This window comes from Electrophorus electricus, chromosome 21 (genome assembly GCF_013358815.1).
Source record: "Electrophorus electricus isolate fEleEle1 chromosome 21, fEleEle1.pri, whole genome shotgun sequence".
Lineage (NCBI taxonomy): Eukaryota > Metazoa > Chordata > Actinopteri > Gymnotiformes > Gymnotidae > Electrophorus > Electrophorus electricus.
The window spans coordinates 8,765,077-8,906,818 of NC_049555.1; the positions used below are offsets into that span (position 1 = coordinate 8,765,077).

The window sequence follows — 141,742 nt, forward strand, 5'->3', positions numbered from 1 at the left end:
TCTCATAACATTTCCAAATTTGTCATATTAGTATTCTTACTTGTTTGCTTGGTACATATGTAACATTTGCATATGCATAATTTATTAATGTATCAGATTTGATCCATTCCAAGATCCATTTGTTTTTTGATAATTTCCACTGCAGAGGCACATGGAGAGGAGTAATCTGCACACCATACAACAGAAATCTATCATACAACAGAGATCTACCATACAACAGACATCTATCATACAACAGAGATCTACCATAAAACAGAGATCCATCTTTTCTCCATCATGATTTATAGATGATTAACAGTTGTATGATAAATACAACTGTTAATCATCTATAAATCAAGATGGAGGAAAATTATTATATTTCCACTGCTGTTGCACTCACAAAAAAGGCATTTGGATTTTTAAATGTAAATAATCCTAATGTATAAACCACTCAAACACATTGCAAAGGTAACCCACCTGAATAAACTATGAAAAAAGCTGTGATGATTAGAGTAAGATCCACTGTTCATTCTTTGGCCTTTGAAGTCTCCTTTGTTTAAATGTGAGTAAACAGTGGCACGATTTATGTAAAATTGAACTGCTGCCCGTTTCTCTGGCAAGTCTTGCCAACAAACAACAGGCCTGAGAGCCTTCCTTTCTATTCAGTGGTGGGTAAAAGCAAGATATTTTTTTTTTCTAATTGAGACCACATGTGTGTGTGTATAGGGGTAGGGGTTCGGGGAGGGGTGTTCTGTGGTTTGATACTGACAGTCATTCCTCCCACACAGCCCTGTCTGTCAGCTAATGCTGTAGCAATGATGTGAGTTCCTTCTCCTCAAACTCCCTGCCCTCTTGATAATCTCCAAAAAGGGTTGTTAATGTAAGGGATGGTTCTGGACAAAGGTTCTGCTGCCTCAATAGTTTAGTAGTTCTCTGCAGTCGATGAAGAACTCCAAGATATTATGAAAGCCAAGATATTATGCCAGTCATCTATGTTGCACCCAACAACATACAGTGCATTATAGAGAACATGGATGCAAACATAGCAGTGATGATAATATTAGAAGAGTTTTGAAGTGCAACGGGTGGCTACCACAACAAGCAAGTAAAATTAAATTGTCATGTAGTTGCAGCTTTTAACACATATCCATGTCCACCATCCCCTACCACAGAAAGACAGTAATGAGAGGATAGTAAAGCTTTCCATGCTGGCCTTTTTAGTGTTTAGTGACCTTTTATTCCAGACAACGTTTGTTCCATAATGTATGTAAATTGGCTTACAGAAGGTTTCCGATAGGGCTATACAGATCTGACGCCCAGAAAGGTTCCCTTAAGAACACTGACATAAGTTCTTTCTTAGGCAGGAAGGTCAGATTGCACCAGCTCTCCCGCGCCGGCCTGATGGACGTAGCATGAAGGCGTGCTGCATGGAGAGGTGACTGGGGCCATGGTGGCAGCATGCCAGAACAGGGAGGTCTGGAAAAGGGGCGAGTAAATGAACAAGACTTTGTCGGGCCTCTGACAACTTAAACCTGCAGACAAGGGCAAAGCCAGGAAGCAGCTATGCTGAGACTTTTAGCTAAAGTTTGCCCCTGAGAGGCACCTTGTCTGAGCACCGCACAAGTGCTCCAAGATGAACCTTAATAATGACTGTGATGATCCCAGTCTGATGTTAACAAGCAGGCTCCGAATACACCTTTTCCCTATAACATGTAGGCCTGTTATTTCAGTTCTTTTATTATCTTGCCATTCCCGTTTCCCTGATTTTACTTATAATTTTACAGCGCATTGAAAAAATAAAGGTTTTATGATATGAAAAAATAAATAAATAAATAAATAATCCTGATGGCATTTAATACCAGAATTGTTTGTGTAGAGTAGGGTGATTATTTAGCGGTTGTTTCACCATAACCCGAAACGAAGGGGTTTACAGCGTTGTTTCTGCACCGGGCTCAGCAGTAAACAGACTCTTTGCGAGATCAGATCAAGGTGTTGCGCTTGTAGTTATGGGCAAGCTCCGCTCCATTAGCGGTAAACAATACTCGGTTAAAAATGATGGTTGGAAAAGTTTAATCGTGGATTTTTTTCCCTAAACCTTTAATCATTTCCTCCCCACGTACTTGTGATATCTTTGGGAAAACTGACACTCTGGCGACCAGTGTATTTAGATGTAAGAAAGCGGTTTTCTTTTCAACCAGGAGAGTTCGTTGTACTGACCACATCGCTCTCTTGTTAAGGTTTCTGTGTTGTTTCTTCCATAACTATAATTGTAATATGAGTGCATCCAACATCATTGCGAGAGATCCGAATTTCCTTCCCTTCAGAGACCGACACACAACTCAATGCCAAAATATAGCTCTCTCCACCCTGAGAGGCTGAGGGCCTTGTCAGCAGATTTGGCGCAAATGGAAATCCTGCTTATCACTTTGGAATTTTATTATTTTGTCACTGTTTGATTCATAGTCACCTGGTGTCTTTCCTTTCCCTGCTTGTCATGGGACAAAGGGGGTGTGGGGTGGAGGGGAGGTAGTGGTTGTCCAGTAATAATATGTGCAACTATGTGGAATATGTCTTTTGCACAAAAACAACTGAACGACTATTTCATTTCTCACCGAACACACATTAGAGGGGGGAAGGAAGGTTGGAAAGGCACTGCTGGTGTGAAACAGGATAATATATTTGTCATTAGATCTTCCTATTATTTTCAGCTGTAAGCGATAGAAAAACATGACCAATGCTGGGTCCGTATACAACCCACATTCATGGCTCTTCCTCAGTGCTTGCTGGCCACTGATAGACAGCTATCTGGTGGTTGTATAACCCCACAAACGTTATTCATTTCTACCATCTGTCTGTCACCATGTAGACATTTACAGATTGTGACCAGACACGTTATGTTTGGGATTATATTATTGAGAGTCTTTGTGGTTCATTGTGTCTCTCTCTCTCTCTCTCTCTCTCTCTCTCTCTCTCTCTCTCTCTCTCTCTCCCTCTCCCTGTATGTGTGTGTGTGTTTATATGTGTGGGTGGGTGTATGTGTGTCATTGTGCTCCTCTGTCCCTTGACATCCTAACCATGTGATACTTGATAATAATGGCTTTATCATGCTCTTCGACTGATGGGATCCAATTGCAGCCCAATCGAGAAAAACAGGATGTACATGGTAAAAGAAGCCTCGGAGAGAGTGAGAAAGAGTTATGATGCAGCTTTATGAAAGCTTTACAAGAAGTTTATATTTTTGTTTAAAAAAAAAAAAAAAAAGTATCCGTGTGCAAGATATAGGTTTTTGTTTCCTTCAACATTGTTTTGATTATTTAACTAAATTAGTGATAATGACAAACAATATATTATTTATTTAGTATTAATAATATTATTACTAAAAATATATCATTTGGTCAATTACAAAAAATCTGAAAAATCTGAAAATCTGAAAAAAGACAAAACAAACTGTCTTATTGATGTCATAATTTTCAGTACAGGCAGTGGTCAGCAGCAGGAACTTTTAGGAATGACCAGTATCTCTCTCTCAAATCACAATTTATTGATGCTTTTTGATTATTTATTAATGCTTCATTATTTAAAAAAATGTTCCAGAAAAGTCGTACATTTTATAGCACATGCCAGCCTGACTCTTATCTGGTTTTAACTTTTTTTTATAGATAGTTCCCTCTTGGAAACAGCACTGAAAGATTTAAGCACGGTTTTCCTTTTTCTTTCAGTTACCTGGCTAAGACTATGGTAGAATTGCGTAATGAAGATCTTATAACTATCCATATACATTGTTATTGAAATGCTTATTGTTGGAAATGTTTAATGATAATTAGACCACTTTGGCTGGAAACTGAATTAATAAGAATAGGTTATGTGGTACATGAATTGTACCACAATTGAATTTTAATATAATTTAATGTATCTAGATAATAAAAGTGTTGGGATGCAGATTGTGAGATATATGTAGTTGCCTATTGTATTCCTATTGATATGTATATTAAAACCAGTCAATAACTTTCATCCAATTCTCTGGTGTGAAAAAAAAGTTTCACCTTTTATTATTGTCTTATATTTGCCACTGCTACTGAATTTGCTCCCTGCATATTATATATATATATATATATATATAGTGTGGATAGAAAGACAATTGGTGTCAGAAGTGGGATAGTATGGGGCCACTGGGTGTGTGTCTGTGGTTAATGGGCCATTGCTGTGACAATGGATGAAGGGTGGATGTGTGAGGGACACATGGTGCGTGTGAAGTGCAGGGGTATGCTCCCCAAAGGTGTGGGTAAAGTAATTGAGATGGCCACCCCCTGAAGTAGAGGGTTGTGTGACCAAGTCTGGTGGTCAGTGTGCATGTTTGTTTCCCAGAAGTCTGGGGTTCGTGTAGTTACTACCTTCAGCTATGGTACCTATCTTTGCTATGAGATATATATATATATATATATATATATATATATATATATATATATATATATATATATATATATATATCAGTGTAGTGTCAGACTGTAGACACATGCACATGCTGTGTCTGTCATGCAACAGTGGATAAACTAGCAGAATGTATATATCAATTATTCCATTTTTATGAGCTAGGCAAGAGGTCATAGAGTGTGGAACAGAGGAAGCATGCAATTGCCTGTGGTTTTGGAACCTTGAGAAATTACTGAAGCACTATTATATGCTGATGAAACCCTGATTGCCCTCTCTCTTCACAGCACATCCTAAATGAGTCAGTGATGAATATGTAAGCACTAATTGTTTCAGGCTTGAGGACCATTGATCAATTCTCTGTCAACACTGAAAAGTATTTTCAAAACAGTTGATGCCCCGCCACTTAGTTGGCCCAAATTTCTGCCATGGTGCAATTTGAAAAGGCTTAGAGATGCACTGCCAAATGTTGGGCCAAACACCCGTGGTTTTTCAATATCAATAGCCAGCAGTGACTTGGTTGAGGGGGGGACATGGGAGAGCCCACCCAAAGGCTCTGGCAGTGATGGACCGCTCGTGAACGTGTCCTTCCATTTCCGATCCTTAGCTTTGACAGGGCAGCGTGTTAATGGAGTGCTGACATTTAGGTGCTGCTGAAATGCTCTCGGTGAGGTCTGGAAGCAGGCAGATGCAGCAGACATGGGGAGTGTGTGGGCCGTGCGTCTCAGAGCACTTGGCTTTCATTGGCTATTACACAATGCGGGCCTGAACTACTCTTTAGGAACATATTTGGCCAGTGCCGCCAGTTCGCCGGCGGCATATCCCTCCGCTGTGGTTTCATGGGTGAAGATGTGCTTGTCAGGGTGGAATGTATGATTCAGTTTAATAGTTTTAATTTACTGCTGCTGGGGCTGTCTCATCTGCTGCCAACGGCCAAAAAAATCCAGGTTCTCCTCACGTTGCTTTTAACACTGCTTTTACACACACACACACACACACACACACACACACACACACACACACACACACACACACACACACACACACACACATACACACACACACACACACACACACACATACAACACACAGACACACACACACACTTGTACATGCTGTGAGAAGCATTCCCCCCATTAGTGGGGCCAACTGAATTGTTTGAGAGTTAAATAAATAAACAGGATAAGTCGAAGAAGGCCTAAAGCTTGCCTCTGGCAGTCTGTCGGACACTTGGCTCACCGTGCAGGCAAGTTGGGGTCATCTGAGGGGAGGGTATAAAATCGAAAAAAAAGAAAGAAAAACTTTCAGATAAAAAAAAAAAATCCTGGTTGAGTTCTAGTTCTTGAAGTACTGGTCTGAATACTGTGCCTCCAAAGTAGCATGGCTTCAATGGACAGGAGAGAGCATGTTAGTCCTACAGCGCACACAGCACGAGGCAATGGTTTTTAGATGAACCTACACACCTCCATGCTGCACTCTGCAAAAAAAACCCAGAATGTAAACCACGGGGCATGTGGCCTGTGCGTTTGACTTTAATAAGCCAAATGAAGGGAGAGTAGGCTTGGCTCTGGTCCAACTACAACATTTGTGTTCCACATTTGCCCCTTTTCCCGTCCCTGCGCTCACATTGAGAAGAAAATATCATCGCGTGTAATGGGACACGCCATGGGTAAGAGACTTGTCGGGCCCCTCCAGGAAAAGATCGATCATTTACCAAGAAATGTAGCCCAGTTAATGCAAAGCTGTAGCCTCTGACGCTAGCCTTCAACTCTTTGGGCAATGTCACAAGAACAAAGGTGTTCTTCCACAGCAAAGGTTAGGTATACAGCACAGGACACTATGACTCAGATTGCCTGTGAAAGAAGGCATTCTGACACTGCTGAGTGTAATATATACAGTCAAAATAGAATGTTAATGCCTCACTCCAAAGTTCTATCAAACTGTGGAAAGTTCCTCAACAGCTGTGGACTATGCTTACACAGTTTCACACATAAATGACGATGGAACCGCACAGTTCATGCCAACAATAAGAGAATAGTCAAATGTGCATAAACGTTTCACTGGTCTCTCCTTCAGAAACTGCCAGGCCATATTTTTTGTTGAATCAGTGCATTACAAGTTAATTCACATTTGTTTATTTCAGGCATGTTTAAGTCTCCATTTGGTTGACGAATTTATGAATGCAAGCGCGTGATCACTTTTCCGCTCTCACGAGGGATAGCGCTTCAAGCAGACACTGTTTAGCTTGGACCGCGTGAAGTTATTACTCGGCCCAGCTTTAATAGTTTTGATATTTGTTCCGGCGCTTGGCTGTCTTCTTCTGTTTAGAGTGTGGACTCTTTTGCGTTCCTAGAAGTTAGGGGCGAGAGTCGTGCCCCTGGGCTGGAGAGGACGAGGTGTGTTGTTTCAGAGGACATGCTCCTCCTCCGGGGACAGGTTCTGTGCAAGCGCCACGCTGCTCTGCTTCTTGGAAGTGCACGTCTGGGGAGGGCAGGGCCCCTCGTCAGCTTTTGGCTGCAGTGCTGACAAACCCCCCCCCCCCCCCCGCCCCGCCCCGCCCCCACGCCTGTTGGTTTCTTCGAATGTTTTGGGATCTCAGTGAGAAGAAACAATCTGCATCTGCATCAGAGGAACTGGACTAATCTAAATTTAAGATACCCCAGATCCATTTTTGTCCCCAATACCTTTCACTTTCTTTATTCCTCTCTCCCTCACTCTGTGACTTTTTCACCTTTGCTGATACTGGGAATGCTTACTGTATTCCCTCTGCTGAGCCATTCAAGTGCAATTCCAATTCCTGAGTAAATAGTGTAGTTAATGCTAAAACCATACAGTAAAATGACTCAAACCAGAAAGAGTCCAAAATATTTGGTGCACCCATGAATCACAGCTGTGACAAAGATATTCCCAGTGCAGTCAGAGTATGTAAATATGCAACACATAATAAATTATACAGTTGCACAGTGGTTGGTCATTGCAAGGTGGATGTTTTGGTGTCTCCATTATCAATACAGAACCGAACAACATTAATTTGTACCCCGAGTAAAGGACTGCAGCCAGAAGAAGGCGGACTGAGAAATAGCAAAATGTTTCTCAACCATCAATTTTTTGAAAACCTTAGAATTGCCATGCCATCTGTTGACCTGAGTGAGTTCACGCTTCCCTCACTCTGAGGCGAAGGTGCTGCACAGAGCTCAGGATGCCGGTGTAGCCAGACTCTGGCTGGCCAACAGCCAGCTTGTGCAGCTGTGCGTACTCTTGTTGTGAAGAAAGGCCACTCGGATCGGACGGCTGGGCGTGGAGCGGGCGGCTCTGTGGCCCCTCGCCCTCCGAGCTGCCGCCCTGGTGGGACGTCTCTCTCCCACACCCCTGACCAGCTCCTTCTCAAAAACAACCTCCACTGTGGAACTCTAGCACAGCAAAAGGTAAGAATGGATGTCCCCCACCCTCTGAAAGACGAGCCCGAGATCACGCATTGGGGTGGCGAACATGTTTTTCTTACCTTTGTAACATACGTGCATACCCTCGGGGGCCCCCATTTCCCCTCCATGACCTAGTTCTAAGCCCGTCAGAGAGGGAGAGTGTGGAGCGAGTGTAGGCAGCTCAGCGAGTCCAAGCTGAGAAGAGGATGGGAGGAGAGATGGACAGATCTGCTGTTCGCACGTGGGACCATGTCAGTGGTAGAGGAGAGATTTGTGAATGCAGGGAAACTCAGGGTTTGTCCTTTCTGAAATCAGCAGTGAGGGCTGGGAGTCTGGGGAGATGAGCCCACTGGACTCTCCGCCAGCTAACAGCAGAGACAGTTTTCCCCTGAAATGACCCTGACAGGAGGCTAACAAACCTCTTAAATCTCCTCTCTCATGTCCCTGGTCTCTGTCTAGACCATTTTATTTCATCCCTGAGATGTTCTTCACAAAGAGAGAAATGCCAGTCCGAGTCAGGCTGGCCTAACACAAATGCACACTCTCACACATAAGTAAACACACTCGCGCGCGCACACACACACACACACACGCACACACTCACGCACACACACACACACACACACACACACACACACACACACTCAAATACACACACACACACATATTAATAGTTTGTCTTCTTTATCCCCTGTAAAAAAGGAGAAGCTTTCAGTGAGTGTGGGGGGATTAGTGTGTTGTACTACAACTGCAAATATCAGCCCTCTCTGTCGCCCGGACAAACACATAATGCAGCCAACTTCTACGCCCTGACGATAGGCAACTGCTGAGAGATGGAATTCAGCATAATGTCGAGCGCCTTATTTGGAAGCGTCAAGTCTGCAGGTCGTGGGGGTGGGGGTGGGGGGAGTGAAAAGGAGAAGGAAAGGATGAAAGGAAGAAAATGTTTATTTGCGGTGGATAGATCCCCAGGAGGTGATGTGAGGTAGGGAGGCATTCCAGGAGAATGAGGGAGAGTGGGGTCAACAAAGGATCACAAAGGACATTATCCAAAAGTTTCACACTGCTGTTTGCAATGGAGACATGCTATTCTAGTGAGGCATGAAGGGAAAAAGCTGCAAAGCCATACCGGAATAAAGGAGACAAAAATGTGAATCAAGAAGGCAAATATTCCATATGAGTTATATTTGAGCATAAAAATCCAGGTATTCTCTGTGTTACTTAAAATTAATATAGGATGAAGAAATATTGCATTTTTTATATTTATTGAAATTTTCAAAACTTCAAGTCATCTTGCAGGTGTTCATCGGAAAGTTATATAGAAATATATACTTGTATAGAAATAGTTATGTCGAAAGAATTTAAGTTAATCAAATAGTCTATAAAGGCTAAAGGTTTTTCATGATTTCACAATCCCCCAGATTTGTGCTTGTAGAGTTGAGAGTGAGCAGCAAGAAAATATTAAGGTTAATTGGACATACGTGTCAGAAAGCAGGAGGCCAGGTTAAACAAAAGCCCAATGGGAACTGCAACACTTTAACATGGTTCAAGATTATGTTTGGAGAGTCATAAATGTCTGAGAATGTTGTGGTTGGAAGTTTAATGAACATAACATCTTGGTCTACTTCAGGCATATTGGAGGAAGTGCTGAAAACAAATTTGCAACAGAAGCATTCTCACTGTGCAGAGAGGCTGAGAAAACCAACAGTTCAACCTCAATTTGCAGTGTTGTGCAGATCGTATGGGCCATTGGATAACCTCAGCTGGCTGACATTTATGACAGAATGATATGCCTGCTTGATGATATGTAGTGGAAAGGGATCATGCTGTTTGTGTTTCAAGCGTCATAAGATTTTGACATAAAGCCATAGGGGATGCCGTTAAAAGCTCCAACGTGGCAGTTTCACACAGTATGACGGCACTGCGTGGAATCTGGAGTAATTAAGGTTCACTGGGGCTGAAGGAACAATGAGGATTCCACTCATTCTGATTGGTCACTTTAATCAAGTTACCTCCTCCTCACTTTGAAATCCAATTAAATGTGCTCAAATGACCATTGCCAAAGACATAAGCAGAGTTGATCGCAACAACCAAAGGCGAGGGAGAGTGGAGAAGCTCCACCTTTGAAAAGCGTCATGGCTCTGGTTTGGCCTGCAGGAAGCACAAAGCAATGGCTAGTGTTGCCCAGCATGCACACGCCATTTTAATGAGCCTTCCTCTGGGATGTAATAGACTTCCAAAATGGCTTCCTGTGACGTAGGTAGGCATGTTTGATTCTGCTCGCTGAGGCGTCCATGGTGTTCCTGTGGCGGCAATGATCAAGGCAGATTAGAGCGGCGTGAACAATCAAACCCAGCTGGCAGAGTGAGAACTTGTGGGAAAGAAGGAGAAACTCCCCTGAAAGAGCCCCAACCACAGGTCTGACCTTGAAGCCCCTATAGTGCTAATGTAAAGGTTGTAAACATTTTGCTATGTCAGCCTATCCCAAGGGGAAAAAGTGCAAATAATTTATCTTAATCAGATTTTCTTAGTACTTCTACTAGGATTATCTTTAGAAGTTTGTTGTGAAGTCTTTGATGCTGACTTATGACTGCTGAATTTGAAATTATGATCATATACATGGTGATACTTTTGTATAACATTATCACATTATATATCTCTGTAGATTTACAGTGTTTCTCTTAATATCATTTAATGATTCAAAGTAGAATTGTGCAATAACTATGTTTTGGGAGACTCATCATGCCTAAAACACTGTGATGAGTTCTTGCTCCCCACTGCGCTCCTCTTTCTCCATGGCACTTACACTCTACTCTTGGATCTCCAGGAAGGGGTGTTCAGCCTTCCAGCAAAAAACAGAATCTGCCCAGACCCTGGCTCCAGTCCACTGATCCCTTTCCCCCTTCTATGGTTTTTCATTCACTCCTCAAACCACAATCGATTAATAGAAGGTGTGGTTTGAATTTGCAAATATATTTTTGCAGTGGCCCTATCTCGTTACATTGTGGTGGCGTTACAGATATGTCAAGTTCTTTTTGTGTTGACCTTCGTATCCTTCCAAATGGTCGAAATCAGGATAATGTCCATTAATATCATGACACAATCTGTCTTTTTTTGTCCTTTGAAATATTCCTCTCTGCACCAATCAAATGTGTCCTTAAATAAACTTCGCTCATCAGAACACAGTTACATTTGGTCAGCACATGAACTCTTGCTAGACTTCTGATCTGACATGCACATATTTCTCTCCCTGCAAGAGGCATGGTGTGGACATAGTTTGGGTCCTGCCATGATTTTGTATCACCCAGTTGATTTCACTAATTAATTCCACCTGCTGGTTCAAGATGATTAGCTCAAACTTTGTGGGAACCACTGTTGCTTTCTGGACCTGAACTATTCACCTCTGATTGTGTGCTGGAGGGCGCAGGAAGTATGCCATGGACTTGTTATCGGAAACAAAACATGGCTATTCATGTTCTTCTGGTTTACCAATCACCATTCTGTTCACACACCAATGTTATCCAACTAAATTACAACATATGTGTGATCTCATCACTGGAGCATATTACAGAATGAAATGAGTGTTGTCTAGCACCTGAAAAACACATGAGAGTCACTCTTAGATCAAATAGACAGGGTTAGAATGTTTAGATTTTGTCCTGGAAGGATGTATTAGTGCAGCACAGGGAAGACCTTGACCACCAGTGCTGCCTGGATATGCTTAACAGTTTGAGAGGGAAAACTGACTTTTGGCCACCAAAATAAACAAAAAACAAAACACCACCCGTGTCCATGACAAGTATGCCCCAGACATGACTTAAGCTAGCTGAAATTTAGTTTTATTGGTGTCTTTTCAGTGGCAGCTGAAACTCAGTTAATAACAGCAAATATCATCTACCAACTCTGTTCACGCTTCACTGTCTTTCTTTTAAAAATGTAAGTAGTTTTGTAGTACACATTTTAGGAGTTTGCCTCTAATGTCTGCTTGCCTACTGCTCTGAAGTCACATGCATCTGATTTAGCTGTACTCCTAGCCACAAGCCACAGAACAGGAACCCGGCTCTCCCTGAACTGACATAGCTGCCCCTGTCGCCAATTCTGATACAGTCGCACTTACCACATTAAACTAATAAAAAGCTTGTTTCAATGGAAGAGTTATTAGTTTTGACGGCAAAGCAATTGGGCCAAATGGAAATTTTACAGGATTGTAAATGTGAGCGGAGAATTTGAAATGAATCTCAAGTTAAAAAAAAACAAAGGAAATTGGAAAAAACTATCTGAAGGAAATATTTAAAGATCACTAGATATCAGGAAAGTATCAATGTGATTGATACTTTGCAATGAAAGTATATCATTAGCATGAAATTATCAAACCACCTTAAAAAAAAAAACCTGATTGCATGTGAAGTTCTAACCAGTTAGGTGTTTCTTTCTTGTTCATAATGTTGATTAGTAGCTGTAGTTGTTGTTGGACAGGCCAAAACAGATACTTTAGTTGAACATCTTGGTGCTCAGTTTAATATGGAAAGGAAATTTCTTACTCTGTATCTACTAACCATTTATGACCAACTACTACATCATCGAGACACATCAAAGCGAAGCATTGTATATTCACTTAACCTAGAAATGAAGTGCGTGGGGACATAATTTTTTGGTTCTATTTTTGGTTTATTTGACTACTTGTGATGTGGCACTCAAAGGTACCCATAGTTTCAAAGCACACCATTCCAATCAGGTTTGACCTTGTCCCAAAATACGGTTCAGTACTTTCTCTATTTTCTCTTACTTACTGAATAATCTGACATTTTGGACTTCAGTTCCACCACAACAAACGCCTTGGTACATAAAGTCAACAGATTGTTTTCAGAATTTTCCCTGACAGTGTGCTAAACCCTGCTGAACACTGCAGCTTGTTTACAAACTGAGTAGAACACCTTTTAACTGAAACATGTTGCACAAATTATGAAAGCTTTTGTGTGAAGAGCCATGCAGATGTTTGTACATTTTATTGGGAACATGGGCACTGGCAAAGGTCAGTGTTTGTGAGTCAGTGTTGGTGTTTGTCCATTTCAAATCACACCATGTCTCTGTTACTCACTTGCTGACTCTCTCTCCCTCTGGCAAACACACACATACACACCCAGAGATGCACTGTCTGCTTTTGCCTCCAAAGGGCAGCGTGAACTAGACTTAGTGTCTGCAATGGTATATGCATTGCCTTAGCTGGACCCTTTTCCAAAACCACTGAGTGACTGAAGCCATGCGTTGTTTGCCTCTACGTTTTGGGTGAGGAGATGATGAGGAAGTGAACAGAGTCATTAAGCCCTTGGGGCACTGTCACTGTGGTCTCCATGAAAGGATTCTTGTGCTTATTTAAAATATTTTATATAATGTCCCCACAGACACAGCCAGATGGAAAGGAAAAGAAGAAAAAGATACCCCAGGCTCCCATTATACTGATAGTATATAAGAAATATGTTATTTTTGGAATCCAGCATGCTAGAAACATGTTGCTGTAAAACAAAAAAAAAAAAAATTAAAAATTGCATACAGTACTTATTCAACCTGGGCCCCTGCCATGCAATGCAGACAAAAACACAATGAAGCCCACTAAATGACCTTCTACTCCTCAAGCACATGACAGACACAAGTTATGGGTGCCCTTCATTGGAATTAATCTCTTGCATTTTAACAAGTGCAGCACCCCGTAAATTCACTGAGATAAAGAAGTCATCAGCCCCTATAATCTTTATCCTTACAAGGATCTTGCGGTTAATCTATAGATCTCCAGACTGGGAGCCCCAAGGTGCGGTGGGGAGCTTTATGAACCCAGCAGCCAGTAGTGAGATTTTCCACATATTGTGCATTGTATGGAACGTGGAGGTCCAGCTTGCTTCAGTTAAGCATCAGAGTGGACTGTTTCTGATTAAGTCTTGGCAAAGCCAAGGTGATTCCTTCCTTAATGAAAAGCACTAGGGAGACCAAATGCAAAACACTGGTTATCAAAGAATAATAGGCTCACTTGAAAAGGTCTCCTGCTCTCATCACACTTCCCAAGGAGTTCCCTTCCATGTGGCCGATATAGTCAGCGTGCCAAGAATGTGCACATCAAATGGATGGGGGGTGGGGGGCTGTTCTGAGTTAGGCCAAGGCTGTCGTCTCTGTTTACTCCATGTAGGTTACATGGTTACCAAATACAGGGTTGTATTTTTTTTTCTTCTTTTTTCTAAAACCCCGCCATCCACCATTCACGGGTTATTGAGTTCTTCCCGGGCTCCAGGCTCCCTAATCATCCTGCCGTCCTGCACTGAGGCGGTCTCGCGCCTGCACTGCACCCGCCCATCCCGCACGCGGCCTGAAGCCTGTGCACGGAGCGCTCAGCAGGACGCTTGTTTTTCTTGTTCGCCATGCCGTGCGATTCGGGCAGGATGTGCTGGTGGCTTGCGTGCAGCCAGCAAGGCCTCACCCTGCAGATGAGCACAGAAACAATGGTTTTCAAAGGAACAGGATGGTGCATGATGCCAGGGCTGGGCCTAGCCCCTCCAACCCAGGCAGGAGGGTCGGGAGCAGAGATCGACCTCACACACATCAGCGGAAAGTGGGCCAGAGAAGACAGCTATTATAAGAATGGGGTATTTATAAGAACAGTGAGCTGAACCAAAGAAAGCACATGATTTGTGGTAGCAAAATCCTTATCACGGCACTTTTTGTTGTTTGTCAGTTATATGGAAAGTTTTAATACATTGATGTATTTAGTGTGTTTTTTTCCTTACTTTCCCTACTTTTTTGGCAATGTTCCAAGGGTTATAAAAAGCCAGTCCTTTCAATTATGACATTCCTATTTTTATATATAGTTAACTACGTAATATATAGGATGCTGATATTAAGTAGTCCCTATGTGCTGATTGCACACAGAGAATATGTCCCATTTGATGTATTTTATTACACAGCCAAATTAACAGTTTTGGACAAAATGTTAATTAATTAATTTATTTATTTATTTTTGCTTTCTATAGAAAGGGCAGCGCTTGTCCTTTGGCATCACTGTACTCGGATGTCAATTTTACGATAATTATTATGGGTTGAATTAGGTGTGTCAGATTAAGTAAGACACTAAACTCTACACTGCTGTTAGGCTGGAGTGCCTGTAGTCTAAAGATAGGGCTATGGCAATGGAATAAGCCTTGATTTCAGTTTTTTTATTTTTTATTTATTTATTTTTTATATCAAATAGAATGCAAAACCAGGTAGGCATTAATTAGAAACCAGAAGTAGGATATATGTGTGTGATAGCTTTAGCTCAGGTGAAAAAACAACATGGGGAGCAAAAACTGGAAACAAGGTAACAAGGTAACAAGTATAAACAAGAGTGCAATTATATATATATATATATTTATGTTTGTGTGTGTGTGTGTGTGTGTGTGTGTGTGTGTGTGTATGTGTGTGTGTGTGTGTGTGTGTGTGTGTGTGTGTGTGTGTGTGCAATTATATAAATATATGTATGTTGGCCATATTTCTATTTGAAATAAAACTGCTGGATCACATAGATGTCATTTTCTGATTAAACTTTCTTCTAGTTAGTGGACACTACAGATATGCAAAGAGGTATTTGCATGCATATACCAGGAAACCCATCATATCTGCTGCATCCTCGGTCCCAAACCTGTGGATGCAAACACTGAGTCAAACTTGTGGACATGAGAACAGAAACAGTCGTCTCCTCAACTAGCACTTCTCTGCAAAAACTCTGTTAGAGTTTGGTAGGCACAGAGTCAAAGCGATCTTGATGGGATGTAATTGCAGTGCTGAAAGCCTCAGATTGCTGTGCAGGAATGGCTGCCCACAAGCTTGCAGAGAGACAAAGGTCTTGGCTTGATGACCTTTCCAGAAACCAGGGGGACATGTAGGCCAAGAGTGGTGTGTGGAATGTGAAAAGCCTGTTTTTAGTAGGTTAGTGGTCTGATGAGGAGTGACTATCTTCATTTGAGCCAACGCACTACTGAGCCCACACTCTAAAATTTACTAGGCATTTACCACTCAGAAGACTTAGCACAAGCAACAGTAAGAAAATTCCAAATAATTTCATTCAGTTAGTTGTAGAACCTCTGAAGGGTCTTAAATGCAAAATGTTAATTATTTAATTTTACAAGGGGAAAGAACTGCAGTGTGTAACCAAGAATATTTAATTTTCCTGTCCTCCTGGAGTGAAATTATGCAGTGAGACATACTTTGAAGCTGCAGACATTGCATCACAAGCTACTTTTGTCATGGAACGCTCTCCTTCCGTGAGTCACACCTGCACACACCTGTATTGTATTAGTCTTTGTGTATTTAAACTCTTGTCTTGTGCAGTGTTGTCGTTTATTGTTGGGGTAATGTGTTAATGTTAAATGTTCTTCTTGTTTTTGCTAAATGTAACTGTGTTTATCATGTTTGTTCAGTGGTAACCGTGTTGTGTTCATTGTTTGTAACACGTGAGTGCCGTTGTCTTTATGTTTCAATTAAATGTTCGTCCATGTCGAGGAAGTCTGTGTGTCCTGCTCCACACCCTTCGGCACTCTGGCATACGTTACAACTTTCCTACTTTTCTGTCCTTTTGAAAATCATCATACTTTAGTAAAGCAGACTTCCCTCATGTCTATTTTGAAGTTGGACCACTGCAGAAAAATATCACCAGTTTAACAGCAACTGTTTTGAGATTTTGATTCGGTTCTTGTCAGAGATCAGAATACCCCTGAGGTTAAGATGAATTTACTCCAGCCACACCAACGCTGAGCAAAAGGGATATTAACCTGACGATAAATCTGGTCCCACACAAAGCACCAACTCAACAGCTGGATTCTTAATATGGTTATGTTAAACAGTGGGCTGGCATCCATGGGAAAAGCCATGAGTGTGTTGTGTTGTGAGGTTTTATTTAGTCTGAAGAGGTGCTGATAGCCATGCTGTGAACTGCAGCTGCCCTGATGTTTTCTGAGCAGCGTTAGCATGGCTACTTTGCTATCCAGCAAGATTCAGAACCCTTAAGAAAGAGCATAAAATTCCTGCTATACTGGAAGCATTGGGCCTGGATGTAACAAGCCACAAAGCAAGGTACTTACTATGAGGACATGTGACCATCGCCTTGTCAATTCCAGCCATTCAATGATAAATATTGGCTGTAGCGCTTCTCAAAGCAGCATTGTTATTTTCTACACTTTGCACAATTTGTTGAATACCTCAGAATCAAAGACTTCCTGCTAGTGCTTTGGAGCCATTGAGAGCTGGCAAGTGCTCCAAAGCACCAGCAGGAAGTGTTGGACTCTGATGGATGCTCTGAAATTGAGTCTTGACCCCAGATGTCGATCAGAATCTTTTTTATGAGTTATTGCTCACTGCACTCCAGCAGCCTGCTTTAGAACTTATCATCAGAGGATTCTTGAGAGATCCCTGCACATATGAGAATGTTTGTTCTAACTGTCTTGTAGGTGGTAATTACTAACATCCAGTAAGTTAATAATCATCATCCATCACGTTTCCACTTTACAAAGAATCATCTGTATTTGGCTTGAGAAGGATGACAGTGATTTCTGGCTGAAATGTTTCAGAGGCCAATGTGAATTAAAGTCAACAGAGAATTGGGAAAAATTGAATCAATGATGAAAAGCTTTTAAATGAACCGTCAGGAGACTGCTTGATCTGCACATGGTGCACACAATGATGTCATTGATGTTCCTTTTGATGTCTTTAATCTCACCAAAAAAACAAATGATTCATTAGCAAACAATTATTTTCATTGTTTTACTTATTTGTTCATAAAAGTACCGAAATAGTGTTAGACATAGCAAGACTTTTCTGTCAAACTAGATGATCAGCAATTTGAAGTACAAATCAGGGTTTAATCTGGATATTTAACCTTAAGGTCACTCCTAACCTTAACCTAAAACTCCACTTCTTAAATGTCTGTTACACAAGTATGAATGGGCTGTCTCACACTGTGTGCTTGTATTCCCCATGCCATGTACTTCCCCAGAAGTAGAAGGGTCTTGCAAGCTCCCCAAATGACTCTCAGAGATGCCTGTCTCCATATTCACTTACCTCATGAAAGGCCCCAGACAACAGCCCTGTGCCATATGCCAGATTTAATACTGCTGATATGTGTATATATATTTTTCATGAACTGGGGTCACAAACAGGATGAGACAGGATGAAGGTTGGAGTACAGTGTTATTTTCCCCAAAGTTTAGGTCATGTTTCTGGGACACATGCGTTCATTTCAAACAATTCACTCTGGAGGTGAAGACGTTTTACTTGCCCTCTGGAAAGCTTCCAGTCAAATAGATGTTGTTTTGCAGTGATTTTGAAGGGAGTAATTATCATTAAGTTATGCATTTGCTGCAATCAATACACATAACTGTATATGCTTCAAATGTGTAGTCATGTCTTAAATTATGTTATCTTGCTAATCAACATTCAATCAACAAGTCTGATTGTTTTGGCCCTGCAGTCTCCAACTTGTCCAGCCCTATCCCTTTATTTTGTTGCCAAAAATACTAATGCTAGCATTGAGACTTAGCAACACAGGCAGACAAGTGTGATTTATCTTCCATCTATAGTGTTCATAAGGTAAGGAAAGGCAGTGCGCTGGTGAAAAATCAGTGGGACTTCCCTTTAAGGCAGAGGTAATAGAATGGAACTTTCTCCTGCTGCGGAGACGGTGGAGGGAAGCAGAGGGGAACACTTTCAACACAATGATGTCATCCATCAAGCATCCAGACAGCAAACCTCAAACTGCATCCCCTGCTATCGCTCTCTACCCCAGCATCTCTCTGACCTCATCCAACAGTGTTTTTATGGAAAGAGAGAAAATAGCTCAACTAGGTCAGGCCAGAGGAACTGCTATTGCCAGTGAGCTTATATTGAAGCTGGGGAAAACTGTTTACACACACTCCTTCTCTCTGTCGCTCTCTCTCTCTCTCTCTCTCTGTCGCTCTCTCTCTCTCTCTCTCTCTCTCTCTCTCTCTCTCTCTCTCTCTCTCTCTCTCTGTGACCTGAGAATTAATCTAAATGGCAGAAGAAAAGTTAGATTTGCTAAATACAATAACCTGATTATGTATTGTTATGGCACACCACAAATATTTGCTTTCCACAAAATGTTGATCATACTTATGTAAGACCTTCATTTCCTTTTTGTACAGCACCACAGGAGAAAGCGTAGTGAACAGGAAAAGACACCAGCGTAAAACTAGATTCAATCAATAATTCACTAGTTTCAGTGTGTGAAAGCAAAGTCTCGCACAACATTACTCTGTTTAAAAGGATCAGTTTATTTTAACCCTTTGTTCCCCAGTCCTGTCGCCATGTTCATTTGTTGTCAATTCCTTGTGTTCTGGGTCACTTCCTTGTTACACACCAATCCAGGAGGAATGAGGTTATGCACACCTCCTCCAGCCTGTAGGAATTCTGCTTCTGCTACTCTCCACATATAGGCGATGAAACATTCAGGAGGAATACAGCTGAATGCTAATACATTGCCTCAGACACAGCTCCTAGGTTATTTGAATTATGTGCTACTTAGCAGTGATGGAAAGAGGGGCCCTGTCTTCATTTCCTCTCAATGAGAACATAGCCATTTATGTTCTTAGGAACACTGAGTCACTATCATCACATGGCACAGCTGGCATTTGAACCTGAAATCCGGCACGAGAAACTCAGCTCTGCACTGGTATTAGATATTTCACTAGCCACAGTCAAGAGTCACTTTAAAAGAATGCAAACCTGCAGCTGGGACCACAAGTTACACTTAAGAGGCTGTGGTTGCCACAGTACATTATTGACATATGGTGCATGCATGCATGCATACAGAGTCATTTGCAGACAGAAAACAAACGTAACTTTTTAAAGAGAAAAAAGGATCAATATGTGAACAAATTTAATTTCAATGCAAATTTCCTGGATAGTGACATCACTGGAGCATTGTTTATCCCACGTGATTCCCGTTTCAGCACAGTCCAATAGGTCCCTGCACTGCAGTAGGTCTATGTCCAAATAGCCCTATCTTTCCAAGGCCAGATCCAGAGAAACGTTTTCTCCTCCCCTTTTTTCTCACTCTTACCCAGAAGTATGCTTCTGTGAATATGGGGACTAGAATAGCGTACATACAGCGTACGTACAGTGCGTCTCAGACTAAGAACATTTGCACCAATTTTCCATGTGTAGCATTCAGGAAGAACGCAAAATAACTTATTTCTAAGCAATGCTTATACCAATCCCTGTGACAACCAGAGGAGGCAAAAGTCCCTTACTCAAGTAAAAGTGCAAATACTCCGGCCATATTTATTTTTAAATGTGTCCCAACACAGTCAGATTTGAGTAGAGGGATAGATAGCTATGCTACATAGCTACACAGTTTACAGAGATGTTCAGTACAAAATTGTATCCAATTCTCAAATACCTCCAGCTGTGGCTTTAAAGACATATAATAAGCAGTCAGTGTTTATTTTATTAGTCAATACTGAATAAAAAGAATAGATTCCCATCTGCAAGTAAACCAATACCATCTTTAATAACATCTGTACCAAAACTTGAGAACCACCATGCCATTCTAACAAGAATGTTTTATTTTAATCTCAGTAATAGCTCGTTCTCAACATTCTTGAAATCTAAGCATGGTATTTTGGAACTAAAGATCAGTCTTGTGTGAAAAGGTTGTTGACATCCTGTTAAGGCAGGGAGCTGTGAAGTAGCCAATCACAGGTGACCCGTAGAAATGTGCAACTATATCTCAAAGGATCATAACCCCCCGCCCCCTTCTAATTTCACATCCAGTTGGATTTTGATTGGCTAATAGCTTGGCACTTGGTGAGGTGCCTGAATAGAGGATTTTCAATTTTTTAAATAATAAATAAATATTTTGAGTAACAAGTCTGGTTTTAAAATGTAGTGAGTGGAAAATATCGATTTTTATTAGGAAATGTAGTGAGAAGTATAAAGTAAAAGTGACAGAAATAAGGACATTTTCAAAATGTACTTAAGTACAGTCATGAAGTACATATACCTTGTTACTTCCCACCTCTGGTGACAAATTGTTTTACATTTTTTAGGCCTTTCTATTGTCTTATATTGTCTGTGGTCTGTTTAATATGATAGAACAACTTTATTGCTACAGAAACTGTTTTTTGAAGTGTGTCAAGTAGTTTAGAAAAAAAGGAGCATTTATGCTAGTGTATTGCTGGTCTATACAAGACACCTTTTTGGCTAAGAATCCCTCCATCACATTTGATTCAAAAAGGAAATGTTGACTATAATTGTAAAGTGCAGAATGTAAGTATGAATTTAAGGGTATTTATATAAAGGGATTTATAAGTAACATAAGTAACTGAAGAATTGACATCATCACTTTATACACATGCAAACAAAACTAGTTATAGATATAGAAACGTTTGGAAATAAAAATAAATGTTCATGATTTAAGCCACACCATCTTATCTGTAAATCATGTCATGTACGACACATAATGCAGTCGGTGGAATTGGTTCATGCATCTTTTCTGATTATGTGAGTGCCAGCATGAGCAGCAGGATGCATTCTGAAGTGTGCAGAACCAGCTCCATCTGCCCTGAACCAATCAAATGTCTCAGAACTCAGTGTATGGCGTATCACCTTTCAGCAGGGCAGGGCAATGACCGTAAGTATGGATTGTTCTTGACTGGCTAAGTCAATCACTTGAAACTGATCAGGAATTTTACATACTGAAGTCTAAATCATAGCATTGGACACACTGGACTCAGAGATGGCTGCATAATAGGCTAAGCACACCTTCACCAGAGAAGACATTCAGCATCTAATAATGTGTATGGGTTGTGGTTATCCACAACTGCAAATTGCTTGCAATTAAATACTAAATATGAAACTGTGAAAATTATATTGGTCCAATTTATGGACTTATGGTCCCCAGGCATTGTTGGACTGTATATACAAAGGGTTGTAATATGTTCCCAAAATAGGTTTACAAAAAATCTAATTAAATATACTGTAGTTGGTGCTCTGTTCTGCACTGTATCACATTGTGAAGACTTTTTTCTAGTTTTGTACTTGGAGACATTACAAAATACATGCTTTTGCCTTTAATTGAAATAAAATACATCTTGGATTTTTAATTTTTAAATTCATTGAAAATGAATGGCCTTACTGCTGTGGTATACTAAGAAACAATATCAAAGTCTGTTGTCTGGTCTATGCACCACTCGTACGTTCTGTGTACTGTGATGTTCCCAGAAAGCAGATATCCTGATTGTTCAGTCCATTAAAATTGTGAAATACCCCCCTACCCCCTCACCCATGGCTATCTGTCGCATGCGCCCTGGTGGCAAAGTTCCTGTGAACGATCAATCAGTGGCCTTGCAGCAATAGCAGGTATGCCAGTCCCCTACCAGGAAAAGCACAGGCCTGTTTCAGTGCCATTTTCAGATCTTCATTCAAGCCCTGCAGTATTATGTCCTTTATTAGAGCAGTCAGCACAAATGCCACATGTGCTGCCCCTAACCAGAGTTTATACATGTATGCCTAATCTAAATGTTATTATATAACCTTCGGCAATTTTAGAAATGCTGGACTTGTGGTATAACTCAAATGGAAGAATGTGCAGTGGAGAGTGTTCCATGTGAAAAATACCTGTAAGCACAGCAGACCTGAGCACGTGTCCAATATGGAATACCACTGTCTGGGGCTGTTCCTAGAAATAGTCAGATAAACTTCTTTCATCCTTAAATGGTCTAACATTCTCTTAGGAAAAGGTGGATAGAACCTGGAATATGATCACATCCTGTTTCAGCTGAAGGATAGTTGGGACACCTTTTTATCAGCATGTTTGTGCAAAGAAAAAGAACAGAAAGTATCATTCTGCACCATGGACACAGTTTGAACATAGGACCAGTTCAAGCAAAAATAACAGACTGAAAAAGGAACATATTTTAGCACAGCACATGTGTACTCTGTAAATCTGTTTCAGTGAAAATGGAAGTATCGCAGTAGGAGTAGCTGCAAATGGAAAAACCTACAACAGACACTACTGACATTTTTAATTGTTAGACCTGGTCAAGGAAAATGGGAACATATATTTTATAGGAGCTAGTGGATTTAATGTAATAGGTCTGTCAGATCCTGTTGCTATGGGATGGATTGCTGCAGTACAGAAGCAGATATAAGTCGTAATGTAATATTGATTAGTTTTATGTTAGAAATGTAATGCCAAATAATTAGTTCTGCCAGATTGTCCTCTTAAAATATTTAAATAAAATATTTCATCTATAAATCTATAAAATCTATGTGCTCTTGAGATGGTGCACTTTGGTGGAAATGAGTAGATTCAAAATTGAGCTCATAAAATTTCCCTTATCTCTGATCCAAATGCACATGAGAATATTGTGAGAAAAAAAACAAAACAAAAAAGATGAGAATAAAGTCAATTTCTTAAGAAATTCCTGATTTAGTCAAAAATCAAATACGTGATCAAAGAAACATTTAAAAGGTGTGTGACTTGAATTTAAAAATGAATGAACAAATAAATTAAAATACAACTGCTATCTTGATGATTAAAGGGTGTGTTCAATCAAGACAACAGGCCCAAAATCCAGAAGAACTGGTTTCTTGCATCATCAAATAATGAAATCAGGTTTCATCTCACCATTAGTGTCATTGGTCTTGTATTGTTTAAATTGTGTGCCTTGTCTTTGGCTTTCATCACAGACTATCTACGCTTAGTTAAACTTTGACCAGAGAACTGCTTGGATGACTGCCAAAATGCAGAAGGGGAAAGAGCCTGAGAATTGGGATGTTTAAAGTGTCTAGGTCAATATTTGCATTTGTTTTGGTAGCATATAGTTCAAGACTTTATAAAGATCAAAGTGTGTGGACGCCAAATAATATTTCAGCACTGTTTTAAACAAGAAAATGAATGGCTTCAGTGAAGACCTTGAGGCATTCCTCTGTAGATGGTTGGCATTTCATGAACTTCAGATCTGTTCTTCGTTTTGCACTATTCTTAGACACTTATTTGTCATCTCTGCCTCATGTAGCAAATCCATAGCCCACAGGTTCTGTTGAATGCAATGACTTTTTCTGGTTTCTAGCAGTTATTTCCTTGTTAATATTAAAGATATTTAAGAATTTTGTTATTGTTGTTGTTATTATTATTGTTGTTTTTCCTTCTAATTTTCTTCTTCTACTTCCTCTCCTGCTTCTGCTTTTTCTTCTTGCTGCTTTTATATGAAATTCAACACTCTATAGTGCATAGTTGATCTAGTTTAGCTGTATTCCAGATAACATCTGACTTTCTAATGCATACACAATCAGAGTTGGTGTGTCTGTGACTTCCTTTCTCTTGCATTTTTCTGACAGTGATCTTCACTGCGTAGATAATCTTCTTAGGGCCCAGTTTCTATAAGACTGGAGTTTGGTCAAGCCATACACCACAATGCATTGTGTCACATAGAGTATACATTATTTATATCAGAGAATATCATATTAGTAAATACAGTTGTGGTTGTTTAATTTGGAACAACTAGGTATATGCCCTTAGGTTACATACCATAGAATTTAGAATTCAAGGCAGATGCTTTATGATGATGCAGGGTAATGCTTCATCTTCTAAAAACCCTGGTTACGAGGCAGAAGTACTAAGCATTCATTTAATGAAAAATATTTGACTATTAGTCATCAGTTCAAGGTTGTGACAAAATTATAAGATCTTTCATTAGCAGATCTCAACAAGACATTTTTCAGGACCATGGACAGCACACAAGTTGTTTGCTTAGGGGTAAGACAGAAGATGCCAAACTGGCGACTACACTGGTTAAATAAGATTCATACATTTTGCCAGAACCATAAATAGTTATTTTAATACAGAATTTATCTCTGTGAATTACAAAGTATCCAGAAATATTTGTAAGAGTTGTCTTATGAAACACTTGTGTAGTCTCGTTGTTCTTGAAAAAGTTTCACTGCATTTATAACCTCTTTTACAACCCCAATTTAGACCATGAAAGACTTAAAAAGCTATGCCCCATGCCCCAGTTTGAAGTATTAGACATGTCACTGTGCACAAGGCTGTGTGATCCGAAATGTGGCAGACACAGGAGTGTGAAGTGGGTGTGAACATGGGCTACAGGATTAGGTCTGACACTCCCCGTCACTCCCCCGCCACCAGCCCCTGCTCTCTAGGCCAACACTTAGCCTGAATAATTCTTCAAATAGGAGCAGACAGCACATTAGAATGATGTACATTTAAAATGTCCTCTTTAAAGATTTTTCTAAGTTTGAGTAAAATGAGTAAATAATGGTCAAGAGTGATGTTCTGTTGATTACTTGGCTTTAAGGATTTGTGAGATTCCTTCAGGTCAAAATATTTGAATAATGGCTTTTGCAAGACTGAACCATCAGACTGAATGTGTGTGTTTGTGTGTGTCTGTGTGTGTGTGTGTGTGTGTGTGTGTGTGTGTGTGTGTGTGTGTGTGTGTGTGTGTGTGTGTGTGTGTGCGTTTATATGTATGTGCATGCACATATGCATATGTTCATGCTTCAGTGATTGTTGGTGCATACAATATAAATTTGTTTACATGTGTGTTTAAATATGCGTGTGTGTGTGTTCCCGCAGCCTGCTATTCTTCAGGCGTCTGCTCTCTTCACCTCTGACCCACTTCCCTCAGTCAGCAGCATAAGAGATGGCAGCTCGTGGCGTGTGCCACACAGCACTCAACCTGCTCGTGTCGCCCGGCATGTCACAGCGAATGCATGTGCTAAAGCAAATTTGGCCATTTGCGTAATAGGGTTACGCAAGGCCAGGTCGAGGGTAGCCTAAATACACTCTTCCCAGTGCAGTAATGAAGAGATCAGTGTGTCGGCCAGACAAAGCCCCTCTTTGTGGACATGGTATCAAAGCATGTGCAGTCAGGATGCCATTGGCATTTAGGGTTTCTGACAACAGGTACTGTCAGGAAATGGCTTTATAGAATTCAGTGTTCACAGGTCTAAGCATAGCAGCACTGAGGGCACAAGCTGACGGACTGACAAACAAGCAATCATCAACTAAACCAAATCGTAGGTACATGAGGCTTGCAGGGAAATTACCACCACATACTACTATGAGTACGAGGAACCATCATAATGTTTTTTAAAATTTTGACTTCCATCCACTATCATCCACTAAGTCATACATCATTAACAGTCTACACCATTAGGCCAGCCCTGAAACTCCATCACTCCCCCATAAAAACATACTCATGTACAACTATAGTGAGTCTGCTATCCAGCTCTGTCATTTCATGCATGTTTTACATTTCCTGTACATACATTTTCCTATTTATGTAGTGACATTCCTGTTGGACACAATGAAATAGACAGTAGAGGAATAGTATCATGATGCTAGCAGACAACATCTTGTCACGACCCATCACCAGATGGTCAAGAGTGCTGATCGAATCCTTCTGACTAACATTTACACTCATTACAGTTCCAGTCTAGCTCTGTTCATGCTCGTATTGTTGTTTTGAACTTTTAAACATTTTGCACACAAGGGCTTTTTGTGCATGTGTGTATTTCTTCAAATCATTGCTTGTTTGCTTAGGAACATGTTTTTAGCCCATGCCCACATATCGGGTGACAGATATCACGCTCAGTGGGGCATCAGTAGTTTGCCATCGTCTCTTCTCACAATAGAGTGACTAACAGGCACAGTGTGTCAGTGAGAATCTGTACTTCAGGGCTTGGATTGTTCTCTGTTAACTCTTTCCTAGTCCTCATTTTGGCTGCCCAAATCTAGTGGATGACTGCTCTGGGGTCAGTTATCAGAACCCCTGTGCAGTCATAAGCGCTGTGGTCTCCACCAGAATAACTGACCCAAGAAATGTGGATTGATACCAGTAAACAGAATACATAAAATGGAGACATTATAATCTTCCTTCCTAATGTAAACAGGAAATTACAATGTTTCCACAGAACCTCTGGACAAGGAAGCAAAGCAGATGAAAGACAATGCCAACATCTCCTGATGGGAGCTTCTGTTTACTAAGAAAAAGTGCTCTTATTTCGCCTCTTTTGATCCAGCGCCTTCGGGTATCATTCTTTTCTCCCCTCAGCCCCCACACCGCACCATTCTCTGACAGTTCCCCAAACCTCTGAAGTCTTTGGAGAAAACAGCTCTGTCCTTAAATCACATCTCAGTCTCTCCAAGCCTTATATAAACACCCGCAAGACAGAAACTAATATCTGGCCCTCAGACTTTTTTTTAGTATTCATAAGGAATGAGGAGGAGCAGCAAGCGCAGGTTTAAGCCTGCAGAACTGCTGTTGCTGAGGGGCGGGGTCAAGTACACCAACATGTAAATGAGAATTTTCTGCATCAACATCAGATACTCACCTGTAATCCCAAAGCTTTCCTGTATGCCCAAATCCATATATATTCTAGCTGTACAGTTCTCTTTACACTGACACTTGCAGAAATTATTCGATCACTCACCTGCATGAGAAGTACCATCCACAAGGCACATATTTAACTAATATGGATGTTGCATGCCTGTGGTCTGACCTTTTGACCTCTTGTGAAAAGTAGTCTGTAAAAGATGAACAGCAACTTTTCTCTAGCCTTTACCCTCCCCTGGGGGAGGCCAGGTCACTGCCTGTTTAAAATGATCAGTGTAGCACCAAAAACGCAAAAGCTGACTCAGGATATACGCTCTACGAAATGCCACTATTTGTGCAGCTGCTGTAAGTTATGGATAAATTTAATCTCATTCCTGTGAATACAGTGCATGTGCAGCAGGCAAAACCATGTTGGGCACCCGTAAAAAGCAAGACGACACACTTTTGAAGCTTCCACTGACTTTACTTAAAAAAGAGAAAACTTTTTTGGTACAAAGCATCTACATACATGAGCAGTACAAATAAAATGATACTGTAACACAAATCTGCCAGTTATGGATGTGTGCCATCATTGGGACCATTTTTCATATGTTTATATCAAAATAAATAATGCCTTTATACAGTGCCATTACTTGTATCTGAACCAAGAAAAATGCTCGGAGGCTCATTTTGCAAAAGAACTGCTCATACTACTGTAAGATCGATGACATGATGTCCCTGGAGACTAATTATACATATTCAAGTATTTCATTTCAAGCAAAAGCACTGGAATACTGCTGCTGTACATGGAAAATATGCAAGAAGACATTATTGCTGTTTTCCCTTTGAAATGATTGTTCCATTCTTTTTGTACTGTATATACGTAGTAAAGACAGGAAATGACTGATAAAATGGCAAAGTTTTAGACTGGAAACAGAAATGTTATGGTACAGGTCTGTGGCATCTTAAGACTGCTCTCACTCGAAGTCCAAACTTAACTTGGTTGCAAAATGTCCTCAGCAATGGTATTCCTTGATGTTTCCCTCATGCTGTCTGGAAGCTAGCTCATGAGGCAGCCCTGGGCTACATCCCCTCTCCCTGGAGCCCACGCAGTGGATCTCAGAGCACAGTCTGAGTTGCTTTAGCTCGTCCCCGGTCGAGCCACTCAATTTGCCTCTCGTTCAATGCCTTGCATTTCCTAAAACGGAAAGTTTAACATGTTGACGAGAGCAGATTGCTTTCAATCTCTTCTTTGAGTCCATTCCCAAAGGTAGCACCATAAAATTATCATATCGAGCAGTCCGTAAAAAAATAGTGCCGTTATCATTGTTCGTGGCCTTGTGCAATGTGCCGATGTTTTTTCTTCATTATTGCACCACCAAGGGGAAGGAGGGGGGTATTGGTTGAAAGGTGCGTATAGAGGAGTCTAATTTCAATAAAAATTGTTTCCTATAGTGTAACTTAAGAATCACAGGTGCAAAAGAGACAAGTCACTGTCTCAGAGATGGATGCTGTGGAAGGAAGACTGTCACACTCGCCAGGAAACTCAACTGTATCAGTTCTGGGCGTCCACTCTGTTAGTCAGACACCATATTCATCTCTCCTGTTGCCTGATCCATCACTCGTACATTCAGCTCTGTTGCTAACAAGTCTTTAGCTGGGTTAGGTGGGACATAACACAGAATGCTCATATCTGTATTTGCAAAGGATGCTTGATGGCAAGGCTCACAAAGAATGCCTCTGTTGATGCAGGCCGGGGGTTATAATCCCTTGTTTTCTGATGTCTGGGCAGTTCTGGCTTCACTTCTGGCTGGCATGTCTCTGGGTGCGATGGAGGATAGGTGGGTGTCGGCTAGGCATGGTCATCAGAGGCCGGTGTGAGTCAGTCTCCTCCTGGGCACGGATCTTGTCAACTTGCCTCATAAACCTTCTGGCATGAAAGATGGAAGGTACTCCTCTCCTCAGCCTTTGGGTAGCCCTCTGTTGCCACACATCATATTTGGAAAACCTCACATTAATGGGCCTCCTTGAGTTCTCCTGCAAAAGAGAACAGATTTATCACTTTAAGTAACCAGCTTTATTCTCTGAGATTACTCTGCAACAAGGCTCAATAAATGTTCTAGAAGGCTCGTGTACTTCCACGCCTCATTTTCATCTCCGGGCATACACTTTGTTCACCATCTCACCACCTAAATTACTCCACCAGGCTTGTTAAAGACTTTGACGGTCAACAGAATGGTGCTTACTTAGTAGAGTGCCTCTTGCTCAAATGTGGCATGTAGCGTTTCGCAATGGTGGGGTTATGACCCATATCTCAGACATAGGCTGCCTTTTGTTCTGCCCCAGCTCCCCAGTCTGGTACAGCCAACACATTCCAGTTATTACTGACTATAATGGACCAGCAACAGTCTCCCGAAAACGTCAAGGTAGCCGGCTAAAGAATAGCCCTCCTGTGTGTGGGGCCACTGTGACTTGAGGGTGTGCTGAGAGCGTGACTCCATACACCCACTCAGCACGAATGTGCTGTTCTTAAGTGTAGCCCAATTGTTGTGTTGTTGGGTTATTTGTTTTTGTTGTTTTGAAATTCAAGCCCTAGCCAGCTGGCCAACAGCCTTGCCAGCGCTTAGCATATTTTCATGCCAAGACCACATGGTGTAACAACTCACCAAAATGTGACACAGCACTTGTTTTGGTGCTTTGAATAAAGACATCATTCCAAATGCTGTCCAATAGACTGGCGTCGTGTTACCAAGGCCATGTGCTCGTCGATCTGTAAGTCTCCATGTTGCCAGCTCGACGTCAACCGTTTTCGGCTGTTTTTCCCGCAAGGGCTAAGCGATATATCGACTGTTATTTGTAATTGCAATACTGGATTAGCCATATAGATGCAGCAGAAGGCTACAATATGCCAATGAGCCCTCTAACAACGCAAAACGTTTTATTGCGTGCTTTGAGCATCCTAACCGCTATATTCATTGGGGGTTTTCATAAATCTTCAACATATGTAAATCAATTTGTCAAAATAACACCAACACTAATCTTTAACCACGTCATATAGAGTTTTCACCACTGAGCTTTAAATGAAATGCAAGGCACATGGTAATCATATATATAATTGTAACAGTATTTTGTCTATATTGTGCAGGCCTGTTTTCATAACTATTTAGCCATTTCAGATGGGGTGTGCTAAACACCGATATTTCCTCAATACAACAAATGTTCTCTGCTAGTGGATGTGCTTACACTCCAGCAGAACCACAGTGGCAGGCTACAGTTCGGTGGCCAGCTAAGCTGGCACACATACCTTGTGAAGGGTATGTAACACTGGGACAACCTGCAGCGAAGTGGAAGAGACATCGCGCTCAGACTTTGCAGGTTTGGCACAATACTGCTCCAGCAGGTGCAGATCACAGCTCCGAAAGCAGCACTCCTCCACGATGCCTCTCTGGGGACGCCGGCCGTTTGATCTGTAGGGCCTGCCTGAGGGGTGGAGAGGGGGAGGGGGTTAATGGAGGGAAAGCATCAACACTGGGGATGCCCTGGACCCCAAGCCCCTAATTCATTGATAGCTGTCTAAATGTTCCATTTGCAAGACATAAAAAATATGGTATTTGGCTGTTTACAGTGACTCACATTACACTGACTAGTAGTCATAGTACTAGTAGTAGTACTAGTTTTACTATTTAATAAACTTCATTTTAGCTATTCAAAACGGGAAGAAAGAAACAATAGTTTCTGCAAAAATGATTGAATGACAATGCTAAATGGATCTTTTAACCTTTTGCCTTCTGTCTACTCAACACAGATAAAAGATAAAGAAGAACAGGAGAAGCATGAGGGGAAGTCCCCCATTTCACAGAAGAGAGAGAAAGTGAGATAAGGTAGAAAGGGGGGAAGCTAATCTAATTTCATCATTTGCACCAAATGCCTTCAAACACTACAGAGTTAAAAGAAACACATGCTCAGTTTTTTTTTTAAGAGATCCAGAAAAAAAACATGCAATAAAAATGAAACAAAAAATAGTCCTAAAAATACTATGAAAATGAATATGAGAACTCTGTTAAACGCATACATAATCACATGAATTACGTTATGGATAGGCCAGTAAAGGTGTGTGAACTATGTAACACTGCTTGTTGAACAAAAAGACATCCTCCGATTTATACATGAGTAACTTTAGAAAAAGTCATGCAGGTGCCCCATGCAACCATCCTATTGGTTTAAAAACGCAGCAGGAGAGAAAATGCGTTAGCCATTTAGAATAGATAGCCTGGATTGCTGTCTAGTAAAGGACTGGTTTGTGGGCTGTAGTAACCAGTTTAAACCTGCTGACATTCAGCCTACATTGCCTTGAGTAGCAGTAAATTAAAACTTACTGAAATAAAAGCCTCTTTCTCCACACACGAACTGAAGCGTGTCCACTAGTTCTCCTCCGCAGAGGGTCTCTGCCGAGGCTTGTAATGAGTACAGTGACAATGCCATTGTGAAGAGCCAAATTCTACTCCATGAAGTCATCTGCAAAAGGAAAACAAGTTTGCATTTAAATCGATCATGGACTGACCCACGCAAAGCACCGCTACTTATCAACTGGGATGAGCTATCTTCGAGCAGCATTTAATTGCATGGAAGTTTTTGCATAATCACACCGCCAAACATCTGCCCCATCAAAGCAATTTAACACTAGGCTATTTACAATAACAATCATTTGTAACTGACGTCCGTATGAATGTCGTTTATTTAGACTATACCTATACTGACTCCTCACAAAAATGCAAGTACTGATTGTGAACATGTAGCTTCAATAACTAAATCATCACAGAATAAGTGGCAAAAAATGAGATCGTTTAAGATTTCACTGCTCTTACCGCTGTTTTTCGCTTCACCGTTCTTTTGCACGAGCTACAAGAAGAGTGATCGGTGACTCTCTGCTGATCCTCCATCGCCTGTTCTAAATGAAAGAGTGATTCGACTGGTTTGAAATGCAGTGGGTAGTCCCAGAAGGTCCGTTTAGTTTCCGAGCTGTTGCATTTGTGTGAATGATGATGCTTGAGGTTGTCTCAGAGTTCAGAGGACAGTCGGGGAACGGTAGTGAGAGGCAATTTATACCAACACCCGCCCATCGCCCCGACTGCCCCTTGCGCATGTGTGAGCTGCACTGTGTAGACAGAGTGATTCAAGATAGAGAGCATTAACGTTATAGGACGAACTTAGGTCTGGGAAGAACTTTTACTTGAATAAACTTCAAGCCACTTCTCCGAACACTGTAAACCTTTTCTTGGATTTTCAAAACAGTGATTAAAAGAACTGCATAAAAATATGATTAACCTTGTCAAAACACCGTTTTAGGAAAACAGTTATCTATGTATTATTTTTTTATAAGAGTTTCGCGTTATCCTATATATTGTTAAGGAATAACAGCCTCTCATAATCTGTACAGCAAACGTTTGTCAACCCGAATAACATAAGATACTCTTGAATATCTATCCGTTCTGATATGCATGCTCAGTCCCACTTACCGTTTTGGCAACAATAAAACTACATCAAATAACCAGGCGCATTGTTAATCAAATGTCTTCTGCCTTAAATACCTTTTGTCAAGAGGTCAACGAAAGGAATTTTAATTGAGGGGAGACTGCATTCTTGCTTCTCACCATAACAAAGGGGGTTGCAGACACATTCCAACGTATGCAAACACGAGACTGAAATTTCACTGGCACGCGAAACAAGCGCGGACTGACGGCGCGTCTCTCCGGCTGTGCTGGTGCGCTTGTACCTGACATAAAACTCCTGGTTGGCATCCTGCTCGCCTGGGTCTGATTGCAGAGCACCCCTCGTAGTCTGAGCGACGGAGCTTTCTTTTCTAAACGACTCCATTTCGTGATATTTTTGAAAGTACACAGGGTGTAGTTTATAGAGTCATAAAAAATTAATGAGATCTTTTTTTTGTCTTGAAGGAAAATCGATAATTAAATCTAATTAAATTAGTTTATGGTTTTATGGATAAATGTTATGAGCAAAACATTTTTATGTGCATTGTACAATACACTACTGTATAGTAATAGCAAGCTATTAAGCAAACAACCTTCAAAGCAGTTTATTGCAATAATGAAATATGTAACACTGTAATTACATGCAAGCTGCACATTGCACGTTTAGAAGTACTGGTGCTTCTGTAGTACGATTACATTTCACCGCTGATATAATTAGATGTGCAAGGAACATGCCCCAACATGCCTCACACTGAGGAGATTCTCTGCGAGACTTGCGGCTAGGTCCAGAGTACCCGAGCCCACACCCCAGTCAACAGCCCAAGGCCTGGAGGTGGGGGGCACCAGCCAGCCTACTCTCTTGCTGAAAGCATTTACACATCAAGCAACTTTTCGCTGTCTTAGCCGAGAACCACGTGTTTCCTTTGTGTTTCCTTGGATTCAGCATCCATAATATGACAAATGCACTCTGGCACTCCCCAGTGGTGTAATAATTATACAACAACTTGCATGACAGACCAGTGATTTCTTATAACATCAAAACTTTAGTGTTCTTTATAACAAAAATCATATCCTTTATAAAATAAAGATAAGAGTCATACCTATATGATTAAATAGAATTTCAAAGGCAGTAAGTACCAAGCGTAGCCTCAGGAAACATGTTCTGTGAGACCCCTTTTACACAATCATATTGCCCAAAGCCCATGCCCCTACTTGGACATTAAGCAAAGCAAAGCAAAGTATATTTATATAGTGCTTTTTACAACAGCTGTTGTCACAAAACTGTCACAAAGCTGTTTACATATGTCTGGGTCCAAGCCCCCAGTAGAGCAAGCCAAAAGCAACAGTGGTGAGGAAAAAACTCGAGGCTGAGATGAAGAAATCTCAAGATGAACCAAGACTCATAAAGGGGAACCTATTCTCCTCTGGTCAACACTGGACATCATGATGGCATGGATGATATTGAACAAAAGATAACAAAAGTGAACTAGGATTGGGGGACTATATTGACATTATAGTCTCTAATTCTGATGTGTGACACAACAATAGAGAGTCAGTGTCCAGGGCCAGGTCTGTTAGAACGCCAACTCAGGAAGGTCAAGGAATTTCTTTGTCATGCACTCAGTAGCAATAACCTTATTTTACTACTAAGATTTATTTTCACACACCCTCAGTCATACCATCCCTCCTTTCCAACCTATCCATGTTTACCTGTGCTTTCACTCCACCCATCAATTCATTAACATTAATTTCAAACTGACCAAAAGCCATTTATAACTAGCATTTATTTGGTTACAATATACAGATTGGCGTTTGTAATGTATATTATCCAATATATAGACCAGTTAATTAGCATGAATCTACTCCAAACACCAAATCATTAGCCTTAATTTCAAAGATTACACATTCGTGTTTGGATTATGTAAAACCACAAGATGTATTCATTTGAAACATGACTAAAACCTTTTGAGTTTTTTGATTGTAAAACCATTTGTGATTGAAGCTTTAACATTCAAACATGTGGCAACAATGCATGCATGTAAGCGCAGCTTGCTTCTCAGTCATGATAGGATGCTGCTTCTCAAACTACAGGCTGATAAATAAAAGATGGGAGAGGTGCAGACTGGAGTTCTGATCCCTGTTGTCATGGCTACCAGCATTGCCACTGATGACAGTGTGGTAAGTTTGTTACTTTTGGAACCTGGTGGAACCCCACCATTTAACACACTGTAAATAAAAATCTTCCTGTTCATGTGCTGCACTGACACATAACGATTTAAATTTTACAGACCATATCATGATATTCACCTGAAATGTACATCATGCATAGCCTACTTGTGAGACAAGGAAACAGGTCAAATAGACCTGATAACTGGCTGAGGTCAGGAAATCATGCCTGGTTTTTCCTTAGGTATTAATGCTGAAAAGATTGTCGTTCTGTTACTTGTTAAATATTCAGAGTTTGAAGACTAATTTCAGATCAGCATAAAGAAGTAATGTCTTCTTAAATCTTAAAATCTTAAATCACTGGTTCATTAGATGAGAAGGCCAAGAGGGGAAATTCCTGGAAGCTGATCCTGGGTCTGTCTTCCTTCCAAGGGATACTTGTTCTCAGAAGTAGAGAGCTCTTAGCTGGGGTAAGTGATCCTTAGCCTCTGTGCTCCTGCGCCAGACATTTGTGAAGTATTTGTTTTTTAAGTAGCATATGATCTGGATACCCCACAAGTAGTGCCACTTGACTAACACTAATCACTGGAATGGGGTGATGCCCATGAGATACAAAAATCTGTATCATCTACTCCTATTCTGTATTGGTGTTTAATCAAGTATTGTGCTTAAATTGAGTAACTTGCAGTTTATGATCAATTCAAATAAGTTTAGTACTACTGCATAAAATGTGTCTGCACTACTTACTTTGAGGGCTGTCTTAAATGCATAAACTATCCAAAAAGTAGCAAGAACAAATTTTTAATGTAAGTGTGATTTCACAATTCAGTGTAAGTCCCCATTTTCACCACTGGTTCACTATTATGGATATCTTCTGGTATAGAGGAGCACACATCAATCCACAGATTCCCCAAGACATGGCTCTGAATCACTCTCCCACCACCCACAATGCTTAAAACAGCTTCAGAGTGAAGGTAACAGACAAGTTTTTTGAATAATTTATTTATAGATAACTATTTTTAAAGGTATGTGCATTGCATAATAAAATATGTCATCATCTTATTCATTCTGGTTGATATTTAATGGATTTCCAAGCCCAAGATCATGTGCTTTAGTTTGGCCAAACAGGCTTTTAAGCTTGTGCTTTCACAAACTCACAAGATATGATATTAATTACTATAATTACATATATGTGCCCTAAACAAACAAAAACAACACCACCAAAAAACATGACATTTTTTTTGTGACATCTGGTTCAACATCATGATGAGTCTCAGCCATCGACAATGGACAATGGCATCGTGTATCAATCCCAACTCTATTAAAAACTGTGCAAGCTTTTTCCCTTTATTCGTTTTGGCAATGTATTATTATTTATTTATTTATTTATTTTTATTTTTTAAAAATCACAAAATCTTACACTTTATGTAGATTTAAAGACCCAATCTGGAACTGCTACAAGTGGCAGAAAAATGTTAACTGCAATGGTATAATGTTTGATAAAGCTGTGTGACTGATCAATTTCTAATCACAGCACCATTGCTAATTAAATATTATTGGAGTAGTTGGCCTTTCTAACTACACCATTAACAATGACCTGGTACCAGTATAGTTGTGGATGTTGAGTTGGTACAAGTTTATTAGGCACAGTACTATTGCTGGGGTTTTGACACACACTGTTGCCATTCAAGAAAATCAAGTTAACAGTGGTCCCATGGTCAGAAAATGGCTATAGGGTGAATTAAAGGGTGAATTACACAAAGTGTGTTTACGCAAGAGGTGTTTTAAATAAAACAGCACTTCTAATAAAGTAGCTGGTGTACGTAATGTTAAATAATAATTTCAACACATCTCACATATGTGACACATCTGTGCAAAGTTGAATATCTCCAACAAGGTTCTTGGAGCAAATGGACGACTGGTCCATTAGGTAGACATGGAGTGCGTCACACTGGATGGAAGGACAGGGAGCTTCCAGATTGCAGCCCTGGTCCATAGAGAATATATCAAACTCTTGGCCAGCATTGTTACAGGGTTGATAAAACAGCCATATTGCTTTCAGGGTCAGGAAATCAGGAAGAAACAGACTGGTTTGACAAACTTTGTAACCTTGTCAGGACCAGTGGCATATTGTTCATACAAATGGCAGCACTGTGAGACACCTGGAGTTATACATAAGGACATCTCCTATTTTGAACTTTAACACACTGGGATATTACCTTTTTAGGATGACATTGGCAAGTCCTAAATTTGACAGCACTGTTTGTCATGTCATGATTTTGATGCTATGAGATTTATTTTTAGTAGAATTGATCTGCTTGTATACAGGAGGTTTACTGGTAGGTAGCCTGGACAATGATAATTTATTAATCTGTTAGCTAGAATTTGTACTGGTCCCCCTTGTTTGTGTTTCTCTCTCTCCACTGGTGATTTCCACCAAATGGCTTCGTTTTCCTTTCCCCTCTTTCCAACCTTGTTATTCATCCTGTTGTTCCAAACAAGTTAATGTCATCAGATGTTCCTTGTTTCAGTTCAGTTGTGCTGCCTATTTAAACTGTTTATCTCTCATTGTTGTTGTTTCTACTGTGTTGTTGCCCTTGTACCTGCTGTGAATGTTTCTAGTATTATCATGATTGTTTGTCTGCCCTGTCTATGTCCATTGTCTTCCATTGTTTGAGTTTTGGTTTGTTTTGCCTTTTGTACGTTGTTTGTTTGAACCACAGCTCACTTCTACATTTCAAATTTTGACATGTCATCCTTCCAGACTACACGTTTTGGCAAATACTGCAAGGCATATTGGGCAACCCAAAAAAAAAATCACATGGGTTTTGGGTTTGCCACAAATATTTTTTTCCAAATACCCATTTTTTTCCATTATGACAAAATAACCTGCCTCCTCAATATTATATCTCACTTCACCAGATCCTAGCTGCCATTGCTTCATGATGCCTTTGTAGTTTGTCATATATTGAACTATGCCCATGAGCAAAGAGCAACAAGGGAATAGAAGGCTTCCAAAAATAAATCATATAGTTTACATACAACAATCAGTAACATTTTGTTAGAATTGCACCTGTTAAGGGGTGAGATATCTTAAGTAGCAGTCATTTCTTGAAGTTGAGGTATTGAAAGTAGGAAAAATGGACAAACATGTAAAGATCATCTGTACCGATGCCAAAATCTTGAATGGTTCCATATTTCTCCTCCACAAAAAGGCTCTCAGCCAACAAAACTAGTGCTGCTCTAGCCCCATAATCTTTCTGGTCTGGAACCAACAAACCCAGTGAAGCAAGTGGATGAAGGCCAGGGGTCGTGGCATCTCCTAGTAAAGTCGCTTACCTGCTTTTCCTCCATTTACAACTAAAAGCAAAATAAGTGCAGCAATGAATCATCAATGAGTCTGAAAAAGCTGGGAAAAAAGTTGATTCTGGACAGTTAGATATGCTTTCACACAACACCCACATCCTGATATGTAATTGTTGAACTCTCAAACCAGTGGAAACATGGGTCCATTCTTAAAAGTTTCGCTAGTTCACAGTAACCAGAACAATCTTCAAAATAAGCAAGGACACATCGTTGAAAGAAAAGTGGTATGTGGGAAGAAGGCAAGCTGATGGAGGCAGTGTGCTCAGAGCAATGTTCTGCTGTGAAACATTGCATCTTGGCATCCATGTGGACGTTACTTTGACATGTACAACCTCAACATTGTTGCAGACCAAGTACACCCCTTCATGGCAATGGTATTCCCTAATGTCACTGGGCTTTTTCAGCAGGCTAATGGCACCTTGACATACTGCAAAATATTTGTTCAGGAATGGTTTGAAGAACATGGCAATGTGTTGACTGGCCTCCAAATTCCCTGGATCTCAATCCAATTGAGCATCTGGGATGAGCTGGAAAAAAACAAGTACAAACCCAAACGTGTACCTTACAAGATTTAAAGGATCTGCTGTTAACATGCTGGTGCTATATACACTACAGGAGACCTTCAGATGTCTTGAGAGTCCATGCCTCAACAGTTCTGAGCTATATTTGCAGCAAGAGGGGGACTTGTGCAATATTAGGCAGACGGTTTTAATGTTATGGCTGATTGGTACATTTCTTAAACTGCATTTAGATTCTGGTGGCACCTGTAACTTCTCAGGGACCATATAAAATGAACCTTTACTTGGCAGGACCAGTGAGAATTGTGGCAGGATAAATGGAATGGCCAGACTTTTGACTTAGAAGTCTTTAATACAATTGTCTTACTGGACTTTAAAACTATGGATACGGATTATATATAAGAGCTATATGAATGCACCTTCATGAAGGCTAGTCTTGCAAATGACTGATCAAAAAAACCATGTGACTGATCTTCTAACTGTTACTGTATTTGGGCATAAAGCACATGTATGGGTGCAAATTATTATTTTTTTAAATCCATGAATATTCCACATCATTGCTTTGTTATGGACAGAGACAAACATTTAAAGTGACATTCATTGTACATAGTCTGTGCAATAACAAGCACAATAAATAGCTTTATAAATGATCACAAAATAAATAAAAGTTTGAGTTATTTCCAAACGTAAAACCTTGAAGCAAAACACTACAAAATGAAATAAAAACAAAATGTTCACCAATGTTTGTAGCCTTCTCTGAACAATAAAACATCCTATATCTGGGTGTAGGTAGGAATCCCTAAAAGCTACTCTTAATTTAGTACAGTATTGTTTCATGCATGCCTATCTTCTATGGTAAAGCTGAAAATGAACAAGAAAACGAAAAAAATAAATAAAAATCCATAAAAAACCTACTCTACTCCAATTGTTCATGTGGGGGGGTGGGGGGTGGAATTATGACTTCATCCTTCATAGTGCTGTGAACTATGCCCTGCGACCCTTTATGCCCAGAGGCTACTCAGTGCGCATGCATCACAGCACTTGCACTCTGTAAAGACTCTTTAAGCCATGATGTGTGCAATGCACCACACCAGGAATGAAGCTGAACGGCTGAGAAAGCCAGCAAAGCCCATCTCTGCTGCAACCACAAGGTCAGCGCTCGGTAACACCTCAGGCAAGATTCACCACAATGACGTCATCAGCTACATCTAGACTGTGGAGCTCTGCACGAGGTTAGCCAATGGAAATAAACGACTTCCTCAGTGACCTATGGTCAGGCAGTTATTTCGCCTACTTGAAATGCAAGTTGAAATGTCAGCAGACTGTTAGTTCTTGTGGTTTTGAATGCAATCCTTATTCATTATGTAAATGTATTAAGGGCTGGGAGCGAGGTCACCACCTGTTAAATTAGTGTTTAATGCAATTGATTAATGGGCTTAAGTTAAACTGGCTACTGATTAACCCTTACACTTCCCTTTACATGTCTCATTAAGGCACCAGCTCCGGTAGTGCCACTGCTTTTGAAGTGGGACTCAGACAGAACTTGCTTATACATACTTGCATATAAACAAACACCCATGCATGCACAGATGCTCACACAGACATGCACTCGCACAGACCCCCAGACAGACATTTTTCTCTCATTCACATACACAAATGATGTCAAATCAATTATAAATGAACTCAGAAGCATGTTTCGTATTGCAAGGTTGTTTAAAACCATAATACAGAACAAAAGAAAACAGTGAGTTTTCATTTCAGGGCCTATAGCGGTAGCTGAAACAAGTCCAACATGTCAAGCATTGCCTGTCTGATGTGGTTGCCAAAGCGATGAGAGTCCTGAAGGTGGGAAGGGGGGGGGGGGGGGGGGGGAAATAAATAAATAAAAATCAAATCAATCATCAAGGCAGTCATGTGGTGTTAACAGTATAAATGTGTATGAGTACAAGTCTGGTGTGTGGTTCTTTACTGACCGTTTCTGGACTGGAGCGCTTGCAGGAGATGTGGAAGTTAATAAGGTTCTCCCCCACAATAATGTAAGCCACACCATAACCATCATCAGCCACCTGGAACAGCACAAAACCACCTTCTAGGACACATACCACATTCGCTTACCACATGTGAATTCCTGAAGGAAGTTTGTGGAATTGGACCTGATTGTCAGCTGTCCTGGCAGCGATGGGCACAGTTTGGTTTTTTTTTCTTTTTTCTTTTTAAATGGACTAAAATGTGAAATGTTGATTCCAAACAGCTTTACAATGGTGTTTATTTATGATTTACCATCGTAACCATTCCGTTAAACCAGGCTGTCATCACCTGTAATTGGGAACACTGTGTCCAAAGACAGCACACCCTAGGCTTCTGCACAAGCACAATGACTCAGGTCTCACTTACATGCCCTTTAGCCCCAAAAGTAAAATAAACCTTGAGTGGCTGCTTAAAACCGACTCAATCTGCGACGCACAAGGTATTGATGCTAAGGAAACTGCATTTCTGTGGGTCTCACCGGGCCGAAACCTCCGCCACTGGACACGAGCTCGGGGTGCCTGACGAGATCAAACAGCTCAGGCTGCTGAAGAGGAGTCTGACTGGTAGACAACCTCCATGGCTCGGACAGCACCTGTAGAGGACGAGAGCGCCCCAGGTGCCGTCAGTGCTACTGCTCTGGAAGAACCTCATCACCTTCCATCACCAGAGTCAATTCTATATTACACAGAGACAATAATTTTGGATGAAATAACACTGTATTAATACTGGAAACTAAAGCATTTTAGTGGTATCGATAACCCAGGCATTGCTAATACCAGCAGAGTGAGTTTACATCAAGTTTCAATCATGCATCTTTGCAAAAAAGTCACTTCAGATGAGGAAGAAAGCATCCAGAGGTGTTGGCTCACTCATTGATTTTGGCTCCATTCTCATCCTACCTCTTTAAGGAAGGGGGAGTCCAGTTGCAGGTACTTCGACACCAGGTAGAGGCAGAACAGATGTCGGTCGATACCTTTGCCTGTCATGGCCATGCGGTACATCTGCTGGTGCTTCTTGGCCGCTGTCTGGAGCAAGCTCAGCTTCTTCTCTTTCTGAGCAAAAAGACATGAGAGAAGGGTCATTGTTTCTCTTCAGCACTGACTAAAAAAACAAAATCTCCAAAAGTAAAACTGACATTATAAGTAAAAGATCACATGGTTGTTGTAGAGGATCATCACAATTTGGTTGCAAGGACTGCATGGGAGTTGCTAGGCAACGCTTGCTTTTACTGTTAATAAAACACCTTTTGCTTATAAAGTCTTGGCCAGCTAGGCTGCAAAGCCAGGACATGCAGTTCCATCTTTCCTAAAGGGAATACTGCCTTTCTACTGCTATTTATTATCATTTACTTCTGGCCACCATTACATTTATTTTACATTTACAACATTTAGCAGGTGCTCTTGTTCAGAGCAGCTTACAAAAGTGCTTTGTTGTCTCAAAGGAAGAAGTCCTTATGCTAGTTATTAGACAAGTCTAAGGAGACCATTAAGACAGAACTCTGTCAGAGTGTTATTTTTAAAAGCATGTTCATGTAAATAGGTAAGTGCAGGATTAAATGTTTAATCATGTGCTTTGAACTGGCATTACAAACCATTTCACAATGCCACTGATCAAACCCTGCATTCCCCAGATGAAGTGGCTCCTGTCTGGGCAAGCTACAGACAGGTAAAACCTCAGTTCATCTCCCACTGTAGTGTACCATAACTCAACCCCCGCCTCAGACATGCACGTAACGTTTTTGCCAATAAGAAATTTGCATGCGTTTTAAAATGTATTGCCTAAATGCCAAAGCATACGATCACCCATAAATTCAGAGACTGTCGGAGTGCAGGCTCAGTGCACTCCTGAGGCATGCTCCAGATGGAATGCTATAGCCAGAGTGTTCCAAAACGTTAGCCTTTTCAAACAGTGGGCATGGTAACCGGCCCAGCACATGCTACCCGGCCCAAATTCCAACTGTGTTGTGCTGGAGTTCTGCAAGTCACTCATGCGTACGTCAGGAGAGCACAGCGAGCAGAAAAGCTCAGTGGAAGGCCAGCAGATTGAACATTTAATACTTCCGTAATTTCAAGATAATGACACTGTGCCTCATAACTGGTCATGCTTGCTTCAGTTTTCACAAGGATTACACTTGTCTTGGTTTCCCATCTCCATAAGTTTTCCTGCACATTTGCATTAAGCAGTTAGAAAGGAGTTCAGTGGAAAAGGTTTGGAAAATGTGCTTTTATCTAATATACATGTCAAAATAGCAACAGGGAAACTAAAACTGCACAAAAAGCAAAACTACTTCACTAGAGCCCCATGACTGCTTTGCAATGAAGAGAAAATAAAAAACAATAGTATAGTAGCTATTTGAAAAAATTATAATTAAATGAATAAATGGACTGAAGCTTTCTTTCCCTCATTTTTACCAGTTCTTAAGGAATCACTTGGCACAACCTTTTCCAAAAACAGTTACAGGTGCCATAATGTGTAAGGCTGAAAGGTGTTATGAGTGTGAGAATCTGATCCTGAGCTTGACAAAAGGTACATGGTCACATGTGAATGTCATTGTCTGCTTGGTGAAGGCACCTTCCCGCTTGCTACCAAACGCACTCATGGTTTACTAAGAAGCAACACATCTCAACCCAACCACCACTTTTGGCTGAGGCTAACATATTTAAACCAGCAAGTGCACAAACGGTAGCATTCTTCGGCTGAAATCTGCAGTGTTATTCAATGTGCCCGAATGCTCTGCGGTGTTTCGAGGCCAGTGCTGTATAGTACCGGCTCTGCGTTGACGATGGCCCTGACGAAAGCACACGTCTCCATGGTGCAGGAGCGTACGGTCTCTGTCCGTCCCTCTCTGAACAGACGAGTCATGGATGCCTCGTAAGTCAGGCAAAACTTCCCTTTGTCCTGCAAAGCACATAAAACTTTAGTGTGGGAACTACACTCACTCACCACTTTATTAGAAACGCTTATCTTGTCCCTACCCTTACCTTCTAAATGTCCAGTTACAAGCTGTCCATCCTAAGACATGCACAATTACTCTTTCCACTCCATTTATCAATTGCATCAATGGTCTGATTCTAACCCCAGGACCACTGCTGACCATTTAATATTTGGGTGGTGGAAGCTTTTTTTTTTTTTTTTTTTTTTTTTTTTTAATACAGCACTGACATGGCAGTGACATGGTAGTGGGTGTTGAACTGGTACATGTGTGTAACACATGGCAGTGTTTACTGAGGGGGGGCCTGCTACCCAAAATGATCAAGTCCACAGGGTTTGGAAAGATGCAGGACCTGAAGATAACCAACTGCACATGGAAACTATGACTATGTATGTGACGAATTAACCAAACTTGAACTTGAAACATATTGGCTGCCTACCTACTTATGTCAGCTACTTCAATTTACTGGGCATATGTTTCTAATAAAGTGGCACAAAAATTCTGTACAAGTCACCCTTCACCCTGCACTGTGAACTCACCCGGAAGTAGGCAAGCTGCAGAGCGATCTGGATGAAGGCATCTGGGCTGGTCTTGCATTTCTTGATCAGGCCTTTCCCAAAATCCTCAAAGGGGATGATGTGGATGTCAACGTCATCGGCCAGAGCCTGGGCCACTGCCAGGGAGTTGTCGATCATGCTCTGGCACTAACGAGGAATGGAAAGAGTGTATCAGTGATGTAAAAAACAGGCATGGGACTGACTTCAGACACTTAGCTGCTGGTGATCTACTGAGTACAGTAAGTGGGCAAATAGGGGGGAACAAAAGGGGTTGTTGCTTTTGGTAGCTTTGGTAACCAACCTCAGACGGGATGCTCCATTGCAGTCTCTGAGGTCCAGGAAGGCTGCGGTGAGGCTGGCCTTTACAGTGGCCATCAGATGTATAACCCAGCTTGACGGGGTCCATAAACAGCACATGCTTTAATTAAAAAAAAAATAATAATAATAATAATAAACACACAAAAAAAAAACAAAGCCATAAAAATGCCTCCATAATATGAGCATAAGATAAACATATAATTATATGCTGTACTGATTACAGTATGTGGGTTACCGTATCTGAGTAACAGCACGCACATACCTCCCAGAGGTGGCCTATAATGGGAGCATCAGCCCAGCTGTGTTCTGCATTCAGACCCATTGTTCCGTTCTTGTAAACGATCAGGTTGAAAGACTTATCAAACCACCTGAAAGTGCAGGATTTTAAAATAATGCTGCTATAAGAGATTCACTTTAAGATCACCATCACTAAACCAGCTGCATTGAGTAAGATAATGTCTCATGACTGTCCTAGGCTCTGTAATAAGCAGCAATACATTTCAACAGGGTGATGTTACTGGGAATAACCAATGAGGATCCTTGTCTATATAGAGGCGGTCCTCCCTGCCTGTCAAATATTTTGCAGGTGCATGCAGTACATAGGAAGTTAGACTAGGGGCATTACTAGGGATGTTTAATTCGAGGCTCCAGCCACCAATGACTTGAGCCTAGCCACAAAATATTTTTCCCCTAGAATGGCCACAGTTGAGCACAATGTTAGTCAAGAACTTCAATGTTATCGCCAGTAATTAAGCGCAACACTGTCTTAAAAAGATACTGCAGTGTAACTTTTAAAAGTGACAGCAGTGCAAAAGCACAGTTTTTACCAACCCTGAGTTGGACAAAATCTTTCGGGGCTGGCATCGAAACATTCGTGGCTCAAGACCTGACGGCCCACTCCAGTGACGCCCCTGGGTTAAAATAAATACTCCATGTGCACATCTTTGGCTTTGGAGAAAAGCTTGGACAGTGGATGTTGCATTAAAGGAAGGGGGTGAAGTTTTTAGTAGCCATGTGAAAATCAGCAAGGACTATAACATCCATAACAGCAGCTTTAAGCCATTGAAGTGGACAACTTGCAACAAGCTACCAACAAAGCAGGTGGCGCTCTTGAGCTCTCCATTTACCTATCATAGCAGTTGCCATGCAGGAGGGACTTGGCGTAGCGGCGCAGGGACTCCACTGGGTTGTTTGGATCATGGCGCTGCTCTGTGTCATCCAGCGTGACAAAGAAGGCGGCTTTCTCCACAGCGTCCAGGGACTGCCGGTTCTTGCCCAGCCTGAGGTAGGCGTCACGAGCACATGCCCAAGGTACTCTGACACACAAAGCAACGTGTGAGCCACCTCTCAACATCTGAGACTGAATACACTGAACACTTCTCACCATTTTCTACCAGGAAGTCAAGAATCCTAGACTGTCGTCTTCTTGTCTTCTGTTCTGCTTTCTAGTCATAGACAAACCAAGTTCACCCACTACCACTATTGCATATTATAGCTAGCTTGGGTCAGACCATTAAGCAACCATATCCACAGCACCCCCTGCAAATGGACCTTCCCGTTCAACCCTGTCTAATGTGTGGGAATAGCACCTCAAAGTTCAAAGTGGCTTTACTGTCATTTCAGCTATATACAAGTACACAGCAAAAACGAGACAATGTTCCTCCAGGACCATGGTGCAACAAAAAAAACAACAGTGCAACAGACAACATGCTACACAAGTGCAAACAATCCAATATAGTACAAAAATGTCAAACAATAAATAAATACAAGACAGGACCAATACAACACCTGTCTCCTGCTGTGAGGGCAGCAAGCTTCTCCTCTCCTGGTTGAGGCTCTGATGTGTCAGCTAGGATCCTCTCCATCTGCTGCTCTATCTCCCGTGGCAACAGCAGCCGCCCATCATAAAACATCCCCACCTTGAAGTAACGCCCCCTGTGGTACACCGCAATATGCCTGCTGTTCGACACGTGCTGGAGGGTGTCTGCAGTCACAAGGACGAGAGAATGGAGGGGAGGCTGAAGTGTACAAAAAAATATTAAATTCAGAGACTCCAGCACAATCAGTAATTATAACACAACATGCCACAATATTGGGATCATGGGAATGAGTCAGGTCAAGACAATTATTTCATGTACGAACAATGCATACTAGTCATCAGGTTATCCCGCCAACCAACACCCTGGCCCCAGGACATCATATTTAGCAGTACTTTGACATGAAATAAATGTCTGATCTTTTGTACAAGCCATGAATGGAGATCTTGAATTACAAGGTTATGGTGGAAAAAAATCCAGAGATATGTATAGAGATAGATGATAAAACAGTACTAAATACTAAAAATGGCCTTGCTCTGCACTCTGAGTGCTTTCTTATGTTTAAACGCACACACACGCGCACAAGCTGGAGCTAGTAGATTCACTGAAATAAACAGATTAAGGCGAAACAGATTAGCTTGATCTTGTCATCAGTCCTTAAGGTGGTAATCACAGATCAAAAGGAAATCGACTGAAGTCTGTTAGGTTTACGGCAGACAGCCGTGAAGCATGCTGCAGTGCTGGGATTTGCGTACGGACTGTGATGTGTCTGGGGTCGGTACCTGAGTCTATGCCTGGAACACGACTGGTGTTGAACATGCGCTCATACTGTGATGAGCACATGGGAATAGTGTTTTGCAGCAAAAACTGAAAAAGTAGAGAGGAAGAGGTCAAATAAAATAGGGGAGGGGAGGAGGGGCTTAAACGGGCCAAGCAGCTATCGACGTCCTATAGGAACTCTGCACTGTAGGGAATAAACTGTAGGAAGAGAGCAAGGGAGTTCGAGCTGAACTCAATGGACTCAAGGAAAGGGATCTTAGTTGCAATTCCAGGGGAAACATACATATATACACACATACATACACGCACACAGACACAAAAGAAAATTCTGATATGCTAGAGGAATGAAATGGGAATGAGGAGACCTGGAGCTTGAACAGAATGCCCTGTTTAACCAGCACTCTACAGTCTCTATGCTCAAGGCAATTAACCGGTCAATGGGACAGACAATGCTTTTAACGTGTAAAGATTTTTCCCCAATTAATCACTAATTGGAATGACTGGTAGCCCAGGACTAGCACAGCAGATGTCATGGGGGAAGGGGATTAGTTAAGCAGGGGTGGGGCTTGCCCGTCTTACCCCTCTCCTGTCCTGGGATGCGGCTAGTGTTGAACAGCCGCTCCCACTGGGCAGAGCAGAATGGTACGCTGCTTGCTAGGGCAAAGAGCTGCTCCAACAGGAGGCATGAAGAAAAATGTTTTTTTTTTTTAATCAGCAGAGAAACTCAAGCAGAGAGCTGACCAATCTGGAAAGATGTCATTTAGAGTATTCCAAACGGTCAAGCCAAAACACACAATCATGCTGTTATAGGTGTAATTGGCTGAAATAAATAAATAGCTGAAGCACATTATTTGGTTAGTGTTTCAAAGCAGGTAGCCGAAATGGCCCAAAGTGAACAACAAAGCATTTAAAGTAGATATTTAATTCCCAAGTGTTAACATTCCTACTACCAAAAAGCATTATTTGGTCTCTCTACACACACTGCTTCACTGTGTGAAATATAATTTCGCAAAGGTAAAGATGTTCTAACCGGTTTTATCTCAGCTCGGTCCAGTTTCTTCCTGTAAAGCATGATGGAATGGATGGCATTACCAGCCCTGGCTGCCTGCCGCTGTGTGGGAAAGACGTAGAGAAAGTCCTGGAGGGAAGGAGGTGAAACTGAAGTTAGAGAGGGCCAGCAATACCCTGATCAGAGGAACTAGTAGAACGCGGCTTACCATTACATAGTAGTTGCTGTTGACCATAATTGGGTTGCGGCTTCTAAGGTAGATATACTCCTCCCACCAATCACTGACCTGGAACCAGGACCCCGTTTCAAAAAAGAGTGATATAAGGACACATATCAAATTGGCTGTAATAAAGCCTTAGATATTTAGCAACATGACCAAAAAGCAAAAAAGCAATCAAACTTACGTAATTGGTTGCCCACAAGGATTTCAACCTCAAATACCACTGGAGTTTAGGGGCATAATTCTTCTGAAAGTCTAAAGTGAGTACTTCCATTCTTTTATACTCCTTTTCTTCCAGAAGAGGGCGCACAGACTCCAGATACTGTGGGCACAGAGACATTAGTAAGGCGTGACCAAGTCCAGTATTACAGCACTCACAATCTATGTATGAAACAAGGGTCACACAGATTAATGTTGATGTTAGTTTTCCTCCAAGGGCCAAGTTCAATTACTAGTGGCACTTGCATTCAGTATTACATCCATATCAACACAATTTCAGTCTATTAATATATAAGAGCGTGCCTTTTAGTAAGTAAAAACATCACACGCTGTACCTCATATTTTAAGGTGACAAATACCAAGCCAAGCTAAATGAAAATTAGACCCAGGTCCAGCTACAAAGTTAAACCACCGTTGACCTCTTACCAATCTGAAAATTTATTAAAAGTAAATTAGAATGATGAGCTGTCCAACTGTATGATTAATGTTTTGAATATTTTAAAACTATGTTCTTTATGAAGCTTTAAGAAGTAGTTTGGCTTACTCTTGTCATGGTGTCCTTCACAGAGGGAACAGGTAAATTTGGCAGTGAAGTCTGGAAGCTGCACAGTGTAGGTGTTTGTATCCCAGAGAAGATCCTCACTAGTGCCTATGAACACACATTTACACAGATTACAAAAAGATGTAGGGTTAGACTGAATATATGATCAGCAGGTGTAGTGAGACATGTCACCTCAATATGAAATCAGATTAAGTCCTCATTTCTATTCAAAGCAAAGCATGAGCTGGTGACAGCAGTGACAATTTTGTCATGGCAGCAAGCGTGCAGGAACAAAAGCACAAACAAGAAAGTCATGGATGAAACAGCGATACTTGTCAGGGATTTCTGCATTATTAAGCATTATTGTTTACTTCTGTTCTCCATGATGAGAATAAAGTTAATATTTACATAATTGTGAAATAACCAATTATTTGAATTATATAAGTTTGTGTGCGCAATGACATGCCAACTGTCTGATTCACATTTAATAATCATAAAATAACTGTTTTCCTTAAAAAATAATTAAGCACTGTATTTCAGAAGTAATAGGGGGACATATTGTTAGTGGGGTGATGTTCATGGTCAAAAGCCCACTGTGAGAAAGTGGACATGTCTTTATGAGACTACCTGAAGTGAGAAACACCTTGTTGACTGAGTTTGCGCTAAGAGCAGGACCAAGGAAGCAGTAGCACAAGTGCTGTTTTAAGACAAAATGGGTTCAACACTACTGTCGCACTGGCAGATTTGAAATGTCACATTTCCTCTTGCACCACTCCACGTACCTTGTTGCATGTGCAATATTCCTATCCACAAAATTTAAAGTTAGTGATAGATGCAAATGCAACCTTCAAAATTAGTCAAAAAGCAGTGTTAGTCAGGTTTAGCACCCAGGCAGGGCCATGAACGTAGAGCCCTGAAAGCCTCGCTGGCTGGCCTAATGATCCTCACCAGCCAGACACGCGACTTCCATGTTGCAGCACCATGCCTTTCACTCATCCAGCCGTGCCAGGACAGCAGGAACTTCAGGACGTTCCTCATGGTATATATGATGGCCACCCAGAGTCCTGTGCCCACCAGAATGCCACCCACTCTCCTTTGGGTTTCCAAGGACATATAGTTACTGCAGCCAGGGGAAACAAAAGAGCATGCAAACTATGCAAACTACACAAACATACCTTATGACAGTGACTTTATATGGATTACATCATGCAATCAACTCAGAAGTCAGATCTAGCTTTACCTCACTGGTATGTATTGTCCAAGTTTACAGAAGAGACCTAAGGAGGGGTCCGCCTGAACATATTTTGCCCTTCCCATGTACCCCGCTAGCACCACCACAAACCCGGGGGCGCTGCCTGGATACACGCCATTCATAATCCCATTCTGTGGACACATTTCCATTGAAGAATACGTACATGATTCTACCATTCTCCAGCCTCTGTGTATTGAAGGGAATGCATCAGCATGTGATATGTTACCCTGAAGCGGATGAACCTCTTCTTCCATGAGTGAAGGCCAGACAGGTAGACCTGGCGCAGGGCTTCATGGCTAAGCTGCAGGTCAATGCCATCAGGGGACACAGTGAATTGGAAGGCCACTGCTTGGTGAGCCTCTGCCATACTGACTGGGTCACAGTCAGCAAAACCTACTTTGAAAGACAGGGAGAAAAAAATGACAGAATTTAAGCAGATATCAGAATAGAATAAAGGAGATGGATAACCTGTTGGTAATGCCAGTGTAAACCAAGTCAAAGGAGATGGGTGTATCCAATCTGTAGTTACACAAGATGCTATATGCCTAATGACTGTAGACTCTATCTGGCTGCCTATAACATATCTGTTACATACAAAAGAGAAAATGAATTTCACAAGTCACCACCTAATCCACAGGTCCAGAAATAGGCTAAATACTACGCATTAAAGTGGAATGATGAACAATGCAGTTCGCAGCAGATCAAGCTGCTGTGCAAAGGATATATAAATCTTTCCTTTAGCTAAACGCGTGAATGCACATATCTTAGATGCGACGCGGATATATCGCATCCTAGCCAGCATTCCTTAGATGCACCTAGGTGGCTACTGTCAAGAGAACTGCGGTATTGACCTGGGATGAATGACACGTCATATACGCCGTTTACATGATCGTTGTTTCACAAATCTAGGTAGACGTTGCTGTTATAATTTATCAAGCGGCGAAGCACTTCATGGACTTAAATTAGTTGGATAGCTTTGACAGAACTCGTAGTTAGTAGAGGAAGACAGCCAATGTCAGGAAGCGACTAGCTAATTTAGCAAACCTATATACTGCCGCTCCCTGGCGAAAACAGATATGTAGACCGTTAGCTTGCTAAATAGCAAGCAGGTTGTCAAGACTATCGCGGAAAGATGTTCTCATAATGATTATCATGTTGGTTATGTGATTATGTCTCTCCGCATTCTTCTCGACAGTTTGTTCGCCAATCATCTAACGTTAGCGAGATGCCATACTTAATGTGTGCTGATGCGTCCGATAAGTTACCTTGTAAGATTGTTTGTAGCACCTTTCAAGTGCAATCGATCTAGGGATATAGGTCTCTGGATTATTTCTCTTTGAACGCTAGATAGTCAGCCAGGACACCAAGTTCTATGAAGAAGCTAACTAGCTAATAAGTCTGTGGGCGCATCTTGTGCCCTCATAGTAAGGTTTCGCTCCCGCTGCCCACCGCGTCAAAAGCAGTAAGTTAGAACAGCGCCACCCGAAGGAGCGGAGTGAAACTGGGTACCGAAAAAAAAATTATCCATTTTGTTTAACAGCTAAGCATTTAACATGTAACGTCTGAACATTTAACAAAATTATAAAGACCATTTTTAAAGCTACCAGCAAATAGCTATATATATTTACGGTTGTCCTGCCGGTTTGACATTACCTCGATTCTACCAATAGGTGGCCATAGGAACGCACAATATTCAAAAATAGTTCAAAGAACGGATTTGGTCCTTAACCTACATCAGTCCCGGTAAAACCGACCTCATTAAGCTGAAGGTTGCTTACACCAGTCCCGGTAAAACCTCATTAAGCTGAAGGAACCTTATGTGCTGTTGAATGACGTCAGGATAACTTTTGAAAAAGTAAACATACTTGCATTTCAGCAGAAATACATTCAGCAGTGAACCAGCATGAGGTATAGACGATTCCGTCCCTTTGATCTCGGCATCGCCGGTTTAATCGTTTGCTGTATTTGCGGTGTAAATGGTAAGTCGTTATGTGAGATCAGGGATTATGTTCCATGTCACGTAGTTTGTGGTATTTTTCTCTTCATTTTAAACAGAACTTGAATATCTTCAAGGCATTCGTTAGTTGCCTATATGGGATCAGTTATCTATCTATAAAACCAGCACATGGTTTGATTTTGTTAAGTTTAACTCATTTTAATTTTTGATACGATTTAAAACAAAGTGACAATGCGATTAACAAATGACTGGACGGGGGCGGACTCTGTCATATTTCTATTACCATTTGTATTGTGTTGTCTCATTGGCGTCGCTGTATTTACGATAACACATTCTCCTACATTGTGTTTTATTCTTTACAAAGTGTAATAAGTTTTTATTGACTGAATTTAATAATAGCAACTCTCTTGCTATCTTGCTAAATCTTATTTCTATAGCTTGTTTGACCTAATTCCCAGGATTGGTGTCCTAACAAATTTTTAAGATTAGGTATACGGTACCGTTCAAGGATCTTCTCAAGGCAGATTTATTTGTCATCTCTCATTAAGTTTCCTTTTTGTTGCTGAAACCAATATTACATTGAAACCACATGCTCTTGATGTACCATTTTATACACATTCCCATCAGACATCTTCATACAGCAGCAATTGCTATCCTGAATATTTACATTTACATCGCTCTTTTCCTGAGCGATTTCCATATTAATTAGTTTCACAGTAGGTGTCATCCCTTTATTCCACTGTCGTTTCCTGTTAATTATTTATGAATTATTACAGAAATTGTTTGACACATGGGGTCTGTCAGCCTTTGCAGATGCCGAAGCCCCATTGCCCATGCTACTCACAGTTCGGACCCCCTTTGTACTGTTCTGTGTGCTGCTCCAATTGAGCCACGTAAAACACGCCCTCCCTGTTCGCCTCTTTTTCTCTCGCCAAACTTAACATGCAGGGCAAGGCAATCTGTTCCCAAAATGCTTCAAATAACCATTCTGTTCATACTTTAACTCTGAAATTAGCTGAATTCTTGTTTGTTTGTTTGTTTGTGTGTGTGTGCATGTTTGGGGGGGGGGGGGGGGGGGTTGGTTGGTTGGTTGGTTATGTCTATGTCTATGTCTATGTGTGTGTGCGTGTGTGCGTGTGTGTGCGTGCATTTCTGTGTCCTTGTAGGAGAATATTGCGAGGTGAATGTTTGCCACAATGGAGGTACGTGTGTGACCGGTGTGGGAGAAGAACCCTTCCTCTGCATCTGTGCTGAAGGGTTTGCAGGGGACACTTGCAATACTATGGAAAATGGTAATGGTTAGCTCATGTTGGTCAAGCACATAGGTTGAACCTGCATATGTTCAAACAGTGTCAGTGGAAAATTATTCTTGTGTTAATAAACTTGCCCTATCAGGTCCATGCAGCCCAAACCCATGTAAAAATGACGGGGAGTGTGAGGTGATCATGAACTCCAGACGAGGAGATGTTTTTAATGGCTACATCTGCAAATGCCAGCCTGGCTTTGAGGGCATGCAATGTCAAATCAGTGAGTAAAGTACCTTATCATAATAATGCTGGGAGAAGGAGCTGTCTAATTTGCAGAACTGTGTATTCATTCTACTACTGATCGTACGTCGCACAGTGGGTATCGTAAAATGTGTCCAAAAGGAAACTGCATATTCATGGCCTACATTATTTAAAGTGACACTCAAAAAATGACTTATGCTGTCTTCGTGTCATTTATCATTCTGCTGGTGAAGAACTGAATGTCAATTCTCATTGAGGAGTCAGGACTTTGCAGCAAACAGGAACATGAATGAGCCAGCCTTTGGCCATAGTTCTGGAATACATTGTTTTCTTGCGACACACTTCCCCCATCGCAGCTACAGCAGGAACATTTCTGCTACATGACTTTTCTTGTGGTAATGGAAAGGCCCTCTGACAAATTATGATTTTTCTTTCTCTCTGACGCTCTGTAACTACTCATACTCATGCAGACATGCCCAGGATGCAGACGGCGCTTATGGTTAGGGAATACTATAACTGAAGGAATTTATAAATTTGTTATTTGATTTGTTATTTGATTTCCATGGTCAGGCTTGACTTGTAAATGGAAGATTTTTGTTCTGATGTGATTTTTAAGTGTCAAATATCCCATAGGTTGTGCTGCAGAACTATTTTAACTTTAGGTCTCAGAATGAAGTCTTCCAGTCTGTTGTGTGTAATAAGGACATGGGTATTTTTGATATCATCTTCAGTGAAACTATGTGGACTGAAGTGGTAAAAGGCTTTCAATGTTGAATAGTTATGTTTGTGACTTTTATTACTTCTGCTAGCTTGACAGATCCCAAGTGCTTGTTTCCTAATTGTATGTATCCCATATTGAGTCTTCTGTAGAGTGTAGCAGACTCTCATGGCTTTTTACAAAGGTAAAATGTTAAGATGATTACTGAAATGAGACATTGCTATTTTCAGAAGACTTTCTGAGAGTCACACAGCATCTGAACCAATTCTGCACTGGTCCCTAAGATTTTGAATTTTATTAGTTATTTTGTGATGGAAAATTCCAAGTAGATTTTACAGAGAACGTATCCTTATTTGTCTCATGTAATCCCAGCTGCTGGCATTGAGAGAGCACCAGTCTTCGCCAGGAACAGCCGCCATTCAGGCATGTTCAGTACAATTAGGCAAGCTCTCATCAAGCACTAAGAAGTTTTATACAAAACAGTCTGGGCACTTTACCATAAAGAATGATCCAGAACATATTTTCATCAAACATAATAAGAATATTCAGTGAGGTTCAGGGGCGCATTAACATTTTTTCTTTTTTTTTTTATTCCAAGGCAATCCAGAGTTCTTTTTAATCTGTAAATGATGCCATGTGAAAAATACAAACATAAACAAAAACAGTGAAATATGCACTTTGTCATATTCCGAAGACCAAAGCGCAAACCTTTGATGTCTCTACACTGGGATAAAAGAAAACACAGAGTGGTGAAAACCCATAGATTACTTTGTTTTTTAATTATTCCATGCACTAAATCACATTGTAATGAATTATGGTCTACTGAGACAGAGTTGTTTTGCGTTTTCATCAATCCTATTAGCTGTTCAGAGAGCTGCAGTTCCGTGAGGACCATTGGTGCTGACGTAAATGCTGCTTTGGGTTTTGTGTCCTCTTTGGATTACTGAATGCCAAGCCTGTGATAAACATTGGGATAGAGCAAGTTTTGAGCTAGCAGCAGTAAACATGTGCTTGTTTTTTTGTTTCCTTTTTTGGACGATATTTATAGAACACTAGCCTTGTTCTGAATGATAGTTTGAAGGGTGTGTTAAATTTGAATGGTGTGTTACCATATAAGGAAAATGGTGACAAGAAAACTGTCACCATTCATTTTCTGTAATATATTTTTTAGCTTCAGTCTTTGATGAAAGGGAAGCAAGAATCACCCTTTAGTGGTGATTACTGGGAACTGCAAATAAACAAATGAATAGTAAGATTAGTAACAACTATGTTACTTTTCACTTTTTTGTAAATGCTTTTCTGGACTTTCAGTACTCCCTTCCCCCCGCTGTGTGTCCTGTGCAGGTGTTACTGCTGAGTCTGTCCAGGCTTTGTCTGAGGTCATGACCCTGGAGCTGCAGTGTGTCTGCACTGTGCATGCCCAGGCATTCTTCATGTGTCACCACATTCCCTCAAAGCCTCCTATCTGAAAATAGTCATTAGATTGTCTGGGAGTAAACAGAAGATTTAAAGGTGGCGTGACCTGTTCCTTTCCGGACACCACGATGTGTTTATCTCCCCTAGACACGCTGCGCTCTGCCGTCTGGGATTCCTGGATGACAGTGGGATATGCCCCACTGAGCCTACTGGCTCTTTTTAAGGAGGAGAGAGTAGGGCTTGCATCTGTCCGCAAAAACACACAGTCTCTCCATTTTAGTGCTCTTCGCATCACTCAGCAAATGCCTAACCTGAAGCTCAATTAAAGGGACCTGAAGGCAGATTCAAAGACCTTCAGCTGTGGCTAACAGAGAAACCAAAAGGATGGTTTCGTAATCTTTACATGCATTAAAATGAGATTTGCTTTAATCAACTCTAAATAATAATAATAATAAAAATAATAATAACATTGCATTATTTTGTATTGTTTTCAATTCACTTTTTAAGGTAACATAAGAATCTTGTATGATTTTTCTAGATGTGAATGACTGTGCCAACCAGCCTTGTAAGAACAGGGGCATATGCCGAGATCTGGATGGAGACTACACCTGCCAGTGCCCCTCCCCTTACGTAGGGAAGCAATGCCACCTAAGTATGTACGCTGACTAATAAGACATTTTCTTTACCACCCGCACTTTTTAATGCCACAATTCACACTGTTTTAGTTAGTTAATTAATTAATTACTTTTAAAAGCGACTGACCAAATAGCAGCATCAATATAGCATCTTTACATTTTTAAAAAGCCACAAATGGTTTATAGTGTAATAGTAATATATTAGTGCTAATATGTCTCTGCCTTGGCAGGTTGTATCTCTCTGTTAGGAATGGAAGATGGGGGAATAGTTGAGTCCCAGATCTCCGCCTCCTCCATCCACTTTGGCATTCTGGGGCTACAGCGCTGGGGCCCAGAGCTTGCCCGCCTCAACAACCAGGGAATTGTCAATGCTTGGAGCTCTAACCCGCATGACAAGAACCCTTGGATTGAGGTTAGTCAGAAATATCACATGGACAGCTTACTGTCTCTTGGTATAATTTTGGCATGCAAATGCTAGCCTGTTGACATTTTTAGGTGTTATTGAAATTAGAAGACATTGAGTTATGAGATTACAAAACCTAGAAAGTTCATCATGTCTTTTTATATGAATGTCTGCTCATATTCCAATGCTGGGATTGCAGATTGACCTGCAGATGAAGATGCGTCTGACTGGCATCATTACCCAAGGAGCAAGTCGCATGGGCACGGCCGAGTTTATCAAGACCTTCAAGGTGGCATCTAGCTTTGATGGCAAAAACTACATGATGTACAGAGCTCGTGGTCAGAAGAAAGATGTGGTGAGCACCAGAGCTGAAACAATGCTGCTGTTCCCTGTTTTTAAATTGCCACTCCTCGGTTTGCTGCTCACTCCTCAGGTGCTGTTCCTGCAGGTCTTCATCGGGAACATGGATAACGAAGGCACCAAGACTAACTTCTTTGACCCACCTATTGTGACTCAGTACATCCGCATCATTCCTGTGATATGCCGGCAGGCATGTACTCTGCGCATGGAACTGATTGGCTGTGAACTCGATGGTAATGTGCCCTAATCAGGGAGGAGTATCGCCTCCTCTTTAGCAGCATTTTCCTAATGCATTCCCTATTTATTTCTCATTGTTATTTCTTGGCCTGTAGTGGAAATGCACGCAGGGAAGTTTGTATTCCTGACTTTTGCCAAAGTGCCGCTCTGATTCCTCTCATCTAATGGCTTGTTTTGCAGTGCAATCTAATGCGGTGGGCTGTGCTGAGTCTCTGGGCATGAAGTCTCGCCTTGTTTTGGACAGCCAACTGTCAGCTTCCAGTGCCTTCCGCACCTGGGGCATCGATGCGTTCACCTGGCTCCCCCACTACGCTCGCCTGGACAAGCTAGGCAAAACCAATGCCTGGTCTCCAGCCTCCAACAACCAATCTGAGTGGCTTCAGGTGACACCTTCTTTTTTAAAAGCAATAGGATTATCATTTCCTATAACTACATGGGACTTTATGTACCTTAACGATATTGTTTTCATTTTGGTGAGAAACATTTATAGTGCCTTTATGGCAGTGTTGCCAAATAAACTCATTTGAACTGTATGTGCACAGATTTTATATTAGCTTCCGCCATACCTTCATTAGGTGGACTTGGAGAAGCCTAAAAGAATCGCAGGCATTATCACGCAGGGAGCCAAAGACTTTGGCACTGTGCAGTTTGTGTCTGCCTTCAAGATTGCATTCAGTGATGATGGTACATCGTGGAGTGTTGTAAAAGATGAAACAAGGAGGGCAGACAAGGTCAGTGAGCACACTTTCATCTTTACATACAGCATTAGAATTTTGTTTAATTTTAAAGATTCGGGGACTAATTGTTAGAGTCCTAAAAATGTTTGTATGATTTAATATCCAGCAGATTTTCAGTAAAAACAGAATTATGATAAAGCACTGCTCAAAAACCAATATAATTAGCTCTTCAGTCCTACATGAAAAAAGACTGAGCATGGTCCTTGACTGACAGCTGTCTGTCACAGATTGTTTCCTGCTATAGTACTCCACTGGAACTGAATATAATTCTCAAAGATGGAGCATTGGTGTAATACAACCATATATCTATGAACCTACCAATGAGGATTCCGATGCAAATCCTTCTGAAATTCAGGCACCAGATAAGCCTCATTTTTAGAGAATGGAAGCTGTTTTGTTTTATGTTATGCTAAAAATTAAATTATAGGCTTAGGCACAAATGGCTAGCTCAGAGGAAGGTGAAAAGAAAAAGAAAAAAAATCACTGTAGAATAAATTAGCCTAACATTGACTTCCAGCATCTTTTACTGGAGGTAATGTCTGCATTTCTTGTTCTAACACCATAACACCTGATTCTATAAGATGCAAGCATGACATCACTGGGATGCCTTGATATGTGTGAATTGTGTGATCTATAAAATCAAATTTAAGACTGCATGGAATCAATTATTCCAAGACAATCACCACAGTATATTGATCAATGTGTAAAAACATTTTTTACTTGGACAGCACAGCTATGCGTACAGTAACAATTCCACACAAATTATACCATAGATGTGGATTTTTCTTAGAAAGCGGGTGTGTTGTAGGGGCATCAGCTTTCTGACTGTTGAGAGTAAGGCTGACATAAGCTTTAGGTAACAGAAGGACCACCTGTTTTACATCAAAAGGGGAGAAATTCTGGCAAATTAAATTAGGCATTTACTGGACTTTGAATATGTACACTGTTTGGCCAAAAGATGAATATTAAGCAAATTAGAAAGAAAACACAAGTCTTTAGAATCTTAGTAGACTTCAGGGCTGGGTTTGGTTATGTGACCAAGTTTCAGTTTGTTCTGTTTATGAGTCTTTAAGAAGTACAGGAGCCCCACCCAAGCCAGACCTTCTTTGTGTGGTATATCAATCCACAGTTTCCTATTTTTCTCTGGTCGAGGCACTCACTGCCTATCATGAGATGTTTATTGGGATCATAGGCAGTCTCTTCTTCTCAAGATTCTCTCAACATGGTTTAGTTTGTGGCTTCTCTAAAGAAAGGCTTATGTGGAAAATTCCATATTATGGGTTGTTGTTATGGGCAGTTGTGAAACTACATCTTCCTATATTGAAATCATTTTTGTGCTCCACATGCCCCCAATTATGGCCTTGCTCAATGCAAAATGTATGTGTGATACCTGAACTTCTTCCTCCGTAACCCACCCAACACCGACCCACCAAACTCACTGGCATATGTCCTGTTCATATATCCATTCCAGATTTTCAAAGGCAACATTGACAACAACACACACAAAAAGAACTTGTTTGAGCCTCCCTTCTTCGCCCGGTTCGTGCGCTTCCTCCCCTGGGAGTGGCATGAACGAATCACTGTCCGGATGGAGCTCCTGGGATGTGACGCTTAGAGACCCTGTGGAGGACTGGGGGCTGCCTGACCCCTCTCCCTGCTTCCCACCCACAGCCCCAGGCCTCTCTCTTTCAGACTCCTGCTGATGCCCATGATGCCTAGATGATAGCGCAGTCACTGTGTGTTAATGATTGGGTTTAGCACAAAAACGTCAATTGTACTGACTCTGCATTGTCTTAATGGCATTGCAACTAAGAATTGTAGGATTTTGTAATAGCATTCCTTTTGCTCTTCTGCCTATGTTTTTAACATGCTTATAATTTTAATATTTGCACTTTCTTTTGTATTGCATGTTGCTGCAAAGTTATCACACAAGGAAAGATGACACTGTTCAAGTTGAACATGCTTGTTGAATGAGATGTTATAGTGGGTTTCTAGCAGTGGCTTGTTTTTCTTCAACACCTACACGCTTTGTTACAAACATTTTTAGTTTACACTAACCATGGGTCTGATGTACAACCAAATGTTTGTACAGTCCAGCTAGCTTACACATTTTCTTAAGTGCAACTTCTCCATTATTAGAGTCTGCTGTATGGGTAAAATGCCCCAGTCATTAGTGTAGATTTCACTCTGCCTGCACAGACAAGCTCTGGATAGGTTCCTGCTACTCTTGGGTGGTGCCAGATCAGAAACCTGTCATTTGACCTCACTGTGTGTCCAAGCCTATGTGGACCTTTGACTGCCCCCCGTAATCAGCATGGTGTCCAGTGACTCGTTTTACCCCAAGGTTTTACCCTAAGCTTTTAAGGAATGGAGCACAAGTAAAAAGCATGTGACTCAATACTCATTTGGAGTTTTGTTTTTGGAGTTCATTTTTATAATCAGACTATAGTATAGTCAGGGATTGTGCAATAAATTGACAGAAAAAAAACATGAATATTGTGGAAAGACTTTAATTGAAAATGTATATTAAAACAGTTTATATTTAAACAGTATATTGACATTAAACATGTACCAACACATTCATCTGAAGTGGCAACATTTGCATTGTAGTGGCTATATTTCTTTGCATTTTTAGTGTGATTTCTAATTCATGTTGAAATCTATTCCTTTTTATTTATTGATTTAAACAATAAAGTTTAAACAACCAAATTTAGAGAAAAGTGTAGAATCTTGAGGATTTCTTACCAATTGTAAATATTTTGTCTGTTTCTCTTTAACAGTCATTAATAAAAGATTGAAGGACACTGCTTTGTTTTTGCTTGCCTTTGTACAAGTTTATCTATGTTGTGCACGCCTTTGATCTTTTTGTTGCTGAGTTAAACAGCAAACATCAACAAGAAGGCTTCAAATTATAATGGGTAAAATCTTAACTGAGCCTCCAGACATCACTATGGATTTGTAAAGCCCTAATTATAGTTACAGTGTTTCAGAGAATGATTATGAAAAAGAGAACAAAGCAACATCTCATCTTGGCATTGTGTTTCCTCTTACAGCTTTCCAAGAAGCCAATATATTCACCATTCACAGCATAGTCCTCCTTCACCCTACAGTTTACTGCACAAATTACAGACTCCTACAGATGACCTCCTTGTCTGCTATTCACACCGGCTTAGCATTCCTAGCCTGGGGCTGGCCCTTTCATCTTAATGCATACCGCCATCCAAACAGCCGTAATGGCTCCGAGTGGCTGAGAAAAGGCAGGCGAATGGAGAGGTACTCCAAAAGCAGACAGCTAATGAACTGGCTAAGAACCTTTTCTCTGCAGTATCAGATTAGTATCTGTCCAGGTGCTTGCTGCCTGCACTGGTGGGTGTTGCTGGGGAGCAGTCATTCTTGGCTCCTTTCAAGACCTGGCTTGCAGTGTTTCAGGCTTACAATGGTAAATGGAGTGACAGGTAGAGGTTTAAAAAAAGATCCCCTCGGGCCCTAGGCCACCTGAATACAATAATGACTTTTTGCAGAACCATCGTTACCTTATAGACAATGTCGTAACCTCTTCCTAGATCCGTGCCAGTTGAATGCCTTCCCATAGTGTTGTGTTGAACAATCTTTTTCTCATAGAGCTGCATGACAGCCGTTTCCGGATGAGCTCATTTGTTATGACTTAGGCGTTAGTGATAGGTAGACCATACGTTGCACTAATGCACTAATGGGAAGCAGACACTACAGTACTTAACGGAGAGTATATTTAAGAGGGTGAAACGTCTGTAGGTCGTGGAAACAAGCAGTTATTAGGTAATAGCAGACTATAATTAATTAGCTAACTGTACATATTATTGTTAATCAGCTGTAGGTAAACCTGTTATATTTTCATGAATTTATATTTAGGAATTTCAAAAGTAAACAGTGATAGGGATATCTTTTTTCAGATGAATACAATGGAATTCCCGTGGTTGCGGTAGCGGTTTCCTCGCAATGTAGTGCGAGTTTTCCAAACATCTTAAAAACATGCGTGAGATAGACTGACGAGTTAGCTTCAAGCTTACGTCACGGTCAGGCTTCTTTATGCCCGCAGCTGTGCTTGACCTGCGTTGTACTGTTCCTGTGTTTTACTCCAGGAATAGGGATTAAAGACAGCAGAACAATTAAGGACAACAGTGTGAGTACATGTTTGAAATGCATGGTTGGTTCGATTTTGGTTGCAGGTGCTATTTGAAGTTTAATTCGCGTTAATAAAGCGCAGCAGATGTTTAGAATGTTTCGTTGGCAAATATTTATGGACGATTTTAATCCACATTGTTTCCTTATGAATTTGTTACATTGTTATGCTGTGATATATGAAACACTTTTAACGTGTTTTACAGTAACATATAATTCTTAACAAATAATTTAAACAAATATATATTTAGGCCTATGTTTATATAGTGTGCGTGTATATATATATATATATATATATATATATATATATATATATATATAATATATATATATTTTTTTTTTTTGCATTTTTTTTTTGCCCATTCATGATAGGGTTCTCTACCAGAGGCCTGGGAGCTTGAGAGTCCTGTGTAGTATCTTAGCCGTTCCTAGGATTGCACTCTATATAAGCACTCTACATATACGATCCTTCGAATCTTTCAGAATACAACAGAACGCCCTTTTCGTTTCTTTTCGTTTCTTTTTTAAGGAGCTCTGTTTCGTTTTCCTGATTTTCTTTTTAATGTCTAATTTTTTCACCGCCAATTAGGACATTTTCACAAAGATCGGCGCCAAATGGAAAAATCACGCACTCTGCTGGCCCTGATCTTGCAAGTACTCTATTACTGCAAGGCAGTCTCCACGAGCTACAATACCTTCTTCTATCAAGATATATTCAAGGGCAACGGAAATGGAGAACGTATGTTCCCTGCTGAAAGATAAGCACTTCAAAAGACAATCTTAGTTATGCAGTGAAAAAAATATTTTCTAATTACTAAATCTTTTACAGATGTTTATTTGCTCTGACAGTATTCCATAGGAATGGATTAGTAGAATTTCTAGTTTTAAGCTATTTTACCTAAACACACACTGGGCTGACTGCCTTTACAACATATATATTAGCCAAGTGCCAGCCTTTATAACATATATATATATCAAGCAAGTACCATCCATCTATCAGATGTAATTAGGTAAGGGCTCTCTCTTTAGGCAGGTTCATTTACTGTTTTTTTTGTTTGTTTGTTTGTTTTGCATGTAGTTCATTTCAATGGCATAAAACTGCGAGTTGAGACCACACTGCCCTCTGTGTTCACTCTGAGGGGCAGTAATGTGACCCTCCCCTGTCGGTTCTGGTACGAGCCGCCGCTAAACAGCCCTCGCAGTGTGCGGGTAAAGTGGTCCTGGTCACCCATCACTGGAGACCGTGAGGTTGACGTCCTGGTCGCGATTGGTCACCACCAGCGCAGCTTTGGGGATTTTAAGAATCGAGTGTACCTTCAGCATGACCTCCCAGGAGATACTGCATTGGTCATCACTAATGTCAGCATGAGTGACACAGGCCAATACCGCTGTGAGATCATTGATGGCCTGGAAGATGAAAGTGTGACAGTTGACCTGGAGCTCAGAGGTGCAGGAAGCCAGTTCAACTTTAATTAAATTCTGTTTTAAACACTTGCTTTCAGTCCCTTTTATTCTTGGCACAAATAAGACCTTGCAATTTGATCAGCTTGGTCATGGCACCGTTTCCTTAGACTTCTGGGGTCTTGCTCTGTCTCTTTCAGGTGTGGTCTTTCCTTATCAGCCTCAAAATGGCCGCTACCACCTGACCTTCCCAGAAGCTCGGCAGGTCTGTGAGGAGCAGGACGCCATGGTAGCCACTTCTGACCAGCTCTACATGGCCTGGCAGGAGGGGCTGGACTGGTGCAATGCCGGCTGGCTTGCAGACGGCACAGTGCAGTACCCAATTAACCTGCCCCGGTACCCATGTGGGGGCCTTGGACTGGCCCCAGGGGTACGCAGCTATGGACCCAGGCATAAACACCTTCATCGCTATGACGTCTTCTGTTTCTCCTCCTCGCTTCGGGGTAAGAAGGGACCTCATTATTCTCTAATTGAATTGAATTTATACTCATTGGAGTCTTCTGTGGAGCACAAAGGCAGACAACTTCAAACCCTGAATTCATAATGCGATTTTGAATTTTTTAATTAATGCTATATAATGTCATTTTGTAACACTATAGGAAATTAAATAACAGCCTTCACCACAGTTCACTGATAATTTGTTTCTATAGCTATCATTTTGAATCACTGCTAATTTTTGTTAAGTACCACAGCACAGAGATGTAGTTAAATCACTCATACTTTGATCAATAATTTCTTAACCTATTGACATATTATTCCCTTACTGCTCTTCAGGGAGAGTATATTACCTTGAACATGCTCAGAAGTTCAACTTCACTGAGGCAATCCAGGCCTGTATTGAGGATGACACTCAGATAGCTAAGGTGGGTCACCTTTTCGCAGCATGGAAGTTCCTAGGCCTGGATCGCTGTGATGCCGGTTGGCTGGCTGATGGGAGTGTGCGATACCCGATAACCACTCCTCGCTTGAACTGTGGGCCTCACAAACGAGGCGTCCGCAGCTTCGGCTTCCCCTCCCCGTATTACAAGTATGGGGTGTACTGCTATAGCTCTAGGTGAAAGCCTACTGAGACTTACCAGGAGTCTGCCTTTGCATAGTGAATGTGAATTACCATGGTGCCATTGCCTTCCAACCAGCTAAGCAACAGTGGTTGCATGAGGTGAGTTGTAGGAATACATGGAAATGTTCCGGTTTCTATCCAAATTTACAGATGATCCAGTGCTAATACAGATTAATTCCTGGGTTGCTTTCAACACTTTAGTCCAGTAGGTGAAATTGTACAAAACATATTTGCCAGTTCCAGTGGCAAATTCCTATGCTTTTCCACTTTATTCTCATCAGATTAGGTTGGTGACCTAAAGCATCAAATGTTAATAGTGTGTTGGCTAGACATCTTATTTTTTTACATTTATTTTTTATTTATATGTTTAATTAATCTTAGGTGAACAATGGCATGAAAATGTGTTGGTGTTTTACACTTTCATATTTTGTAATACTATATATTTGCTCCTTAAGGACAGGAAAAAGTCAAAGGCTTACATACATTTACTGAATATGCATTTTCTGATCATTGATGAGTTTTAACAACAGGAACAATTTTGCCCTCACCTGGTTAGAATAAGAAAGTGACACAAGAAAACTGGTAAGCTCTATTTTAGGATTGATGGTTTGCTCACCATCGTTTCAGTGAGCGGTTCCAAAACCTAAGTCAACTTCTCACCATATTATGCAGAAACAAATGTTATAATGTGAAAAGGGTCTTGTGGATATTTCATCAAGTACTTAGTCATACCTGCTTTTAATTATGTTTAAAAGGTTTACAGTGCTTTCTAAGAAATAGAAAAAATGTTCTTGCTACATATTACAGAATAATGCCTCTAAAATCTGAATGCTTTTTTGTACTGTAATCTTTACTTTTTGTTACATTTGAATACATAATGTCATTTTGGTAAAACAAATAGCTAAAACATGTTAAAATGATCACATAGTCCTTGTACATAGAGTGTATTTTTCAATTTGCTTTATTTTCCTGTACTTTCACCTTTGATGAGCTAGGGATCAGTTTTTGTCATTTACCTCCAAAAAAATATTACCAAGGGGTATCTAGTTGTGGATAAGTGCAAAGCCATTGATCAGTATGGGTGGTTGCAGTTCAGTCTCACACATGAAAAAAATCTGTAACAGATGCCATACTATGATCCCACCATTAGGGGTCTCAGTTCATGAGATTTCCCACTGGACATGAAGGAGCACTAGGCAGGAGAGGAGAAAGGGCCCAGTGCTTCAGCAGAGCCCTAAAAGAGCCCATTCAGCTAAAGGATGGCTGTGTGCCAGAACCTCTCCCCATCATGCATATAGCAACTCCTGTAATTTTACAACTCTTATAACTCAGAGGGACTTATGTGCTTTTCACTGACCACAAATACATTTCGACTGAGTTGGACAAGGTTATAATACTTAACTTTCCATTACCTGTGAACAGTAATTAGCTTTTCTTAGTAAAATGTTTTTAAAAATCTAAAAAAGAAAAAAAGTATATTCTTGACTGTTGGTATGTTTCCCCCAACAGTCCCATTGAATTCAAGCCTTGTGTGAAAAGTGATGTATGGAATGTTTTATTTGGACATTTTTCATGGTTTTCCTTTTCACCAATAAACTAATTTGAACGAAAACATGTTGTGTGTCATCTGTGACAATATACATCATCTCCGAAGATAACCATTCCCATCTCATGGCAACCTCTGACTCTTGAGGTGTACTTCAATGTTATTGTGAAGCATTACTTTCATTCCTTTACTGTGATATGAATTAAGTCATAGTGGGGCAAATATATGAGATCATAGCAGAGTACAAGAGAACTTTTTAACCCTTTCTTTTCCAACATGAAGAACCAAGTCTTTTGGGCATGAAGTAATCTCCATTTTGCTTACATCAAAATTTGCATGATTGGAAAGTTTACTAATTGGTTCACTGGTCAACACTGGTGATGAAAACAAGATTGCAGTCTACAAAAGAGCTCCCCCAATGCTCCGGGGGAAAGAGGCACCGCCTCTCCCATGTACTAGAGCAGACACCAGAGCAATGTGCTTCAAAAACAAAATCATAAGGCACTTGTCGTAACAGACAGTAAAAAAAAAAGACATTTCTGAATTTTTAAGAGAAGCGAGAATGACAGTGATGGCAGTAAGCTAGTTCAGGCCATGGTCTCACAGTGCTGCGTCCTGCACAGCTTTGGCAAGACAATTGAAACGAGAAAACAACACAGCACAAATTCAAGCTGACAGTTTGACAGGATCTGCCTGTCTAGCCCCGCTTTTGACAAATGTAATGCATATGTGTTGGTATGGATTTTGCATTGTTTTGTCTGAATATTTTGGACATAAAAAATGGCAAACCCCATCAAATTGCCAGATACAATGTCATATTGTGACAAATCAATAAATACTCCTAATTTCACATTACCTTGGCTGTTATTAGGTGTATCAAAAATCAATTACACTTTTAAAATGTTTCATCATTTCTATGGTTACACAAAAATAAATTAATGTAAACCTCTTCTTTATGGCTATAAACATTTCTAGATTTTTTTTTCCATCCTTTGAGACTATAGATTAAAATAATACTTCATGTCATCTTTCATATACTGTTATATATAGTAAGTGCTTTAAAAACTTTGTACCTCACAAACTGCATATTATGGTGCCCAAAGCGGGAAAAAAAGCAAAAAAATAAAATAAAATAAAAAATTCCCATTCCTATGTCCCTCTCAGAAAAAAGAGTGTGGAGACACAGGCCTTATCAAGTTCTTAGCTGTTCCCTTTCATTGCAAAATTCCAGACAGTCTAGATGAGAGTTCCTCCTCTGCAAGGTTTAGTAAAAATTCATCAGATATTTGGAGACAACCTGAAGCATGCCAGAAGTCTGAAACGAACCTGTATAGCATAGTCTGTAAAACCTTCCAAATAGTTCAGTTGCAAGTACAGTGATCCATTTACACTACCGATGTTAATAATGCTACTCTCATAAATAAAGTGAAAAAAAAATGAGGTGAAAAAAAAAAAAAATCACAAAAAAGATCAGTTACTGTCTCTGTCACTGAGCGACACTCAAGCCACTCAACTATGTATGTGGGTAAGGACACTATATACAAGAGGGGAACTTGTTTTAAAAATAACACTTTTTGATGTCAAATGTTTACTTAGAAAATAACTTTGATTCTTAACATCTCTTAACTAACTCTTTATAATTCATTACAGTCTTCTGACTGGTGTTTTCCTGGCAGACCATTGCCGAATAGCTCTCTTTAGAAGTCTGCTGTTGATTTCTGTGAAAAGAAAGAAAGAAAGAATTATGAATATTTAAATATGTAAATAAATGAGCAAATTGTATGCATTTGTGTGTGTGTGTGTGTGTGTGTGTGTGTGTTACCCATGTTACTTACGGGCAATGCATTCCACTTGTGGCTTCTGCCACTGTCCATCTGCCATGCAGCGGACCACAGGCGGGTGGCGCTGTCTGAAGCCATCACTGCACTGATACCTGATTATAGAGTTGACCTGATAGCGCTCCTTCCTGTTCCCAAAGATCCTGGCATTCTTCACTTCAGGAGGCTGGCCACATGTGACTAAGGAAAAAAAATAGAAAATTCCACAGGTCTGGAATAACTGCTAATACTGGATTAAGGCTAAATGCATGATATTTTATTCCCAGTTTTATATCAACTACATACCTGGGCCAGTTTTGCATGTGAATGGTAGATGGTAGTTGCAAGGTACATCATTCCACTGGCCATTTTCATGCCAGATCATCACCACACAGTCCTCACCAGAGTTAAAATAATTATCTGGCTGATTAGGCCTCCAGTTCTCATATTGCTGTGGGGAAAACGTTTGAACACAGTCAAGAATTATATCTCAGCCAAAAAAGACTGGTTGTAGCATCAGAGCATCTCAGCAGGGTGGGCAGCGTGGGCCGTTGAATGCACTGACCATTGGGGTTCCGTCTGACCACTGGAAGTCATTCTCAAATGTCTTATCATTTAGTCCAATCCACTGGTAGTCCTGTGCATGGGCTACAAGAAATAGAGAGACATTAAGCTGGGATGGGAAACACATACATCTACATATGCATGTATATAGCACACAAACACAAAGCAAATACAAGCACTGACCACATCGACCTGCCTACATTCATAACTCACAGTTGACAAAGGCCTGTTCTTCCCGGTTGGTGATGCTAACCAGGTGAGCTCCAAGACGTTGGCAGTGTTGTTCAGCCTCCTCCCAGGCCTTCCGATCCGAGAAATGCAGGTAGCAGTGACCCTGAAACTTAGTCCAGCCTTCCACACACCTCTCTACGTCTGCAGTGACACATGAGAGGGTGGCAGTCAGGGTGGGCTCTTACCATGGAACCTGTACGTGCAAACCTATATACCAATGTTTAGGGACACAAGCAACTATTATATATATATATTTTTATTTCCCCTGCGCTATGTGAAATTTAAAAAAACAAAAACAAACAAAAAAAAAAACTAATAATGTAGGACACAGATACTTACATAACATTTTGGCCAAAATGAACAAAAAATAAATAAATTGTGCTTGATGTTGTAAATGGGAGGTTTTTTTTTTTTTTTTGCTTTTGCTGTGAAATGAATGTCAGTGGTTCTTTAGATAAAGCTAATGCATCTCTGAGGCTTTTAAAAATCTAGTTTGTATAGTGATGTATGCAGTAGGTAAGGAATCAATGAATGTAGCCTCAGTAGAGTGTTTTTTTCCACAGCACACACCCTTAGCACCAAGTTAGTTAACCATTTATTTCTATATGGGGTCAAGAATAAACATCTCAGAGAAAACGATGAGGACTGAAATGACCCAATCCTATTTCCTGAGTTTGTTCATATGGAAAATATGAACATCACAGGGAGAACAGACTCTTATACCTGTTTGAGTTAACGAGGGACAGCTGTGTTGTGCCCTTGGCCCTTTCATATTGACCTGCAAAGGTGTCATTTGTTCCTTTACCACATCTTCTGCCCTACACCTTTCCCCCCAGCCACTCACCACTTCACAGGAAACATCAACATCTAGCTCAACAGACCTCAGTTCCAACACACTGCTGCCACCAAAAGGCCAGATGGTGCCAGTACTTCCCACTGAGATTGCGTTTCATGGCATTAGTTTTGGTTGTTTTTGAGAAGTTGTTAGTAAAATTAGCTGAAGCAGACCTCGTACCGATCTCACAGCGATCCCCTCCATAGCTGGGCAGGCATAAGCATTTGAAAGAATCCTCTACCTCCACACACGTGGCTCCATTGGCACAAGGGTTTGAATGGCACACTTCAACCTCTGTAAATAAAGGTTCTGCAGTTAAGACTGATGACACCCTCAGGGTGGAGGGCAGAGGGTGAAATGGGGTCACGCTTTGGTAGAACACCAGCTCTTATGGAATAAGAAATCATGTACCAGTGCAACATGCTGATCCAACCCATTCAAATCAGTAAACTAAACCCATTGAGGTATTTGGAGCAAACTATTATTTGCATCAGTACTCTAATGATAGGAGCTTTTCAGATGTTGTTTCCATGGTGGTTCAAACTGAAAGGTGTATACTAAAACCTACATGGATGGATCACAGGGTTGCATCAGTTCAAGGTTCAGATTCATATCAAGGAGAGGGAGAAGGATAGGGCATTTACCAGGTGTTAGTAGATGTGCAGAAGACTGGAAATGAAGTGGTGTTTAAGCCATGCCTGAGCAAAAGCAGAGAAGAACAAAAAACAACACACGGGAGTGGCAGTCAATGAAACGAACCGATTACTGGGAGGTCCTGTAAATGTAAGAATCAGGCAACCACACGCATGCCAGACAACTTGTGAAATGGATGTCTCTGTGAGGATGACAGTTAGGCACCAGTGAACAGACCAAAAGATATAAACACACTGACAGAACAATGTCGGACAGAGATAAAGTAATCAGTTAATGAGAGAAAACACTGGGAAATGTTAAAGTCCTATAAAATTATGAGGAAGTACATTTTTACAATTTTATTGGTTAGAGAAAACACAATAAGAAGTTGATATTAATGCCAAAAATGGCTGTTCTCAAATTACCAAACCACAGGTAAAACGTGAGGGATTTAGAAGTATTTTACACAACATGAAGTCAATTTATGGGACTCACCAAAGTGACACCCTTTTCCTGTCAGTCCTGGTGGACAGTGACACAATTCAACCCCGTCCTGTACAGAACATGAGCCAGCACCACAGGGATTTGGATTACATGGGTCCATGGCAACTGTGACAGTAATACAGACAAGAAAAAACATGAACAGAAAACTTGCATGTATCTTTAAGTCAGAATATTTTTGCATCTTTGCATCAATCAGCCACATTGCTATTGCTGACTGAACTCACAGTCCTCTGTGGTAGGTGCTGCCATGACAGCAGGTGCTTCCAGGAAGAAGGTAGGTTCAGTAGTTGCAGTGTCAGGATTCCAAATAGTTTCGGCAGGCTCTGGCATAGCTTTCAGTGGCCCTGCCATGTCACTGAGCAGCCTTGACGGAGCTTGGAGTGTTAATACAACAGCAGGAACATCATTTGAATCAACCGCTGATTGGTCTTTGCTAGCCAGGGATGAAATGTAGTCTCCACTACCAGGTGTGGCATGGCGCTCTTCACTCTCAGCAAATAGTTCACTTCCACTCCCACTGTGCTCTATTGGCCCTTTCCTGAGCTCTTGTCTTTGGGTGGGGTAGATAGAAACCTCCACCATGTTACCATCAGTCAATAACATAACATCTCCACTGGCAGATACTCCTGATGAGGCTCCTGAAGGGAGACCAGAGGTTCCGGAGAGATAGCTGCTCCACTTTCCTGATCCATACACCAAAACCCCAGTAGCCTCTTGTTCCCCACTGGATTGGTCTGTGAGATCGGTGAACCCTGATCCCAAAAAGGTGGTCTCAGGAAATACAGAACCACTCCCAGCCCCACTGAGGCCACTGCTTAATCCAGAGAAGGAGCCACTCAGGCCAGACCCTGATAGATCGCCTGACTCACTGAAATCCACCTCTGCTCCACTCAGCTCCTGACCTGTGAGGCTTGGAGCAGTGGACACCTCTACCCAATCGCCATCCACCATGATAATTCCACTGCCGCTAATCTCAGAGAAACTACTGTAATCTCCAGACGGAAACAGGCCTGATGGTAAGCCACTGAAACCAGAGGATTCCTCACTGGAGCCAAGACCTGAAGAGATGCCTGCAACATCTCCACTCTCATCACTCTCTCCTAAGCTACTGAATGAGTCCAGTCCAGACCCATTTTCCTCTGAGCTGAGACCTGAACCACTTCCAATTCCAGACCCTTCCCCACTGAAGAAGCCAGAGCCCAGGACTGGGATGAAAGTGGGGATCTGTGCACTGCCTTTTCCAGCTTCCTGGGGTGACCCTGAAGCTAATTCATCCCCAGATAAGATGGACTCGCTGCCTGAGAAGGTCACAAGTATACGTGAGCCATCACCAATATGGCCTGAGCCTGACAGTTCTCCACCGAAACCAGATCCTGAAAGGTTTCCTGTCATGTCCAGTGCCCCACTGTATTGCTCCCCACTCCCGCTTGCAAATACATTGCCAGAACCACTATCCCCAGAAAGCAGTTCTGCAGAGCCACTAGCCCCAGAAGGCAGGTCTGTAGAGCCACTATCACCAGAAGGCAGGTCTGCAGAGCCACTAGCCCCAGAAGGCCGGTCTGCAGAGCCACCATCCCCAGAAGGCAGGTCTGCAGAGCCACCATCCCCAGAAAGCAGGTCTGCAGAGCCACCATCCCCAGAAAGCAGGTCTGCAGAGCCACCATCCCCAGAAAGCAGGTCTGCAGAGCCACCATCCCCAGAAGGCAGGTCTGCAGAGCCACCATCCCCAGTAGGCACGTCTGCAGAGCCACCGTCCCCAGTAGGCACGTCTGCAGAGCCACCGTCCCCTGAAGGCACGTCTGCAGAGCCACTGTCCCCTGAAGGCACATCTGCAGAGCCACTATCCCCTGAAGGCAGGTCTGCAGGGCCAGAATCAGATGGCTCCACTGCAATGGGAGGTGCAACAGAGGGGCTCACTGTGAATATAGAATGAAAGAGAGAATTAAAAGACTAAGCATTAACAGTGTTAAAAACATTTAATAATATAGTCACAGGGTTACTCTGGTTGGTATAAACATATACATTATACAATGTATATTATATATAAACATATATTACCAGGCCTAAGAAGGCTAGGTATGGATGTCAGGTTTACTATCTCCTCTTCTACTACTGTCTCGTTGAGATATAGCTGGAGATCAACTGCAAAAATATTTATATAGAGCTTTGTTTAGACCTTTATGTTCCACTGCTGAAATGACATGATTATCCTCTGTTAAACATCAGCATAGCAATTTGATGGACAGTATATATCAGTAGATATAGCATACCTCTACAGCAATAGGCATCAAATCTGGAGTGCAAATCAGGATATCCCGTCTGGTTGGGGAACTTATAGACTGTGTGCACACCAGCTTTCCCTCCTCCGCACTGGGGCCGGGGGTTATTGATGGGGTAGCGCACAGTGCGGTCGATGAGCCAGCCAGCCCGGCACTTATCAAAGCCCTGCTTCCAGGCCGCATTCAGATCAGCAGTGGAGGCCAGCGAGGCGTTTTGACCCTGGCAGTAAGCCACTGCTTCATCGTATGTGAACCTCATGAATGAACTCGCATGAAAAACCTCCCCTGAAATGAATGGCAAATGTGGCTAATTATATAACAGCTCCTTTTGTGTTTAATCTGTGAAGTGAAAAGCTGCTCTTTTACAGTATGCAACATGAGAGCCTAACAGAGGCTTGTGTCTGTTATATTGTTTATATATTGTTATATAAAGGACAAAACATTTACTGTATAAAATGTTCAACTTTTTTCAACCAGAACTAGGTAATTTAAGCTTCATTGTTTTAGTTTTATCCACATAGTTTTAGATGGCTGTATGATTCAGACTTGCAGCTGGTGTACCTCTTGGTTTGTCCATATAGCAGTATACATCATAGCGCTCACTGGCAGGCCGCAGTCCATAGGATCTCACACCGCGAAGATACTCCAAATCCCCAGAGCATTTCTCACGTGGGGATGTGATAGGATACCTTCATTTTGAGAAAGAAAACCAGCACATTAATATCACAACAAATAAAGTATAGATTCATTTTCCAATTAATTTTCCAATTAATTTTCACTGTTATCATTTTGACTCTTTTGCTTCTTTATCATGCAGAGATATGCATGAAGGAGCTTGCAAATGCAGCTGAAAATAGCTCCAGAAACTTCTTACCTGACGGTCTGGTCAAGCAGCCAGCCTGCATCGCACTGGTGGTAGCCAGACTCATAGGCAGCCTGCAACTGCTGGGGACTAGCAATCACTGCTCCAATGTTCTGACAGGCCATCTGCGCCTCAATAAAGGTAAGTGCATAACGATCATAGCCTGCCCTGTAGTGGAACACAACACCTGGGTGGTACAGAAGATAAGAAACATAGAGGCAGGTGGATCAATTTACATTAAAGTAGAAGAAAATAAACTCATTCAAGTCTGTCACATGAATGCATGGCCAAAGAATATATGAAAATATCTCTGATAAATACATTCCCTTGTATTTGTGGAAAATGTACTAAAAGTGATCACTCAGTAGAGCTACACATTACTATCCTGATACTCAATCCTGCCTGCTGAATTGAGCCATGATCCAGGTATTTGTAATTAGTGAGCAATTAATTCAGCTGATTGGCCACTTTGTGATTACACCTGACTCCTGTATCAAGGTCTGGTGAAAAACCTACAGAATCAAGTGCAAGGTTTAAAAGCTCTGCATTAGTATTACGTTTTCTTACCAGTTGGAGACATGGCAGCTTCTGTTGCATTTTCATGGGGGATCTCTGATCCCAGTTCAGGTCGAGCAGTCACCCCTTGTATCAGTTCTGCAAGATCCTCTATGGCACTGGGAGGTGGAGACAGAGGCTGCTGGGTAACGTTCTGCATGGTGTCTGGGAGTCCAGTAGTGGTGGTGAGAGGTTTGTGGGTTACAACCTGGCCTTGTAGCTCACTCTCTGTGATAGTCTGCTTGGTGAATTGCTGGGGATGGTCTGTCATCATTCCCACACTTACTGCACCACCTCCTGTCTCTGTAGTCGTCCGTATACTTGGGTATATGTCAGCTGAACCCTCCTCATCCTCTTCTAAGTGAAACAGAGCATGTCACCCAGTGAGGACTCAAAGAGTCAGACAGTATTACTTGGCTATAGGCCCAATAGCACTAACTGAAATATCAAACCATAAAGAACGGCAAACTTTGAAATACTACACAAACAGAAAATAGGGATTATAACGGAGTCCCTGGATTCCACTATAATCCTGAATAGTGAATACCTGTATAGCAGATAGCATCATAACGTGAGTCTGGTAGAGGATAGCCAGTCTGGTTAGGAAAGCGGTAGACAGTGCGCACGCCCAGCAAGCCTCCTCCACACTGAGGCCGGGCAATGTTGATTGGATAGCGGACACTCCCATCTGCTAGCCAGCCTGCATTACACATATCCATACCGCCCTTCCAGGCCAGGTATAGTTGCCCGGTAGTGGCTAATTTAGCACCCCATTTAACACACTGTGCCTCAGCCTCAGTGAAGGTAAATGTTTCAGGGGACATAGCAAAAAACACCCTTCCTGTAAGAGAATATTAGATCATATCAATGTTTGAAGTGTTCGGTCAAATCAAAACTTTCAATGATTTTATTGAAGTTCCTGTACCTGTCATGTTTTGAACAAAGCAGTACACATCATAAGTCTCATTTATTTCTCTGACTCCGTACGTCCTCACACCAGGGAATTCATATTTGTCTCCATAGCATGCCTCTCGTGGCTCATGGATAGGATACCTTGGATCAACAGCAAAATAAAATGAGACAATAACTGTAATTTTCACACAAAAGAAAGCATACAAGGGTTTCTGATGGGGTTATGAGGTTCTGCATACAACCAATTAAATATGAATGGTCCTGAATGGTTCCCCAACATTCTTCAGGTGATGGACAAGGCTGACAAAAAAATGTAGCTTCTGGATTATGGTTTACATAGGCTACTGGTTATTTAATCTGTAGTCATCTCTTTGAAGAGGTTGTTCTTAACACTAAAATGGGCTAGTTTCCATATGCAAAATTAAGTACACCAATTTTATTTTCCATGGACTGACCTAACAGTCTGGTCAGAGAGCCAGCCTGCATCACACTGATGGTAGCCCTCATCATAGGCTGCCTGGAGTTGCTCAGGAGTCGCAATAATGGCACTGTTCTTGATACAGGCCTCCTTCGCCCTCTCAAACGTCAGGGTATAACGACTAGTGATGGCACGATAGTGGAACACGATGCCTAAATCAGAGCATCAGATGGTTAGAATGCATTTTTGACCATGACGATCAACAGTACTAGTGAGTATTTCTTCTTTTTGTAGAACACACTAAGTTAAAGCCACTGAAAGTGGATTTGCCTAGGAAAACTGCAAACAGTGGCATTACCTTGCACCTTCACATCAACAGTGTCATGGCTGTCTTCAATTCCATGCATGATTTGACAGCGGTACACTCCCGAGTCATTGGAGAGGAGTTCGGTGATTTCAATGCTGGCATCAGTAGGGGTCATGGGGTATGCTATCATGGATACCCTGTCCATATACCTTTTATTAAGTGCAACTGTGCCTTCTGAGGCCAACAGAATGTCTGTACTCTTTTCTTTGGTGATGAGGCTCCATTTGATACGATGGGCGAGAGGAGCTATGGTGGGGGCCCCTGGGTCAAGGACTGTGTTGTCCAGGAAGTAGCAGGGCAGAACCATCTTGTCCCCCATTAAGGGTCGCAAAGGACCCGCTATGGGAATGCTGACACTCAGAGTGTTTTCAGGTTCTGGGATACATCAGAAAAGACAGCTTGAATTACCACACTGATTATTTTAATGCTGGCCTATAATCCAGGGCTTTTACACCCCTGATGTTGCAAAAAAAAATGGATATGTTAAAATAAAGGAGAAAATTACTTACCAGTATATAGATAGTCTGTAAAGGACAGAGTGGCTGAGATGACCCGGAGACACAAGCACAGTAACAGCAATGATGTCATGGCTCACCTAGAGTTAAAAGTTAAAAACTTTTTAGACCATGTTATACAGTGTTTAAGATTTTTAGCAATATACAGCAATAACTAAAACTAACAATTATCTCACAGTGCAGTGAGGATAACAAAAACTTTAAAACTCATATGTTGGTGATGCATACAATCAAGCCAGTCTACTTAAAGTGCCTTGAAAAAGCAACCCAGAACAAGCTGCCTATTGTAGGTCTATGGAATTCATACCTCTCTGAGAACTAGACCACATTGTAATTTCCAATTTCCACAAAGAAGCATGGGAAACATACTGCTCCCATGCTGCTGTATGACACTTCGCTCCACATCATAACTATTAGATCAGGCAAGTTGGAAATAAAAGTCCTTAGTTACCATGATGAATAAAGAAAAGTCCATTGTTCCTTAAGACTTGCTTTGAGAAAACATGAACTCACATAGAAAACTGCTGTCTGGTATGAGAGTACGCAAGTTTTGGCCAGTATTTAATAGTGAGAGTGCATTTATTTGACTTTCTTCAGAGCATTGAGAAGCCCTTCCTCTCTTCCTAATAGAGACTAATCTTACACATGCCATGAAAAGGCAAGCGTGCCTTATTCCTAGCAGAGTAAACCTTTATGCTGGGAATGCTTTTGGGTCACCCTCCTGTCTAGCTCCCTGCAACTCCTGCTTCACTTCTTTCTAAGTAAACAACATTAATGTTCATTTCCGATAGTGTTAAATAAATTAATCTGTTGAACCATGTAACTTAACAGCATTTTTATACAGAACCCCTTAAGCCAAAAATAACTTGGTTTCAGTCCATATAGAGCATACTAGAACTGTCATTTAGAAAATACACCAAATGTTTATTGTGGCAATGTAAAGCATTCTAGGCTATAATTAGATGCTGAATTATCAGGAATTGACTGATAAAACAGTATCAGTTGCACTGGGGGAGGTGGGTTATTTTCAGTCTTGTTGGTTAATATATGGCACCAAGCCTTCTGCCTTTTATGTCCTCATGTAAAACTAGATTATTTATAATTATATTCAAACAAAAGCTTTTTGAGCCACTGGAAGCTACATGTCTCAGACACTATAGAAATCAGTATCACACTGCACATTTAAAGGGGAAGCAATTTATATTTTTATATTTCAAGTTTGTAGTACATCCATGCTGTTTCTGGTTCTTTTGTTTATGATGTGAATGAAAAAGGACGTAACCTGTATACTGACTGACTCTGACTGCAGAAAATAAAGGTGTTCTATTTCACAGCCTATTGCAACCTTTCAGTCAGCATATAGCATTCCATACCTTTAGCTTTTCTTAATAATTTGGGTTGTTTTTCAGAAGACCAGCAGATTTTTTTTATATGTTGATACTTCAGCTCTTTAACTTCTATTGTCTTATGATGTCTGTGTGTGTGTGTATGTGTGTGTGTGTGTGTGTGTGTGTGTGTGTGTGTGTGTGTGTGTGTGTGTGTGTGTGTGTGTGTGTGTGTGAGTGAAAGAGAGAGAGAGAGAGAGAGAGAGAGAAAAAGATAGAGTGGCTACAGTGTGTGGGTGTCTGGCTCTCTCAGCTCTGACTGTAGCAGCCAGATTTTTAAACCCTTACGGCTGAAGATCATTTCCAGACCTTAACACTGAAAAATGGAAAAGTACTGCAGTAGTCAACGCATGAATACACTCTGAATGGCTGTAAATTCATCTATGCTGCATGCTGAGGAGTATAAATGGAAGAAAAAAAAAAACATATTATGAGAGCAGTGGTATACTGATCATACATCAGTGTGGGGAATGGCTGTAGCTCTGTCAGTACTGATACAGACAAATATATTCTACAGTGAATTCAATTACAGGTAAGATTGGACACTTTGGGATGAGGGCTCAGAATATTTAAGAATCAGCATAACTTTAGCATGTGACATTGCCATGAATGATCATTTTTATGAATCTTCCATTTTAGCATTTGAATAAATTGATTGTCATTTTAATAAACTGGCAAACAATACTGCCCAAAAAAGCAAAGCTTACTTTGAGGGTACATATCACTTTTATCCAGAATATGCAACAGATAGGACTCTTTTAAACCACTTTATGGGATCATGGTCAGACATGGCACTTTATACATATGAAAGATGAAAACAGGGGGATGATAAGTGTTAAAATCTCCTGTCTCTGGGGTAGGCTGCCTGCATTCACTATACTTCTGAATTATTTGTCGTTCAGTCACTAAATGATATGTGTCTATACACAAAATTATGGTCACTTAGAGAAATACATTTTGCTACTGAAGATTACACCGTAATATTCACCGGAAAATAAATGTAGTGAACATCATGGATACAGTTCACATTGCGTAGTCGTTCATGGTACGGAAGCATCTTCACGTTAACAACTACTCAAAAACAATATTTCAACCCACCAACAAACAAAATTAATCTGACAGTGGGTAGCTCGAATCGGAAAATGGTATCTCATTTTACCTGTTTGATGGAAAGGCAATCCTGTACATGTACACCTAATCCCCCTTTTCTTATTGGTGGCGATTACTTTATATTCGTTTTACTACTCCGTCACGAAACAGAAATCAGTCCGTTAAGAATCCGATCCACCCCTACTGTTCACCGGTTCAGGTAAGACGTTGCTTCGCTTAAGAGAGCGAAGAGCAGAGAGAGAGAGAGCCACTGGAAAGGGAAATGCGTTTAGATGTCAAGGGTATGGAAGGGGCGAAGGGAAAAGAGCGTTAAGAATGTAGGGAGAGCCAACTTTATTTTGGCAGTTGCATTAAATGATGTAATGGTACTTCTGCGTGACTGAACATACTCACATCCAGGGGAGATTTGTCGACGCGTTTTCTGTAATAAAGTAATGGCATGCAATGATAAATGGGCACTTCTTACTTACTTACGATTTTTACCTTCGTGTCTAATGTCTGCTTGCTTCTGTTCCAGGAAAAGAATTCTTTAAACTCTCTAAAATGAGAGTAACAAATGGCCTTAATTATTACTTCTTAATTATTAATTAGAATTTGCTTTTCTTGCCATGTTCTGAATTAGCTTATAATTGCATAGCGAAAACATTCATAACGTCTCCCAAATCATCACGTAAACCTAATTATTTGCTATTGGTTTCTGTGGAATCATGAAACATTATTGTGGTTATTGTTTCTACTGTACCTCTTAGAAATATAAAATGTTGATTTGAAAAAGAGATTCTGGGAAAAAAAAAAACATTGTGTAGCTACTTGTCGTTTTCCTGTATTCTGCTGCAACTTTTATGTTATTGTGCCCAAAATACGTATTTAAATTGAGACGCTTTAAAAAACATAAATTGTCTTAACCCTCAATGACATTAATTGGTGGAGGTGAACAAACAGTAACAGAGTAGGAGAAAGCGAAGACAGAGGCCTTCTTTGAGCAGCCTGAGCCACCCCTACGGTTATCCAAAAACATTCTGCAGCAAAGGAAATAGTTGTATACGTAATTAAAAGGCATGCCAATGCACTTTTTACAAGTGAGAATGTCGGAGTCTTGTGTCTCCCGTAGTATAAAACAATAGTGTTTGTTATTTTGTTAACTTCTTCCTTCCCAGCCATTCACTCCAAAGATTTTAAGCTTTGTAGTTCGGTCAAGTTTTAAATATTTTTGAGAATTTGTACACATACGGGTTTCAGCTACTTGCATTCCTTTTCAGTAAGTGTGTATTAAACTAATTTGTAAAGTAACCACATTTCTAGACATTTCAGAGTCAACACTTTCAGCACACATCATTATTGTATGTACCTGGCAGTCAGCAACAGAATATACTTCAGTTTAATGTTTTATTAATAATAGTATTAATAGTATTATTGTTACTCTGATATGCCCTTTTGCAGTATTTCCAAACAATAAATACTTTCCCATGGTCTGTTTTTTTAATCATTCTCATTGCATCAGAATGACATGAAGCTATTTCCATGCAATTATTTGAATACATCAATAAGGTCTTTGGTGTTCCTAAGGGGATAACTGCTTGAAAACTAATTCCTAACCTGTTCAACAGAACTGCATTTTTTCCACCATCACCTCACTAATGTAATCAGCAGAGTTTAACCTCATGAGCACAACATGCGGTTTACACTGAGTTCAAACCCTGGAAAGTGAGTGGGGCAGGGTTTCTTATTCTGGCATGGAACTAAACTGAAAACTGTAACTGAACTGTTTGGAACAAACTTCAAATGGGTCCCCACTGTCTCTCTGTATAAGTGCTTTGTCCTCTGATCACTAACTCTTTCTCACTTTCATGGTAATGTCATGACTAAATCTGAAGAAGTTTATGAAATATAGTACCTCTGCTCTTGATGATATGCCTTTTTTTCATAGTACCAGATGACACTGGGGTCTAAATAATGGAGGTTGACTGTATTTGTCATGCAAGAGGTAAATTGCTGATATGCTGAAAATTAGTTTCTTAAAACCAAGTTCAACAGATATATTTCCTTGCTTTCAGCATGAGAAAGGGATATGTCTTTTTTTCCTGAATCAACAAATACCCAGTGTTACCTTAGCTCTTCCAAACTCATCTCAGTTTTCCCAAATCAAGTTGCTTCAGGAATTACTTTAGAACATGTTGATACAGAGAAGACAGACAGAGTAAAGTTAATTCTATTCCAAACTAATAATATTTTTTGTTTCCCCAGTATTAAGCCAGAATACCATTTTATAATCAACAAACAGCAGACCTAATAAAGTCAGTGCTTGGTGATTGACATTGATGACATGCGGTTTCAGATGAAGCCTTAAGGGACCAGTGCACATTTCCATAGGCTCAAGAGCTCTTTTCATCAAAAGGCCAAATGCTTGAAAGGCATCAGGCATCTCTCTCTCTCTCTGGCAACCTTGTTTTGATAGAGGAAGAAAAAACCCAACCTCAGGGGAAATAGGAAAGCTTCTTCACAAACCTGTGCAACGAGGCTGAGCTCCTTCAGGTGGCGGCCATTTCAGGTACCTTTTCTGCCCAGTGGCAGTCAAATGTTTGCTCTGCACATTGGCAGGAGGATGAGGAGAAGTGAGAGACTCTCCATTTTAATATGTGGAACCTTTCTTTTAAAGCATATACTTGTGTCACATTTGGACCACAATACATTTCTGATGTTTAGTTTTCTTTACAAACTGCCAGGAACAAATATTTTATACATCTTGATTTTTTACTTGCAGTCATGGCACTGGAGAGGTTGACAAGGCAGTATCAGCAAGAAAATGTAACTCTTGGATTAAATTTCTCAGGCTTTCATTAAAACCATAACCTGCTCACAGACATTTTACACTCAGTGACTCCCTGCTGTCAGGAAATGGGCTTTCTCTTACAGGGACCTTCTGTTAAAACTTCACATGATGTTTTTGGAGAGAGCCGAACATATTTATTTGACTTCCTGCTGGAATTGAACAGGCCATTGTAAGCCACAGGTTACTAGAGCTCTGTGATAGTCCCAGAGCAGAAGGGAAAGAGCACTATTTCAATAGTCCCCATTTACACACAAGCACTTAACCCACTGCACGTACCCTCACTCTCATAATAGTGACTATCTTGTGCATCATAACCTCTCTAACATACAGCCATACTGTTAGACCTTACTGTTATAATAACATTTTGCTGACCCATTCAAAAGGCTCCAGACAAGCATATAACATAAATAAATAAATAAAATAAGAATACAAATTGTGAGTTCATATTCTGTTTATTCCAGCAGGCTTAAAATTGTAGAGACAGAATTTACAGTGTCTTATCACTCTAGCATAGGACGGCTAACTGTATCTTACAAATGTGACTATCCTTACTAGTACAAAGGCCAATAAGGGCTGCATTGTACCACAGTGATAGGTAACCCTGAATTTGATCTGTACATAGATGTGCATATACAAAAATGTGCATTTGTTGGCAATCCATATATAAGGTCCATTAATTTAACCTTTTTAGGCAATTTCTCAAAATGACCTTTATTTCGGACAAATATCCCCTCCCCAAATCTTCTTGCCTAAGTAAATATGGATTCCTGAAATTCTTAGAACCGAGTCCTCCTCTTCCATTCCTCTCTGGAGTCAGGAGGGTTACGCGTCATAAGAGTTACACAAATTTAAATGAGTAGAAGATAAATTTCCCCTTAGCTTACACAGCCTATAAGAAAGTTGGACCAGTCATGGTTTTTATAAGAGTGTATGTGTTTCTGAAGTGTGTGAATGTTTGGAGAAGAGAGTGGCAGAACACTATATCCTTATGCTAAGGAACAGAACCGGCATTCTTCTGTCTCTGCCCAGCAGCTGATTAAAGATTGTGTCTACATCTGAGGTCATTGCTATTAGCGTGTTTCACATACCTGCAAATATGTTTGAACACTCCTTACAGTGTTCTGAGAGGGTTGCAAAGCCTAAGAGCCACAATGACCTCAATTCTGAAGAGATAAATTCATTTAATTACGGATCCTCCTCAATTTCTTTCAATCATTGTGAATTTCTGTTGAAATCACTGACTCGTTCCCTTTTTTCTTTTATATATTTTACTTGACATAGGTCAAATAAGATATATGTTTAATAATTTATATGTTTTCTAAAAGTTGCTATATTAAATCTTCTTATCCATGTTCATTCATGCTTAGAAATACTTGTGTATTTGATCTACCTTTCCAGATCTGCTGTACATTCTCTGCAATCACATGATATACTGGCTGTCATTACACCACTAAATAAGGTTGACTGAATATATGGGATGTCTGGCCATAACCAGGGTAACTGGGTTAGTGTGGCTGTGTATGACAGGTATAGCAGTACTAGCAAACTTTTCCTTTTTGGATCCTGAGATCAAAAAGACATATGTAAATAAGTTAAACTATATATCTAGTCAATAAATATACTTATTGAGTAAACATGCAGTTTAACAAATTATACATATATGAGTAGATGACAAAGTATCTTTATAAGTCACTCAGTTCTTAGATCTACTGGAACTGATTATAAGTACTTATAATTGGGCCAGTAAACAAGTTGTGCTGGTATGCATCTGCGCTCATTTCCAGGTCTGTTTCTGTGCTAGATACATTTACACACACAAAACCTTTGTTTTATTCTGTAATAGAAATTATATTGAGGAGGTTATAACATGATGGCATGTGATAAAGAACGACTCTTTCCTCCCCTATAGACAACAGACTACCAGCAGTAAATAAACCAAAGTCATATGCTAGTTACATATGTGGATAAGAATATCAAAGCTGTACCAAACAGGCAAGCAGACCACTATCAGTGTACCAAGAGGCAACCTAACCACTGGCAGGGTCTGACAGAGTGGGCAGATGTAGCACTTTATAATGGCCTTGTTGTCCTGGCCTGACCCACTGAGCAACATATTCACAAGAGCTCAAGTAGAAAACACATGTGAAAAGTGGGCTCCTGAGAATGTTTGAACAAAGGTACTTTTGTAAGGTAAAGCCAGAGGTTGCCAGATAACACTAATAGATTAGATTAGTTGCTGTATTTCAAGAAGACAGGGCCTATTGGTTATTCTGCATGTACTCACAAGGTATTCAAACCTACCACTGTTGCCTGTGTAACCTACCTACCTAAGAGAACATAAAGTAGCAGAAGTGGAGTTAATATGGCACTCTGCTCCTTCCTTGTGTCCTGACATCTTTTGCCTACTCTAAGGTGGCTGATGCATGGTAGCCTGCTGCATCTACTGTATTTTTGTTCTCTTACAGCAAATTAATCTTTTCATGTTTGTACATATGTAATCAATGTAGTTTTAACATATAAAATTACACAACATATTAAACTTTAACATATTAAACTACATATAATTTTATATGTATTTTATATACTTTTCTATAATAAGTAGAAGTGGCTGATTCTTTAGGTGCTCTGCAGCTTTAACAGCATTTAAATTTCACTGCAGAGCCAGTACACTGTTAACATAGAAAGTACCCATAGTAACGAGCAAGTGGCTTTACAGAGAACAAGGTAGAGCTGTCTTTTGACCATACCCTTACATCTACTGACATCTGTTCACTCAATCTGCAATGTGCTATCTTACATTAGTATTTATTACATTATCTTACACTAGAAGTTTGTTAAAAGAAAAGGGGTTCGCACATTTTGGTGAAGACATTGCTAAGAGCCAGAGTGTGTGCTCTGCACTCTGACTGTGCTCCATGGGGAGCCTTGTTAGTGCAGAGTGTTGACCTTGCTATTTATTAAATGCTCTATTCATAAAGGGAATAGAGGCCCACTGTGGCCCCACCTAGCCACACTGACTGTGTGGGCAGGGAGCAGGGACCCCTGCAACACAGACTGGGTGGAGTATGACAAGCAAAAGCAGGGAAGTCTCAGTGAGTACCAAGAATTGACATGAGTTGCTGGCTATTAGGTCTACTTCACATGGGACCAATCAATGGTGGTCCCATGGTAAACTGTTACCTGATTGTTCTTTTGACTTTTTGTTTTTCTTTTTCTCTGTTCATGTGGTCCAACACAGATTTAAATTTCACTGGAGAACCATTACACTGTAAACATAGAAAGTATCCATAGAAGCGAGTAAGTGGCTTAACTGAGAATGGGGCTCTGGTCTGCCCATACTGTAGATGGAACTTTGTTTATTATGGCCTGAACATTTCTCACAGACTCATGACCATATTAAACGAGGGAATATGGTATAAAGGAAGCCAACTGTCTTTCATCTCTGGCATACCTTTTTGAAAGGTAGCATAGCTCAGGGTGAAACAAGAACAGACCACTCACCTGAACAGCTTTTCACAAATGCACTGTGATAATGGTAGCAGGCAATCACCTCTGAAATGAGCTGTGAATGACTTTATGGAAAAAATATACCACTTCATTGACAAATTAAACTATGGAACAGAATGCAATAGCCCTGCATATGTGTGGAATTGTGACATAAGCTACTATTGTTACCTTTACCTTCAGGATGCTGATTGCTAGTATAATAGTTTAAGTGTATAATCATAATAATTTGTGTGAGGACTATAAAGCCTTAGCTGCAACACTTTTGCAGGACAAGACCAATAGTGCTTTTTTTTATAACACTACATTTGCTGTCTGGCTTTAACAATAAGACTACATAGCATATTTTAATTGTGGTTGACTTTTCAGTTTCTTCTAGCCATATGCTCTCCACTGCATAGACTATCTCATTGTAAAATTCATCTTCTAGAGTCTTTGGCCCATGCTGTGTGGGTCACTCACCCAGTTGTGTCCCCAGCATGTGACATGCAGCAGAGTTGCCATATGCTTCCAACCAGTTCCCTATTTTGTTGCATCAGATAAAAGTTTTTTTTTAACAGTTCATAAATCCCATGTTTCCACTGCTGAAACAGATCTGGGGCGACAGATCTGGAATACACAACATAAATTACTGGTTGACTATTATGATAGAAGTTATATGTAAGCAAGTAATTTTAAAAGTCACCACACAGTTATATTTTTACATAATTATTGTGATGAAATAACTGTAATTCCCTCTGTATCGTTTAAATTTAAAAATATATAATTCCATGTCAATGTCACCATGACCGGTCATAGCCCCAGTGTTTAAAACAAACAAATGTAAAAATAATAATAATAATAATAATAATAATAATAAAAACACTCACTGTGCCACTGATTGCAAACGGCAACTCAGAAATCATATTTCCCATCAATTTGGCAACACGCAGTGCTATCGTGATACAGGAAGAGGTAGTACTTCACAAGTTCTGACGCTCTTAGCCAACAAGGTAGGTCACAAAACTGACAAAGATTGAAATGGATCGTTATAAAATCAACAACAGGCAAATCCGCGTGTAGTAAGTTTGAGTGTAGTTACTATGAACAGACCTAACAAGATAACTAGCTGGCCAGTTAGCTAGCTAGCTCACTAGCTAATGAAAATAACCTACAGTTCGTAACTGGGCCGACTTAGTTACCGCTAGCTAGCTTGCTAACCGGACAGCTTGTTAGGTAGCTAGCTAACGTGTTGGATTTTTTTTTCTCCAAACCTTTTTCCTCTTTTTTTCTTTCACATAAGTAAGAAAAACACATATAGAATTACATACTATATTTTCGAATACCGTGTCATGCTATGACTTTGCTAGGTTAACTAGCTAGCTAGCTAGCTAGCTACCATTGTGAAATTGAAGAAACTGAAATGTGTCTCAAAAGCTTGGAACAACTTTCTCTTCGAAAGGTCCCGCCCAGTAATTTTGATTCAGATTGTGTGTAGCTATTGTAGTAACTGGATACCTTTAACGGTATTTTCGTGAATGAGGTCTATCATTCCACTACTTAATGAATGAAATCTCATGTCCATTAGACAAGAATCTTTTTAAATCCTGGTATTACATCTTGTGTAGAAACTGATGTAATGTGCCATTTATTTGGAATGTACAAAGACAAATTAGATGACACATACCTAACATGCCTAGAGCATATTCTAGTGTGAGAAATTTTTAACATAAACTATGAAGTTAAATTACAGCTTGTTTAATGAGAGTTTCAACTAGTTTATAGAAGATGATAGCTGCTAGAATTACCCTCCCTCTTCCTATGCTTTTCCGCCTCTCTTGGACCACAATAGATGGCATGCAGTGAAATGCACAAATCCAGTCTTGAAGATTCCTGTGGCGAGTATGAAATGTCGAGCTGTGCAGCCGCTATGGAGAAGGAGTCCTACCTGAGTCCCACAGAGAACCCCTCCACCCTTAGTGTGTCATCCAACCTTCAACCAGACCAGCAGGGCTATGATGTCGACTTTGACCCCCCACTGGAAAACAAGTATGAGTGTCCCATTTGCCTGTTGGGTCTTAGGTCAGCTGTGCAGACACCCTGTGGCCATCGATTCTGTAATAGCTGTATTAAAAAATCCATTAGGTGAGCTACTTTACAATTTTTTAATGATCAAAAATGACTTTATAGTTCAAATGTAAATGATCTTAATAGTGCATTAAACAAACTCCTTGAAGATCATAAATATTTCATTGTTGAAAGCTATATTGTATTTAATCTTTTCAATAGGGACACAGGGCAGAAATGTCCAGTTGACAATGAAGTGCTCACAGAAGACCAGCTTTTCCCAGATAATTTTGCCAAGCGGGAAATCCTGTCTCTCATTGTACGCTGCCGTAACACTGGCTGTAATGAGAAAATGGAACTTAGGCACTTGGAGGTAAATTCCCATCATTATGGTAAATATACTACCTATTGCCAAAACTGTTAACCTTATGAGTACACTGCACTGTCTACAAAAATTACTAAGAAGAGAAACCAACCCCTTTGGTGATGCCATGGAAAAATTAGGTTTACAGGCAACCACACAAGGGTTTATATTACTGTTTGCATCATGTTTCATCATACTGATTGTGAGAAGTGCACATGTGTTTCCGCCCCTGTAGAGTCACTTGCACCTCTGTAAGTTTGCCACATTGCCATGTGATCAGTGCCAGGAATCTGTGCGGAAGAGTGAGCTGGAAAACCACAAAGCTCAGGATTGTTTACGACGCCTGGTGACTTGCCCAGACTGTGCAGAGATGATCGCCTATGCTGACAAACAGGTAATTTAGAACTGTAAATGTCAGCTTCTCTGGGGGCAGAATTATTCTGTGTAGTCTAAACCCTTGTGGATCTGAAAGTGTAACAGGTAAGTATGTAATTTTTTATGATTTCAAAGTCAGATGTCGATTTTTAATGTCTGTCTCTTGCTGCAGTTTCATGAGCAAATGTGTCCCTTTGCAAATACAATATGTGACTACTGTAACATGGAGCTCATTCGGGATCAGGTGAGCAAAATATGTCTGCAAGTAAACATGTGAGCATGCTTGTTCAGAAATATTTCACTGAGTTTGTTGCAAGTGAATCTGATTATCAGGGCTTCTGTAGTAATGTATTTCTTGGTTTCAGTTGGCATCACACTGTGACACAGACTGTCTGAAAGCTCCTGTTGCCTGTACTTTCAGTATGTTTGGTTGTAGGGAAAAGGTAAAAGACAATCCATAATATAACTATTAATAAAGTAATACATTATGAAGGCCTTTATATAGGTGTATGTAGGCCTTTGTATTATATATAATTTTTTTTGTTTTGTTTTGGGTTTTTTTAAACTCCTGATGTGAATGGCAAATTTTGGTATACTGAGAGCTGATGAATGAGCTGCGTTTTCTGCAAATCTTTGTCCCAGATGGCAAGGAGTGACCTGGCCCTTCACATGCAGCAGTTCACACAGATGCACATGCGCTGCATGGCTGATTTCCTGCGCAACCAGATCCTTAACGGCTGTCTGCTCACAGTGCCCGCGCCGACGTCCTCTCCAGCCGAAGAGCGTGGTGCTTCTGGCCGGCCGGGCGAGCCGTGCCAGTGCGGTCAGCAGCTGCAGCAGATGCGGGAGACAGTACTGGAGCTGGAGGGCCGCTTGGTACGTCAGGACCACCAGTTGCGGGAGCTAAGCATCCGCAATGAGACACAGCAATCCCAGCTAGCGGAGTTCCGCAAGAAGCTGGCCTCGCTGGAGGAGTCCACGCACGAGCTGGAGGCGCAGCAGTACCAGGGCGTCTACGTGTGGCGCCTGGACAACTTCTCAACCCACCTCCGCAACCAGGAGTTGGGACACCCCGTGGTGCTCCACAGCCCGCCGTTCTACACAGGCCGGCCGGGCTACAAACTCTGCCTGCGGCTGCACCTTCAGACACCCAGCGCGCCCCGCTGTTCCAACTACATTTCACTGTTTGTGCACACCATGCAGGGGGAGTTTGATAGCCAGCTCTCCTGGCCCCTCCAGGGTACCATCCGGCTGGCCGTGCTGGACCAGGAGGAGGGGCAGCACCACATCGAGGTGATGGAGACTAAGCCGGACCTCCAGGCCTTCCAGAGGCCCACTGTGCAGCGCAATCCCAAAGGCTTCGGCTATGTCACCTTCATGCCGCTGCAGGCCCTGCGGCAGAGGAGCTTTGTCAAAGACGATGTGCTGCTGGTACGCTGTGAGGTCACACCGCGTTTTGACACGAGCCTCAGGAGAGAGGGAGTGCAACCTCGAGGCTCCGAGCCATCGCTCTGAGCGCATCTGAGCCACTCCACTTTATTTTCTACAAGTTCTCATAAACACGCTGTTTATATAAAGATTCAGGCAGATGTTTAAAGTAATTTTATTTTTATGTCAGTGTGTTGTTCCTCAAGAGACTATTTTGAATATGTACACAAGATATAACAGTAATAGTTTTAAACCCCTGCACATAGTTAAGTATTCCTTCATAAATTATGGCAGTTTAGCTGTATATACTGCTAAACAGGTAATTACATTCTGAACTATTAAGCAGGTCATGCTGATGGCACTGGAATTGTTGGCTTGTTGGTTGCCAAGATGCAGGTACTGTCTTTCTGATCAGAGAACTTAAAGTAGAGTAGTACTCAGCTAGGACTTGGGAGCCATAGTGTTAAAGGGCTTCATAGTAGTTCTTTATGAACCTTTATAATCATGACAATGAACGTAACATAGGTCACACAACAATCCATCTTGGGCTATTTTCAGTGGGAATGGCCTACCCAAGGCAAGTTTCAACCATCACAATATAGCCAGCATGTCAGTAACGCTCCTACATGCATCAACAAGAGGCACCCCAACCTTTCTTGCTCAAATATTTTCAAAAGCAGCAGACTAGAGGCATCCAGAGAAGAACCTGTAGTTTCAATATTTTTGGTATGTATTGATGTCTTGTGATTCACTCCAATTTACTTCACATTGAGTCCAGTTTACAGAGAACAGAAAGCTAATTCAGGACCTTAACAATTCTTTCATGCTCTTCATTTTTTATGCTATGGTGTTCAAATTAAGTACAATGCCAAATGTCTTATCTGAAATCTGTGAAGTGCATCTTGAGGTGTGTGGCACGATGAAAGGAGATGGTGAAAACCACTGTGGCCTAAATACCCTTACTAAAGTTGTAGTACATTAGATACATTTCGTAACACCCTTGCTTTTTGTTCCTTGTCCTTTTGTTCAGATTTTATGTAAAGGCATTTTCTTTGAAAAAAAAAAAATGCTATGTGCTACTGTATCTGAATAATCTAGAGGAGAAAGTGTAATGGCCTTCACAAGGTTTTAAGAGCATTTTATTCTATTTTCACATTGAATCACAGTTTCTAGTTAGAAATCAGTTGATGCCAAAAAATAATAAAATGCAGAATACACTTTAAATTTTTAATGAACCCATGAGATGAACCATGCCAAACGTGGCTATTAACAATTAAAGCTTTTTAAAATGACCTTTTTTATATAATGTGCCTATAGTGACGAAAGATCATTGTATAGCAGTGCTAATGTGGGTCGTCTACTGACTAAATACATGCCGTAAAATTCACTGACTAATTTTATCTGTTTTCTCTGATTATCAGCTGTGTGTAAAACCAATAAACATTTTAATATATAAAAATTAAGAAAAGTACAAGATTTATCCTTTCTTATATTAATTCGTTAATTTTCAGAGGGTAGGCCTTCTTTGGTATTCTTCAGGTTTCAGGATTACAAAGTCAGAACATCACGTTTGGCTCTCAAAATGTGTGACTGACTTGAAAGAGATTTCTGTTGTGTTCTCTCATCATTTCCTCACTGGTCCCACAGTTGTCTGTTAACCCACAATGTGTCGTCCTAGTAACAGAGAGAAGATGCATGTCAGCAATGTCGGACAGACCATCAGTCATGCTGTAGCATCGTAGGCTGCACCCCCTTCTCTCCAGATACATCTCTCCTTCCTCTTCCATTAAAGGTGACAGAAGAGACCCTTCTGAAATATGCTGTGTAATCCTTATCTCCGGTTGGATGAGGTGTCTGGTTTCTCTGGTATCTTCTACATAGCCTAGAGGAGCAACAGAGAAGGCTTAACATACTTACTGATACTGGCCTGGTCCAGAATGTCACTGGTAAAATTATGCTGACTCAGCTAGACCATTACTGCCAAGATATAAACATGTAACTTCATGTTACTTTTGTTCTTGTAGTTCCACAGGTAAGGAGAAACCACCATCTCGAGCATCTTTTCAAGCCGACAGTATTCCACTGAGGGCCCTCTGGGATCGTGGACTCCCTGGCCACACAGACAAATAATGCTAAATAAAGCAGACATAGCTGGTGTCCAACATGTGTACGCATGCACAAGAGGCATTCTCACCTGTAGGACCAGCAGCATCTGTGTGATGGACGTGGGAAGCAGAGGCAGATTGGTGGGTAGCAGGTCCTCGACAGGAAGCCTCATCAGGACCAGATCCCTGAAGCCCAGCAGGGCCATCTGCCTCACTGTCAGCTCCTGGCCCTCAGGAGCCATGGGAATAGAAAGAGAGGTAGGTCACGCATTATCTCATTACATTATAATTGCTGTATATTGTTGATGAAAATCGAACACAAGTTCTCGTATTGTCTGGGGCAACTTTATTTGTAATATGTTGTTTTATTTATTTACCTGCAATGGATAGAAAATAGCCTGCAGTGTAGGAAGAATCTCAGAGAAAAATCTCAACCATTCCTTAGCCAAGAAAAAGAGCTGTCTTTCTCCTTTTGAGAAATGAAATATCGTGTATACAAACTCAGCGAACAAGTACAGTACTGTAAATTTACATTAGTTCTTTTCATACCTTCATGCAGTTGAACCTCCTCAAAAATAAATGTAAAGCCTTTATTCAGAAGTTGATTCTATAACCAAGAAAAGAGACTGTCTTAAGAATTAACTAAATGGGCCCGACTACAATGAAATCATCACATTAAGGCCACTTAACTGTTGAAAGTTTAAAGAGTATTTTTAAATGTTTCTCGTTATACCATATTGAAGTTATGTCTGTGCAAAAAAACAAAAAAAACAAACAAACAACAAAAATGAAAAGAAATAAATACAAGAGAATACTCTGTTTTCAGCTTTCAGTCTAAGCCTTGGCTTCAGGAACTAGAGCTGGAGAGTACCTGATAATACTCTTTGATGAATGACCCCATCTCTGTTTTTAGAAGCCATCTGTCAACATGTAGAAAACCCATGTAAGGCACTCAAATAAGGCCATGTGCAGCGTGTGTTGTGTATGCACCAACCAGCCACTTTATTAGAAACACCACTGCACCTACTACTCGCAGACAGTTTATTAGGTACACCTATTTTACTAGTATATTTTTAGGTGTATAATTTGTGTTGAAATTATGTTTCTGTTGTGGGTCTGCTGTGAGCGCATTAGGCTTAGCAGTGTTGCTGCTGTCTTTTTATTTGTGTCAGTGTCTGCCACACAGTGTTTGCCACACAGGTTGGGAGGGGTCTGCCACAAAGAAATATCCAGATAACAGCAGTTCTGTTTTCTCTGAAACTGGCCAGTGATGTAAAGTTTCTCATATATACATGTAATAGAGAGGGTCATAATGCTTATTTTGAGATATGATCATGACCTATTTCTGGGTCATTAAGATGCTGTGTGTCAATTGGGCATAGTTAGTTTAGTGTATGTACCTGATACTCTCATTTAAGGAGTAGAGTTCATTCATCTGAAGCTCCTTTCCCTGAAACACCTTGCTAACTGCAGAATAGATCCTAAAAACACAGAATTTACTATCACCAGTAACTCAGAATGCAAATGGAATAGCTACAAATGATCTTAAACAACATTTGTATGCCTGATTATTTGTATGCCTGGTTGCATTTAGTGGTGTTCCAGTATAAGATCTGATCTCCACCTGTTCATGTCACTGCCACTAGGGCCATGCAGCATGCTGGAGGCAGGTTGTAGTTGAGAGAGGACGGGCAAATGGATGGAGCTCTGGTTGCAGGTTCGCTGCTGGCTGGAACTCATTCTGGCTTCAGATGAAGACCAGTGTACAGGCACAGCCAGGGATCATGCGCAGTCAGAAGGACACCAATAGTTGGACCACCAGTTACTGAATACATCAGGCAAACATGCAATTCTATATCTTCGTCATCAATCAGAGTGGGAAAATGAGAGAATTTTCAGGTGTTTGAGATTTAGGCCATGTGAAATTACGCTGGTTGGCAAGCTCCACTTTGTCAGCTTCCTTTGGTGCAGCAATTTCCTGTGCTGTGTACTGTATACATCCATTTATGCTGCATACTGATTAACTAAGCAAAACGCACCTCTCAGCAGTGAGTTCCAGCAGAGGCAGGCAACGGGAGTACACGCCAAGGTGATACGCTAATGAGAGAAAGTGCAGTGGGCCTGTCCAACATGATGTATTTCAGAGTACTCACAATAAAAATGTAGTGATGGTGCTTATGCTAAGCAGTTATACAAAACCAAGAAAAGTCACAAAATGCCACAAATAAATAGATTAATTCAGAAATTGCGCATTTACAATTAGTCATAGTTTTTATTTAGATTCAAAATTATTCTCTGCTTACTAGCTCAGTGGTGGATTGGACTAAAGGTGTCCTGCAACTGCTCACCAACTGGGTCAGAATTGGGTCTGGGTAACGTGGTCAGAGAACATATACAGCATGTTTAAAGGATCAAGCTTTTGTGAATAATCCACTGATGTATTTATTATCCAGCAATGATTGAGAGTGTTCCAGTGACAGAACAACCCATAAAGTATATTTTTGTTATTGAAATAAGAACAGTAAGACTTGAGCAACACAGATTACATTACAGCAAGCGGAGTACATACCAAGCTGTTACAAAGCAGGTGGTCGCAACTGAGTGTTAAGTTCACACACTCACACAGTCCGAAAGACTTGGATTCAGGATTTGACAGAGATCTGATGACGACTGCATCCTGACAAAATGATGAACCCTGTATTTGTGCCGTGGGTGTCTTTCTCAGGCAACGCTCTAAGATAAACTCTTGAAGTCCCTTTTTGTGGTGGTGGTTTTTCCTTTTTCTTTTTTTTTTTTCCCCTTGCCTCAGTTACTGATTCATTGCCTGTACTGGTCATTCATTGATAATGTGTAATCAGTGCATGACGCTCTGGATAGGCATATTATTAACGTGAAGTGGCAGGAAAGGTGCTTCCAGTGCCTGTTTGCATGTAAGAGAAAGTTAGCAAAGATGTTCATTACTATTTTAAAGAAGGAAGTTTGGAGGTGGAAGTGTACATCAAGGGCTAACCACAGCAAGTCAGAATTGCAGGAGTGAGAACATGACTAGTTAGTTAAAACAAATGCATTATTTACAAATGAAAACATTTATATTAGTAATCTTTAATCCATGGATATACCAGAAAAAAGCCTTAGACAAAATCACAGAAACAACTTTGACCAATCATATTAGGCAGCAAAATAATTGTCATTTTAAATATTACATTTAGGTAAAAATAATTTAAATACCACAAATAGCTCAGTAGAAATAGAAAAGCAGTGCATTGAACTAAAAGTAGGAACATGTTCGTGCTCGGTGGGTGGAATCTGTGTTACTAAATCTCTAGTTTTGTCATAAAAGTAGCTGAATTCACAAACAGCGCCTGTGTGTCTGCAGCCACTGCTATTCGTCAATGTAAGGCAGTTTCTTGCCGCTGCCATGTCCTCGCTGGCATTCTGACTCCTCTTTTTTTGCTGTGCTCTGCTGAAGGGTGTTCACTCTGCTGGCCTTGGAATCTGTGAACCAAACAGATGTGACATTCGCTGTCGTCAGGAGGGGCATACCAGGAAGGAGCCAAGCGAAGTGGGAGTTGGCTTGGGAGTGGAAAACTGAAGCCCGGACCTACGTGGGGATAGGGGCGCGTCTCTGTCACACTTCAGTGTGCTCTTGTCGAAGCACTCGGCAATCCAGGACAGAACCTCCCCGCAGTACTTCACCTAAAGGTCAAGGATGTTGCTGTTAATCAAGTGTATATGAGCAACACTTGTCCTTATATGACATACGCTGCACCTCCTTCTGTACTTCACCTCAGCCTCCATAGATGCCATGCGTTTTTCTTGCTCTTTAAACCCTCCCACAATCCTCAGCAGGCTTTGTACCCTGAAACACAGCAAAGTTAGCACAGCACAGCAGCAGCAGCGCAGAAACTGCTGAGTCATGTGCAGCGGAGCGGGGAGCAGCAATGGGCCGCTCACTTTGAGGATGTGCTCCTGAGTCTCTGCTCGCTGCTCTCCAGGTGATGCCTCTCCAGCCTGGCTAGGTAGTTCTCCTTCTGCACCGTCTCCCATGTCATCAGCTTCTGGTCCAGCCCCACTGGTAGCTCCCTCTCTGAATATTAAACACGGTGTCAACTTTCATGTGAGTTTTCAAATGACCTCCCGTTTCTTCTTGTTTTCTTTCTTATTTACATTATTTGGGGAAGTGGCAATTGGTGTGTAAGTATGTGTGTGTGTGGGGGGGTGGGGGTGGATGGATGGGTGGGTAGGTGTAGTTATCCACTATGTGACGAAATATGTGACTGCTTTCAGATCAGTCTGGTCACGTTTCAGATGTGAGCACATCCAGTTGCACCCAGCCAGGGCTGAACAGAACTGACCCAAGTGTTCGATTTTTGACTCAGCCTTTTTGAAGAGGCTTAGGAAGAGCTGGGAAAGGTGACTGATGATGATGAAGGGCGGAGCCAGCGCAGGACGGCTGTGGTACTCCACTATGAGATTATATCGCTGAAACTTCCAGAAGATATCCGTGTTCCCCTGCACCACTTGGAATGTGTAGCTGCAGTGACACAGACAGAGGCAGAAGTGATACTTGCACAACAGGCAGCTTTATTTAGACCTGAAAGTAGTACTTAATTTTGGCCTGCATTTTGAGATGCAGTTTGAGTTAGTTACTGCCTTTGGTTAGCTGGTGTCTAAGTTCATACTGACTGATGGAATTCAGGGAAATGCAAAATCCCCTGCAAGATGCAACCTTTAGCAAAAGCTCCTATAACCCCAGCCCTAGTAAACCTGTACCTGCAAGACACCCCGATCACAAAGAGAGAGATGGCCACCATATCACACTTGTTCCAGTTATGTGGTATGTGGTCAGACTAATTAAATTATTTTATTTCAAGCCCACTCTGACCTGAACATAGCGATGAGTAAGTTGAGCAGCAAAACGTTAGTGACCAGTAAATAGATGACCAGTAGAAGGATGACCAGCCAATTGGCATAGATGTTAGGACAGGGTAGCAGAACGCCTGAGATGATCGCCTGCAAATCCATGGTGCAGTTATCGGCGTGCATTTTAGCAGCTGTGGACATATAGCAATGGCAGCATGAGCACCTTGTCGCCATCTTGTGGCAGTCACTCAACTAACAGCTTTAGGTAAATTAGGAAAAGCCCCTCAACGTCATTCCAGTGTAACAGGCAACTAAAATCAAACATAAAACATTCAACACGTCAGTCAAATTTACAGATATGTGTCTTAAGATAGGACCAAATTATCCTGTCTAAAAAAATCCTACAATCTACTACTGTGCTTAACCTGTGTCTTGGAAGCTAATGACACATGTAATAATTATTTCAAAATTCTTATGCCCTGTATGCACAATATATTTGATAATGAACAGAAATCCCCTAATCATTTTAAAGTACATTAATCCCACAAATAGAATAGCTCACCATCTATCTCCTCCAGGGGGATCTGGCCGAATATATGCAGATAGGGGCGGTAGAGCACCCTACGAAAGACCCAGTCCAGGCGCGGGTCGTTGGGATGTAGCAGGGCCTGAGTAGCCACTCCATATGCAATCAACCACACACTCAGGAAGAACAGGAAGAAGAATACATCCTTCATCTGAGAGAACGACACCACAAGCGTCCACAGCCAATCATAATCGAAAATAGGCTGGCACATTAAACTTTCACACTCTCACACAGATACTGTGCTTTTGGAATAGCTGAATGTGTTCACCATTCTCTCCACAATGATGATTTTGGGCCCGAGTTGCTTGTGGATGGCGAAGATGTGGATGAGCCTTAAAGTGAAAACCATGAAGTCCAAAGCCAGGACTGTGCGCCCAGCCTCGTATGTTCTTTTCGCCATCCTACACAGACACACTGATGGAATTCAGGGAAATGCAAAATCCCCTGCAAGATGCAACCTTTAGCAAAAGCTCCTATAACCCCAGCCCTAGTAAACCTGTACCTGCAAGACACCCCGATCACAAAGAGAGAGATGGCCACCATATCACACTTGTTCCAGTTATCCTCCACATAGAGTTTAAACTTCTTCAGAATGTTCATGTCTTCATCTGTGAAGAAACTCTGGGATACATGATTCAATATGGTCATGTTGCAGTTTCAGTATGAGGCAGATGCTTGGGCTGAATGTGGTTTTATAGTGATAAGCAACAGTAGAGTGCCAGTGTTGCCTTTGCTTTGTGGAATCACAGCCTATATGGCTTTTGCACAGTAAATATGGTCCTTTAATTGATCCTATTTACACCCAGATGAGTTTAACCACTGAATCTGTCCCGTAACAGAGTCCTATTAATCCAATATGCAAATATCGAGAATGTACTTGAAAATAAAAACTTATTGTGGAATATCCAATAGAATAAAATACAACAATAATCCAGTACAATACAGTAATCATCATGGCAACAAAATCTAAGGAGTTTAAATCAGGTGTCACTCTGAATTTTATATATCCATTTTCTGTAGGAGTACAATGCTAAACACTAAGAAAATGTGAATTTGTTAAGGGCCCCTTCTGAACTCTTCCCACCTGCCGGATCTCTTCCAGCACCAGCGTGAACACCCAGAAGTAGAGGATGATCTCGGCCAGAGACGGTCCCATCGGCGGTGCAGGGCGGAAGTCCAGCAGCAACACATAGGTGAAGAGGGCAAGGAAGGCGAAGTACATGATGACATTGCCCAGGAACACGGTGACCGGGGCGCTCCAGAAACGTCTCCAACGACGCAGGAGGAACTGGCTCCAGGCAGCACCACAGCTCTGATCGGCGGGGTCGCCAGCCACCTCCGAGTCCCTGACAGACGCCGTGCGGCACCAGGACGACACAGACACAGAGCATCAGTAAAGTTCAAGTTACCCAGAAAGGTCCTGTGTTGTGGAGTGAAAAGGGACTAACTCTGGGTCCTCCTCGGTCAGTAGCAGGGCCTTTTCTGTGTCCAAACTGTCCAGCTCCACGAACTGCTGCCCTCCGCCTCTGCTCTCCAGTGCCCCATCTCTGCAGAACGCCAGCACACCAAGGCTGAGGAAGCTAATCTAATCATCATCAATTCAGCCAGTTGCAACAGTCTTAGCACCACATGCGCGATATGAAGCTAGATGATTTCACTTGGGCTTCTACCTGAATTTGATCAGGTTGGTCCATATTAGAGGTGGGAGGAAAAAAGACAGGACCAGTTTGGAGATGGCTGTATCTGTTTTCATGGCTCCCCACCAGATCTTAGTCAGAAGAGCCTGGACAAAACTGCAGCCAGTGACAAACCAAAAGTGGCAGACTACAAGCTGTAGGCATGCAAAGGACTGGAACATGTGCCGCCTACCTGGACACCGTCATGGGCAAAGAAGCTTTTGGCGTCTGCTTCCATTGCCAGATTCAGCACGGTGTATTTGCTCCAGCAGTGCGTCTTCCTCACCAGGAGGGCATAAGCTCTGTCCTCACTGTTTGAGTAGCACTCGCTGAACAGATCTAAAGCAAGAAATCACACAGATGCTGGAAAGTTACTTATTGTAACTGTCAATTGAAAAAAGAGTCACCAAATCTCTCCACACGTCTGTTACATCGGTGTAATGTCCTGTTGCCCAGGAGTGGCAGCAGATTGTTTGTTCTTTTTGTAGTTATAGTTTATGTACGAATGTATGCAGTAACACTCACCGAGAGCAAACTGCTCATACTTGGCTTCTTTCATGATGCGAGCAGACTCTGCCTCTGACTCAAGGTGAGCCAACTCCTTCAGGATCTTGCAGCCAGCCAGAGCTGCAGCCACTGCCTCTGGACCCTATCACACACACACACACACACACACACACTCACACACACACACACACACACACCAAAACAAAAAAAAACATGGACATTCACACTGGGGACACTTGTAGTAGCCGGAGTATACTACAGAAACACTACAGAAGTGAATTACTTCCAGAACATTTAATATTAACCAGACTCAGCAGAGGATGATAAAAAAGGAACATGGCCCCTGTTCCTTGTCACTATCTTCCCTGTTCTCCCCCATCCAGTCATTCATAAGACTATAAACAACAACTTGGTATCCAAATTAACTGTGGTAAAAATTTGCATATAAGAGTGGCATTCAAAGGATAGAATTATAAAGATGTAAATAAAGCTGGTTTATTCAAACATATCTCATCACTTCAGAGGTCTATAGGGACCTACCATTGCCCAGAAGTAGTTTGCCATCTTCTGTCTGTTCTGCAGGATGGCCCAGAGAAAAAGGTCTCTCCATGGGTTCTCACAGCGCTCCTCAAGGTCAGGGAGGTCCTTCTGGCTGTGGAAAAGGCGACCTTTATTCACCCTCTCCTGGGGAAGATACAAACAAGAACAATCTGGGGGATTATTTCTTTTTTTTCCATTATTAAACATGTGGGTAATTGACATCAATGACGTAACATCTACTATACAGTTAATATACAGCTTTTGTTTTTTCTCTTTGTTTAGTTATTCCTTTTTGGTTGGCAGGTGTGACTCTGTAACTTCCACCTAATTTCTGACAGCAGGTTTTGTCAAATCTGATGAAGACCTAGTAGGCTTGAAATGTAATTTTGAAATATACTACTTTTGGAGCATTTAGAATGGTGTGTAGACATCTCCTGTTCTCTTTAATGGTGTATATTTTTTCCCTGGAACCATGAATGCTGTCTAGCTTTCTCATTAAATATTGTTCATTACTGGAATGCTTTTGGAGAATGACGAGTGTGTCTTATATTTTCACATCCAGGTAGCTGCATTAGACATAGCCAATCTCTCCTACCGCTGGGAGCTTCTGGTAGAAGCCCTTGCATGAGTCATGCAGGAAGTCCTTCAGGACCTTGGAGACCTCATGGAGAGTGAAGCGAGGCCGCCGCTCCCCAGACTCCCCAAAAGGAGGCCCTGGGTTCCGAGCTGAGGTCAGCAGGAGCTGTTTCTCCTGGTGTTTCTTCAGGAGGTCAAAGAGGAGACTCTTCTCTGACACTGAACAGTACAGCTCCTGGAGACGCCTATAAGTCAGAAACTCGCCCAAATTCACGCCGTTGTCCACAAAGAGACGCACAAAATCTGGCTTGTTGTTGACCAGAGCATCCATCATGACCCCCTCAAGGTCTTGTGCCTAAGAGAAACATACTCTCAGATGTTATTACAAATTATCTAAAAATCTGCAACATGTGGGTACAACAGGTGATTTTACATTAATACAAAAGGTTACATCACTTCTAAAAAAAATCACAAGTTTCTCACACTCCACTCTACATCCCCACTGAAAATCTCGCTCTTGGCAATGTCCACTCTATTCCAAGCCACGGCTAGTTTGAGCTCATCCAGGAAGTCCTGGGCCTCCTGACTCTGGCTCTTACAGGCTAGGGGAGAAAGAAAAACAAATAAACAAAAACAAAATCACTGAAAAATAAACTGATGCATAAAAAACTGCTACATAAAATCTTGCTAAATAATGTTATTCACTAATGGTTTTAGTGGAAACTAGGTTTTCCAATGGGAAACTAAGATTTTCTGTAGGTTATAATCTTCTGACAGATATGTTTATACTCACCTTTAACTAGTGCTTTGAGTATAACTGTGTCTAGCTCAGAGCTCTCCTGCTCTGGATCATGTACGGTCAACAGGTGACCATTATATAGAATCTTCTGAATCTAGTCAAAGAAAGCAAAAAAACAAACAAAACATTTAATGCACACCATTTGGGAAATTCTCTCTAATTACAAATCTAGTCTGTGCCATTTGCCCCTAACCACTTTGATCCAGAAAGTGATGTCAGTGCAGTGGCTGCTGGGAAACGTGTCCAGCAGCAGCTCTTGGACCAGCTCACTATCCCAGCATCCTCTGTTGATCAGCGTCACTAAAATGTCTGCTACGCCCCCGGAACCAGCCAGGATCAGCCAGGCAGTTGCATTCTGGATGGTCTTGTACATTCTCTACATATGCAAGGTGTTGAGAAGCAGAGGTCAAAACTATAATAATTTTAGCATGGCAATTTATAAGACAAGATGGACTAAATCATTATCTACACACTTGCGTAATAGAAAAGTCAAGAAAATAATTTATTTTATGATCTTTTGTGATTCATAAAATATTATTTGAAAAATATTGCCTGCAAAATCTTTGGTTCCCCATGAACAAGCAGACACAGGACAGGAATTTCATAGCTGCCGGGTCCTGCAGAAATACAAAATAGGCAGTGAGATCTAAACTACTTGAGAGGTCATAACTAAGGACATGTAGCTGTGAGCCAAAAAAGGCTCGGTGAGTCTGCTGTGTTCAGACACCTCCGTATCCGGTACGCTGCAGGGAGATGTGTTTAAGCAGTTTGACCCTCATGTCACTGGTGACCCCTGGCTTCTGCGAGTCCTCGTCTAGCAGGATGAAGTGGGAGTGGTTGCAGTCTAGAGAGTAGACGGTCCCATGGGGGAGGTCCTCCGTGGGGTAGGCGGCTGGCTGGTCAGGCTGTGCATTTGAAGAACAACATTACTGCACTTTTAACTGGAGCACTGCCATGATTGATTGTGAGCAATGACACCACAGTGACACTACAACCATGACTCTGCTTCACAGATTTCCAGATGGTAATGAGCTGTCGGTTACCTCTGACATGTTTAAACTGGGTGAGAGATGACGTAACTGATGTTGCAGCTTATGAAGGAATCATTCACACAGAAAAAATACACTGACACTTCCTGCACTTGTAAAATCTAAAACTAATAAAGGAATGTTCTCCTGTGCCTAGAGTCATGACCTTGGTGGAGAGCAGCAGGTCTCGGTTATTGATCATGGTCCAGGGAGTGATTCCGATGGCCACCACACGGTCCTTCATGGAGGTGCTTGCCAGAGAGTGGTCCCTCACAGCCTGACCCAAATGCTTGGTGATGCCAAACCGCAGGCCGCTGGTCAGGATCCATGCTCCTGGGGATGACGGCAGTGACAAGTCATTCACTGGCCATTGAGGGAGTGTTTTATTTCCACCGGCATCATTATTCCGTGACCTCATCCAAGTTTTTTCATGTGCAGATTGTTCTTGCTCACCTGTACTCTGGGTGGCTTTCACTAAGCCTTTCCTCACTGTGTCTCTGAGCCAGGGCTTCATCTGGGCCGGCTCATCACCACCCACTAGCGCCACCACCAGGTGCGGAGGATGAAGCCCCCACTGCTCAATTAGTAACTGGTATATCAGTACGGGGTCTGTGGAATTGTGAACCCTGGCAAACTGGACTGACAAATAGTATGTGTGAGTGATAAAAATGGTCTACCAAGCAAATAAGGAAAATCAAAAACTTTTACCCTAAACAAAAGATTTGACCGTTAATAGTTATGAAAAATCAACTTTATATGTAAATCCTGAACTGAATAATATGAAAATGTTTGTCATTGAATGATTGTACACATGTTGTGAATGTGTCATATCACCTGTAGTGATCTGGCAGGACTAAGATAATGGATGTGTGAGGCTGTTTGTGTCGGTAATAAAAGCCTGAAGGCTCTCACGCAGTGACTGAGAGAGTGAAACACCCCAAAAGATTCAATGATGATAGAGACATCTGCTGTAGTATACCTTGCCCCTGGTTCTATTGGTCCCAATGAAGTCAATGTCCCCCACATGGCCTGCTGTCCATTGGGGTTTATCACGGGCCTCTCTTGCTTTTTGACCCAGACCACCATGAGGGGTGGAGCCTTCCTGTATAGAGAAACACTGGCACCCCAACAGAGCCCTAGATAAAGGACGAACACAGAAACAAACATACAAAGATGAGTGGTATAACTTAATACAGATATGTGGGGATCATAGCACAGAACAGGAATGGTACGTGTGATGAGGACTAGCCATCCATAAGGTTTGTTTTTTGTGAGTTTGCGAAGTCATTAAATGATGTCATTCTCACCCTTGCTCCTGTGACTCCAGCACTACATCACCACATTTTTCACATTTACTGCCCTGGTGTAGCGCTACCTGTGAACACACACACACACACACACACACACATGCACACGGATACACACACAATTTATAGTTCTCAGTCGTGCAGAGAAAAAAAATGGTGGGCTGTTTATGCAAAACAGGCACGATTTCCATTTTTGTTCCTTGCACATGCAAACAAACTGCCTTTGTACTGGTGGAGTCACAGGTGTCTTGTCCAACCTTGTTTGCTTTTCACTTCAATAGAAAAGCAAGTCAGAGAAGGTTTAGAAAGGAAGAGGCTGATTCAAACAGTGCAATACGCCAATCAAGCAATGACACATGAACTCTGTTCAAATAATCATTTGAATATGCAAATATGAGTAAAAATGATTAAATAGCTTTTGCACAGTGTTATTGCACAGTAAAATGAAGGAGACCCAGATTTATTACTGCAAAATGTGTTAATGAGGAACTTTCACAAATATTTCTCTTTTACATATATGTAAGTTTGAAACTCAGACTAAGAGTAGAGACAGTGAAAACAAAACGTTTTGCAGTAAAGATGAAAAGATACAGAAATCAATTTCAAAAAATCACAATAAATCTGAACAATATCAATCATGGAAAGATATATCAATATACCAATAGATCATAGTATGCATTATAAATATCTAATGTAAAATATTGGCTGTTAGAAAGACTCAAATTACATAGTACCAGACAAAGATTTGGGCACACCTGACAGAATGTATTTTTTAATAGTAATAAAGGCATTTTAATCTAATGGGTTATGCTTAAGTTTGTTTCTAAGACTAATATAATATGGGAAAGGTGTAGTCTATATATTAATTCATTTTTAATGCTTAGTGGTTAGGGTACTTGACTTGTAATTGGAAGGTTGCTGGTTCAAGCCCAGCCAAGTTACAGTGCTGTTGGGCCCCTGAGCAAGGCCCAGACTAACTCCAATTGCTCAAGTTGTACTTAGTCATAATTGTAAGTTGCTTTGGATAAAAGCATCAGCTAAATGCATATGTGAGTGTTTTCAAGACTGATGGTAAAGCATCATAGGTGGCTGCCTTGTGAAGGTGGTTAAGAAAACACCAAGAGCATGCAAATCTGTACTCAAAGTACAGGATAGTTACTTTGAAGAATCTTAGTCAATATTTGTTAATTACAGCATAATCACATATGTTTTTTTCATCCATTTGATGCCTACCCTTTTAAAAAATATTTATTTAAAAATAAACAAAAAGTGGGTGTGTCCAAACCTTTGACTGGTACTGTACATAAAATGGATGTAGAAGTGTGTGCAGGGTGGAGGTATATGTGGAGGTCATGATTTGACTAGGGGATAGAGCAGGATGTCTATGGGACTGTGACCATATATCATGTAAAGAGTATCATTTGCATTATGGACCAGAGAGAACAATAATGTTTAACCATACAGAGAGAAACTTTCAGCTACTCTTTATGTTCCTTCCTAAGCAGAAGATTTTGGTCACATATTAATATATGTGTAACTAAACATATTAATAAAACATATTATTTTAACCATAAATGCTAAATATGTAACCATTTTATTTTAATATCATATGTGAAATGGTTATTATGATCTTTAAATTAGTAATTATGATAATCTTTTAAATGTTTTATTATGATCATGATGATCATTACTGATTAAACATTATTAATATTTCTTGCAGTGTTACAACATTATATTATTACTACTGACAATGCTGCTTGATTCAAAGGAATAAATGGTAACTGCATTCTCTAGTCTAATGAATAAACAATGTCCAAATGAATAAACAATGAATAACAAACAGCCTTCTGAAAACCGCAATTAAATTTAGAAAGAACGAATAATCTATGTTCATCTTTGGCAGCTGAAGGAGCTTCACAGAAATGTACTTCATGCCAAAATTCATATTTCCTAGGGGGCTTACCAGAGGGTTGTCCTGAAGCCCAGGCATATCGAAATGTCTTTTTGCCCTGAGGTCTTGCTCTTGCATTGTTCCCACGCTGACCTGAACTCTGAGCTTTGGACAAGTACTCCTCCAGACCGGGAAATGAAGCTCAGGTATGCTTTTACTAAAGTTCGCCACTGGTCAACCCCAAGCAGGATGCCGCCCAATCATATACGCCACCCGGCCGACCGCTCTCACAACCACACGTGTGCACATCCATATGCACTTTTATTTGTGTTAGGATTTCAGATCACAGCTCCGTATTAGTTTGTTTGTTTCACAATGAACAGTGAGGAACTATTCAGTTTAATTATGTTGTTCAAGATCAAATACAGCATACAGCCTAAGCATTCAATTATACATGCATAATAGTCTGCACCTCAAGCTATTTTCTGTAAAAGCATTTCATATATTACTGTTTTACAAATATTCCTGTGTTACAAGGTCACAGCAATTAAGACATACTCAGGGAACTGTAGCTCATGAGATCTCAGTAAGCAACAGGCCATTTATGTTGCAATAAGACAACAGTTTTCTGCATCCCATGTTTGGAGCGAATATATTATATTTTGACTTCTGTGGTCTGAAATTTAATGTCCAATGACCAATGCTTGACTTCAAGCATTTTTCATTCTGTAAAAAAACTCCTGTCTTAATTAAAGTGCTTAATTGTGTATCTTATAAGGATTCCTAGGAACAAACTTAAATTCTTTCACTGAAGTACTGCGTCTTAGTAACCACAAGAGGGCAGTACGTGAAAGGATAATATGTATTATCTTTTGCACCGGGTGAAGGCTTCACGAGATTTACATTTTGTATTGATTAAGACCATAATATTTTTGTCAAGAACAAAAATAGATAAAATAAAATAAAATAAAATAAACACAGGTAGAGTATTCAGCTGAACAGTTTTATGGTGTATTAACTTGTACAATATTCACTGTACCATGCTTAAAGCTTTATTTAAATTTTCGTGAGAACTAAAATCAAGTCATCATTTGAGCTATCAGTAAATAGGTTAAAATGCCAAGGATGTGCCAAGAGACTCTGGCCGTCGCTTCTGCTACGTTGTGAACACCGTTTGTTTCTATAATTGCTCCTTTTCAAATCATTTTCATATGCCAATTACTGTAATACGAATACACTTCAACGAGGAAGAATTAAAGATGGATTGCTTGTTCAGTAACATGTTCAGTAACATGTTTTTTTCATTTTGATTCCCCTTTGACAGGTTCGGTTGGTCTATATCTTAAATTAGAATATTTTGTTTATTTTTATTTTAAAATCCATGCCCCCAAACAAATAAACAATAATACTAGGCAAATAATGCACTTAAGTGATGTAATTATTTAGGCCATACTGGCTTCTATAGCCATCCAATGTTTAGGCTTCTGATTCTGTACCTTGAATTACGTGCATTTTTGGATCGCTCATACAGTGGAGATTTATTTCTTTATTTTTGTATGTTTGTTAGTTCTGACGTCCCAACAACATAAATGATGTGGTCTTTAGTAACTCATGGCTATATCTTCTGAGCAAAAGTATATTTTGCGAAAACGCCAAATTTATGTCCTATACTTTACCTCGGATAAAAGGCGTGGTTGTAATTGTTAATACCAAGAAAATACTATTTATATTTATCACTAAACGTGATAAATGTAAGACGTATTTTTCTACCATTTCTAAAATAAAATCGCAAATTAAGGAGAAGCTATATGTATGCTAGAACGGCATTTAACAGGCTTGAAACATTTCTGATGCACGAAATGAATAGCTAATGTCTAGGCTGACATAGCCTCCGGGCCGATAGGAATCTGAATGCGGTGCTCATAAACCATCGCTCCTCATCTGCTCTACGCGTCTCGGGGTTGAGAGCGCTAGGGCCTGATTAGCCTACTGTCTTTAAACCGTGCTATTCCCGCAGTCACCAACTCATTATTCGCTTCTGGCCAATGCAGTGTCGGGGGAGGCGGGGTTTTCCTACACTAGGCGGGGTATTCAACGAACCAATCAGTGGCTATTGTCTTGCAAAACAAGCAAACACTGGCTTTAATCCAACACTGCACAAATATAAATGGGCCGCAAAAGTACTTGTACACAAAACGCCGGTTCTGCTTCGACTAAGATAACATCCAGCACAATGGCAAACGTGGAGATACCTAGCCTTTTGGAACGACACGCAGCGCGGAGAACGTTTCCCCTTCTTGCCCGCACAAAGGTTTGTCGAAACCTCTTTGGACCGGTAGATCATGACGAGCTCAACTGTGAAATGAAGAAACAATTGCAGGAAATCTCCGAACGAGACCAGAGTCGCTGGAATTTTAACTTCGAGAAGAACTTGCCATTGCCTGGAAGTTACGAATGGGAAGAGATATTAGGGCAGTCCGTGCCATCCTTTTATCAGGATTCGGTGCATAACGGGAGAGTGCGGACTGTTTCGCTGTTTAACGTAAAGGACGCCGAGTCCACCTCCGAGTGTGAATATAAAAATGCATCTGCGTTACGTAAGACAGCAGAGGAAGTTCAGTGCTCCGCTGATGCACCGGACCGTTCCAGTGATGTGAACCAAGAGAACCATTCGGATGCCTTCAACGCTGGACTTCGTCGCTTGTCTAATGAATGTCATAGACGGAAGAGGCCGTCTGTCCCAGAGTCTTTAAGAATCAACAGCACTCAGATCACAGGTAAAGCAAATAGCTTTATTGTTGTTGTTGTTGTTGTTGTTGTTGTTGTTTATATCAGTATTCCTAATGTTAGTTTCTCCCGTCTTCAGAATTCTTTCCGAAAAGAAAAAAGACCATTGATTCTAAGCAAGCAGAATGCACTCCAAAAACGGGTTCCTCTATCCCCATTGAAGTAACTCCGCACAAAAGAATAAGATGGTAAGTGTTGAAAGTGACTTTTTTGTAATACATGACATCTTAGTTCATTACAACACAGAGATTAGTTTAACATTGACTATGGTGGAAGGCTGTTACAATAGCGGGAAGTGTTTTAGTTTCTCGTGACATTCCAAGGGTTACTTCGCCGTCTAAGTTAAAAAATATTGTTAATGTTTGAAAGGGTCTCGGAATGGAAAAGGTCATTTGAATTGCTGTGTTTTAAACAAACTGATCATTTCGTTATTAATTCCATTTATATCATTTTTAACAGATGTTTGCACTCCATGGAAAATGCAGTAGTCCTGTGTTTATCTGCTGAGCGGATGAAGGACACAAGGATGAAGCGGCCTGCATTTTTTTTCTTCTGATACATGTAGCAATATGGCTCCGCCAAAACGGACTTTGCAGTGTTACAACTTCTCAACGGTGCAATTTTTTTCCCTGTTTTGTTTTAATGGTTTTGTAGGATTCATCGCTCCGAATAGAATATAGCGATAGCAGTTTTATGCTTTTGAAAAATATACTAACTTATGTTTTATTTATGATCCATGATAGTCTGTTATGCTTTATTTACAGTTATTGTTTATTTACTGCAATATTTGATGTTGTGTTTTATTTAAGTTTTTGGGGACGTCATGCAAAGAATGTTTCTGAGCCGTTTTTAATATATATTCTAGCTTTGTATTGAATCAAAAAAAAAATAAATTATATTTTTGTTTACTTTGTTGTTTTGCAGTCTGCCCTTTCCTTATTTGTCTATAACAGAATTACAATATCTCAACACGGGCGGGGGGGGGGGGGGGGGGGGGATGTTTGCCATATACTTTTTGGATGTGAACATTTGCGAGTAACAAAAAGAAAAGTTTGGCCTCTAAACAAGGCGGACTCAGCTGTTCCTCCTTCGGTGGTTATGTGGGAGAAGCGGACAGCTGCGTGGTATAGGGAGGATTTAAATGCCATTTTCTCTCCATAATGAACGAGGCAGGTGCCCTTGGAACCCCGCTTTGTCCAGATAAGACCTTCATTCTCAGCACGCTCTTAGCAATCCCGCTAATGAAACACTTACCAAGACTCGAACAAAATGGGCTCCAACTATACACACGGCAACCACCTGCCTCCCCTCCCTCTACCTACACACAGCATTGTAAACAACATTTCTCTATAGCTCGAAATGTGATGCCGCAACACGCCAAATCTCGAAAAAAATAGAAAAGGAAAAGTTGCAATCAAAACGAAATGAAGAATAGTTATAGCAGAATCACACATGACCCTTTTGGGAAAAAAACATCTGATTTGGGTTATATTGGTGTTTTGTACATCTCTGACTGCTAATATTAGTTTCTCTTATAGCCTCAGGTTCGATTTTATGGGTCTATGGCTTTTTGTTCGATGCAAAATTACTAATCTAGGGTTTTTACAGTTTAGGGAAGAGGCAATAATTATTAAAAATAAAGGTACTAGCCTGCACGTCAGGGAGTTACAAAACATAATGCAGATACATTTAAACCTAGTTTATTTTTTACAGTATAAAATATAACCGATCACATTTTTATATCTTATTGCCATTAAATGTTGCAGGGTTATTTTAACAAATGACATAAAACATAGTCTTACAAGTATAGTACTGATAAAAATGATGTTTCATTGTTTCATTATTCGGATATACGAATAATGTTTATGAACACAAATACAATCGAATGCATTCGTGAATGGCTGTGGAAACAACTAATTATTTTCTTTTACGAATTTCCTGCAAATGTATTAAATCCCAAGAAAAATATTCCCAGTTCTACACCAAATTTCCCCTTCTTAGTTTTCTTTCTTTCTTTCTTTCTTTCTTTCTCGTTGTTTCTAATAATCGTTGCAGCCTGAAGTCTGTAATTTTTAAATATTTTTAATAAATAGAAATAAACGAAATAAACGTAAAATACGATGCCTACACGTCGATGAGTATTTTTTCTCTGTTGTTGTTGTTGTTTTTTTATCAAACACAGTCAGTGGGGAGCTTTTCGGCCCGCCGCTAAAGGCGTTTACCATTTACTATGACCATCTGGCACCAAAAAAGGCGAAATAGAACAAAGGAAGGCAAAGGCGCACGGCGAAGCGAGTGCCATCGCATTCACCTGCAAATGAGCCTTTGTGGCTTAATAGAAGTTCTCGGTGCTCACAAATCCTCTGTTTGGTTTTGTTTTCGAGCCGTATCCAGTCGTGTCCACGAAAACAGAGATTGGCCCCACAAGCCCTCATCACGTACTGTCAAGGTCCGAAGGGTTTGAGGTGATCTATGTAACACTTGATTAGAGGCAACGATTGTGCTGATGATATCAATTTTACTCTGACGAGAAAGACAAAACAAAGATTGTTAAAAGATTGTTCTCTGTCGTCATTATTTAATAACAAACGATAAACGATCTAGTGTTATTGTCAAAATAACACTGTCAAAAGGTGTTGTATACTGTCAAAAGGTGTTGTAAGCCCATTCAAGAAGCGTCATTTTACATTATTAGATGGAAACTGTTCAATGTTAAATGTCGGCTTTCCAGTTTCCAAATGTATAGTTCTTTTTTTTTGACAAAATTCGACTAATAGACTACTTTGTTTTTATGAAAAACAGTCTTAACGTGCGAGTCCATCGGACCCTTGAAGAAAACGCGTTCTTATTTTAGGGAAAAACCCGAAAATTATCGAAGGTCTGCGCTCGTCAAGCATTTAACTGGAACTTCATTATCTGATCTTTTACACTAAAATCATCATGCCCAGACCGTTAGGTTTGTCAATATGCTGTGCTATTATCATCGGGGTTTCTCGACCAGATGGATGATTTCCTAAGACTCATGGGACCACAAATTTGACTAGCTGAAATCCCAAACATCCATAGCTTTTTACCATCTAACGATCTCTAGGTGCCTCAGTAAATCTAGGCTCCACATCTCTTTTTAGTCTTTAGCATTTATTTAATTCAGTTTATTATTTTTTTTAAACTTCTTATTCATAAAATCATGTATTAATAAAATAATTTGCTTGTGTGAGATTAAAAAAGGAAAGCTAAATAGATTATATGGTGTGTTTGCATAATTATTTCAGAACATCCTGTCACTGTGAATTATAAAAAAAAATGTAATAAAAAATTAGGATTTCAGACTAAGTTTTTTTTTTGTTTGTTTTTTTTTTAGCATATATTGGCAATGCAGAAGGAAAAGGTCTAATGTGGGAAAGCTTATTTTCAGACTTCATCCTCCTTCCCTTCTGATTTTAGAAAATCTCTTTCTCAGCGCTGTTAACCCTATTAAGACCCAAGAATTCTACCAAGTAGCCGCCAAACCATCAAACCATCAAACCATCCATCTTTCCGGCATTTTAACCTTCCTTCCATTCCGGAGCATTTCTTTTTCTCTCTGAATCTTTTGGCCCATAAAACTAGTGGAGGCACAGGCAAGCTGTGTCTTCAAGGCTGGATAACCCTCTATGGGTTCACTAGCTTGGATTAATGGCATTTGCTCCCAGAGTTTGCTCAGCAGTCTCAGAGAAGGTGGCAGCAGTGCGTCCTTTTAAATGCATAACAAAGGCCCATCATTTATGTGGTGGCATATGGTCCAGACCCCCACTGTAGTAGGCTCACTCTTCATGCTGTCTGCCAGTACTGTTGTGTTGTTGCCTCCACTGTTGACATAGTTGTCTTGTCATGAGGAAGCAAACTCCAGAGGACAGCCAACACTGTGGTTATACTTCCCTCTTGTCACTCATCTTTTCTACTCTATTCTCAAGGGCATAAATAGTTCTGAGATATGACTCACAAAATGGTGTATATCATCAAGAACATTCAGATGAGCTAATATTTTCAAAAAGGCAAGGCTGTTTTCTCCAACACTTGTGTTTCTCAAGAAACAGACGATTTTACCCACAGTAATTAGGCCCCACTGCATCATGTGCTGAGGTTTTCTGAGGAGAAATTGTTAGATTCATTTTGACAGAAAAAGCCTTAAAATTAATGTCTGTCAATAAGTTATGATGTCCTAAAAAAACTAACCAGGGATTTTAAAAGACTCAAAAACAGAACTAAAAAAATATTAAAAACAGTTAAATCCTGTTTTTTACTTCTTAAGTTTTGATGTTTTGTAAATGCCTATCATGTTATTTTATTAGGCACTTCTTAAACCTAAGAAGGATCAGAAAATAATTACTATCAATTTACAAGTTCTAAAATATATTAATTATTTTCAGTGGTTAAGATTATTGTTTTCCCTATATTATATGATATGCACTGGCTATTTCCTGATAATCATCCTTGCTGGAGGCCACATCTCTGATACTTTGTAGATTATCTTACCAGCACCAGCAGTCCATGTGATAAGCAAAGGATGAAAGTAACAGAGAAACAGCCACGTTCTTCACAACAGAAGGTCAGGGAGTGCACAGCAAGTCATCCCCATGGCAACAAGCACCCTCACCAAAAAGAGCAAAGGTATTGTATTAAGGTCATAGGCCATGGTGCTGCCCATATGGTCGTGTGCTGCGTAAGTCACTGATCTGTCAGGATGCTTTAAAGGAATTCAAGCATCACTGAAAGACTCTTAGAAAAAGAACTACAACTGTCCCCTGAATGCCATAAATGCCTCTACACAACCACCTCTGCCACCACAGGCTTGTGGTTAGAGAAATGTGGTTACAACAGGAAACCTTGCAGGTCTGAATGCTAAAATGGATTGATCAAGTGATATAGTTATGTCATTCAAAACAAACACAAAAATGATATTGGTGTTGGTTTATATTTATTAATGAGAAAAATGTCCAAATGCCAAGACTACAAAAAAAAAAAGCAAACAAACATAAAAATCAAAATGGCTAAGCAGGTATAAGAAATGAGGCACAGATTCAGTAGTGTTGCATCAAGAATGAACGAGTAATGACCACTGGTAATTTGAATAAAACTCAACTAGTTTTATGGTAAGGTCAAATAAAAATCAGTGTGTGTGTATATATATATATATATATATACACACATACACACACATACACACACATTTGTATATAAATGTATACATGTAGTAATAAATAAACTTGATTTAAAGTGTACAGATCAAAAAAATTATTCTTATATAACTGAATTAAACTAGATTAAACTAGAATTAGACATACTTTAGCTGTATATAGTTTGTAAATTATCATTCATTTAAATAATCACTTCTATACCATGGTCTGTTTTTCCCCCAGAAACAGATTTATCTATTAATAATCAGTAGAGAGATGGTGCCATCAGGAACTTTCAGTGATGAAAGGAAAGCATTAAAAATTAATCTCCACATATCCCCCCTCCCCCACCAAGCAGCAAATATATTACCCATAATCTATAATTCAATATGTCATACTTTGTGCTTACAGAAAATTTACTCATAAATAATTCTCCAACAAACTCACTTTCCAAAGCATTGTGATTGGTCCAACTCACTAAGCATTACATGTAATAGGAATTTTTGAGGAATACCTCAAAAAATATGTTTCATGAAGCATTCAGGGTAGAGTTACAGATGATGTAAAATTATGCATTGGAATTGTGCCCTGTTGAAGTCAATGGGAGCTAATTTCTAAAACCAAGTATTTTACAAAAACATCCTAAAATTTAAAGCTACTCTGAATGCTCTGTAAAATATGTTTTTAGAGGTAGCACGAGTTCATGAGCTCTCCTCAAGCGCAGACGCACAGGTCGGGGTCGACAGCTGCTCGTAGGTGGGGAGGCTGAGGTCGCGGACGAGTGTGTGGCCGCTGCCTCTCCGGCCTGCCCCTGCCTCGCCCCCCTCACTCTCCCGCAGCAGTAGGTGGTTCAGGGATTCTGCGATGTGAGTGAGACTCCTGTCCATGTGCGTGATCTGAGTGAAGGACAAGGTGCAGCCTGAGTGCATATCTTCACAGAGCATCCCATAATGCCATAGCTGGAAATGCCACAACAACAGTACTGCTTAGAGCATCAGGTTGCTCTACAGAAGTACACCTTTTTTGGATGACACATGGTAAAATGATGCAGAAGTTGGGAAAACTGAATTGAAGCAATGAAAATAAGGCTTTTAAGAAACCATGTCCCATCAAAAGCAGCTGTGCTCTTGGGTAATTAGTTAATATTAATTAATATTAATTAATATATTTTTGATCAGAACTGTGTGTGCCATAACTGCAGAACAGAAAGTGAATGACAATGCCATTTGTGGTATTATAACTGGCTATTTTTGTTACCTATCTCAGAACTTCCATTGAGCAACTATTCTGTTGACATTCCAAGCTCATATCATACCAAAGTTGAAGGAAACCAGACTGTTAATTCTCTTAGGAATTTACAGCGCAATACGTCAAGACCTTTAAATATTTTTAAGGTTTACCACAACATACTTTCCTTTAAAATTCCCTTGCAAAAGCTTAGGTACTATCTTGTTTAGGAAACTGTGGATGAAGTACATGCTAAGATTATCTTTTTGTTCTGTATTAATCTGTTCACTCCAGACACAAAACAGCCATACGTTTATAATATCTGTTTGGAGGCATTTGGACATATACTGCTGTGGGGTTGAGGGTCACTCCACATTAAGTGGTCTTTGGAGCCATGTCTGTCTACACCCCATTACAACTCATCAGACGAGTGTCTCTGACCAACAGCAACGTTTATACCATGATAGCATTAAGGCACACACTCACAAACACGTTTGCGAACACACACGGCCATGCAGCACATGGCATGAGACCAGACATGTAAACATATGCAAGCTCTCCCACGCAGTCATACATATACAAATATACACTCCCTGACCACATAGAGACATGAAGCAGCCCAAGTGATTGGGAATGGGACTCAGAGCTGTCTGCCATGACCGGGTACAGCTGAGACCACTTAGTGTCGATACCTGACATGCTTTAAGTCTGCCACCCTAAATCATAATTATGTCTCTTCATAAGGGCTCATGTAGTCAACCATGTTAAACTTAAATTCATTAAACATACTGACTAGAATGTCAAATAAATTATTTCTTTATAGTGAGTTAAAGCTTTTTTTATTTTACAAATGATCTTAAATTATCTTATTTACTTTTTAAAAATCTGTGTCAGTTATGTAGTGTAATATATTCTCTAACATAAATTCCCACATATGGAGTGGCGGCTGTCACAGTGGGTGGCATGAAAGAATACAGCGAGTATGTCAGCCAAATGCTTCAGGCGGCTGTTTGACAAAAAAAAAATTCAGCTATTTGTTCCTGTTTATGTCAGACACTGTCTGCTTCCTGTTTACCAGTGAATTATGGGAAGAAGAGCGACGGTTCATGGGGCAGGGCATCCTGTCATCACTGGATGCTGTCATCACAGTTTCCCTGGCAACTAAACATGCTCCACCAGTCAAAGCAGAGACAGAAAAGTAGTACAAACAAATAGTCCCATTCTAGTGAAAGAAGAAAGTCCTTTTTGTGTGGCTATCAGACGTTTTGCAACTTTCGTGACATTAAAAGACAATAAATTACCATGTTAGGGTAAAACATTGCCAACCTAATGACACTGCAGGTGTTGTTTTAGCTAAAACTATGCTAGCTATAAAAAACCTAGTCATAAATGGTTGAAGAAAATTCTTACATTCTTCTATTTAAAACATAGCTTTTGACAGAATATCTTGGTTTTTGACAGAATATCACAGATGTCTTTTTATATACAATAAGGAAACTTTTTTTTGATTGGCTGGACCAAGAGACAGATACAGTGATACCTACATGACTAAAGATATATATAAGATATGTGAAAGAGTGAGAGAGAAAGAGTGAAAGTGAGTGTGTGTGTCAGAGAGAGACAGAGAGAGAGAGGAGAGAGGTGTGGTAAGAGAGAGGGCGGGTGAGAGATGTTAGGAACGGAAGAGGAGGGACAGAGGGAGGGAGAGAGGGAGATGTATGTCAGTAAGTGTGTGTGTGTGTGTGTTCCCCTGAGTTCATGTCTGGGATGAAAAGTGTTTGTAAAGGGATTTAGGGCCAGTGTGGCACGTGAACAGGAGCAGAGTGAGTGCTTGTAAAGCTCCTGAGTCCATGTCTGTCAGTCAGACTAAGAGGCTACTCATTACACACAAACACACACACACACACACACACACACGTGCGCACGCGCGCGCCAACATTCACACAGACACATACACACACAAAAGTTCCCTTCAGACACTAAAGACCCTTATCAGTAGACATCACTCAGAAAAATACTCAAAAAAAGATAAAAGTGGCATTTGAATGATGGGAGAGTTTAATATGGCCCCATGTTTGAGTGTGTTGATTGAATCCCACACTCAAAGAGTAATCAGTATCTATAGCTTTTAATAACAAACCTGAGTATTTGGAAGGCTTGGTCATACTTCGTAGATGTGGGAATGAGTTTTTCCTTATGGGTTAGTGAATTAACAATTCTACTGATTCATCAGTAACATCTGAGGAATGTGAAGTGCTGTCTAGAGGCATTTTTATGGGGAGACAGCTGAGGTATTTTAAGGATCTGAAACTGTGAGGTCCTCATATAAGTTTAACAACAATGTGCTACATCTCATTCCTGCTAAGTTTATCTGATCTCTAATCTGAACAGAAAAATTCAAGGTCTTACCTTCTCCTCCATTCTGTTGAGTCTGGAGCCAATTGTATTCATTCCTTTGTCTTTAGCTCTTTCTGCAGAAAACAAAACCGCACCAAATTAATGGCAAACAAGAAACAGACACTGAAAGATGCCATTATGGAAAGTATCTTACAAAACTTAATCGGTTGTTGTTTTTATTTGAAAAAGATGAGGGACAGCATAAGTTAGACTTTGCCAGCCATACCTGAACTTGTCTGGAACAAGGAAATTTTTCCCAAGGACTGATCCAGTCTAGGGAAGTCAGAGAAAGAGTGATCATACATTCCCCAGAAATCCCACAAGGGGCTGGTGTACAAGAATTGGGAGAACAGGGACTGTCTTCTGTTTTTAAAGCCACAAAACCAGCAGAGCTATAGGAAACATTAATTCCCACATAGCTAAGCTTCCTCGGTGCCCCACCTCCTCTGCAGTTCCTTGATGCGCACCATGAGGTTGAGATGGCCTTGGGAGTACTGCTCAATCACGTCCCTCACGTCGTATGGCTTGCGGGCTTGCTGCAAGCACGCAAGCACAGTTAGCGCTCCGCATCTACTCGCCCCTCCTTACCTCGCGGCGCAGGCTTAGCGAGTGACAGAAGCAACCTGACGGGGCAATGCAGAAATGCTTCGCACCGCTGGGAGTTAATTGTTAATTCACTGAGGCACATGAGTGGTTGGATAAGAGAGGTGTGGGCAATTAAATCTCGTGAAACATTCGTGAACTTTCATCACTCAACATTCATCCAGCCCCGAGATCAAAGGCTCCTATGGTAGGAAACCACACCAGTCAGCACCAAACATTCACATTGATCAAACACACTGTTTCTTTGCTGTTGGACCTGATTAGGCCTGTGCTCTGACACCCGTAGCTGTTTGAATTTTATTTGCAGTCCCAGAGTAACATGTGGAGAATGTTTGTTATAGGCCTTCGGTCGCTTAAACAACACCCCCCTCCACCCCCCAAAAAAAGGGCAAACATTCACACCTCTGTGGTGGGGCGAAACCAATTTGGACGATTCAGAGGAGAGTAAATCTGCTCAAAGGAGAGCAAATACCAGCATGAGCTCAGACAACGCAATGCCGGCATTTGCCGCACAGCTATGATTGTGTGTTTGGCGTCACAGGAGTGTGTGAGAGGAGGATGGGGGAGGGGGGAGGGACGCATAAGTGTGGTGAGTGAAGGCAAATGAAAGGACACAGTGAGAGGAAGGACAAAGAGAGAAAGCACAGCAGACGACAGTGACCAGTGTCAAGTGTCTGACGCAAGGGGGGTGGGGGGTGGGGGGCTATGTGAGGGTACTCTTGACTTCAACAGAGATGTGTGTGTGTGTGCATTATGTGTGTGTGTGTGTGTATGTGTGTTTGTGTAGGTGTGTGGGTCATTGGATGTGTATGTAGCCAGGACTGACACACTGCGTTGTGTTGACTGTGCCAGCCAAACCAAAGAGCTTGGGCAGAAGCCCAATTCTCACTATGTTCAGCTTGAGTTCAACCCTGTGATAGGCACCGAGAGACATTAAGCTCCTCGTGAAGACCTAATTGCAGTAGGTAATTGCTCATATTAAAGTGATAAGCAATCTGCTCCTAACACTGCCTTTCCAAAATTCCACAATAAAAAAACAAAAACAAAAAACAGCTCACTTCAGAAGGCCCTATACAGTAGCAATTGTGAGGTTGTGGTAATTGCAGGTTTCAGAAAAGGTGGGACGTCAAAAGGTCAAAAGGTCTTACCTGGAACCTTTTTTTGGCCACAAAGTACCGCATTCTCTGGATCACCCGGATGGCTGCTCGGTGGGACTCGCGCAGCCTGCAGTGTCCAAGGGCGTGGCATAGAGGTTTCCATGGGGACAAACAAAAGAAAGCAAGAATGACATAAGTGAGACACAAGAAAGCCATTTTAAACCAGATGCTCAACACAGTTTATCTTAGAATACATTGGGAAAGACAGAATAGAAACAGAAATGCTTGCTCAGCAGCTGCAGGGTGTGTTTGCAATCACGCCACACTAAACGCACGTCCGAGTCCTTTATGGCTTCCAGTATAGATGAAGAAGACAATAAGACTGTAAAATGCCACCGGTGGCATCATGAAATCAATGGGTTTCAGGACACTGACCGTGCTCCTGCTCTGAGCCACGCCACGCCATTTGCAAAACAATCTTATCTGTGTCGGGAAAGGCCCTCAGGTGAGTCTCGAAGCACTCCTTACAGATGGCTCTAATGCTGATGGCCAGGGGTCACAAGCAGTCAGGGAAGCTTGAGAGAAATGCGAGGCCCTCAACTAAGGAAACTCATACGTGTGCGTGTGTGTGTGTGTGTGAGCGTGCGCACGTGCATGTGCATTTGCCTGTTTGATTTCCTCTCTGCAGATAACCTATGAAGGTTATCTTTTGCAATGATGGAAAATTAGCATTTTGCCTTTTATCTTTGGGAACGGGCCCGGCCATGTGCTGATTCGTGAGTGCTGGCCTACATGTGGCGTGTGTGTGTGCCGCACTGCCATACTTACATTTGCATCTGGTGTGTGTCAGGCCAAGTCAGTTACAAGAGCCCTCCAAAGAAAGGCATTAGCATTAGACAGGCAGGGCCTTAGTGACTTAGTGAACAAGGCTGCCTAAGGGAGTCTGCTTCTTCTCTGGCAGGGCAAGCACAGGGGAAGAGACTACAACACACATGTCAAGCTCCAGGAAACTGCTGCTATATGGGTCACCATTCAGGACTTGAACCTGCAACCCTCTGGGCATCTGGCCAGTGCTAAGTTGTAATATTCCTTAGGCTGGAGCTAACTCTCATGGTGTGCTTATTAAGGAAAATGGCTTTATTATTAATTTGGATTTGCAATAAAAGCAAAGGGGGAATAGAGAAATAAACATGGTCAAATGAGATACACGTAAAATGCTAAACAACTCCAATAAGCAAACTGATTCCATTATGATACAAGCTTGAAGTGGATAACATAAAGAAGTCCTTGTTGATATGGCTGAATAACAAACTTACCTTAAAGGAAGCACAATTATTCAATAGCCCAAATGTTCTGCATTTCGCTGGAGTATACGACATACATTACATAGCTGAAGGAACTGTCATTTGGCTATTGAGTCTTCAGGTTGACTACATAAAGACGTTGAATGACAGTGACCCAGCTAACATGAAGACAATACAAACCCTGTCATCACTGTTGGGGTTACGGTTCTGACACTGAAAACCTTATGACGGCTGAAGCGCTTTGAAGAGTCCGTCTGAGGTTCAACCACCAGTGACAGGCACAAGATCGGACCTCAGCTTGTCATTCAAGCCAGTAGACAGTGAAGAGTGTGTATGTGTATGTGAGAGTGAGAAAGAGAAGAGAGAGAGACAGACTGGCATAGAGAGAAAGAGAGAATGAAATGGAGAAAGAGCGAGAGAGATAGCTGGATAGAGGGAGAGGAAGAGAGAGAGGGGGTTGATGGAACATGGGAACCAACCCATCTGTCCAGGAGACAGCGCCACTTCCTCTCCCCCGCCCTGGTTACCAGCATAGCAACGCTGGTCTCATGACCTCAGCAGGGTCACCATCTGCCTCTGGTATTGGCACAAAGCCGGGCTAATGGCAAACACTGGCAAGAACTTAGGCAAAGGGGAGAAATGGTTCCCCTGGGACCAACAGAGGGAGAGACAGACAGGCCAAGGGAAAGACGGAAAGAGAGAAACACGCAGAGAGAGAGGAAGAGAGAGACCAACACAGGATGAGTGTCCAGTAATGAGAGAGAGAAAGAATTCTCCCTGCAGTTGGTAACCACAGTATCTCCTGTATTCCCAGTCGCCTTTAACATTGACTGATAGCAACCAGATGTAAAAAGAGCAGAATATACACTTTTTAAAAAAAGGGGGTTGCAACTTCTGTGGAATAAAAAACAACAACTGACACACATGATGTACAGGATTCAAATGTACAACATAAGAACATAACAGAAGGCATCTAGAGTTATGACTGGCATCTTCTGGCATAACTCCAGCCAGATGGTAATAGCATCTAGCTAACCAAAAGTGCTTTTCAACACAGATACAGTCACGATGCAGACTTACAGAAAACTGGATCCACAGTTCTAATAAACAATCCAAGGGCATCAGGGGCAAAGTAAATTCACCTAAGAAGCCAAGAGGAGAAAAACATATGTGATGCAATGGCCGTGCAAGATCGAGATTTGCGTCTGATGGGCCAGTGTTTGACCAATGACCAGAGTTGCAATGGGCCACAATGTGCGTGTCTGTCCATGTGGAAATGAACGGATGTTGTGTTTGAGACAATGACGGGTGCAAGTGCACCAAGTGAAGATCAAAGTGGTGCAGCGTGGGACAGGAAATAGTCACAGCATTACCGCTATCAACACCCCACTCAGATGAGCCCACCTCCTCAGGCCAGCCGCTCCGAGCTCGGTCTGGCAGGGTGTGTTCAACAAAAACAGGGCCCTGCCCAGTTAGCAGTGGGCTCAGATTGGGCTTGAAAAGCCAACTAGTGGTGTGTAAAGACAGGAGAATGCTCTGCCAGGCACATGAGAACGTTGGAATGACGTCCATGAAATTCACCTGACCCTCAGAGACACAGACTCTAAGTACTTAATGATAATATTTCTTTTTTTTTTTTTTTTTTTGTTCTTCAGAGAGTACAAAATAATTTTTGAAAGTGTTGTTCATCTGACCATTTCCCCACTGGAGTGGAGCTTATCTGACTGTAATCTAAAGTAGATAAACAGGAAGGAAAACAATCCATTGCTGTAGTTTCTCTCTAATCTTATCATCAAGACAGAGAAACATTAAGCCTGAAACAGAGCTCAAAAAGCACACACACACACACACACACACACACACACACACACACACACACACACACACACACACACAGACACATATGCACTAATACACAAACAAACACAAGGACTTCAAAACACACAAAAATGTACAAACACACAGCTGTGTGGCAATAAAATGATGAAGAGGTGTGTCAGATGACACAGGAATGTGAATGAATGTGTTTCACAGTGTGTACCTGAAGCTACACACAGAGATCCCTCCTTCATCCACTTTCAAATACATGCAAAATACAAACACAGTCGTCACTGTGCAGTGGTAATGACAGACCCCCTCAGTACTTACATCATCGTTCTGAAATTTAAAATACACGCTGCCCGCCCTGAGCCAAAAATCCCCATGACTAAGCCAATGTCTAATAAAACTGTCCAGAAACGCTTTGTGTCCCTATCACGTGACACATAACAGCCACGGGTCTGTTACAACAGCCCCTCTCCCACACACACACACACACACACACACACACACACACACACACACACACACACACACACACACACACACACACACACACACACACAGCCCCACCCCCAGCTGAGTCGGAGTGCCCTCTTGTCCCCGTCTCCCCAGAGTCAAAAGTTGAAGCCCCTTTGTTTGGCTGTGTTGTGCCGTGGGCTCCATGAGTGCAGCATTGGGGCACTAAAATGCTGGAGGGGCTCAGGCGGCAGCTCTAAGAATAGCCCCCTGCCGCAGGGGGGGAACAACACACTGATTAGCTGCAGTGGGAGGGGAGACGGCTGGCTGAGCGGTCCAGCGCGGCAGCTCCCGACGGCGACGCCTCCCCTCTCAGCTCGGCGTGGATGCCTCGCTGCCAGCTCTTCCGTGAGCGCTCGGGCAGTCACAGAGCGGTAAGTGCTCGGCTGATAACCGCTGAGCAGGAGCTGGAAAGCAGCGCATCGTCAGGCGCTCAAGCCGTCGCAGGCCTTGGGACGTCACATAGACATGGACATGCACACGAACACACTCACGCATACACATACAAACTTTTACACACACACACACACACACACACACACACACACACACACACACACACACATCGGTCCCCATGGCCTCAGCTGTGAAAAGGTCTCTTTCATCCTGCGCATCAAAGGGCCGGGCTAGCACACAGAGTATTAAATATCCCGGTTAAGGCTGCGTCCTAGTGCGGAGAAGACATCCGTGACAGGCAGGCCTCTCTGGCTTATGGCGTGACCAAATGGCTCACAGTGCCAGACCTGCTTCCCTGCATCCTCCTGCGCGAGGGGGTGAGGGGGTGGCAGAGCGCGACCTGTCCCAGCATGTCCACACTCGTTGTCATACATGCCTGTTATAGGCAGGGTCTCAATGTGTGCTGACACTAACAGGAGCCAACATGGCAAATAAGCAGAACAGACACCTTTAGGTCAACCATGATTACAGCACCATTACTGAGCTGGGCACGTATGGACTTTTGCAATTTTTGGCAGGCTGAAAGGTTTTTTGCGACAGTCTAGGGTGCTTTACTGTCCCGATAGTACAGGGTGATTCCTCCTAGCTCCTTCTTTCTCTTTATATTTTCTTTCTTCTTTTTCTCTTGCTTTCTTTCTATTCATTCTCTTCATCAATTTATTTTCTTTCCCTCTTTCCCTTTTCTGTCTCCCTCCAACTTTCTTCTAGTCCAAGTTTCTTTCTCTCCCTCTCTCGTCTTCCCACTCTGTCTCAATCTCTCTCCCACCCTTTTCTCTCCCTCCATCCCTATCTGTGTCTCAGTCTCCCTTCCTCTGCCTCTCTCCCCTCAGCTGACTCTCACTCCATGTCCCTTGTTAGCTCTGACACACTGTAACGAAACGCAATTACTGTTAAAGAGGGAAGAAAGGAAGGCCGTGACAGCCCAGATAAAGAGGCTTGTGCTGGCAAGCCGCGCTGAAGAGGCATTAGTGAGCCAACGATCCTGTCCTATTCAGCATGCCTAACACACTCCTACACACACACACACACACACACACACACACACACACACACACACACACACACACATACATACATACACACTTACATGCATGCATGCAATCAAAAGCACACACACAAACCTAGAAAGTATATTGAGTCAGTTCTAATGGGTACCTCTAGAGTATGCATGCCTTTTCTGTAACATTTACTGTAAATCTCAGCAGTAGCAATAATACATTGCTATTCTTCATTATCATTCTTCAACAGTTTCTTCATCCTTTTTATATGATAAATGCCATGAAAGGCACACAATGGTAATATTTTTATAATGTTGTAAGTCTAGCACTATAAAATGCATTTCTTAATGATATGGACAGTAATGTGGATTTTGTAACAATGTCAGCCACACACTGCATTATTGTTAAAAAACAAACGAATAAATAAACAATTAAAGAATTTTTAAAAATCCATGAACACTGTTTTACAACATGGTGAAATTTCTGAACACCACAAGTCTCACCAGAGCCAGAGGTGATTGTTTCTTATGATAAGAGCGTTTCTAACAAAGCTACCATTGCAGCCTTAGTCCAGGAGCCCCGTACGGTGGAGCTGCTTGTCAATCAGGCTATTGTTGGCGTGTGTGGAGCAGCAGACAATGGCCCTTTGTCTCTGGGCTAGAGTGGACGACCGGGCCCTGCCTCGGCCACAAGAAGCCCTTCTCTGTTTGCTGAGAATAAATCAATCTTTTCAGCCTTTGGTAAACCACACACCCCCACTACCACAAAGCAGGAGAAGCACATCTGAGCAGGCAGCCACTCACTCTATCACACACTCACTCACTCACTCTATCACACTCTCACTCACTCATTCTATCACACACTCACTCCCTCACTCACTCTATCACACACTTACTCTCTCACTCTATCACACACTCACTCACTCACACGCTCACTCACTCCCTCACTCACTCGCTCGCTCGCTCACTCATTCACCATGCACCTGCTTCAGCTGTGATTCCATAGCCTTTCACCTTGGCTGTTCCGGCAGCCTGGAGCTCTTTTTATTTTAAGGTCAGCACAGTGATGCGTAGCACTTTACAACATAAATATCAGGTGAGGGAAACTTACCGTCACTTCAAAGTCTAAAAACTGCCCTTAGCATTATAACAGGGTTTCACATTAAACCATATCAAATCTAAATCTTTTATCACATCAGCTCTTTTTTGAACCCTAATATACTGAGGAATTTGATATACTGGCCAGTGGTATGTACTGATGAAAGTGTGTCTTATTGCCTGTAGTCACATGTGTGCGGGTGCGTGTGTAAGTGATGTTGCTATGGTATTGTTCTCTCCCCACCCCCCAGCGCAGCCAAACTGCTTCAGCTGCAGACACAGGCGTGGGGTGGGGGGTTGGCTTTGGGCCACTCCCTCCTCTTAAGTTAACAGGCCAAGGTCAAAGGTCAGCACAGGAGAAGGGTTCTGAGCAAATGCCCTGAGAAGAGAGGAGAGGAGAAAGGGAGGAGATCAGAGCAGAGGAGAGAAAGAGATGGAAGACTATTGCGCAAGAGAGAAGTATGACGTTTGCGTCTGCTATTTTTGCAGTTTTGAGTCACTTCCCAGTTCTGCTGCACATAAACAAATAAACACGCACTCATATCCACAATGAAAGAGAGAGAGAGAGAGAGAGGGAGAGAGAGAGAGAGTGAGAGAGAGAGAGAGAGAGAGGGAGAGAGAGAGGGAGAGGGAGAGAGAGAGAGAGAGGGAGAGAGAGAGAGAGAGAGAGAGAGAGAGAGAGAGAGAGAGAGAGAGAGAGAGAGAGAGAGAGAGAGAGAGAGAGAGAGAGAGAGAGAGAGAGAGAGAGAGAGAGAGAGAGAGAGAGGAAGAGAGAGAGAGAGAGGGAGAGAGAGAGAGAAAGGGAGGGCAAAAGAAAGGGAGAGAGAGAGAGCCAGCTGTTGCCATTGCATCTCAGTGTGAGATGAGCGAAAGCTCATTAAACTTCAAAGATCAAACAGAGGAAGGCAGTGACAAGAGAGCCTTTGTGGAGGATATGTAATATGTTCACTGAAGAAGGAGAGGTGGAACACAATCAGAGCTCAACCTAGGAGACAAAAACCCAATCCACTCCTTTAAACTAAAATACTAACGGCAAAAAAAAGTCATATTGGTTAATTCAGCTTTATGATAATGATATGGCATAGCTGTTGTAACATTAGCTTACAGGCTGATATAAATCCAGTCTAAATGGTTGTTTTGACATTCTGGAAATACTTTATATATTGTTGTCGGCACAGCAACAGCCACGTAGAATGTGCAGACAAAAACTCAGCCAGACTGCTTCTGATTCAAAACCAGATGCTTAGCATTGCAGACAAAAATGTCTTTTGACACTGGCGTCTCTTACAAAACAGAGTACTCATTATGAGGCACATAGGCATGACCATTAGACCAAGCACGTAGGATTATGTAAGTGTTATGTTGCCTGTGTTTACTGAAATGGAGGTCATGGGATACTGTTGCATCACACAAGAACCTCGTTCTAAGTAAGCAACAGAAACGTTGCTTTGCTATTTCACCTGGAGCACAGGGAACAATGCAGTAGCGTCTGAATGTGCCTCGATTCAGACAGACATGAGCAGCAAAGTACTGCTGGGAGCAACAACAAACATCTCCGCTGCCCTCTAGTGGTACACTATGAGCTACAGCAAAGTGGAGCAAAGAGGAGGTGACATTCTTGCAGTTCATTTACGACGACTCAACCAATGACTGAATCAATAAAACTGGTTGCCCCTGACACCGGACAGGCCGGCCTGGTAGCCTGGCCCACCATCATTGTCTCCGAAGGAGGCCAACGGCACGCAGCTCCCCGTGGGTGGAGAGCCGACTGCAAACCGAGCTTGTGCGATCTGGCCCGTTCCACATGCTACACGCCTAATGGAGCGCAGAGGTGCAGCTAATAGCCGGCTCACAGGCAAGCCACACCCACGGGCCCTCGCCATGGGAACCAGAGGGGCTCCGGAAATTTGCCTCATTTCCAGCAGTTTTGGCCACCAGCTGCTTTAGAAGAGGAGTGATAGTGTTCTGGCAGGATCATTTCGAATGGGGAGAAAGTGAAGGAGCTGTAATTGTTTTTGTAATTGATGGTGAAGATTAGCACGCTGCTGACAGCACTTACCCAGCATTTAGATTTAATTAGGTACCAAGTACAGATAATTGGTTATTAACTGCTGGTACTAAAACCAGGCTATTGTGCTCAAGCTTTAAGCCTAATGTGGCAATACTAGCCTGGAGATATAACTCCTACATATCGAACCCAGTTCCACACAGAGTGCTAGGAATGATCAAACCAGCCCTTTCTCCTTTCAGTTCAGTGTTGATGTTTCTTTCATGCTTGATGGACAGAGAAGTTCTCTTTCTGGGACACAAGCAATGTGGAACAGACCAGATGTGTTTGTGTGCATGCACGTGTGTGGTTGTGTGTGTGTGCGCGCGTGTGTGTGTGTTCATACTCACTGAGACACGTGAGTGACCGGTAGGAGAAGGCTATCCCTCTCTGCCTCAATTTCTAGGTCTTCTGCAAAGCTGCTGTTCCTCTGCAGTGGCTGAGGGGTCTGCACCTCTAAAACACCCATGCCCCTTTTCACTACAAACACATGCACATTCACCTTTACTTGTTGTTTTGAAAGTGTTTTAAAAGTGGCTATGCAGCTCTCTGCAAATTTGCTGGGCACAAAGAGGCACAGTGCATACATCAGATCTTCCATTAAGGAACCTCTCATGGGCAATTTATGTTTATAAATATCCCAATACAAGACTGCAGAGAGCCAAAATTGTCAGCCTGAACAATCATTTTTGGCTTAAGAGGATGCTAACACTGTTCATACATCAACACAAAGAAAGAGAGATGAGAAGCACACACGTCACATAGCCATTTGCACTCCCAACACAAAGATTCACAAACGGAGGAAAGTGTCACAACTAAGCCTTTTTTCCCTCTCCTTGTACGAAGTGCTGTCTCGGAGCCGGCGTGAACAGGCCTAAGAGCTGAGATAGGGTTACCTGGAGGAGGGGAGAAGTGGAGAGAAGATATAGAGGTCCAGGACCGCTGCCGTTCTACGAGGGGAGGGAGGAATATTCATTATCTGCTTGGCCTGACCTCTGTACCACATCTATTCACAGAGCTCAGGCCAATCGCAGATTTCATGCGCCTTATCACATCAGGCTGGACAAGTGTGTATGTGGACATTCCAGTATATATTAAAAAAAAAGCAATCCATGTGAAAAGAGACCCAGATGCACCCAGGCAGTGTTTGGTGACAGGAGGGCTGTGTTAAGAGCAGAGACATGCGGCAGTAGATTTGACCATCGGCTCACTGCATCGTTTCGGAGCGCTCGCTTGCACTGTGAATGGAAATGAACAGATTGGCGGCAAAAAGACAGCAGCGTTGTTAACGGAGCGATTCTGGTGATGAGGCCGGTGAAGCAGAAAATGAGGAAGCTGGCACTGCGAGAGCATGAGCTGAAGGCGGGGTTGGCAAAGGTGCAGAAGCTGCCAGTCCAGGAAGAGCCAGGGTTACTACCTGAGTGTTCAATACCAAACACTGTGTCCTGGGTGGGCTCTCCACTTTCGTCCAGCACCGAATCATAGGTGATGGCGGGGATGGTTGGGGAGGTCGCATCGCTGTCCCTCTCACTGGTCTTCATTTTTCTCCTCATCTTCACCTGGCAAAGCATGGGAAAAATGTCAACGTCCACCCTTGTACTGTTTATGTAAATGTCCATGATTCATCCTAATGCATCCACATCACAGCACTTGCATTAAATGCGTTATTTACGGTTTTCTTGGATTTTGGACTGGGTAGCATGGACTGGACTGCAGGTCTCTTTCGCACAAACATCTTATAGGTGACAGAGTCCGGGTTGTCTATGGCAAAACACCTCCAGGAGGTCTGAAACAGGGAAGGCGAAAGGTGGAGTCCTGCCAGAGAACTGCGCACACCTATGAAAGCAGAGGAAGCCTAGAGAAAGAAGGGTCGGTGAACTAGAGAGCCCTGACCTGAATGAGGCAGGCAGCAGCAGGGATTTGCCTGTTGAAATGTTTCTGCCTCTGTTTCTGCTGGACTTTGAGGGCAAAGCCTGATCCCAGGATGCCCTGCAGGAAACACGCATCTTTAGCACTGGCGTGGACTTCGGGTAGGGACAAGACACATGCTGTTGGTGCCCAAGTTAGCGTCCATGACTTACAGCGGGCAGGGCAAAGAAGGACATGGCAAAGACGGAGAAGCAGGAGCCGATGGTCTTCCCTATCCAGGTCTGAGGGACCTTATCCCCATAACCAATGGTGGTCACTGTCACCTAGAGCATGAAACACAAATAACATGGCAATGGCTTTGGCGAAACAAACCACAGATTTGGAGTTGATGCTCTACCACCGACCATGCAAGCTACCTACCACCCCCCACCAGAGAGCATCAGCATAGCTGGCGAACTCTGTGACCCCACTACTGTCCACCGCGTCCTTTTCTGCCAGGTACACAAAGTAGGAGCAGAAGATGAGGCCCAAGAATCCGATATAGAGTGTGGTGATCAGCTCCTGAAAGAACGCATTGGTTATAGGGGTGGAGCCAACAGACACAGCCTGAGGCCGACCGAGGAGCATCGTAGGTGGGGAATCGGGGAGGATTGCTTGCCTGCCGGTGGATGAAGACCACGGAGCCCAGCAGCCGCCAGGTGCCTCCCTGCCGGTCCACGTGCAGCATCCTGAGGATCTGCAGGAAGCGGATTCCTCTGGGCCAGAACAGGGGAGCAGCCGTGAGAACAGGCCCGGAGCAGGCTCAGGGAGAACAGAGACTGGACGCGCGTTTACCTGACAGCGGAGGTGGCGAAGACCTGGCCGTTCGAGCCCACCGACAGGACAATGACAGAGGCCACCACCACGATTAGGTCTGCGGCAGAACGATACAATGGCTAGAAACGTGGCAAGACACTGCAGAAAAGTGCCCCCATCACAAGCTGTTATCTCTATGAACAGTGGAAATGGTCTCACCAATAATTGAGATGGGCTTCCTAGCAAAGCGAAGCCTCCCCAGCCAGCCCACGTATTTACTGCGGCATCCAGCTGACCAGAGCCGCACCACGTACTCCACCCCAAAGAACACCACCAGCACTATTTCCTAGAAAGGAGACACACACACGCACACACACAGGTTTCCATCTTCGGTGTGCACAAAAGCTGTTTTTATGTAGCCCACTGTGGGGATCATTTATGGCATTCATTTAAATTGCACAGAATAATGTTAAAGTGTGACCATTAATTCCAGTAACTGCAGTCTCCTGCCGCAAACAGAAGTAAACAGTGCAGTTTAATTGTATGAAAAAAATAGTTTAAAAAAAACAGTGTTAATTTGTGGATGCACTGCAGAGGAATGGCATATTTGAAACCATTCCAAAAGGATTTTCGAGACAAGGGCCCATACAATTCTTCACCTAACTTCACATTGCCAATATGTAAAGGAGATTTTAAAAGATTTTTTTTTCTATTTCTTTTTTCCTCTCATTTTCAGAAGGATTATGTTGAATGAATTCTGTTACATAACAAATCAGCCCAGATTTAGATGTAGTGTTATCATGAATATAAAGGACCTCTCCGGATCGGCTGGGTTTAATAGAGCTATGCCACCATGCAGCCAGCAGAGCTGACAGGCGTCATGCAGCCACCCAGGGAGGCTGATTCACGGTCATGGCCAACAACAGCAGTTGCCCTCGTCTCCTTTAACAAAGAGAGGCTCAGAGTCGGCCAAGCTCGGCCCCACTGAGAGCGGCGAGGAAGCGCACAATGTATGAGTTATGAAGCCAGAAGTCCTCCATCCCACACGCAGTCTGGATGGCTGGGCTCAGGCAGAGCTGGGGGGTGGGGCAGGGGGAGGCAGCAGGGGTGAGATGGGCCAAACAGCCTGGGAAAGGGGACAAGACTCCTGGCACACAGGCACAAGGTTTGTCCAAATCTCCCCCTGGAGCAGAGTAAAACGGAGTGGAAGGGCCCTGGCCCGTTGCACTAGGTGGGGGGCGAGGGGTAAAACACAGTGGATTGGAGGTGAGGTGGATCTGACACACAGATAGACAAGCTCTGCCTGAGCTGGAGTCACAAGCTACTGGACCTGAAATGTCCCTATTTCTCAGGGAAACTTTTTCCCTCCTATCTTTCAGGGCAACACATATGAATCTCTAAAAGTATACCGATGATGACTGATAAAGTAGCATATAATAGTAATCAGCGAAATGCCTTCTCATTTAATAAATATTTTTTTGCAAATTGATGAATGGAATAATTTAGTTTTCACACGTCTTTCTACTCTACATCCAGACAAGAGCTGCTCTTGCCCAGATAAAAGCAAACATCAAAGAATAACTGATTAAAGCATACCTATCCCATGGCCGTCTTTGGCCCTCCCTTTTAGTGTTCTGAGCTTGGTATCTAATTAAATCTAGGCTAGTGACCACACTGACCAGCTGTCACATACATGGTCTGGGTGGATGGCCACTGGGTGCCCGGGGCCACGACAGGAGCTCCTGGGGACACAGAGGAAACGGGAGCCCAGAGGCAGGGGCCTCTCTCGTTACCATGGTGATAGGATTTCCCCATCCAAAATCCAGCCCGAATGCAGTCACCACGGCGAGCAGAGGAAGGGGTCACCGTGGCAACACAGGGAGGAGAGTGAGGGCCAGCTGACCTTCTGGCAGCTATCTTATGAGGTTACATTGTGTGTTCATGAAACAAAAATAACTTCCACCCAACTGATTGGCGTGACCACAGCAGAAATTCAGTAGTAATGATGCAGCAAGAAACCGACATGTTATGTTTCACACTGTGATGCTTTCACGAACATAATGTATTTAAAATGAACTAGATTTAAAGACAGTGGACTTCACACTGTCTAAATGCTGTATTTTAAATGTAAGTGAGCAAACACACATGGTCATTTGTTGCATATTACAGGAAAGAATACACGCGCGCGCACACCAAACCTGCAGTTATGGTGACCAATGTTAATATTAAACTTGCAAAACACTCACAATAGGATTAAAACATATTTTAATGTTAAAAGCCAGCATGCCATTCCACAAAAGCAACCTTTAAAGTAAAAATAAAGGAAAATATGGATAATGCCCTTTATTATTGCACATCATCATTCTTTCAGACAAAAGAAAGCATGCCCCTCCAAAGGGGGGTGGTGGTGTGAGTGGTTGGGTGAAGACCTTTATCAGTGAGGTGAAAGATGTCAAAGTAGTTTCGATGATTTCTAACACCATCTGTAAGGTGGAATATTCAAAAGTGCTTAGGAAGTCCTATCACTTCGTAATGGCTAATGTCCCGAAGTCATATAAACAACCCCTGCTTGCAAACAAATTGCCATTTTGTTCATAGGAGGACATATTTTGGAAAGGCAAAGGGTCCTGGGTAATGTTTAGTTACTCTTTGTTCCTTGAATCACTAACAAGGTCAACTAACTGGCTATAAGTCCTCTTTGGTTCGGAGTGAAACATTACAACAGGTAGAGGCCAAAACAAAACAACCCATACTCACGGCTATTCATGGATGTTTTAAGAAGCAAATATTTTATCATCATTATTGAATCCTTAGATGGTTTACAATAGTATAGCCACCTTTTAGGAGAGTCTTCGAAGAGAAAGCTTTCACTGACAAAGAGAAGGTTTCCTGTGTGGTGTCTAAATGAAGGGTTTTATCGGCAGAAGGCGTTATCGCAGTAGGTCCTGTACTTCGTGTTGCGGTTAACACCTTGTGGCACTACTACTGCTGCTTGAGCACCAGAGCACAGAATGCGTCGATGACTCCTCACACCTCGTTAGCATAAGAGGGTGCTACGATGGCATCCCACTGAGCTCACTCTGGGGAAACAGGCATTTACCCATGCGACTTCGCAGCCCAGCGTCGTGTCAAAAGGCCCGTAAGTGCTGGATTTAGATACAGGGGGACGTCCTGCGTGACTTCCTGAGGGAGCCCACGCTTACTCTCTGTGTGGCGAGTCTAGAAAGGCGTCACGTTTGAGCCACTGAACACCTCGCAGTTGATGAGGGACGTTATGCCTGACAAACGTGCAGTAGCACTCCTGTCAGGAGAACAATGACGTGCTAAGCTGGACTCACGAGCCTGGTGGCAGCTCTCTCTGTTTGCATCTGTAGCTAACACGGCCCGAATGCTGCCAATTAACAGAAGTGTGGAGAAGCCTGATATGAAATACTAATTAATGTGTGAACTTAATTCAGTCATTTATAGGATCAACTGCAAAATATGCAAAAGTGTTACATCATTTGATTTCAGTACGTTACCAATAAAAATATATAAATATATTATTTATAAGGAAAGAGATTACAGAGAGACATAGAGGTACAATACTTTTGCTTGCACAGCTGATAAAGGACCTCTGTTCTACCTCTATAAATATGTAGGTAGTAAAAATGTCATTCTAGTGGAAATGTAATTTCCAGACATGTATGTATACATATTTCTACATGCTTATATATTTATATATGTAATGTGTGTTTCTGATCATTGCACCATCTGATCATGGAGCAGTCCGTGTGAGTGGAGCTACTGCCACAAGCAGCACAGTGCAGGCTTTCTGCCTTTGTTCCCCCCCAACAGCTGTGAGGCGAACACAGAGGGCCAGGCCTCATTAAAACCTGGAGCGCTGGGGGTGGAGAGTGTGTTGGTGGTGGTGGTGTTGATGGTGGTGGGGTGGAGGCTGGGGATTCAATGCTTGCAGATCGACTTCCTGTGAAAAACACTCTCGTCCATAATGTGGGGCCTATACTCGGTAATGAGCACCGTTAAACTGGGTGTCTGCCGTTTGACGACAGGGATCTCCCCCTACACGGAAGCAAGAACACCTGTTACAGGCTTGGCTAAGCTCGGGGCCTCTTAAATGGCAAGTGTTGGCCTAGCTAACCCACCAGGCTCTTTCTCTATGTCAAGCTCCTAAGGTGTCCCCTCCGACATGGACTTGTAAAGCCTGGCATCCCCTCATGAACGCAACGCATTGCTTTAATCCCATTAGCTAGCACCCAGGCTGACCTCTAACCTCTAGCACCCAGGCACCACAAGATAATCTCTACCCTTTGCTCTGCCCTTTTCTTAGCCAGCCTTGTCTGATTGAGTCTCTCCTCTCTCCATTTGTCTCAGCCCCACAGATGATAAAAGGGGAGCTTCATATAAAAACAACAGGCGTGTTATTGTGAGAAGGACAGCCGCTAACCTTAACATATGGCACTGAGGCACAGGGGCATACAAGTAAAGCCACTGTCTAGCGTTTATTATTGATCATCCCCACATCTGATATTGTCTCTCACGGGGTAAGCAACTTAATTACCAAACAGGCTGTTGTGAGAATATTGATCAGATTGAATTCTCTGATACATTAATTAAGCTGAGTAAGAAATCAATTGTCTGACAAATGGATAGGTAATGTGAGGTGGGATCATGGAACAAAAATGATTAAAAAACAAACAAACACTTGGACAAAGTAGTATTAGGCTTCCTGGCACAGCAAAATATTTGAAAAAAACTGGCCTGCCTTTCAAATAATTATGTATTGTAATTAATAGCATAAGAGATGATGATCTTTTACTGAATAATAATTCGCTTTTAATTACTGCTCCGTGTGGGCTACTCTTTAAAACAATGCCGATGTATTACATGTATGGCACTGACGCCACCTGCTGGTTAGAAATGCGTCATTGCGGCAACTCTGACCGGTTACACAAATAATAGATTACTCATTAGGTAAAATCTAACTATATAAAAAGTTAAAATGATTTTATCAAACGTGTAATAAAACACAACAGGAATGTGATTTATGAAACTTACCACCCAGAAAAGTGTTTCTTGGGCCAGAGCCTGATACTGATCAATAGTAGACAGCACACTGAGGATCAGGCAAGATAGTACAATCAGAAACCTGCGGAAGGATATATTACATTAATCTATTTAATCGCCACAATAATAAAACATTTTTTGTTTTGGTTCAAAAATAGTTGAAGGCTCTATAGAGCAAACAGAAAATGTAATTGTATGTACACAGCCAATACTACTGAAGTGTTCATTTCAAGCACAGCTTTGACAAAACCTGTGAGCTACTGTTACTCACCATCACCACCTAGTGGAATAAAGGTGCAATAGAAACTGTTTTCAGTCATTCATATTCTAACTGCAACCAAAGGGGGTGGGGGTGGCGGGAACCAACCTTGGGACCGGGCTCCAGTCCACCACAGGGAGCGCGCGCACACACGCACGCACACACACCTGGCCAATTTGGAAAAGCCAATTGACCTAAAATGCACTGCACGCCTTTGGAATGTACTCGTGTACCGGAATACCTGGCAACCCACGCAGGCACAGTGAAAGCGGCACACTCCACACAGGCAGCGGCCGAGCTGAGAGGCGAATCTACGTTAGCAGTGCTGCACCACCGTGCTGTCACATGTAAACAGTTGCACGTAAAAATGGTCTCGTGATAAGGAAGAGGTCGGTGAAGTCAAAATGATGGCGTATCTGGACTAAAAAAAATCCCCATGATCAAATGTATGTGACGTATGCACATTAAAGCCCGCTGCCAGCTGGATGTTGTCTAGGGCAGGGACTTCCTCCTGGAAATGACCTGCCATCAGACTGAAATAAAACCTCAGTCCTTCGTTCACCTTAATACGAACTGCAAGTATTAAAAGCCAAGTGCTTCATAGTTGAGACATGAACATATTATTTGTACCATATGAATCAGTGTAAAAATAATAATTGTAATAATAATTGTATTATTTCTTGGGCCATTAACTACTCATCAAAAAGGACACTATATTATTATTTGCTAAGTGTGTGTGTGCGTGTGTAAACTGTCATTCTAAGCAGTGAAAGTGAATGATTTTGGAGCTTATCTGCTGGGCTGAGAGTAAAGTCCAGGTGTGTTTGAAAACCCAGGGTTTGACGTTAAACACATCACTGTGTCATTCTCCTACAAGGTCGTCTGCACTGCTGCATGGCTCGACCAACACAACCACCACTGTAACTCCTCAATACTTGAGATAAAATTGTTTTCTTTTTGAGAGATAAGGGTGTTTTACCTAATGCCGCCATGCCAGTAATCTGACAGGGACACGGACTGCAAACCCCACACTTTTTTTCCTGCATTAGGCTGCAAAGCAATCTTTGTATGTTAAAATCCTGATTTTTAGAACATATATGATTAACTGTTCCAGACTCTAAATCCATGAGGAATACAAGCACTCCTTAAGAAAAGGCTTGAAAAAATGTTTAGAAAACATTGTACAAGTTGCATCCAAATTATCATATAATAATCTTCGGGACCATGTTTTGACATGGTTTGATCAAATCTGTTGAACCTCTAACTATGCCTTGTTATTAACTAGAAAATAACTGTCAGTTAAGTTGGTTGCCAGTTGCTACGTTCCTTTTTCAGCTGACAGCAAAGATCCTGAATCCTGAATTTTACACAACATATTGATGACAATGGCCACAACAATAAATAAAGAAAGAAAAAACAGCCAAACACCAGACAGCAAGCAGCACAGCTGCTGATATGACAAAGAGAGGGCAGCTGTCAACTGTCAGCACTGACACATAGGGAGGGGCCCGAGGTGTAGAGAAACAGCCTATGGAGAAATTGGTGGCTGTCAAACCTTGCAAAAAGCCTCCAACTCCATTAGAGCCATGGTTTCCATGGAGAACTTGTGCAGCTAAGTCATGACAGAGCACCTATCACTAGTAGGCCAATCATGAGATACTGCTATAACTAAAAAGCATAATGGAGAAAAATTGCTCTTATGAGGGAGGAGGTGATTAGTCAAGTCCGGTCATGGCAGTAAAAAAACCAAAAAAACCAAAAACAAAAACAAAAAAACAACAACACCAGACTGCTTATTGAAAATGGGAATGATGGGGAAGAAAAAGTGCATTAGAGTTGGAGAGATTCAGACACAAATAAATATAGAGTTAACTATGCAAGATAATGAGTTAAAGAAAAGTGTTGAGAGGTCTTGTTTGGAGCAGGAGGTGATCATTCACAGCCTTCTGTCGCAGCTTGCGGGCATGTGGGAGAGAGGGAAAAGCAACTATGTAATAACCTCACAGTTACATTCGCTTCTGACAAGGTCTTATGCCACATTCTGCACACCTAAAAAACTTTGATGTTTAATGACGGTGTGGTATTGGTGCCACTTTGTAATATAGACAAACTTTCCTTTTCCCACTGGCCGGTATGTCTGCATCATCTTGAAGCTACTCATCGCACATGTCTTTAATCACTCTTGGTTCACATGCCAATATAAGACAGTCCTTTATCGCACATTGTCATACAGATGATAATAAAGAATGTACTGGGCGCATTAACTAGACTTAAGCACACCTATAGGTCAGGGGAAGGCACGTACACACATGTCCACTCATCCACTCACACAGTGATGAGGACACACACACTCAGTCTCACACATGCACAAAACACACAAACATAGTTTGCTGTGTTGTGGTCGTGCTTTAATGATAAGCGCCTTTCATCCCCCATACAGCCCTGGCTTTGGTGCCTTTGGGGCAGTGATAACCAAGTGCACATTCTTGGCTAGCCTTGCCTGCCTCCCCCCACACTCCCTCACACAAGGGAAAGCACTGCACTTCAACCCTCAGTACAGTACAGCAACTTTCCCCCTACCAGCCAATGCTATGGCCATGTCTCTCTCTCCTTATCCTCTCACTTCATTTTTTAACAAGTCCTATTTTTTTTATTCTGCTCATGAAAGGATCACGACGCAGCGCAACTCTTGAGGGGTACTGAAAGGTTTTGAAGTATAACATATTTGAGCGGTTCACGCAGGCCCTAATTCATCGATCCACACGCCAGCACAACACACACAGTCTTTCCAGTTTTCCCAGCCACACTCAAGGAAAAGTCATCTTGCAACACTGCAAACCAACCCCCCCCCCCCCCCCGGGTGCATTATCTCTGATGGCTCTGCACAGCAGTCAGGTACGACGACCCTCACAAGGTCCCCTATCGTCTCTGCCCAACATCAGCGAACCGCAAGGTTAGTGGGTCTTGCGGGGCCACCGGGCTCTGCAGAGTGGATCCCCACCACCATCTCCACCAACACCACCTCTACCCCCTCACTAGCCAAGTTTAGCTGGCCATTATCACCTCCTCTCCTGCTAGAGACAGAGAACATGACAAGCAGCCGGTCCCTTCACGCCGGGAATTCCTCCACGCATGCTGTCCTCAACCAGCCTCACTTCAGACTCTGAAAACAAGACTCTTCACACCATGAGACCATGTGCCCTACACATTTAGGAATTGAAACTGCCAGCTGACACTAATCTAATGAACAGGTTGTGAAGTGCTTTGCATGTTTCTGTATTTGAACAGACAGTAGCTAGGTAGTTTATTAGTTAGAGCTATTGTTTTGGTTGTGGACTTAATCACCTACTGGACGTTATTTTTTTTTCTTTTATCGACACAAATATAGAAAGAGATACTCAGCAACATAATTTTGTTGCAGAAAATGTACATTTTGATATGTATATATTTGTGTAGCTGTACTTACACTGTAAAGTGATACACAAAGCATTTCCAACCCGATGGTCTTTCCAAAAAGTTATACACACGTCCTTGAAGATATGCTCGAGTCAGGACGGGACGGGTGTTACTGTAAATGGACATTCTGTGATTGTAACCAACACCGTACATGTGAGATGTTCGGCGCTGAGTAATAATTGTCGGCACGGTAAATTCGTCATTGCGCTTGTTACTGTCCACGGGTGCTGCGTTGCGAGGCAAAGACAAGTTCTTCTTACTGCTGGTCTTTGCCGGAGGGACATTGGTCTCTGACATCTCCAGTTCTGGCTGCGTTTTATCCCGACGTTCAGGAGCCGAAGACCCCGCGATATGCCAGGAGTTCGTCACATTCTGAGCTGGAGCTGTCATTGTGCCGGCTGGGAGAGATTTTCATCAGTGGGAGAGCACAAACTACTAGGAAACTTTCACTTCGCGGTCATTTGGCAGGTTGTATTCCCTTGCAACAGTGAGCTATGCTCCCTTTAAAACACTCGCATTAGCCAGATTTTGACTAACAACGCATTTTAATGCTCCGGTCAACATTTTAAACTTGAATGCTACCACATTTTACTCAACTCCTATAACCTAATGCTACCTGCACTGCTGTCAAGTCTGTGTAGGCTTCATCACAAGTGACCAGCGGTTGCGTGCTCAAACCGCTCTGCCCGTTGCCATAACCATTTCCGACGAGTGACGCGCCAGGAAGCGTAATCAGATTGAATTAGAGACAGACGATGTATTTGATTATATCTTCGCTGCATTTATATTCTCATAAAATCAATCGCCACTAACAAATCAGTGGATTGTACTAGAATATAATGTTAGCATTTCATAAAGTATAGCAGGCCTACAGGTAAACTCTCAAAGCAGGCCAAAACCTTTTTAAAATAAGATGTGTTAACTAGGTCTGTGTGGATGAACTTTTTATTTTTAAACCCAAAGCTATTTCAAGAAACATTATTGGACAAGAAGCATTACCCGTTGATGCTTTTTAAGTCACATTCACCTTAGTTTACACATTTACATTGGGTGTTCTGTGTCCTGGTCTGAAAATGTAATGACCTTGAATTCTCGCTGTTTCATCCTTGGTAATTAAGGGGGCATTGATTCACTGAGCAATTTTTTTTACTGAACTCATGAGGCACTAAAGTGGTGACAGGCCCTGTCGCTGGGCCCGTATTGCGACAGGGCGGATGGAGATGTAGACAGTGATTATCCGAGGCTGCCATCTAATACCTACGTAAAATTGGAAATATGAAGCCCAACTATTACTCTGTGTTTTCCTAAGGATTTTTCTGCAATGAAAAGAGGTTTTTTTGTTTTGTTTTGTTTTTTTTACAAGGAGTGCTTACGGACGTTCTGTGGCACATTCCGTCCTTAGCGTTTCATAAGTATGCGACTAACAACACTCGCTTTTAGAGTGAAGACGAGAGTGTCAGTCGGCATGCAGAAAAGAGACCAGGTTGTGCAGTCTGGTCACACACAAAAGCGCGCGCGCGCACACACCACACACACACACACACACACACACACACACACACACACACACACACATACATTCACACACACCACAAAAAAAGTGTAAGAAAAAACCGTGTGGTGCACAAGTATTTGCATTAAGAGAAGAATGGATTGGGGTACCAAGATTCTTTAATACTGCTGAAGAATGCACAAAGAGCAGATGTGAATATTTGGTTCCTTCGAGCTGCATGTTTAATGTGATGCATGTAAACTTATAATTGCAAAAGAACAAGTGATAAAGCTGCGTGGTTATTCCAGTGCTTATGTAAAGTGGCACTTGGTTTAGTTTAATGTTCATTCATCTCCGGGCTTTGCTGCGGTGTCTGACAGTGTACAGCAGAGTGCAGCATTACAGCATATAACCTTGACCTTTCTTCGCTCTCGGTACATAATTTAAAGGGGAGGGAGCATGTGTTTCACCACATGTAAACTTAGCTTGGTCTGAGGGAGGTACTCCCACTCCCATGCTTGCCACTAGATTATCATATGTCAGTGTCAGTTCGGTTATTCTGGGTTCAACTATCGAGAATCAGTTGATATGGATGTTGCATATACCTGGTTACAGTGCCATTATGGAACAGCTGTTTCCAACTTTTAAATATTATAACTAAGTTCTTTTATACTGAGTAAAAAACATTAGTTGTATATTTATCTTATTTACCACTGAATGATTATCAATAGTGATAGTGAAAACTAACTGGCAGAGAATATTTCTGGAATATTTTATATAGAAATTCACCATTTAATACATAATGTTTTATGCAGCATTAGAAGGCCTAAGGTAGGTTATGATATATTGTTATATACAGTGATAAATGGGTCACATCTCTGACTGAAGACATCAATTTGTTCTGCAGACCTCTTCTGCCAGCACTTCCAAGGGTGAATCATTAAATTGAAGCAAATTCGTTTAATGACCTCAATGCGTTTTTCATGTATTTTCCAGAAAGAGACATTTCTGTGTGTCTGCGGTTCGCTTGTTCATTAAACCTTTTTTGAACCACTACTTTTTGCAATCTACATATCATGTTAAACACAACCAGTAACAATCCTAGCTGTAGGAAATTACAGAATTCCCATTAACACCTAGTGCCGTTAAACTCATCTGCAAGCAAACATATACAGAACAAGGACCTTTTTAAGTAGTTCTGTAATTGAGGTAAAATTACATAATGAATGTAAACAGAAAAATATTTTTACAAGAATGTGTCTAGGCTTAGTGAGAG

At 41.6% G+C, this 141,742-nt stretch overlaps 10 protein-coding genes across 17 annotated transcripts; 4 read left to right on the forward strand and 6 right to left on the reverse strand.

Moving 5' to 3' along the window:
* Positions 1-27,671: 27,671 nt before the first annotated feature.
* Positions 27,672-32,281, reverse strand: igf2a (insulin-like growth factor 2a). Of its 2 annotated transcripts, none has more exons than XM_027013840.2 (4): positions 32,068-32,281; positions 31,579-31,717; positions 30,537-30,682; positions 27,672-29,239 (listed from the first exon to the last, which is right to left on the reverse strand). In XM_027013840.2, the coding sequence occupies exons 1-4, from the start codon at positions 32,140-32,142 to the stop codon at positions 29,003-29,005; spliced, it is 597 nt and encodes a 198-aa protein (XP_026869641.2). In that variant the 5' UTR covers positions 32,143-32,281; the 3' UTR covers positions 27,672-29,002. The 2 variants fall into 2 exon arrangements, with proteins under 2 accessions (XP_026869641.2, XP_026869640.2); XM_027013839.2 differs by having other exon boundaries at positions 30,507-30,682.
* Positions 32,282-39,073: 6,792 nt separating this feature from the next.
* On the reverse strand, positions 39,074-51,853 carry cpt1aa (carnitine palmitoyltransferase 1Aa (liver)). 3 transcript variants are annotated; one of them, XM_027013806.2, is made up of 19 exons: positions 51,680-51,853; positions 50,641-50,807; positions 50,403-50,545; positions 50,111-50,282; positions 49,166-49,270; positions 48,587-48,724; positions 48,391-48,468; positions 48,204-48,311; positions 47,753-47,840; positions 46,365-46,560; positions 45,704-45,892; positions 44,839-44,944; positions 44,560-44,676; positions 44,241-44,405; positions 43,536-43,667; positions 41,669-41,821; positions 41,248-41,361; positions 40,715-40,807; positions 39,074-40,580 (listed from the first exon to the last, which is right to left on the reverse strand). In XM_027013806.2, the coding sequence occupies exons 2-19, from the start codon at positions 50,779-50,781 to the stop codon at positions 40,506-40,508; spliced, it is 2,313 nt and encodes a 770-aa protein (XP_026869607.2). In that variant the 5' UTR covers positions 50,782-50,807; positions 51,680-51,853; the 3' UTR covers positions 39,074-40,505. The 3 variants fall into 3 exon arrangements, with proteins under 3 accessions (XP_026869607.2, XP_026869608.2, XP_026869606.2); XM_027013807.2 differs by lacking the exon at positions 47,753-47,840 and adding an exon at positions 47,176-47,260 and having other exon boundaries at positions 50,641-50,810; XM_027013805.2 differs by having other exon boundaries at positions 50,641-50,810.
* mfge8a (milk fat globule EGF and factor V/VIII domain containing a) lies at positions 51,303-61,179 on the forward strand. Of its 3 annotated transcripts, none has more exons than XM_035521101.1 (11): positions 51,303-51,323; positions 52,294-52,393; positions 53,538-53,663; positions 53,767-53,898; positions 56,552-56,665; positions 56,879-57,060; positions 57,251-57,406; positions 57,500-57,644; positions 57,829-58,031; positions 58,224-58,379; positions 59,857-61,179. In XM_035521101.1, the coding sequence occupies exons 2-11, from the start codon at positions 52,318-52,320 to the stop codon at positions 59,998-60,000; spliced, it is 1,434 nt and encodes a 477-aa protein (XP_035376994.1). In that variant the 5' UTR covers positions 51,303-51,323; positions 52,294-52,317; the 3' UTR covers positions 60,001-61,179. The 3 variants fall into 3 exon arrangements, with proteins under 3 accessions (XP_035376994.1, XP_026869609.2, XP_026869611.2); XM_027013808.2 differs by lacking the exon at positions 51,303-51,323 and adding an exon at positions 52,146-52,202 and having other exon boundaries at positions 52,291-52,393; XM_027013810.2 differs by lacking the exon at positions 51,303-51,323 and adding an exon at positions 52,151-52,202.
* A 1,286-nt stretch (positions 61,180-62,465) lies between these two features.
* On the forward strand, positions 62,466-68,068 carry LOC113579691 (hyaluronan and proteoglycan link protein 3). Its single transcript, XM_027013815.2, has 5 exons — positions 62,466-62,544; positions 63,133-63,282; positions 63,622-63,990; positions 64,145-64,447; positions 64,779-68,068. Exons 2-5 carry the CDS (start codon positions 63,159-63,161, stop codon positions 65,060-65,062), a joined length of 1,080 nt encoding a protein of 359 aa, XP_026869616.2. The 5' UTR covers positions 62,466-62,544; positions 63,133-63,158; the 3' UTR covers positions 65,063-68,068.
* acana (aggrecan a) lies at positions 66,604-79,883 on the reverse strand. 2 transcript variants are annotated; one of them, XM_035520841.1, is made up of 19 exons: positions 79,647-79,883; positions 77,097-77,182; positions 76,579-76,962; positions 76,258-76,432; positions 75,816-75,943; positions 75,438-75,731; positions 74,903-75,247; positions 74,348-74,522; positions 74,035-74,162; positions 73,465-73,758; positions 73,253-73,336; positions 71,419-73,110; positions 71,186-71,299; positions 70,238-70,351; positions 69,205-69,363; positions 68,993-69,075; positions 68,734-68,878; positions 68,446-68,628; positions 66,604-68,328 (listed from the first exon to the last, which is right to left on the reverse strand). In XM_035520841.1, exons 2-19 carry the CDS (start codon positions 77,173-77,175, stop codon positions 68,255-68,257), a joined length of 4,650 nt encoding a protein of 1,549 aa, XP_035376734.1. In that variant the 5' UTR covers positions 77,176-77,182; positions 79,647-79,883; the 3' UTR covers positions 66,604-68,254. The 2 variants fall into 2 exon arrangements, with proteins under 2 accessions (XP_035376734.1, XP_035376735.1); XM_035520842.1 differs by lacking the exon at positions 70,238-70,351.
* Positions 79,884-86,860: 6,977 nt separating this feature from the next.
* traf6 (TNF receptor-associated factor 6) lies at positions 86,861-91,660 on the forward strand. The gene is made up of 7 exons (XM_027013821.2): positions 86,861-86,923; positions 87,763-88,055; positions 88,200-88,350; positions 88,577-88,735; positions 88,889-88,960; positions 89,082-89,159; positions 89,359-91,660. Exons 2-7 carry the CDS (start codon positions 87,763-87,765, stop codon positions 90,229-90,231), a joined length of 1,626 nt encoding a protein of 541 aa, XP_026869622.1. The 5' UTR covers positions 86,861-86,923; the 3' UTR covers positions 90,232-91,660.
* Positions 91,661-91,710: 50 nt separating this feature from the next.
* On the reverse strand, positions 91,711-94,302 carry LOC113579692 (proline-rich protein 5-like). Of its 2 annotated transcripts, XM_035520931.1 has the most exons (9): positions 94,289-94,302; positions 93,874-93,990; positions 93,650-93,730; positions 93,121-93,169; positions 92,799-92,856; positions 92,627-92,718; positions 92,339-92,479; positions 92,155-92,254; positions 91,711-92,026 (listed from the first exon to the last, which is right to left on the reverse strand). In XM_035520931.1, exons 2-9 carry the CDS (start codon positions 93,987-93,989, stop codon positions 91,722-91,724), a joined length of 942 nt encoding a protein of 313 aa, XP_035376824.1. In that variant the 5' UTR covers position 93,990; positions 94,289-94,302; the 3' UTR covers positions 91,711-91,721. The 2 variants fall into 2 exon arrangements, with proteins under 2 accessions (XP_035376824.1, XP_035376823.1); XM_035520930.1 differs by lacking the exon at positions 94,289-94,302 and having other exon boundaries at positions 93,874-94,016.
* Positions 94,303-94,550: 248 nt separating this feature from the next.
* On the reverse strand, positions 94,551-106,135 carry trpm5 (transient receptor potential cation channel, subfamily M, member 5). Its single transcript, XM_035520929.1, has 26 exons — positions 106,095-106,135; positions 104,132-104,199; positions 103,804-103,960; positions 103,278-103,458; positions 102,991-103,157; positions 102,524-102,701; positions 102,349-102,413; positions 101,990-102,172; positions 101,791-101,890; positions 101,481-101,599; positions 101,017-101,352; positions 100,422-100,565; positions 99,900-100,023; positions 99,568-99,713; positions 99,369-99,481; positions 99,147-99,245; positions 98,783-99,044; positions 98,201-98,319; positions 97,967-98,099; positions 97,675-97,849; positions 97,135-97,303; positions 96,605-96,783; positions 96,204-96,336; positions 96,036-96,108; positions 95,809-95,945; positions 94,551-95,707 (listed from the first exon to the last, which is right to left on the reverse strand). The coding sequence occupies exons 1-26, from the start codon at positions 106,119-106,121 to the stop codon at positions 95,632-95,634; spliced, it is 3,663 nt and encodes a 1,220-aa protein (XP_035376822.1). The 5' UTR covers positions 106,122-106,135; the 3' UTR covers positions 94,551-95,631.
* A 2,048-nt stretch (positions 106,136-108,183) lies between these two features.
* Positions 108,184-109,718, forward strand: cdkn1ca (cyclin-dependent kinase inhibitor 1Ca). Its single transcript, XM_027013823.2, has 3 exons — positions 108,184-108,799; positions 108,889-108,997; positions 109,269-109,718. Coding segments are annotated over exons 1-3 (720 nt in total). The 5' UTR covers positions 108,184-108,189; the 3' UTR covers positions 109,270-109,718.
* A 4,548-nt stretch (positions 109,719-114,266) lies between these two features.
* Positions 114,267-139,637, reverse strand: kcnq1.1 (potassium voltage-gated channel, KQT-like subfamily, member 1.1). The gene is made up of 17 exons (XM_027013794.2): positions 138,985-139,637; positions 135,251-135,341; positions 130,412-130,538; positions 130,232-130,310; positions 130,056-130,152; positions 129,818-129,958; positions 129,610-129,720; positions 129,422-129,517; positions 129,201-129,314; positions 128,946-129,087; positions 128,425-128,478; positions 127,879-128,008; positions 119,341-119,416; positions 118,031-118,125; positions 117,816-117,862; positions 117,602-117,663; positions 114,267-114,861 (listed from the first exon to the last, which is right to left on the reverse strand). The coding sequence occupies exons 1-17, from the start codon at positions 139,362-139,364 to the stop codon at positions 114,667-114,669; spliced, it is 2,037 nt and encodes a 678-aa protein (XP_026869595.2). The 5' UTR covers positions 139,365-139,637; the 3' UTR covers positions 114,267-114,666.
* Positions 139,638-141,742: the final 2,105 nt, after the last annotated feature.

Excerpts from the sequence above, each read along its gene's own strand:
- traf6 (XM_027013821.2), top strand. The coding sequence starts at position 87,763 with ATGGCATGCAGTGAAATGCACAAATCCAGTCTTGAAGATTCCTGTGGC. Across the intron at positions 88,736-88,888 it reads TCGCCTATGCTGACAAACAG|TTTCATGAGCAAATGTGTCC; the intron begins GTAATTTAGAAC and ends CTCTTGCTGCAG. Across the intron at positions 89,160-89,358 it reads TGTTTGGTTGTAGGGAAAAG|ATGGCAAGGAGTGACCTGGC; the intron begins GTAAAAGACAAT and ends TCTTTGTCCCAG.
- kcnq1.1 (XM_027013794.2), bottom strand. The coding sequence starts at position 139,364 with ATGACAGCTCCAGCTCAGAATGTGACGAACTCCTGGCATATCGCGGGG. Across the intron at positions 129,518-129,609 it reads CCTTCTTTGCCCTGCCCGCT|GGCATCCTGGGATCAGGCTT; the intron begins GTAAGTCATGGA and ends TGTTTCCTGCAG. Across the intron at positions 129,088-129,200 it reads GTCCAAAATCCAAGAAAACC|GTGAAGATGAGGAGAAAAAT; the intron begins GTAAATAACGCA and ends ATGCTTTGCCAG.
- LOC113579692 (XM_035520931.1), bottom strand. The coding sequence starts at position 93,989 with ATGAGTTCCAGCCAGCAGCGAACCTGCAACCAGAGCTCCATCCATTTG. Across the intron at positions 92,857-93,120 it reads TCATCAAAGAGTATTATCAG|AATCAACTTCTGAATAAAGG; the intron begins GTACTCTCCAGC and ends TCTTGGTTATAG. Across the intron at positions 92,255-92,338 it reads AGATGCTGCTGGTCCTACAG|GGAGTCCACGATCCCAGAGG; the intron begins GTGAGAATGCCT and ends CTGTGTGGCCAG.
- LOC113579691 (XM_027013815.2), top strand. The coding sequence starts at position 63,159 with ATGGAAAAATCACGCACTCTGCTGGCCCTGATCTTGCAAGTACTCTAT. Across the intron at positions 63,283-63,621 it reads GGGCAACGGAAATGGAGAAC|TTCATTTCAATGGCATAAAA; the intron begins GTATGTTCCCTG and ends TTTTGCATGTAG. Across the intron at positions 63,991-64,144 it reads AGTTGACCTGGAGCTCAGAG|GTGTGGTCTTTCCTTATCAG; the intron begins GTGCAGGAAGCC and ends TGTCTCTTTCAG.
- mfge8a (XM_035521101.1), top strand. The coding sequence starts at position 52,318 with ATGAGGTATAGACGATTCCGTCCCTTTGATCTCGGCATCGCCGGTTTA. Across the intron at positions 57,407-57,499 it reads GTGGTCAGAAGAAAGATGTG|GTCTTCATCGGGAACATGGA; the intron begins GTGAGCACCAGA and ends CTGTTCCTGCAG. Across the intron at positions 58,380-59,856 it reads AAACAAGGAGGGCAGACAAG|ATTTTCAAAGGCAACATTGA; the intron begins GTCAGTGAGCAC and ends TATCCATTCCAG.
- cdkn1ca (XM_027013823.2), top strand. The coding sequence starts at position 108,190 with ATGGGCCGCAAAAGTACTTGTACACAAAACGCCGGTTCTGCTTCGACT. Across the intron at positions 108,800-108,888 it reads CAACAGCACTCAGATCACAG|AATTCTTTCCGAAAAGAAAA; the intron begins GTAAAGCAAATA and ends TCCCGTCTTCAG.
- cpt1aa (XM_027013806.2), bottom strand. The coding sequence starts at position 50,781 with ATGGCAGAGGCTCACCAAGCAGTGGCCTTCCAATTCACTGTGTCCCCT. Across the intron at positions 44,677-44,838 it reads TTATAGGCCACCTCTGGGAG|CATGTGCTGTTTATGGACCC; the intron begins GTATGTGCGTGC and ends TTTTAATTAAAG. Across the intron at positions 44,406-44,559 it reads AATGGAGCATCCCGTCTGAG|TGCCAGAGCATGATCGACAA; the intron begins GTTGGTTACCAA and ends ATTCCTCGTTAG.
- trpm5 (XM_035520929.1), bottom strand. The coding sequence starts at position 106,121 with ATGCCTGGGCTTCAGGACAACCCTCTG. Across the intron at positions 100,024-100,421 it reads CAAACTACTTCTGGGCAATG|GGTCCAGAGGCAGTGGCTGC; the intron begins GTAGGTCCCTAT and ends TGTGTGTGATAG. Across the intron at positions 95,708-95,808 it reads CCCAAGCCAACTCCCACTTC|CACAGCAAAAAAAGAGGAGT; the intron begins GCTTGGCTCCTT and ends CCTTCAGCAGAG.
- igf2a (XM_027013839.2), bottom strand. The coding sequence starts at position 32,142 with ATGGAGGATCAGCAGAGAGTCACCGATCACTCTTCTTGTAGCTCGTGC. Across the intron at positions 31,718-32,067 it reads CGGTGAAGCGAAAAACAGCG|ATGACTTCATGGAGTAGAAT; the intron begins GTAAGAGCAGTG and ends TTCCTTTTGCAG. Across the intron at positions 30,683-31,578 it reads AGAAAGAGGCTTTTATTTCA|GCAGGCCCTACAGATCAAAC; the intron begins GTAAGTTTTAAT and ends TCCACCCCTCAG.
- acana (XM_035520841.1), bottom strand. The coding sequence starts at position 77,175 with ATGACATCATTGCTGTTACTGTGCTTGTGTCTCCGGGTCATCTCAGCC. Across the intron at positions 76,963-77,096 it reads TACAGACTATCTATATACTG|AACCTGAAAACACTCTGAGT; the intron begins GTAAGTAATTTT and ends GATGTATCCCAG. Across the intron at positions 68,629-68,733 it reads CACATGCAAAACTGGCCCAG|TCACATGTGGCCAGCCTCCT; the intron begins GTATGTAGTTGA and ends TTTTTTCCTTAG.